The sequence below is a fragment of the Eleutherodactylus coqui genome, chromosome 6 (assembly GCF_035609145.1).
Source record: "Eleutherodactylus coqui strain aEleCoq1 chromosome 6, aEleCoq1.hap1, whole genome shotgun sequence".
NCBI classification, from domain to species: domain Eukaryota; kingdom Metazoa; phylum Chordata; class Amphibia; order Anura; family Eleutherodactylidae; genus Eleutherodactylus; species Eleutherodactylus coqui.
The window spans coordinates 225,805,801-225,949,979 of record NC_089842.1 but is presented as its reverse complement, the minus strand read 5'-3'; the positions used below and the strand labels follow the sequence as shown (position 1 = coordinate 225,949,979).

Genomic DNA, 144,179 nt, shown 5'->3' with positions numbered 1-144,179 from the left:
CACTTCAAAATGACCCATTTTTTAAAAAATTTAAAATTGTAATTTTTTTCCAACTGTTTTGCATAAAATCACTCAAAACAGTGGGGTCAAAGTGCTCACTATTCCACTAGACATATGCGTAAGGTTGTCTAGTTTTCAAAATGGGGTAATTTGTTGGGGTTTTCTCTTGTTTTAGCAGCGCAGTACCTCTACGAGCGCACAATAGGGCCTGAAGGATTCACCACCAAAATTTGTGTTCTGAACGCTTCCTGGTGCTCCTTTCATTTTGGAACCTGCCATGTGTCCCCATATAGGATTATGGGCACATTTTTGAATACAGGAGAAACAGGGGCATCAAAGTTGGGGTGCACATCTCTGTTTTCATGTGCGCTGTGTGAAAAAAAGCACTTCAAAATGACCCATTTGTAAAAAAATTGAAAATTGTAATTTTTTTCCAACTGTTTTGCATAAAATCACTGAAAAATAGTGGGGTCAAAGTGCTCACTATTCCACTAGTCGTATGCGTAAGGTTGTCTAGTTTTCAAAATGGGGTCATTTGCTGGGGTTTTCTCTTATTTTAGCAACGCAGTGCCTCTACGAGCGCACAATGGGGCCTGAAGGATTCACCAACAAATTTTGTGTTCTGAATGCTTCCGGGTGCTCCTTTCATTTTGGAACCTGCCATGTGTCCCCATATAGGATTAAGGGCACAATGGGTACATTTTTGAATACAGGAGAAACAGGGGCATCAATTTTGGGGTGCACATCTCTGTTTTCATGTGCGATGTCGGAAAAAAAGCACATCAAAATGATCCATTTGTAAAAAAATTGAAAATTGTAATTTTTTTCCAACTGTTTTGCATAAAATCACTCAAAAACAGGGGGTCAAAGTGCTCACTATTCCACTAGACATATGCGTAAGGTTGTCTAGTTTTCAAAATGGGGTAATTTGTTGGGGTTTTCTCTTGTTTTAGCAGCACAATGCCTCTACGAGCACACAATAGTCCCTGAAGGATTCACCACCAAATTTTGTGTTCTGAACGCTTCCTGGTGCTCCTTTCATTTTGGAACCTGCCATGTGTCCCCATATAGGATTATGGGCACATTTTTGAATACAGGAGAAACAGGGGCATCAATTTTGGGGTGCACATCTCTGTTTTCATGTGCGCTGTGTGAAAAAAAGCACATCAAAATCACCCATTTGTAAAAAAATTGAAAATTGTAATTTTTTTTCAACTGTTTTGCATAAAATCACTGAAAAATAGTGGGGTCAAAGTGCTCACTATTCCACTAGACATATGCGTAAGGTTGTCTAGTTTTCAAAATGGGGTAATTTGTTGGGGTTTTCTCTTGTTTTAGCAACGCAGTGCCTCTACGAGCGCACAATGGGGCCTGAAGGATTCACCAACAAAATTTGTGTTCTGAATAGAGATGAGCTAGCATACTCGGCCATGCCCCTTTTTCGCCCGAGTACCGCGATTCTCGAGTACTTCCGTACTCAGGCGAGAAGATTCGGGGGGCGCCGTGGGTGAGTGGGGGTTGCAGCGGGCAGTGGGGGGAAGAGGGAGAGAGAGAGTGTTCCCCGCTGCTACCCCCCGCGCCGCCACCCCTCCACCCGCCCCCCGGTGCCTCCTAAATCTTTTCACCCGAGTACTGAAGTACTCGAAAATCGCGGTGCTCGATCAAGTAACTACTCGAAACGAGTACGTTCGCTCATCTCTAGTTCTGAACGCTTCCTGGTGCTCCTTTCATTTTGGAACCTGCCATGTGTCCCCATATAGGATTATGGGCACATTTTTGAATGCAGGAGAAACAAGGGCATCAATTTTGGGGAGCACAATGTGCACGATTGGGCCTGAAGGATTCACCAACAAATTTTGTGTTCTGAATGCTTCTGGGTGCTCCTTTCATTTTGGGACCTGCCATGTGTCCCGACATAGGATTATGGGCGCAGTGCGCAAATTTTTGAATACAGGAGAAACAGGGGCAGCAATTTTGGGCTGCACATCTCTGTTTTCATGTGCGCTGTCAGAAAAAAAGCACTTCAAAATGACCCATTTATCAAAAAATTGAAAATTTAATTTTTTTCCAACTGTTTTGCATAAAATCACTTTAAAATAGTGGGGTCAAAGTGCTCACTATTCCACTAGACATATGCGTAAGGTTGTCTAGTTTTCAAAATGGGGTCATTTGTTGGGGTTTTCGCTTGTTTTAGCAGCGCAGTGCCTCTACGAGCGCACAATGGGTCCTGAAGGATTCACCAACAAATTTTGTGTTCTTAATTCTTCCGGGTGCTCCTTTCATTTTGGAACCAGCCATGTGTCCCCACATATGATTATGGGCACATTTTTGAATACAGGAGAAAGAGGGGCATCAATTTTGGGGTGCACATCTCTGTTTTCATGTGCGCTGTGTGAAAAAAAGCACATCAAAATGACCCATTCATAAATAAATTGAAAATTGTAATTTTTTTCCAACTGTTTTGCATAAAATCACTCAAAAACAGGGGGGTCAAAGTGCTCACTATTTCACTAGGCATATGCGTAAGGTTGTCTAGTTTTCAAAATGGGGTAATTTGTTGGGGTTTTCTCTTGTTTTAGCAGCGCAGTGCCTCTACGAGCGCACATTAGGGCCTGAAGGATTCACCACCAAAATTTGTGTTCTGAACGCTTCCTGGTGCTCCTTTCATTTTGGAACCTGCCATGTGTCCCCATATAGGATTATGGGCACATTTTTGAATACAGGAGAAACAGGGGCATCAATGTTGGGGTGCACATCTCTGTTTTCATGTGCGCTGTGTGAAAAAAAGCACTTCAAAATGACCCATTTGTAAAAAAATTGAAAATTGTAATTTCTTTCCAACTGTTTTGCATAAAATCACTCAAAAACAGTGGGGTCAAAGTGCTCACTATTCCACTAGAGATATGCATAAGGTTGTCTAGTTTTCAAAATGGGGTCATTTGTTGGGGTTTTCTCTTGTTTTAGCAACACAGTGCCTCTACGAGCGCACAATGGGGGCTTAAGAATTCACCAACAAAAATTGTGTTCTGTATGCTTCCGGGTGCTACTTTCATTTTGGAACCTGCCATGTGTCCCCACATATGATTATGGGCACAATAGGCACATTTTTGAATACAGGAGAAACAGGGGCATCAAGGTTGGGGTGCACATCTCTGTTTTCTTGTGCGCTGTGTGAAAAAAAGCACTTCAAATTGACCCATTTTAAAAAAAAATTGAAAATTGTAATTTTTTTCCAACTGTTTTGCATAAAATCACTCAATTACAGTTGGTCAAAGTGCTCACTATTCCACTAGACATATGCATAAGGTTGTCTAGTTTTCAAAATGGGGTCTTTTGTTGGGGTTTTCTCTTGTTTTAGCAGTGCAGTGCCTCTACGAGCGCACAATGGGGCCTGAAGGATTCACCAACAAAATTTGTGTTCTTAACGCTTTCGGGTGCTCCTTTCATTTTGGAACCTGCCATGTGCCCCCATATAGGATTATGGGCACAATGGGCGCATTTCTGAATACAGGAGAAACAGTGGCATCAATTTTGGGGTGCACGTCTCTGTTTTCATGTGCGCTTTTGGAAAAAAAAGCACTTCAAAATGACCCATTTATCATAAAATTAAAAATTGTAATTTTTTTCCAACTGTTTTGCATAAAATCACTCAAAAACAGTGGGGTCAAAGTGCTCACTATTCTACTATACATATATGTAAGGTTGTCTAGTTTTCAAAATGGGGTCATTTGTTGGGGTTTTCTCTTGTTTTAGAAACACAGTGCCTCTACGAGTGCGCAACGGGGCCTGAAGGATTCACCAACAAAATTTGTGTTCTGAACGCTTTCGGGTGCTCCTTTCATTTTGAAACCTGTCATGTGTCCCCATATAGGATTATAGGCACAAAGGGCATATTTTTGAATACAGGAGAAACAGGGGCATTAATTTTTGGGTGCACATCTTTGTTTTCATGTGCGCTGTGTGAAAAAAAGCACATCAAAATGACCCATTTGTCAAAAAATTGAAAATTGTAATTTTTTTCCAACTGTTTTGCATAAAATCTCTAGGATTATGGCCACAATGGGCATATTTCTGAGCACTGGAGAAACTGGGGTATCAATTTTGTGGTGTACTCAGTTTTCATGTGCTCTGCACAAAAAAAACTGTTTTCAAAAGCACACATTTGTGAAAAAAATGAATTTTAATATTTTGCACATAATTTGCATTAATTCCTGCAAAAAAAATGTGGGATAAAAATACCAACAACACCCCTCAATGAATACATTCAGATGTTTTTTTTTCAAAATGGGGTCATATTGTGGGGTGACTATCAGTCTGACACCTATGAGCCTCTGCAAACTTGGATTTGTGTAAAAAAAATAAAATGTACTTCACAATTTTAATAATTACTGTTAGATTTGTAAGAATTACTTGGATATGCAAATCTCGTAAAGAGTTATTCTTTGTAAAAGTAACACATGCCAGATTTCCAAAATTTGGCTCGGTCCTTAAGGTACAAACAGGCTTGGTCTTTAAAGGGTTAAACCACTTTTACTTGATTTTCAGGGAAGGGCTTATATTTAAAGCCCTTCCCTGAAATCAATTGACAGGGTGCCAGCAGAATCCCCTACTGAAGCTGTCATGTGTGGCAGCTGCAGTAGAGAATTGCAGAATTCCTCTGCTGTATCTGTCACAGATGTGGCAGATGTAGCAGCAGGGAGCTCTTTTAACTAGCGGGGATGAAGGAAACATCCGCCGCATGCGACAGATATGTTCTTCCGGCGGACAGGTAAGTATATATATATATATATATATTTATTTATTTTTTTATTTTACACTAAAATTTTTCTTTTTCAGGGAAGGGCTTATATGTAGAGCCCTTCCCTGAAAAAGAATGCAGGGGTGCCGGTAGACCATTGTTTTCAATTGAGCCGCCGGCAGCAGCAGCGGCTCCATTGAAAACAATGCGTGCATTCCCTATGGTGCATGCGTGTCCTATCGTTGCAGGTACACACCTGTAAAGCACGGACATGTGAACACACCATAGGGAATGCATTGTTGCAAATAAAAGCGTGTTTTTGTGTGTGCGTATGCATGCACAAAAACATGCTCGTGTGAAGCCACCCTTAAAGGGGGTTTTCTAAGCAAATTGCTATTGATTATAGATCATCAGGACAGTTCATCAATGGTTGTTAGGCCAGGATCCTGGAAGGTTGACCCCAGACAATCAGCTGACTGGGCGCTCTCTATCAGCACCAGGATCCACACGAGTCAGAGTGGAAGCTGCTCCCACGACACCAGTGTAGTGACCGATGCTCATATCTGCACGCGCAGTTCACATTGATTTTTATGGAGACCCAACCTAGCGTTACAAGTGATGGCCATTATTCATGGGTCGCAGCATAGGCCTCCACTGCTGACAGCTGGCGCCCGATCAACTGACTGACAGGGGTTCGATACCCACATTGAATAGAGTGGGATCAACCCCACAACTGCCAATCCCCCTTCATACAATGTGGGTATAAGCACTCCTACAGATCGCAGGTTTTAACCCTTTAAATGCCACCATCAATTCTTACAGCGGTATTTGAAAGCCCCAATCGATGTTCGGGGATCTTGAACAGCTTCCCATGATGAGATTGCAGGGTGCCATTTAGTTTCCATGTCATCGAGGGCTTTCTGAAGGTCTCTGGGGTTGCCGATGCAGATTGCCCATCACATTGCAGTATAATGTAATATTAAGATATTACATGACACTAAAAGTTAATGCCCCCTGTGGGTACTTAAAAAAAAAAAAAACACAAATTAAATAGATTTGGTATCGTAGTAATCATGCTGACCCATAGAGAAAAGTTATCATGTCATTTTTTACTGCAGTATGTACACTGTAGAAACAAGACCCCCAAAGTTGGTGGAATTTCATTTTTTTCCGCATTTCACTCAACTTAGAATTTTTAAATAGATTTAAAAAATTATAACTTGTCCAGTAAAAAAGTAAAAAAAAACAAAAGGCCACTATCTTAAAGGGTTAATCATGTTATTGCTTTGATATACAGTATGTATATATTACCTTCAGTACAACAATCCTGATGACTTCTGACTCTCCAATACCTTCATGACCCAAAATCACTGGAAACAGAGTTTTTATTGTTTAATTCATTGCGGTATTATCAGATCCGCAAATGCCAGGAGAAATAATCTGAAAAAGATGCAAAATATTTTCTGAGTTTTATAACCACATGGTGTCATTTAGAGGAAATTGGATGAAAACAGAGACCCAAACAATAGGCAAGCATAGCTCTTATTGTTGTATAACCTCCACGTTACATTTCATCTGTATGCCCTGAGGACACGGATACAGCTGAAACGGGTGCTGCCGCCAGCGGGCCTGGTGCTAGCAGAAAGTCCAGTAAAAGCAGCCCTGTCTTACAGTATTACATGTTAGTGCAAATTATGTGGGTCGGGAGGGGTGTCGTGTCTTCTCAAGGAGAGTACCAAAAAGTGTGTGTGCAAACACCTAGGAGGTGAGCAGGTTGGGGGGTTGGGGTTGGGGGCAGCATCGCTTTCCTTGGGGAGAGAAGATCCCCCCCCCCTCCTCACCCACTTACCACCTAGTTGTTTCCACACATTTTTGTGTGCCCTCCTTAAGGAGACACGACAACCCTCCTGACCCACGTCGCAGGCCTCTCACCAACTAAGCCAGAAACCTACTGCACACTGATGAGGAGCAAACACCCTGAAACAGTTGTCTGTGTATGGTTTTCTTGCTTGGTTTCCTATTCCCAATCATTGTGTAATAAAGACCTGTATAAAGAGTCTGACATTGATTTAAAGGAATGCTGCCAACCTATATGTGTCACTGCAGAGGTATTGTTCCATCTTTCTTATTTGCAAATTATGTGTTTTGTTCATTTCTTTAAAATGTATAATCAGTAGAGATGAGCAAGCACACTGGTCCGAGCTTCATGCTCGTTCAAGTTTTAGGTTACTCGAGATGCTTGTTAATCGAGACGAAGACCACGCGGTACTCGAGTCAATTACATTTCCTTCTCCGCATGTTTAGCGCCATTTTCTAGACAATAGACATGCGGGGAAGGCATTACCACTACTTCCTGCTGTGACGTGCCAGCCCCCCCCCCCCCCAGTAGTGAGTGGCTGGGCCGATCAGGTGACCACAGAGTACTTAAAGTGGTCCCGCCCGCGGCTCGCCTCAGACGCATGCTGGCGGAGGTTAGGGAAAGTGCTGCTTATACAGGGATAATGTTAGCGTAGGATCCTGTCTTCAAGAACCCCAATGGTCCTTCTTAGAGCTACTCTTCATAGTTTGCATTACTGTTGTGGCTGGCTGGGAGCAGTAGTGCACCATTTTTTTTTTAAGCATCTCGGGCTGTGCAGGCCATTTCATCTATAGCGTTCTCAGTCTGCAGTGCATAACGCAGAGTTCAGGGGCAAAGCTGCTTCTATAGGAAAAGTTATACAGTCCTGATCCTCTGTACAAGAACCCCAACGGTCCTTCTTAGGGCTACATCTGACCATATGCTTTACAGTTGCGGCTGGCTGGGAGCAGTAGTGCATCAATTTTTGTATTACGCATCTAGGCCTGTTCCCAGCCTTTCAGTAATAGCGTTCTCAGCCTGCAGTGCATAACGCAGAGTTTAGGGACAGAGCTGCTTCTATGGGGACAGTTATACACTCCTGATCCTCCGTACAAGAACAGCAACGCTCCTTCTTAGGGCTACATCTGACCGTGTGCTTTACAGTTGTGGCTGGCTGGGAGCAGTAGTGCATCAATTTTTGTATTGCGCATCTAGGCCTGCTCCCAGCCTTTCAGTAATAGCGTTTTCAGCCTGCAGTGCCGTACAACCAGCTCTCACCGTGAAACTCCTCTCTAACATTTCCTAGCCTACTGCAAACTAGTTCAGTTATACCGTTCTGTGTCTGCAGTGCATTAGACAGAGGTCTCACTGCTAAACAGTACTGTAATATTTTCTGGGCCACTGCAAAGTATTTCAGTTATATCGTTCTATGTCTGCAGTGCATTACACAGAGGTCTCACCGCTAAACAGTACTGTAATATTTCCTGGGCCACTGCAAAGTATTTCTGCTCTGCCACTGTGTAAAGCGTCTCACAATACCCTTTCCTTGGTGGGGTTGAGATAGCCGCAGTTACCAGCACTATCCACAGGCTTTAGAGTCTTCTCCCACTCCATACAGCCTCTATTATCAACAAGTCTCTGCGAGCAGTAAATTACCCCTAGGTATCAGTGCAAGACAGCGGGTTAATTTTTTCAAGTCACAACATAGAGCCTCCGCTATCTACAAGCCTTTGTGTTCGGTGAATTAGGCCACAGTTGTCAGTGCTGTACAGTGGGGTAATTTATTTGAGCCCAGCTCTATTCTTAATCCGCCATGGTGAGGAGTAGGGGTAAGGGTCGAGGACACGAACACGGGCGTCCAAGTGAGGGTGCTGGCACAGGCCGAGTTCCTGGGCGTGGTGAATCACAGCCGACTGCTGCGAGATTAGGATAGAGGCAAGTTTCTGGGCTCCCCAGCTTCATATCACAATTTGCGGGTCCGTGTGGTAGACCTTTATTACAAACAGAGCAGTACAAGCAGGTCCTGTCGTGGATGGCAGAAAACGCCTCCGGCAGTGTATCGACCACCCAGTCTTCTACGAAGTCCACTACTCCCGGCCTAGGAACTGCAACTCTGAATCCTCTGGCTGCTCCTCCTTCCTCCAAGCCTCCTCACTCCATGAAAATGATATATTCTGAGCAGGCAAGTTCCCAGGAACTGGTCTCGGGTCCCTGCCATGAGTGGGAAAAAACGATTCCGCTCTCACCTGAGGAGTTTGTTGGGATCGATGCCCAACCTTTGGAAAGTTCCCGGAGTCCGGGTCATGAGGCTGGGGACTTCCGGCAACTGTCTCAAGAGCTTTTTGTGGATGAGGATGATGAGACACAGTTGTCTGCCAGTGAGGTAGTAGTAAAGGCACTAAGTCCGAGGGAGGAGCGCACAGAGGATTCGGAGGAAGAGCCGCTGGACGATGAGGTGACTGACCCCACCTGGTTTGCTGAGCCTACTGAGTACAGGGCTTCAGAGTGGGAGGCAAGTGCAGCAGCAGGACAGGTTGGAAGAGGCAATGGAGTGGCCAGGGGTAGAGGCAGGGCCAGAACGAAGAATCTCCCAACTGTTTCCCAAAGCACCCCCTCATGGCAAGCCTCCGTGCAGAGGGCTAGGTGTTCAAAGGTGTGGAGATATTTTAGTGAGAGCGTGGACGACCGACGAACAGTGGAGTGCAACCTGTGTTGCACCAAGATCAGCCAGGGAGCCACCACTACCAGCCTCACCACCACCAGTATGCGCAGGCATATGATGGCCAAACACCCCACAGGGTGGGACGAGGGCCATTCACCGCCTCTGGGTCACACCACTGCCTCTTCCCCTGTGCCCCAACCTGCCATACAGATCCAATCCCCCTCCCAGGACACAGGCACGAGCGCCTCCCGGCCTGCACCCACACCCTCACCTTCACCGTCCTCCACTCCATCCAGCAATGTCTCTCAGCGCATCGTCCAGCTGTCACTAACACAAGCGTTGGAGTAAAAGCACAAATAAGCCGCTACCCACCCACATGCACAAGCTTTAAACGTGCACACTGCCAAATTAATCAGCCAGTCACCACTATTTTTCTGGTGTGCCGTCTCAGCCCTACACCAGCACGTCTCCCGCAACATAAATCGTGCCCTCACCAATGTGGTTACTGGGAAGGGCAACTTAACCACGGACACGTGGACAAGTACTGGCGGGCAGGGCCACTATATCTCCCTGATGGCACATTGGGTGAACTTGGCGGAGGATGGGACCAAGTCAGTGCCCGGGACTGCTCACGTCCTACCCACCCCCAGAATAGCCAGTCCTACCTCGGTGCTGGTATCTGCCGCGTTTTATACCACCTTCTCCAAACCCTCCCCCTCCTCCTCGTCCGCCACGTCTACCTCTCAGTTAAGAAGTGTGAGCACGTCACCAGCAGTCGGTAGCGCGGCAGCACGGCGGTGGGCAAGCGTCAGCAAGCCGTGCTGAAACTAATCAGCTTAGGAGACAAGAGGCACACGGCCCCCGAGCTGCGGCAGGGTCTGACAGAGCAGACTGACCTCTGGCTTTCACCGCTGAGCCTCCATCCTGGCATGGTTGTGTGTGACAACAGCCGTAACCTGGTGGCGGCTCTGCAGCTCGGCAGCCTCACACACATGCCATGCCTGGCCCACGTCTTCAATCTGGTAGTTCAGCTGCCACCCTGAGGACACATGTTGGCCAGGCTACACGAACAGCGTAGAGCAATAGTGGAATACCAGCTGCAACATGTGCGGCGGAGTGGTAGTCTGTCTCCGCAATTCTTTACTGAGGAGTGGGAATGGCTGGCAGATATCTGCCAAGTCCTCGGAAACTTTGAGGCGTCTACCCAGATGGTGAGCAGCGATGCGACAATCATTAGTGTTACCATCCCACTGCTTTGCCTGCTGAGAAGTTTGCTGCTAAGCAAAAAGGCCGACGCTTTGTGGTTGGAACAGGAGACTAGGGATGACAGTATGTCACTTGATAGCCAGACCACTGTCATGTCTATATCTCAGCGCGTTTTGGAGGAGGAGGGGGGCAGGAGGAGGGGGAAGAGACAGCTGGCCACACTGTAGAGGGTACCCATGCTGCTTGCCTCTCATCTGTTCAGCATGTAAGGGCTGAAGAGGAGGAGGATCCTGAAAGTCATCTTTCTAGTGAGGACAGCGATGTGTTGCGTACTGGGCCCCTGGCTCACATGGCTGACTTCATGTTAGGCTGCGTTTCTCGTGACCCTCAAGTTAGACGCATTCTGGCCAACAAGAACTACTGGGTGTACACCCTTCTCGACCCACAGTATAAGGAGAACCTTACCACTCTCATTCCCAAAGAGGAAAGGGGTACGAGAGTGAAGCAATACCACAGGGCCCTGGAGGAAAAAGTGATGCTAAAGTTCCCATCTGACAGCGCTAGTGGCACACGATGCAGTTCAGAGGGCCAAGTAGCAGGGGAGGAGCGGGGATCAGGCAGCATGTCCAGCACAGGCAGGGGGACACTCTCCAAGGCCTTTGCCAGCTTTATGTCACCACTCCCCAGTCAATGCTGAGTCGGAGAGTGCACTGTAAAGAGATGGTGAGGGAGTATGTAGCCGATTGTACCACCGTCCTCCATGATGCCTCTGCTCCATACAACTATTGAGTGTCAAAGCTGGACATGTGGCAAGAACTTGCGCTGTACGCCCTGGAGGTTCTGGCCTGCCCTGCCACTAGCATCTTGTCAGAGAGGGTGTTTAGTGCAGCTGGGGGAATCATCACGGATAAGCGTATCCGCCTGTCAACTGCCAGTGCCGACATGCTTACACTCATAAAGATGAACAAAGGCTCGACTTCCCCAGAATTCTCTTCTCCACCGGCAGAAAGCAATGGAACCCAATGATTTTTTTGCAGCAACAGGAGAAAAATGCATCCTCTATCACCACAAAAAAAGGGGGAATTAGCTTTGTCAATCACTCTCGGATATTATTACTCCTCCTCCTTCTCCTACTCCTCCTAAAACAGCATGTCATCACGCTGAACTGCCAACTTTTCTGCGGCCCAAAAGGCTCTGTTTAAAAGTTTTTTACAATTTTTCAAAGTTTCAAAATTATTTATACTTTAACAGAAACCAATGTTTTTCACAGGGTTGCCTCCAGGCTCTGTTACAAATTAAGCAACAGCAAGCTATATTTTTAATAAAAATGTTTATGGGTTTTACCTGCCCTCGCGGTTGAGCAATTTTCCGGGGTGCACTTGTACTCTTGGTACACCTGTTTTTCTGGCCCTCGCCTATACTGTTATCTAACTAATATTTCCGGCCTTCACCTACACTCTTGGTAACCACATTTTTTTAGGTGTTCGCCTATACTCTTGCATCAGAAATGTTACTGGGGTTTGACTATACTTTTGCTACAGAAATGTTACTGGGGTCCGCCTATACTCTTGCTACAGAAATGTTACTGGGGTCTGCCTATACTTTGGCTACAGAAATGTTACTGGGGTCTGCCTATACTATTGCTATAGAAATGTTACTGGCGTCTGCCTATACTATTGCTATAGAAATGTTACTGGGGTCTGCCTATACTTTTGCTACAGAAATGTTACAGGGGTTCGCCTATACTTTTGCTGCAAAAATGTTTCAGGGGTCCGCCTATACTTTTGCTAAATAAATGTTACAGAGGTCTTCCTAAACTCTTGCTACAGAAATGTTACTGAGGTCCGCCTATACTCTTGCTACAGAAATGTTACTGGGGTCTGCCTATACTGTTGTTACAGAAATGTTACAGGGGTCTGCCTATACTTTGGCTACAGAAATGTTACTGGGGTCTGCCTATACTATTGCTATAGAAATGTTACTGGGGTCTGCCTATACTTTTGCTACAGAAATGTTACAGGGGTTCGCCTATACTTTTGCTGCAAAAATGTTACTGGGGTCCGCCTATACTTTTGCTAAATAAATGTTACAGGGGTCTTCCTAAACTCTTGCTACAGAAATGTTACTGAGGTCCGCCGATACTCTTGCTACAGAAATGTTACTGGGGTCCACCTATACTCTTGCTACAGAAATGTTACTGGGGTCCGCTTGTACTGTTGCTACAGAAATGTTACTGGGGTCTGCCTATACTTTTGCTACAGAAATGTTACTTGGGTCCATCTATACTCTTTCTACAGAAATGTTACAGGGGTCGTCCTATACTCTTGCTATAGAAATGTTACTGAGGTCTGCCTATACTCTTGCTACAGAAATGTTACAGGGGTCTGCCTATACTTTTGCTACAGAAATGTTACTGAGGTCCGCCAATATGCTTGCTACAGAAATGTTAGAGAGATCTGCCTATACTTTTGCTACAAAAATGTTACTGGGGTCCGCCCATATTCTTGCTACAGAAATGTTACTGGGATACGCTTATACTCTTGCTACAGAAATGTTACTGGGGTCCGCCTATATGCTTGCTACAGAAATGTTACAGGGGTCTGACTATACTTTTGCTACAGAAATGATACTGGGGTCCGCCTATACTCTTGCTACAGAAATGTTACTGAGGTCCGCCTATATGCTTGCTACAGAAATGTTACAGATATCTGCCTATACTTTTGCTACAGAAATGTTACTGGGGTACGCCTATACGCTTGCTATAGAAATGTTACTGAGGTCTGCCTATACTCTTGCTACAGAAATGTTACTGGGGTCTGCCTATACTCTTACTACAGAAATGTTACTGGGGTCTCCCTATACTTTGGCTAAAGAAATGTTACTGGGGTCCGCCTATACTCTTGCTATAGAAATGTTACTGGGGTCCGCCTATACTCTTGCTATAGAAATGTTACTGGGGTCCGCCTATACTCTTGTTACAGAAATGTTACTGGGGTCTGCCTATGTTGTGGGTGCACAAAGACTTCCCATTGCGGTGTTTTATCTATCTGGCACAAATACACTGACTGACTTGGGCAGAAATGTGGGCCAAGGCCAAGGTCCTTGGCGGGTGGAAACTTTGCCATGTTTGGGCACTCTGATTTCCACATGTGTAATACCATCTCTGTGCACCGACAGCATATGCGAGCCCAAGGAACTCAAAGACTTCCCATTGCGGTGTTGAGTTATTTGACACCTACACAGAATGAAGTGTATGGGGACACATGGATTTCCCATAGCTATTTAACTCACGGCACCTTGGGTCACACAAGGTGGAGGCTGGGACTGAGCCTGACCCAGGGTCCGCTCACGTACTTCCCACAAGCAGAGCAGCTTGCTAGCGGGTCCTACCTCGGTCATGGTTTCTCGGCCTTATTATGCCACCTCCTCCTATCTGGGGTCTGGGGATCAGCGCTGGGCAACTTGTATTTTCTCTTGTGTTACCACAGTTATCTGAGACAGTGATTTAGGCCAAACAAAAGGAGCGATACTGCTGTAATGAGATGTTCACAGCTGCACTAGCATCCGAGTCCGCTTTATGCCCACGATTAATGAGGGTGTGAGCCGAGGCCGAGGTCCTTGGCAGGGTGAAACTGCCTTGTTTGGGTGCTCTGATTTCTTTATGTGTAATACTTTCCTTGGGTTCCAGGGGCTCGCCTATGGTGTGGGTGCACAAAGACTTCCCATTGCAGTGTTTTACCTGTCTGGCACAAATACACTGACTGACTAGGGTAGAAATGTGGGCCGAAGTCCTTGGCGGGGTGAAACTCTGCCATGTTTGGGCACTCTGATTTCCTCATGTGTAGTACCATGTTTGAGTTCCTTGGGCTCGCCTTTGCTGTGGGTGCACAAAGACGTCCCATTGCGGTGTTTTACCTGTCTGGTACAAATACACTGACTGACTAGGGTAGAAATGCGGGCCGAGGTCCTTGGCGGGATTAAACTCTGCCATGTTTGGGTGTTCTGATTTCTTTATGTCTAATACTTTCCTTGGGTTCCAGGGGCTCGCCTATGCTGTGGGTGCACAAAGACTTTCCATTGTGGTGTTTTACCTGTCTAGCAAGAATGCAATGACTGACTATGGTAGAAATGTGGGCCAAGGTCCTTGGTGGGGTGAAACTCTGCCATGTTTGGGCACTCTGTTTTGCTTATGTGTAATACCATCTTTAAGTTCCTTGGGCTTGCCTATGCTGTGGGTGCGCAAAGAATTGCCATTGCAGTGTTTTACCTGTCGGGCACAAATACACTGACTGACTACGGCAGAAATGTGGGCCAAGGCGAGGTCCTTGGCGGGTGAAACTCTGCCGTGCTTGGGCACTCTGATTTCTTCCTGTGTAATACCATCTTTGTACACCGACAGCATAGGAGAGCCCAAGGAACTCAAAGACTTCTCATTGCGGTGTTGAGCTATATGAGACCTACACAGAATGAATTGGTGTTTGCTTTGACCGAGCCTGACCCTGGGCCCGCTCACGTGCGTTCCACACAGAGTATTGCTGCATTGTGGAGATGTGTAGAAGGGCTGGCACCTGAGTTCCCTTTATGCCCACGTTTGCAGCTTCTGACTGATTTTGTGACGGAGGTGGCACGGGATTGGAATGATGATAGTATGTCAATTTATCATCAATTCTCAACAGCATTTTGGGCTATCGCCCACACTTTCAAAGAGGGTCACTGCCTGGCTCTGCCAATCCTCTGCAGTGTGTGCCTTCAGTTCCTCCTCATCCAGTACCCACTTATAAATAGACATGAGGGTGGTGTGGCTATGAAGCGAGCGTGTGTCATGAGCTCAGCTGAACGCTGCGCAGGGAAAATTATGTGTGCGCTGTGGACGCAGGGTCGTGCCGGGAGTTGGACAGCAATGCCAGCATGTAACCCAGGAGAAGAGGCAGCAGTGTCACCCGCAGGCAGTGAGTGTCCTTGGTTGCAAGTAGTGTGGTGCTTAGCTAAGATGTGCCAGCGCGTGTGCCTTGCTAATGAGGGTTTGTCCAAAGTAAATTGTTAGGGGGGTGACGCCAGACTCTTGCCCCCATTTTGGCATAATAGTGGGACCTGGGAGCCTCAGATGCAGCCATGCATGCTGCCCCTGCCCTTCCCTATCCGTTTCTGTGGTGTTTCCATGACTTTCTGATGTTTTCTGGTGTTTGACAAGTCATCACCTATGCGCAGCATCGGTCCCATACAAAAATGCTCGAGTCGCCCATTGACTTCAATGGGATTCATTACTCGAAATGATCTCTCGAGCATTATGAAAAGTTCGACTCGAGGAACGAGCACCCGAGCATTTTGGTGCTCACTCATCTCTATTAAGGATCCTTGGCTTCTGGGAATTTGGGTGCAGATGGGGCCCACCTTTTCTATTGCTTCAGGCTGGCTAATTAGCTGGAGTTATTCTGCAGGTTTCCTGGCATTCCAGATTTTAAAGTTTATTGTTGGCTTGTTGCCAATGTTTAAATTTTATCACCCCCAGAGAAAAATGTAAAATTCCATCTCAATTCTTTATCGAAGAGTAATGTATGTTTGCACCACAACACTAGTAAAGGGAAGGCAGTCAAGCTGGGGGAGGGGACTAGATTAACCGATTTTACAGTTCTAAAGAGTTTGCATTGTTTGGGGCCCCCTTATTTTTTCCATGTTGCCTTTCAGTGGGTCCCACAAATACTGTACCCAAGCTTAGCTAGCACAACAGAAATAAAACCATGTCAGACAGTGAGCCTTCCTTACATCTGCACCCTGTCTGACATTGCCAGAGATGAATGCCAGCTAAAGGCACATGTTGTGTGGAGCAATTTTGGGCTTCCAGGAAATGGCTTACACTTCATACCATTAGAGCTTATTTGTCTTCAGTTTTAAAGGAGCCAAAACCAGGTAGTGTTTCCAAAATATGGCGGGAATGCCAAACGTTCAAATTATACTTAATACTCCTGATAAATGGCAAACAATTGAAAAGCTGACAACAGCACACACAATACCTCAAATGGATAGAGGAAGGAACCAATGGAGCAGAATGTGCGCGCTTCCGTAGTCGGGTCTGGATCCAAGACGCCCAAACATGTAAATCAAACTGTAGTCGAATGGAAGCAGCATCCACGGAGGTAGTTGCAAAAGTAGAAAAAACTTTAATTCACCCAAAAAAGTACAACGTTTCAACCACCAAATGTCTGTGGTCTTTGTCAAAGACCACAGACATTTGGTGGTTGAAACGTTGTACTTTTTTGGGTGAATTAAAGTTTTTTCTACTTTTGCAACTACCTCCGTGGATGCTGCTTCCATTCGACTACAGTTTGATATACTTTATACTCCTAGTTTTTGCCCAGAAAAAAACTGCAGACACATACTGACCTGTGAAAAAGCCTTTAAATACTGTAACATGGGATTACACAGAGCACAGCAATGTGAGCGAGCTGCATGAAAAGCAGACAGCATGTTGGACAGCGAGATCAGCAGAGCAGCTTGCTAGCGGGTTGTCAACAGTTTATTGGGGTTATGCCTTGATACACAGGGTTCACATTCAGCCACCCTGAAAATTATGTACAAATTACAACACACACATTGTCCGGAGCCAGCTGAATGACGCTGGAAAACTCACCATCTGGTGAGAATCCCAAAGGCACACTCCACATAGCACCTGTCACGCCAAGAAGGATCTGGGGCAGTAACATGGAGATTTGCTGGGCAAAAAGCCTCTGACTCATTCTGGAAGCCCTGAAAATGTAAGCATCCGTAGCACTTCCATAGGCCTGATATAAACCAGCAGAACTTGATAGTTGCTGTAAGCTACCATTGGACACCAAAATGTTAGTGTAAAAATTAATATTTGCTGTACGATAAACTTTTGGGGGGTTAAAATTCTCATTTGGAGGTAAGCTGAGCTCAGATTAACTCTCACCACAACAACACTTAGCATAATCAAAGTAATCTGTTTATTAATTGACAGGCAACAGATTTTATAGGGGCACATGTTTCAATTACAATAATTCAAATTATTATAATTCATTTATTACCACCCAAGCCACCAGATGCTGCCAAAGGCCATCGCAGGTCTCCTTGACTATCCCTGATATGGTAGATATGTTGAAGAGAAAATCAAAATGCATTGAAGCAAAAGAACTCCAGGTAGCACAAAACCTGCAGCAAGATGAGAAAAAGTACAGATATTACAAGCAAAGTACACTTCTTCAGGCTTATCATGCACACCATTGTAATAACATTTCTAGGCAATGAAAAACAAACAAACACATTTTACAATGTTAAAAACGCACATCAGTACTTTCTGGGCTCACAGCAGCTGACCATCTGGGACTGACGGGGTAGTTGAGTTTGGGTAAAAACCACAACCATAAAATGCATTGGTGAAACCGTGTGTATTTGTCTTAATTTTGGCAAATGTCCTTTAGGCTCCTTTCACAGGGCAGTTTGGTTGCAGAAAAAAAAACACACCAAAAAGTGCATTATCTAAACGCATGCATTTTTAGCCACATTTTACATTTCATGTCAATGAATGCTCATGTTGCAGTTTAAAGGGGTTGTCCCGCGGCAGCAAGTGGGTCTATACACTTCTGTATGGCCATAATAATGCACTTTGTAATATACATTGTGCATTAATTATGAGCCATACAGAAGTTATAAAAAGTTTTATACTTACCTGCTCCGTTGCTGGCGTCCTCGTCTCCATGGTGCCGACTAATTTTCGCCCTCCGATGGCCAAATTAGCCGCGCTTGCGCAGTCCGGGTCTTCTCCTGTCTTCTATGGGGCCGCTCGTGTAGAATGCCGGCTCCGTGTAGCTCCGCCCCGTCACGTGCCGATTCCAGCCAATCAGGAGGCTGGAATCGGCAATGGACCGCACAGAAGAGCTGCGGTCCACGGAGACAGAGGATCCCGGCGGCCATCTTCAGCGGTAAGTATTGAAGTCACCGGAGCGCGGGGATTAAGGTAAGCGCTCCGGTAAGCTTTCTTTACCTCCCTGCATCGGGGTTGTCTCGCGCCGACCGGGGGGGGGGGGGGGTTGAAAAAAAAAAAAACCCGTTTCGGCGCGGGACAACCCCTTTAAGCAGAACCATGACCCCAATCTGCATCTGGGTATTTAAAATCTCCGACTCTCACCAGTATCCCGGCCTGTGCAATTGTTCCATTTGTTTTTGGGCTGACATTCCATCTTCACATTTGTAGATTACCTCAATTTTTCAGTGTTTACATAGCATCCAAAAAATGTAAATCCTCATAATCTTTCTCCACTATCACTCCTCTCACACTGATTTTAATAGGATAAATGCAAAATCTCAGCCCTAATAGTCGCTTCTGCAAAAGTCAATGAAAGAATCCAAGCCAAAGGACTCTTGGGCATTGCTGCACTGCTATCTAGCTAATAAAAGTCAAAAATTAGCCTCCTTTACATGTTTCACTGAATGCATCAGCTCCATCAGAGATTTATGGCCAAATGCATTGGCCTAAAGATTCTTTCAGCAACAGTACCCTTGAACTATACAGAACAGCTGACTTGGGATGTATCTCTTATTCACCAATATTTGGTATTTGGTGCTGTGCTACTGCCTCATGGTTTTAAAGAAAATATGTCACAATTTTTACACCTACTAAACCCTATATACTGTAATAGGCACATGTATAGTTCATCTGTCTCCTCTTCCGGGTAGCTTCATGAAATCAATGGCACATGCGCCAATCACATTGCTTGTGGCACTTGTCTAGGATGTAGACCACAACACTGATGACATGCACAGAGTGGATAGGTGTTTGAGGCGGCACGCAGGTCTCAGAGACAGTCAGGCTAGGCCACCACTGACGACCTGTCATGCCACTGGACCAATCACCCATCAATTGCATGTGGTGTGGGAACACTTAAACCTCTGATTTTACAGGTATGCTTAGACTTGCATGATTAAAAACTCAGGGCTTGTTCACACGAGGGACCTAATTCACAAAAATTTTGCAATCAAAAAATTTGCAGCTAACTCGGTAAAGAATTACGTGAAAGGACAATTTTCCTTGATCGAGTTCCAAGCTTAATTACCTTTTTTGGCCATTCACATGAGTGTTTTTGTGCAGCTAAAGCCATCACAGTCCAAATTGGAGGAAATGGGTGGAATTATGGCCCAGAAGTGAAAATCCTCTTACATCCCACTGCATGCTGCTATAAATAGGTGACGGGTATGGCAGTACTCTATTCTGCTTCTGTTTCTGCCTGGGTTTGTGAGATACTTTCTGAGCTTGGGGATATGTCTTCAGGAGATGATGTTCTTTTGGCCTGGTTGCGGTTATGCACATTCAGGACGTCACGTCGAACCCCATAGGAGATGCCTGAAATCCTTCCTAGTAACCTTCCAAGTGCTAGTAATAGTGCTCGGATGATAAGGAGGAGCAGGTGGAGACTTAGGAGGTTCTAGGTGCGCCCATTGGTGTTGCAGTGTGATTGTATAGGGCAGTTCTACTCCCTTTATGAGGACTTGAGGCGCCATCTGGACAAGTTCAACGCCTTCAGTCATTTGTCGGTTGTTCAGTTCGATAATCTTCTGGTGGAGGTGCATTTCGGTATTATCCACAGACAAACCAACATGCATCGGCGTGTCTCACCTGAGGAAAGACTCCTGGTCACTCTGCGGTAAGTACATCTGTTGTTCTATGTTCTAAGCTGACTTTATTTCAATTTCCTTCCATACTAGGTTTGTTTTTTTGCTCTTCTTTTTTTTTCACTTGCCATGTCTTTTTTTCCTTCTAGTTTAGACTCCACTCACGCGTGAAGGTTTACTTGCAATAAAAAACTGCACCATGAGGTTTCATTGACATGGAGTAGTTTGCTTGCGTTAAAAAAACGCCACAAAATCTGCATTGGTGTGTTCGTGTGTTTTTAACCACATTCTACAACAAACATAAGCAGTTTGTCAATTGTACTTTTTGGGGGTTTTTTTGCAACCGAACTGCCCCATGTAAATGGTGCCTGAAGGGCATCTGCCAAAATTAGGACAAACACACATGGTTTCACCCATGCATTTTATGGTTGTGTTTTTACCCTAACTCAACCACCCCTTCAGACCCGGATGGTCAGCCACTGTGAACCAAGACAGTGCTGATGTGCATTTTTGACATTGTAAAATGTGTTTGGTTTTTATCATTGCAAAGAAATGTTATTACAAATGGTTTGTATGATAAGCCTGAAGAAGTATACTTTGTTCCTAATATCTGCAATCATTCTTATTTTCCTGTAGGTTCTTTACTACTAGGAATTCTTTTGCATGAATGCATTTTCATTTTCTGCTTGGCACATCTATGATATATAGGATCATCAAGGAGAACTCTGATGTCCTTTGGCAGCGCCTGATGCATTAGATGATGGCCCCGCCCTTTCGTCAAGATATTGCTGAGGAATTTCTGGATACTGCGCAGTTTCTGAACTGCATTGGGGAGCTGAATGGGAAGTACATTTGCGTCAGAAAGCCACCATACCCAGGGTGAAGGTATTTCAATTATAGGCAATATTTTGGTGGTACTGTAGGTGGTAGCTGACAGCAACTATTAATTTCTGCTGGTTGTATTCGGGGCCTATGGAAGCACTGCGGATGCTCACATTTTCAGGGCTTCCAGAATGCGTTGGAGGCATTTTGCCCAGCAAATCTATGTGCTGGAGCCCTGGAACCTTCCTGGCTTGACAGGTCTATCTGTCCCATTAGTCCTTGTGGCAGATGCGGGATTTGGCCTGTCGACCCATGTTCTACGTCCCTTTACTCCCAGGGACATGGACACCAAGAGGCAGCTGTTTAATTACTACCTCACACGTGACAGTGCTATGTAGAGTGTGCCTTTTGAGATTCTCAGCAGATGGCAAGTTTTCCACTGTGCCATTCAGCTGGCTCCAGACGATGCATGTGTGGTAATTCGTGCCTGCATGGTTCTGCATAATTTTTGCTGGGCCAACAATGCTGTTTGGAATGCAGAAGAGGCTCAACCAACAACTCTCCCAGCGGAAGTTGTGGATGAGCCAATACTGTATGGCAGACCAGCAGATTGCTGACTCCTTAAGGAGTGGTTCCATGGAGGATGGACCATGTACAAGGAAGCTGATCGCTCTAGAGAGCATAATTTTTCTTTTTTTTTGTTGACAAATGAGTTGAACTTTGTTTTGTCATCTTTATTGACATTCCAAGGGACAACCTGTGAGGTCCAAGGGTGGCTAACTGTGAACCCCATGTATTAAGGCACAACCCCAGTAAACTGTAGACAAGTCACTAGCAAGCTGCTCTACTCATCTCTCTGTCCAACATGCTGTCTGCTTGTGATCCAGCTCGCTCATGTTGCTGTGCTCTGTGTAATCCCATATTGCAGTGTTTAAGGGCTCATTCACAGGTTAGTATGTGTCTGCAATTTTTTCTTGGCCAAAACCAGTAGTATTGAGAAAGTATAATTTTAACTTTGGCATTTCTTCCATATTTTGGAAACACTATTTGAAGGCACATACTGTCATGTGAATAAGCTCTAATGGTATGAAGTGTAAGCCATTACCTGGAAGCCCAAAATCGCCACAGAACATATGCCCTTAGCTGGCATTAATATCTGGCTGTGTCCCTGGCTGGCATTAATCTATGGCTATGTCAGGTGGGGTGCAGATGTAAGGAAGGTTCACTGTCTTATATGGTTACATTTGTGTTGTGCTAGCTAAGCTTGGGTATATTTGGGGGACCCACTTAAATGCAACACTGCAAGATTGGGGGGACCCCAAACAATGCTAACTGTTTTGAACTGTAAAATCATTGGTGAATCTAGTTTTTTTTGAGCGGGGGAGGGGGTTAAAATTCAAACATGGTCAACAGGCCAACAATAAACTTTCAAATCTGGAATGGCAGGAAACCTGAAGGGTTAGTCCAGCTAATGGGCCAGCCTGAAACAATTGGAAAGATAGGCCCCATCTGCACCCAAATTCCCAGAATCCAAGGGACCTAACTAAGCTTCACAGGTGATGGATAGGCACTAGAGGGACCATCCAAGAAGTTATGCATTCCCCACTGAGGGAGGGCGGCAAGGTGCTCCCGGAGACCGCCGAGGGCACTCTGCAGAGCTGTGACCTGCAGTGTGCATACTCAGATCTCCTGCATGTACCAAGCTGCCCTCTCACCAGGGAAAATGTCTTGCCATGCTGTTGAGAAAACAGAAATTGTATTAAGTCCCATTGACTTCTTAACAAACATCATAGAAACCCACCCACCCCCCAAAAATAAAAATTTACTAGGTAGGCTTTCTGCAGGGAACAGGGGTGCTATGATTCTTAAATCCTGCTTTATCCTCCCTTTGCCTTACAAGCTCTCTTTATTAAAACTGGACCCATAAGGAGATGCTAGCTATCTTTCAGTTTCTACAGGCCCGGAAGATAGCGTCGTATGGGCGATTTGTTGTCCCCTTTGTGTACAAAGAGACTTGTTTAAAAACACCTTTTGGGTGATCAAGAGGCTTTCTTTAGGGGTCTTTGCAAACCGGTTAATCTTTTTAAAAGCTCACCCCCTAAAAACATCATGGACCACTAGGCAGGGCTAATTGGGCAGCCGTTTGGGACAAGAATGGTGTCTTGGCCACTATCTGCGAGCTTCTCAAGCTGCACACTCATTGCTGAACTCCTGAAAGGTGATAGAAGATCCCTGTAAAAAGTGCATGAGGATTAAACGGATGTCTGTTTAATCATACATTTGTTTTATTAATATTCTTTTCGGACATTTCTAAAGAAGGTTCTGCACCCCCGAAAAGCCTTTTTTTTTTCTGACAATAAGTAATAAAGAAGAAATTGGGTTAATTACTTTGCTTTAATGCACTTTACATTACAAGGGTTGCTCCCGTAGTCTATCATTTTCTCCTTTTTAACAATTAAGCATTTCTTTCTCCCGTTACCTATGGTGATGGTAATTGAACTGGCAGAACTCGAGTAACTATTTCACAAAAAACTATTCTGAATATTTGGATAACATCCTATGAGTTACTCCATCCTTCTCTTTTCTTGGTCTCTTCATAGAAGGCTTGTTAACAGTGACAACATTATTTCACGTTGCCTAAACTGCAAAAAAAACAAACAAAAAACATGAGTTGCAAGAGCAAAGGATGTTTTAAGGTTTGTACCAGAATATTAAGTTATCCCCTATCCATAGGATATTCACAGGATAGGGGATACCTTGCTGATCAGTGAGAGTATCATGGCTGAAACCCCCACTGATCTCAAGAACAAGGGTCCAGTGTCTCACCTCCTAATGTGTAATTAGAAAGTCCCCTATTGTTTCAATCAGATTTTTATGGTCAGCATTTAAATAACTTTATGATATCTTTATTTATATTTCATGTCATTATTAGAGATGAGCGAGCGCACTCATTAGAGCTTGATGCTAGTTCGAGTATTAGGGTGCTCGAGATGCTCGTTACTCGAGACGAGCACCACGCGGTGCTCGTCTCGATTAAACGAGCACTGACCAGTGAATTCAATGGAGCCGGCAATACAGCCGGCTCCATTGAAAGCAATGGGCTGCCGGCGAGCGCGGGATGAATTTTCGGGAAGGGCTTAAAAATATAAGCCCTTACCTGAAATTCATCCAGAAATGTGTAAAAAGTAAAAAAAAAAATACTCACCTTGTCCCGGCAGAACGATGTTAGCCCATTGAATTCAATGCAGCCGGCTGTATTCATGAATTCATGAATGGGTGTGAGTGAGAGCTGCCTCTGATTGGTCAGGCTGTGACCAATCAGAGGCAGCTCATTCAGCAGGCGGGGATTTTAAATCCCCGGCTGCTGAATACTACTCAGAGCAGTTCAGGAGAACTGCCAGCTGGCCGCGGCTGAACTTCGTCTGCCGGGACCAGGTAAGTATATATATATTTTTTTTTTTTTATTTTTTTTTACACATTTCTGGATGAATTGCAGGGAAGGGCTTATATATTTAAGCCCTTCCCGAAAATTCATTGTGCGATCGCCGGCAGCCCATTGCTTTCAATGGAGCCGGCTGTATTGCCGGCTCCATTGAATTCAATGGGCTAACATCGTTCTGCCGGGACAAGGTGAGTATATATTTTTTTAACTTTTTACACATTTTAGGATGATTTTCAGGTAAGGGCTTATATTTTTAAGCCCTTCCCGAAAATTCATCCCGCGCTCGCCGGCAGCCGATTGCTTTCAATGGAGCCGGCTGTATTGCCGGCTCCATTGAATTCAATGGGCTAACATCGTTCTGCTCTGCCACAGCTGTTACAGCTGTGGCAGAGGAGAACGATCATTATGCTGACAGTGCGGGGGAGGGGGGGTCTCACTCTTGCCACTATTGTGGCTTAATAGTGAGACATCGGAGCCCGAAATGCAGCCCTGCATGTTGCTCCTTGCCTGCCCTATCCATTTCTGTGTTTTTTACATGACTTTGGTGATTTGCTAAGATTTTCACAAATGAAAACCTTAGCGGAGCACCAGTCATATACAAAAATGCTCGAGTCGCCCATTGACTTCAATGGGGTTCGTTACTCGAAACGAACTCTCGAGCATCACTAAAAAGTTCGACTCGAGTAACGAGCACTCGAGCATTTTGGTGCTCGCTCATCTCTAGTCATTATCTATACTAAATCTGGATTCCTGCATTTTTACACTGATCACTGAGACCGACACTTCCTGTCCTGTAGATTTCACTCTTCAGCCATCAACTCATTATTATCTGAGGCAGGATTACAATGACAGGTAACACTTCTGTATAGCTAATACAAACAACCATTCAAAATGGGGACATTTGGGATTCCTGCTTCAGGATCAGTGGAGTACCCAGCAATTACACCCCACTGAAAAGAAAGTTATCCCCTATCTTCTGAATATGGGCTAATCTTGGCACAACCCCTTTAAATCTTTTCAAGGGTAACATCAGCAAAGAGTTTGGTTGGGGTTGGGTTCCTCCAGGTACCACAAGTTTCTACCAAACATCAAAAACATCCTGATAGGTTGTTTGCCTTCTTATAAATTGCCCTCTTGTATTTTTCAGGTTGGACATCGTGTAATGGCCTGAAGTCTATGTATCTGGCCCCTCCATAACTGTTATGTATTTGTCTCACATGTCATGTCTTCAGTGTGGATGCACTGTGCAAATTGTCTTGCCACCAGTTATGTGCTTTGCATAGCTGCAGCATGCAAGAAGTTAATGTCTGGGATATGTCTAAGAAATGTAACAATTTGTGTTGTCACGTAAGTATGCAAGTTATATATGTGGGTGCAAGGTGCAAAAGTGAAGATTCCGTTTTTTAAAGCGGTTAGGTGTGGAGAGAGAGTGCCGGCCACATGGGTGTACCCTCAACCCTCATGTGGTGAAAAAGTAGGTTTTCCTGATGAGCTTATTCCAGGATTCCGATCTCATGAAAGAGAGCAAGTGAGGAAAGAAAAAGGTTCTACTGTGCAGTGCCCTAAAATCGTCAGTAAGTGAGTGTCATTGTAGTGTTCTGTCCTCCTCTGGAGTGCAGCTGTCCAGGAGTGGGGTCATACAGATAACTTGACTGTAGGCCCAGTGTCATCCATTGTTTTCCTCCCTGACCTCCTTCATTTGTGTTTCCTGGTGTGTGAAATTTCACAAAGAATTATTAGTGTATATTCAGAAAGTATTTCTGCAAGTAAAGTTCCAGTTCTTGACCATTCGCAACAACTATGGAGCAAGGAACGGTAGCATCACCCGTGACAAGATTCTTCCAGTCCACTACACCCTTTATTTAAGTAACCACTGCCCTAGCATTGCCTGGAGAGGCCTGTCGGCGACAACTGCCCCCGCCATCTCCTCAGTGGTGTGCTTTGTGTCTAGGTCGCTGCAATTATATTATCAGCTTCGCCAGTGACAGAGGGTTAATGTGAGTGATGACAAGCTTTGTACAGTACTGTGGAATATGTTTAGAAAGAAATGATCTATATAATACAAGGACGGCTGACAATGGTTATTTGTATTTCTTCATCTTGTTCTGCATTTATCTGTTGTAAAGACAGTTCAGGCCACAATCACCGGGGAGCGGATCCCAAATGATGTGTGATGAGAGCAGACAATGTAAAATATATCCCTTCACACTGTATAAAAAGAGGGGAGATGATAGCAGTCAGCATAATGTCACTGATCCTGCCAGCTCTCTGTGTCGCTGCTGTTCTTGCTGCTTTCATTCATCCTGTATGACTTATAATACTATATACTTCGTCACCATCCCATTACTCCAAGGAAATGTTTAGCCTCCTTATTATGTTGGTTCTTCCATTGCTTTCTCTGACACAATTATTCTGTGATCTTGAGATCAGACCAGCTGGTCATTTTGTAGTAAAACCTGACTGGGATGCAGATCTCATCATTGGTGGTTTGTTCACAATAGATAAAGAGGCGGCAGACGAACACTACCCATACAACAAATACAGCACTATAATGTGTGGGAGGTAAGCCACAGTTTCCTGTACATATTCTCCATGAGAAGAGGGGTGAGAATAGTGCAACTGCTGCAGACATGACTTCACTGATACAGTACAAGCTTCTATATATGATATTCCCAGTAATAATTTCCTAGGGTTATGGGGGTCCGGAGTTGTAAACAGTCTGTGATTTTTTTAATAGTTCATAAAAAAGGAGGCTTTTTCCAGTGTCCATAAAAAAAAGATTTGCCAAATTTATGAAAAATTGATGCCTCCATGTTTTAGCAGAAGTGAGAAGAGCTGGGCCATGATAGAGCCTTGTGGTTCCCCACTTGATACATTCTTCCACTTGGATGTGCAGCCATTTATGGCCACTCTTTGAATACGATCTGTCAACCAGTTGTGAATCCACCTAACAGTTGCCTTGCCAATCCCATAATTGGCCATTTTTTTTAATAGGGATGGTATGAGATACTTTGTCAAATGCTTTACTAAGGTCAAGAAAAACTATATCCACCGCTTTTCCCTAATCAACCCAGTCGGTGATCCTGTCATAGAAGGAAATTTGATTAGTCTGGCATGACTTGTTTGTTACAAACCCATGCTGGCTCTGGGGATTACTCCATTCTCATCCAAGTCCTTGAATACATGCTGATTAACCCTTTAGGCTTCCCTCACACAGCCGTTCAGCAAAGCGCTACGTTTGCAAACGTGGTGCTCTGACGCTACTTTATTTTCGGTTTTGGCTGCAGCAATGCTGTGGCTGACACGGCTTTTAGCACTCCTCATCATAATAAGGTGCACTAAATGCCAAAAAATAGAACAGACTCCACTCAAAAATCAAGCGGTTGTCTGTGAGGCTCCATTGAAAACAATGGGATTTCCTAATAGTGTTTAGCGCTGCGCTAAAAAAGCGCAGCGCTAAACGCTGAAAGAAGCTCCTATGTGAGGGATTGGGGAAAAAAAGTAATTCTGCCATTTGTTTTTTGGGATTTCATTTTGACAGCATGCAAAGTAAGTAAGGTGAAAACCTTATTCTGTAGTTCAGTACGCTTCCGGCAAAACCAATTTTATGCAGTTTTTTTAATGTTCTGCTATTTCTGTACAGAAAAAAACTTTTTTTTTTAAAGATTTGCCTTTTTATCGCCACATTCCAAGAGCCGTAGGATTTTTATTTTTCCATTTACGGAGCTCCACAGGGTTTTCTTTTTCTTTTTCAGGATGAACTCTAGTCTTCATTTTATTCAATTTTTGGTTGCATATAACATTTCAATTGCTTTTTATTCCATTTTGTTCTGGAGGCAAGATTAAAAATATTTTTAATGGAGTTCACTGTGCAATGTAAATATTATGTTCAATTCCACAAGCCAGTTCGATTATGTCAATTGCAAATTTATGTAGCTGTTTTCTGCTGCTTTTTCAACCTTTTTATTTTTATAAATGCATTTTTAGTTTATTACTGCTTTCAAAGACCCCTAACATTTTTTCTTTATTGTCAATGGTACTGTCAAGGTGTCTTTTTTTTTGAAGGATGAGTTGTACTTTTTAATAGCCCTATTTGTTGATCAATATGAATTTTTTGATCATTTTTATTTCCTTTTTTTTAAAGTGAGATTAGCTATTTTGGCCTTTTACTTTGTATTTTTTCATGGTATGCATTGTGCAGGTTAAATAACTATTTTTTTTTTTACTCTGGGTCATTAGGAATGCAGCAATACCACCTGTGTGATTTTTATTTTTTCAATACATAGGAAGAAGGGTAAGGTAAGGTTTTGACATTTTTATTTTACTATTTTTTAAATACTTTTTTAGCTTTTTATTTTTGTGCTACTAGGGTAACTTGATTATCAGCATATTTTATCATTCTTCTCATGCAATACTATAAATCAGTAGTGTGTTAGACAGCCTATGACGCCAGAGGCTGAACCCTATAGGCCACTGTAGCTGGCAGAGTCAAAGGCTATATTCAAGCCTCTGGGACGCCACAATCACATTTCAGATGCCCCTCTCTTTGTCAGCCTTTTACATTAAGTGGTCATACTAATCACAGCATGTAAAGGATTTAACACTGGAGACCCTGTTTCTTTGGTCTCCGATGTTTCTGCAACTGTTCAACTGTCATCCGACAGCTGAGCACCCGCTCTGTCTGGCATGAGAGACAGGCACTGGACTTCTAATGCAGCACAGTCAAAAGATGGCGCCGTAGAATAAAGCCCCTTAATGGCCACAGTCAAAAAATGTTTGCATGAAGCATGACAGCTTATTCCAGAACTCTGTTCTAGCAGGCTCCAACACGTGACACAAAGCATCCTTCAGCAGCTAAACTCTGCTCACCTGAGAAAGCAGGAACTGGGCAGACCAGCGATAACATGCTGGCATGCTTCCAGAGCAAAGCCCAGATAGCTGGAAGATTTCTTCCCTGCACATGGTAAGCCACGAGACACTGCGCTTGGCTCCCCAGAATCTCCCTCTTCTCCATCAAGGGGAAGAGGGGACTTTCTATCCTTCTCCAGCTCCTCTCAACGGGACCCGGAGTCCCCAGGGCGAGATCACATGGGCCAAGACTTATCAGCAGAGTCCCCTGAGAAATCCCCTGACAAAAGATCCAGCTCCTCAGCTGACAACATAAGATCCACACCGACCTTAACAGGTGTCGAGGCTTATTGGTTGCGACAGCGTCGTGGCATGCTGGCCTCGACGCGGGCTCAGACCTATCACCTTATACATTCGTGGTGTAGAGAAGCAACTGAGGTGCAAACAAAACAGAATGAGGATACTCTTGAGTATCGTCATCCTCTTTTGTTTGCACCTTGGTTGCTGCTCTATACCACAAATATATTTGGGACTGTATCTCTTGGATCTTGAAGTCCGGATCCTGCTTTAGAGCATGCAACATTGTTTTTCTTTGTTCTCCCAGGAGGGATTGGTCTGTGGTGCTGCTGATACAACATTGTTCCTTGTGGGTGGACCTGTCACCTTGTTATGCAGGACAAGGGTTAATGCACATTGTGCAGAGACTGCTGGTTGTTGTCTCTCTACGCTGCATGGGTGCATGGTGACTGTTAGTCATTCCTGGGAGAAGGTTGGGGGTGTGGCGCTCTAGTTACTCTTCCAATCAACAGATGTGGAGAGCTTAATATTCTTACCCCTCCCTTTACTCCCTACTGTTTATTCAGTTTTCTATAGGAGAGGTTGGAGTTTGGGGTTCCTCTATGTTGTGTGATTGCTCTTTATTCAGATAAGTGCTGAGGTATTCTGTCAGTTGCATTTTTGTTATATTAGTCTTGTCTATTCTTGTGGTGTCGGTTCATCTCTTCAGGGGTTCCTATAGGGATAGTGAGGATCCAGGAAGAAGACAGTAGGGCTGTCCTTATCAGGAAAATTACTCTGCTTACAGTCAGGGACCCTTCACCTCCCTCTATCTTCCTGGAGTGGTGCTTACTAACTTGCATTGTGTGGTGTACTACTATTACCATCAATCTGTTCATCACCTGTGCTCATGCTGAGTATCATGCTCTTGTGCTGCACAGACAAGGCATACAGGCTTTCATCTTCCTGGAGTGGTGCTCACTGTCCTACAGTGCATGGTGTACTACAAGTGCATTAAGTGTGAAATGTCACCCTGCGCCCATACTGAGTATGGTGCTCTTGTGCCACACGGATGTGACTTAATAAGCAGCCAGACGTTTCCTCAGTGTTTTTTTTTCCCTGCAAGGTCTTGGATCCCATTGAGGCCTTATCCAACCAGCTTTGGTCTCTGGCTATTGAAATTGCTAAGGTTAAGCAACAACGTTTGAGTGGCGGGGATTTAGTTAAAGAACCTAAGCTGGATCTGCCAGATCATTTTTCTGGTAAAAGGCAGATGTTTATTTTTTTTGCTTTCAAAGAATCATGCAAATTATACTTTAAACTGTGCCCTTTTTCCCCAGGTGATGAATCACAAAAAGTAGGATTGGTGATCTCCAGGTTGCAGGAAGATCCTCAGGTCTGGGCGTTTTCATTACCTCCCACCACTAAGGCTTTTTTGTCGGTAGAATCTTTTTTTTCCGGCTGTGGGTTTGATCTACGATGACCCCGATAGGGCATCCCTGATATAGGGAAGGATTAGAAGGCTTTGTCAGGGAAAGTCACCCATTGAAGACTTTTGCGCGGAGTTTCGTTATTGGTCTAATGATCTACAGTGAAATGACCCCCGGAGTGAGGAGTCAATTTTGCTCTACGCTTTGCGACAAGATAAAAGATCACATGGTTTCACATCCCGCACCTAGAACTCTAAGACTTGATATTATACCTTTGGACTGCCCGATACCTGTGTAAGCCATTCATTTTGCTCCACTGTCCCAGAAATGCTTAATTTTTAAAGATTAGGTTATTCCATACAGTGAAAATAGTATTATTTGTCATGGAGTCTCTCCCTACATAGGTGATGTTGGGATTCCCATGGCTGAAGTTGAACAACACAGTGGTGGACTGGGAAAAGGGAGATGTTGTTCAGTGGAATTCTGCTTGTAGACAGAATTGCATGTCAGTTAATGTTTCTGCAGTACAAACCAAAGAATTGCCTGAGTGCATCAAGGATTTCATGGATGTCCTTTCTAAGGAGGGAGCGGATAAGTTACCACCTCATAGGCAGGGGGATTGCACTATTGACCTCATTCCAGGCTGCAGGTTACCGAAGAGTCGCATTCATAATGTGTTAGGTCCGGAGAGGCAGGCTCTTAAGGAGTGTATTGCGGACAGTTTGAGAAAGAGACACATATGCCCATCCAATTTGCCAGTAGCTGACTGTTTCTTCTTTATTAAGAAGAAAGATGGGGTCTGCGACTAAGTCTGGATTTTAGGGAACTCAACAAGATCACTAAGTGCAACTCTTATCCGCTACTAGAGATGAGCGAGCACACTCGTCCGAGCTTGATGCTCGTTCGAGCATTAGGGTACTCGAGATGCTCGTTACTCGAGTCGAACACCACGCGGTACTCTAAACAATTCCATTTCCATTTCCGTATGAAAACGGAACATGGAGTCTGAACCGTGTTTTCACTAGTTTGTTGGCTTGAAAAAGACCTTGTTTGTAGGTCGAAACGTCGCCTCTTTTAAAACTGTGAAACAATAAAATATGCTCCATTAATCAAGAAGCTTTTTTTGCATCATTACATGCTGCCACAGCTTTGCTTTTATACTGCTGCTACAGAAATGTTACAGGGGTCTGCCTATACTTTTACTAAAGAAATGTTATTGGGGTCTGCCTATACTTTTACTACAGAAATGTTACTTGGGTCTGCCTATACATCTGCTATAGAAATATTACAGGGGTCTGCCTATACTTCTGCTCCAGAAATGTTACAGGGGTCTGCCTATACTCTTACTACAGAAATGTTATTGGGGTCTGCCTATACTTTTACTACAGAAATGTTACTCGGGTCTGTCTATACATCTGCTACAGAAATATTACAGGGGTCTGCCTATACTTTTACTACAGAAAGGTTACTGGGGTCTGCCTATAGTTCTGCTACAGAAATGTTACTGGGGTCTGCCTATAGTTCTGCTACAGAAATGTTACTGGGGTCTGCCTAAACTTCTGCTACAGAAATGTTACTGGGGTCTGCCTATACTTTTACTACAGAAAGGTTACTGGGGTCTGCCTATAGTTCTGCTACAGAAATGTTACTGGGGTCTGCCTAAACTTCTGCTACAGAAATGTTACTGGGGTCTGCCTATACTTCTGCTACAGAAATGTTACTGGGGTCTGCCTATACTTCTGCTACAGAAATGTTACTGGGGTCTGCCTATACTTTTACTACAGAAATGTTACTGGGGTCTGCCTATACTTTTACTACAGAAATGTTACTGCAGTCTGCCTATACTTCTGTTACAGAAATGTTTCAGGGGTCTGCCTATACTTCTGCTACAGAAATGTTACAGGGTTCTGCCTATACTTTTGCTACAGAAATGTTACTGGGGTCTGCCTATACCTTTGCTATAGGAATGTTACTGGGGTCTGCCTATACTATGGATGCACAAAGACTTTCCATCGCGGTGTTTTACCTATCTGGCACAAATACACTGACTGACTAGGGTAGAAATGTGGGCCGAGGCCAAGGTCCTTGGCGGGGTAAAACTCTCCCATGTTCGGGCACTCTGATTTCTTCCTGTGTAATACCATCTTTGTTCACTGACAGTATAGGCGAGCCCAAGGAACGCAAAGACTTCCCCTTGCCGTGTTGAACTATCTGTGTTGGGAACATGGATTCCCCATTGCTATGTAACTCTGGTCACACAAGATGGAGACTGGGACCGAGCCTGACCTAGGCCCCGCTCACATACTTCCCACACAGACTATAGCGGTACCCGGTCATGGTTTCTTGGCCTTGTAATGCCACCTCCTCCTGCTTGGGGTCAGGGGATCAGCACTGGGCAACAGTTACCACAGTTATCTGAGACACTGGTTTGGGCCAAACAAGAGGAGCGTTACTGCATTAATGAGACGTTCACTGCCTTACTAGCATCGGAGTCCGCTTTATGCCCACGATTGCTGAGGATGTATACAGAGGCCGAGGTCCTCAGCGGACTGAAAGTCTGCCATGTTTGGGCACTGTAATTTCTTCATGTTTATTACTTTCTTTGGGTTCCTTTGGCTCGCCTATGCTGTGGGTGCACAAAGACTTCCCATAGCGGTATTTTACCTGCCTGGCACAAATACACTGACTGACTTGGGTAGGTTGAAGAGTGCAGATGGCTTTCCCCTTGCTGTTTCGATTGAGCTATCTGACACCTACATTTCCCATTGCTATGTAACTCACAGCAACTTGGGTCACACAAGGTGGAGGCTGGTACGTCAATCTATCATCTATTCTCAACAGCATTGTGGGCCATCGCCCAAATTTTTAAAGAGGGTCGCTGCCTAGCCTTGCCAACCCTCTGCAGTGTGTGCCTCCGGTTCCTCCTCATCTAGTACGCACTTATAACTAGACATGAGGGTGGTGTGGCTATGAAGCGAGCGTGTGGCATGAGGGCAGCTGAATACTGCGCAGGGAAACTTTTGTGTGTGCTGTGGATGCAGGGTCGTGCGGGGGGTTTGGACAGCAATGCCAGCATGTAACCCAGGAGAAGAGGCAGCGGGGTCACCCGCAAGCAGTGATTGTCCTTGTTTGCAGGTAGCATGGTGCTTTGGCTAAGATGTGCCAGCGCGTGTGCCTTGCTAATGAGGGTTTGTCCCAAGTAAATTGTTAGGGGGGGTGATGCCAGACTCTTGCCCCCATTTTGGCTATATAGTGGGATCTGGGTGCCTCAGATGCAGCCATGCATGCTACCCCTGCCCTTCCCTATCCGTTTCTGTGGTGTTTCCATGACTTTCTGATGTTTTCTGGTGTTTGACAAGTCATCACCTATGCGCAGCATCGGTCCCATACAAAAATGCTCGAGTCGCCCATTGACTTCAATGGGGTTCGCTACTCGAAATGATCTCTCGAGCATCGGGGAAAGCTCGACTCGAGTACCGAGCACCCGAGCATTTTGGTGCTCGCTCATCTCTATCCGTTACCGCTCATTCTTGATTTGTTTAGCCAGTCAATGGGTGCTTGCTGGTTTTCTAAGCTGGACTTGCGGGGAGCATACAACTTATTATGGGTCTGAAAGGGGGATGAATAGAAGACAGCCTTCAATACTCCCAAAGGTCATTTTGAAAATCTTGTGATGCCTTTTGGTTTGACCAATGTCCCTGCGGTGTTTCAGGCTTTCATAAATGAGGTACTTCAGAAGTTCATTGCATGTTTTGTGTTGGTTTATTTGGATGACATTCTTATTTTTTTCCCCTCATTATGATTGTCATATTCTGCGCGGTCGACAGGTGTTGTAAGCTCTCCATGAAAATGACTTATTTGCAAAGAGAGAGAAATGTATTTTTGACGTACAGGAAATTACTTTTCTAGGGCATGTTATACCCCCAGAGGGATTTAAGATGGACCGGGGGAAGGTCTCAGCCTGAGAATCTGAAGGCTCTTCAAATATTGAAATTTTGGACCATGAGAAATATTCCCTTCCAGTAAGTGTTCAACAGTGGACATTCCAAAAATATGTGAAAGAGTGAGCCTTTATCGCCACAACCTCTCCAGCATTGGTCGTTTTAAATTGGGCTCCTATTTTTAAGGGCTACTAGAGTCATATACAAGCGAGTAACAATTCTTATGTATACCTTTAGTATCCTTGAGCCTTTAATTGCTCTTGATGCAAGTTTGAATCAAGACATTTTTAGGATTCACCACTAAAAACTGGCTTCAACATTTTACACAATTTAATAAATGTATCTTTTTGCTCATTTCGTAGTTACCAGTCAGGCAATTGTAGATAACTCCTATTTGGGATTTGTTTGTCAGGGTTCCTGTCTTAAAAAATGTAAAGATATTTTTAGGTATCTCAATTTTCTGTAAATTTGTGGCATGCAGAAAGAATCTTTTCTGGAAGTATTGCATCTTTTTGCGTTGTATTTTTCCCTTATAGTGTCAAAGAGTACTACATCAGTTCCTTCCAAAATATCTTCTAGACAGGAACCCCCCCTTGATTTCCATTTGTTTAATGGCATATATTTAATGTAGAATTCCAATGATTTAATTGGTATACTAGGTTTAATTAGTTGGGAGGAAATGCTTAGGCCCTGGATTAAGTGTTTCCAATTTTCTAAAGAGGTCTGTATTGTAGGGAGTAAGTTCAAATGTATGATATTTAGTGGTGGGGCTTCCCTGAATAAGGGTAGGATAGTTACCCATAGTAATGTAGTCAAGGATCTTTGACCCATCACAGCTTACTCAAGTCTTCTCGAGCCGATGTGTTTTATAGGGTCTAGCCAATTCTTTGTTTGGTTATTAATTACAGCTGGCTGAGGTTAGGGAAAGTGCTGCTGCTTATACAGGGATAGTGTTAGCGTAGGATCCTGTCTTCAAGAACCCCATTTGCCAATTTTTGGTTTCTGCTTCTACTGTATGTTGCAGCCATGGTTTAACGTGCACCTATACATTTCTATTGGGATATATTTCCAATGGTTAGTGCTGACCCCTTTTTCCCTTTCTGTCTTCAAGAACCCCAACAGTCCTTCTTAGGGCTACTCTTCATAGTGTGCATTACTGTTGTGGCTGGCTGGGAGCAATAGTGCACCAAATTTTTTTTTAAGCATCTTGGGCTGTGCAGGCCATTTCAGCTGTTCTGTGTCTGCAGTGCATAGCACAGAGTGTAGGGACACAGCTACTTATATAGGGAAACTTATACAGTCATCCTGATCTCCTGTACAAAAAACCCAACGGTCCTTCTTAGGGCTACATCTGACCGTGTGCATTATAGTTGTGGCTGGCTGGGAGCAGTAGTGCTTCAATTTTTGTATTACGCATCTAGGCCTGTTCCCAGCCTTCCAGTAATAGCGTTCTCAGCCTGCAGTGCCGTACAACCATCTCTCACCATGAAACTGCACTCTAACATTTCCTAGCCAATTGCAAACGACTTCAGTTATACCGTTCTGTGTCTGCAGTGCATAACACAGAGTGTAGGGACACAGCCACTTCTATAGGGAAAGTTATACAGTCCTGATCCTCCGTGCAAAAACCCCAACACTCCTTCTTAGGGCTACATCTGACCGTGTGCATTATAGTTGTGGCTGGCTGGGAGCAGTAGTGCATCAATTCTTGTATTACGCATCTAGGCCTGTTCCCAGCCTTTCGATAATAGCGTTCTCAGCCTGCAGTGCCGTACAACCATCTCTCACTGTGAAACTGCACTCTAACATTTCCTAGCCTACTGCAGACGACTTCAGTTATATCGTTCTGTGCCTGCAGTGCATTAGACAGAGGTCTTATCCCTAAACAGTACTGTAATATTTCCTGGGCCACTGCAAAGTATTTCAGCTCTGCCTCTGTGCAGAGCGTCTCACAATACCCTTTCCTTAGTGGGGTTGAGATAGCCGCAGTTACCAGCACTATCCACTGGCTTTAGAGTCTTCTCCCACTCCATACAGCCTCTCTTATCTACAAGTCTCTGCGAGCTGTAAATTACCCCTAGGTATCAGCGCAAGACAGCGGGTTACTTTTTTTAAGTCACAGCATAGAGCCTCCACTATCTACAAGTCTCTATGTGCAGTGAATTAAGCCACAGTTGTCAGTGCTGTACAGTGGGGTAATTAATTTGGGCCCTGCTCTATTCTTAATCCGCCATGATGAGGAGTAGGGGTAAGGGTTGAGGACGTGAACGTACAAGTGAGGGTGTGGGCACAGGCCGAGTTCCTTGGCATGGTGAATCACAGGTGGCTGCTGCGGGATTAGGAGAGAGGCAAATTTCTGGGTTCCCCAGCTTCATATCACAGTTTACAGGTCCGCGTCGTAGACCTTTATTACAAACAGAGCAGTGTGAGCAGGTTCTGTCGTGGATGGCAGAAAACGCATCCAGCAATGTATCGACCACCCAGTCTTCTACGCAGCCCACTACTCCCGGCCTAGGGACTGCAACTCTGAGTCCTCTGGCTGCTGCTTCTCCTTCCTCCCAGCCTCCTTACTCCATGAAAATGACATATTCTGAGCAGGCAAACTCCCAGGAACTGTTCTCGGGTCCCTGCCATGCGTGGGAAAAAACAGTTCCTCTCTCACCTGAGGAGTTTGTCGTGACCGAAGCCCAACCTTTGAAAAGTTCCCGGAGTCCGTGTGATGAGGCTTGGGACTTACGGTCTCTGTCTCAAAAGACTTTTGTGGATGAGGATGATGAGACACAGCTGTCTGTCAGTGAGGTAGTAGTAAGGGCAGTAAGTCCGAGGGAGGAGCGCACAAAGGATTCAGAGGAAGAGCAGCGGGAGGATGATGTGACTGACCCCACCTGGTTTGCTAAGCCTACTGAGGACAGGGCTTCAGAGGGGGAGGCAAGTGCAGCAGCAGGACAGGTGGGGAGAGGCAGGGCCAGAGCAAAGAATCCCCCAACTGTTTCCCAAAGCACCCCCTTGCGGCAAGCCTCCGTACAGAGGGCTAGGTGTTCAAAGGTGTGGATGTTTTTCCGTGAGAGCGCGGACGAACGACAAACAGTGGTGTGCAACCTGTGTTGCACCAAGATCAGCCGGGGAGCCACCACTACCAGCCTCACCACCAGCATGCGCAGGCATATGATGGCCAAGCACCCCGCAAGGTGGGACGAAGGCCATTCACTGCCTCCGGGTCACACTACTACCTCTTCCCCTGTGCTCCAACCTGCCACACAGATCCAATCCCCCTCCCAAGACATAGGCACGAGCACCTCCTGGCCTGCACCCACACCCTCACCTCCAACATCCTCTACACCCAAAATAGCGGGTCCTACCTCGGTGCTGGAGAGCAGATTGATCTCTGGCTTTCGCCGCTGAGCCTCCAACCGGGCATGGTCACATACGTGCCATGCCTGGTCCATGTCTTCAATCTGGTGATTCAGCGGTTTCTGAAAAACTACTTCCATCTGTCTGACCTGCTCGGCAAGGTGCGCTGCGTCTGCGCACATTTCCACAAGTCCACCACGGACGCTGCCACCCTGAGGACCATGCAACGTCAGTTTCAGCTGCCAGAGCACCGACTGCTGTGCGACGTGCCCACATGCTGGAATTCTACGCGCCACATGTTGGCCAAGCTGTGTGAGCAGCGTAGAACAATAGTGGAATACCAGCTGCAACATGGGCGGCGGAGTGGAGTCAGCCTCCGCAGATCTTTACTAAGGAGTGGGCACGGACGGCAGATATCTGCCAGGTCCTCGGAAACTCTGAGGAGTCTACCTAGATGTGAGCGGCGATGCGGCAATAATTAGAGTTACCATCCCGCTGCTTTGCCTGCTGAGAAATTCGCTGCAAAGCATAAAGGCCGACGCTTTACGGTTGGAACAGTAGATGGGGGATGACAGTATGTCGCTTGATAGCCAGATCACCCTCATGTCTATATCTCAGCACGTTTTGGAGGAGGAGGAGAGGGAGGAGCAGAAGGAGGAGGGGGAAGAGACAGCTGGGCACACTTCAGAGGGTACCAATGCTGCTTGCCTCTCATCTGTTCAGTGTGTATGGGCTGTAGAAGAGGAGGAGGAGGACCCTGAAAGTCATCTTCCTAGTGAGGGCAGCAATGTGTTGCATACTGGGACCATGAAACACATGGCTGACTTCAAAGTAAGGCTGCCTTTCCCATGACCCTCATGTTAGACGCATTCTAGCCAACATGGATTACTGGGTGTACACCCTTCTTGACTAAAGGTATAAGGAGATGCTTTCCACTCTCATTCCTGAAGAAGAAATGGGTACGAAAGTGATGTATTAGCGCAGGGCCCTGGGGGAAAAAGTGATGCTAAAGTTCCCATCTGACAGTGCTAGTCGCAGAAGATGCAGTTCCAGGGGCCAAGTAGCAGGGGAGGCGTGGGGATCAGGCACCATGTCCAGCGCAGGCAGGGGAACACTCTCCAAGGCCTTTTCCAGCTTTATGGCTCCCCAGCAAGACTGTCACCACTCCCCAGTCAAGGCTGAGTCGGAAGGAGCACTGTAAAAAGATGGTGAGGGAGTACGTAGCTGATCGTACCACCATCCTCCGTGATGCCTCTGCTCCATACAACTATTGGGTGTCAAAGCTGGACACGTGGCATGAACTTGCGCTGTACGCCCTAGAGGTTCTGGCCTGCCCTGCCGCTAGCGTCTTGTCAGAGAGGGTGTTTAGTGCAGCTGGGGGAATCATCACGGATAAGCGTACCTGTCAACTGCCAGTGCCGACATAAAGATGAACAAAGGCTGGATTTTCCCAGACTTCTCTTCTACACCGGCGGAAAGCAGCGTAACTTAATGATTATTTTTGCTGCAACAGGAGAAAAAAGGCATTCTCTATCACCAGAAAAAAGGGGGAATTAGCTTGGTCAATCACGCTCGGATATTATTACTCCTCCTACTCCTACTCCTAAAACAGCATGTCATCACGCTGAACTGCCAATTTTCCTGCTGCCCAAAAGGCTCTGTTTATGAGTTTTTTACAATTTTTCAAAGTTTCAAAAGTATTGATACTTTAACAGAAACCAATTTTTCTCACAGGGCTGCCTCCAGACTCTGTTACAAATTAAGCAACAGCTGGTTTCACCTGCCCTCGCAGTTGAGCAATATTTCAGGGGTGCACTTGTACTCTTGGTACACCTATTTTTCTGGCCCTCACCTATACTGTTATCCAACTAGTTTTTCTGCCCTTCGCTTACACTCATGGTACACCAATGTTTCAGGGGTTCGCCTATACTCTTGTTACAGAAATGTAACTGGGGTCTGTCTATACTTTTTCTACAGAAATGTTACTAGGGTTCACCTATACTTTTGCTGCAGAAATGTTACTGGGGTCCGCCTTCACTTTTGCTACAGAAATGTTACTGGGGTCTGCCTTTACCTTTGTTACAATTTCCAGTAAAGAGACGAATGGAGGCAGCAGTTGTGGTGCAGAAAAATAGGTGAAGGTTTATTCCTCCTCACACAGAATAAACAACATTTTACAACTGAGTCTTTATCAAGTGTACATACAACTGAAACATGAGACATACATATAGTGCATACAATACAAACTTAACCAATCAGAGCACATCAATTAAATGACATTTGCATATGTGTTCACCTGTATCCACTACACATTTGATGACCCTAGATAGGAACCATAGCGTTCCTCCTCCTCCATTGCGCATGTCAGTAGTCCAGAAGTCCAGAATCCTTTGCTGCAAAACATCGTCGCTGGTATTAGATGTCATATCACAATGATATCGGTATAGAGCCGCCCATATCCGGGGGAAGTGCAAAGTCCTATGACAGTCCATACAAGGTATGCGTCCTTAGAGATGCAGCGTGTCGACGTCACCACGCCGTGACGCCACGACGTCCAAGCGCCAGCGTAGATCCACCCATACACTGGAGGGGCACAGTAGTTCAAATCCTGATAGGGAGAGTGTCCATACGTCATGACGCAATGACGTCACGGCGTCCGGACGCTAGCATGAGACCACCCACATACTGAAGGGGCGGCACATACAGCTGATCAGCTGATACAGCCGGCCGTCCCACATAACATCATCCCTGCTCATTGCCACACCCCTTTCCCAAAAGGAATGTATTTTTTAAATAAATGCTATCCATGGTCAGCAAAATCACTAAGCCCTAATCTGACAATCTTAGGCGCACATTATATCAATCTATATTGTAGTAATTTATTAGACATATGCTAAGTACAAAAAACTTCAATTAAATTCAAAACAGATATCTCGCCCATATCATCTTATCTGTATATATCACCATCTATTAATACAGGATTCTAGGAGAGTAGCGATCCAACTTCAACCCAACATATAAATATGTGACATTCTTATGCTCCTTGTAACGCATCATAGCTAGAAAAACATAATACTACCTGCGAAGCAAAAGAGCATCACAGATATTCTTAAGCGTGTGCAAAAACATTTAATCATGTACACTTCCATGCCTCATACTACTTAACTGATTAGGACATATATGTAGAAGACGTTAGATGGAATACTCTCCATAATGGAATCCAAATTTCGATGAATCCCCTGATGTGCTGTGAGAGAAAAAGACAAAGTGTCAATAAAACTATAATAAAAACAGTATTAACAAGGATACATCGGGTTTAGATAAAGACACGAGTCATTCACAGAAACAAGGATACGTTATAGTTATGATTTAGACATTTCGGAATCATAGTATTCAATGTGAATATCCATCGTAGCTCTTTCTTCATTAGTGCTCTCACTCTATCACCCCCTCTAATAGTATCAGGGACAGAATCTATAACACGGAATCTCAGCTGGCTGACACTGTGACCCATGTCATGGAAATGGCGCGGTACAGGGAGATCAAGCTTTTTCGTACGTATAGAGCTTTTATGGCTGGAGATTCTGTGCCTCACCTCTTGTATAGTCTCTCCAACATACTGGAGCCCACACGGGCAAGTAAGTAGATACACTACATATGTTGATAGACAGGAATAACGGCCCTTGATACGATAGGAAGTGCCCGTTTGAGAATGGTAAAATTTATCACCCTTCACAATATTGGCACAGCTTGAATTCAAGCATCGATAGTCACCTGACCTAGTCGGAAGAAATGTTCCCTGTCTTGTTCTATTACCCTTGTCCAACTTGTTTACCTTTGCTACAGCAATGTTACTAGGGTCTGCCTATACTCTTGCTACAGAAATGTTACTGGGGTCCGCCTATGCTTTTGCTACAGAAATATTGCAGGGGTCTGCCTGTATGTTTGCTACAGAAATGTTACAGGGGTCTGCATATACTCTTGCTGCAGAAATGTTACTGGGGTCCGCCTATACCTTTGCTACAGAAATGCTACTGGGGTCTGCCTATACTTTTGCTACAGAAATGTTACAGGGGTCTGCCTATACCTTTGCTACAGAAATGTTACTGGGGTCCGCGTATACTCTTGCTAAAAAAATATTACAGGGGTCCGCCTATACTTTTGCTACAGAAATGTTAGTAGTGTCTGCCTATACTTTTGCTACAGAAATGTTACTTGGGTCCGCCCATACTCTTGATACACCAATGTTTCAGGGGTCTGCCTATACCTTTGCTACAGAAATATTACTGGGGTCCACCTATGCAATTTCTACTGAATGGTTTGAGGGGTTCGCCTACACTAATGCTACAGAAATGTTACTGGGGTCTGCCTATACTCTTGCTACAGAAATGTTACAGGGGTCTGCCTATACCTTTGCTACAAAAATGTTACTGGGGTTTGCCTATACTCTTGCTACAGAAATGTTACTGGGGTCCGCCTATACTCTTGCTAAAAAAATGTTACAGGGGTCTGCCTATAGTTTTGCTACAGAATTGTTACTGGGTTCGCCTATGCAGTTTCTACTAAATGGTTTGAGGGGTCCACCTATACTTTTGCTACAGAAATCTTACTGGGGTCTACCATGCTGTGGGTGCACAAAGATTTCCCATTGCAGTGTTTTACCGGTCAGGCTCAAATACATCGACTGACTAGGGTAGAAATGTGGGCCGAGGTCCTTGGTTGGGTGAAACTCTGCCATGTTTGGGCGCTGTGATTTCTTTAGGCGTAATACCATCTTTAAGTTCCTTGGGCTTGCCTATGCTGTGGGTGCACAAAGACTTCCCATAGCTATGTTTTACCGGTCTGGCACAAATACACTGACTGACTAGGGTAGAAATGTGTGCCGAGGTCCTTGGTGGGGTGAAATGTTGCCATATTTGGGCACTGTGATTTCTTTAGGTGTAATACCATCTTTAAGTTCCTTTGGCTCGCCCATGCTGTGGGTGCACAAAGACTTCCCATAGTGGTGTTTTACCGGTCTGGCACAAATACACTGACTGACTAGGGTAGAAATGTGGGCCGAGGTCCTTGGTGGGGTGAAACTCTGCCATGTTTGGGTGCTATGATTTCTTTAGGCGTAATACCATCTTTAAGTTCCTTGTGTTCGCCTATGCTGTGGGTGCACAAAGACTTTCCATAGTGGTGTTTTACCGGTCTGGCACAAATACACGGAATGACCAGGGTAGAAATGTTGGTCAAGGTCCTTGGTGGGGTGAAACTCTGCCATATTTGGGCGCTGTGATTTCTTTAGGCGTAATACCATCTTAAAGTTTCTTGGGCTCGCCTATGCTGTGGGTGCACAAAGACTTCCCATAGCGGTATTTTACCTGTCTGGCACAAATACACTGACTGACTTGTGTAGAAATGTGGGCCGAGGTCCTTGGTGAGGTGAAACTCTGCCATGTTTGGGCGCTGTGATTTCTTTAGGTGTAATACCATCTTTAAGTTCCTTGGGCTCGCCTATACTGTGAGTGCACAAAGACTTCCCATAGCGATGTTTTACTGGTCTGGCACAAATACACTGACTGACTAGTGTAGAAATGTGGGCCGAGGTCCTTGGTGGGGTGAAACTCTGCCATGTTTGGGCGCTGTGATTTCTTTAGGCGTAATACCATCTTTAAGTTCCTTGGGCTTGCCTATACTGTGAGTGCACAAAGACTTCCCATAGCGGTGTTTTACCGGTCTGGCACAAATACACTGACTGACTAGGGTAGAAATGTGGGCCGAGGTCCTTGGTGGGGTGAAACTCATAAGTGGGATGGGACTTCGCTCCCAGATAGAATTGCTAAAAGAGAAAGAACAGCAAAATCCAAATGTGAACAATACCGTAGATGAAATTATCAGGTTTTCCTCAAAATCCCTGAATCCCCCACAGGGGGAGAAGAGGGAGGGGGGAGGGAGAGAGAGAGTACAGGCAAGTGATGAAAGGAAGGGGGAAGGGAGGGCAGGGTAAAAGAGAGCACAATAAGGTATCTAAACAAGATTGTTTAGCAGAAAATACAAATTAAGTTAAAAAAAAAGATATTAACCCCTTAACCCCTTCCCATTGCAGGGCGTAAGTTTACGTTGTGGCAGCACGGTGCTTCCTGCAACAGGACGTAAACTTACGTCCTGGAGATAGCGTGGGATCACATAAGATCCCGCGCTATCCCGCAGCGGGAGCCTGCTGTCAGTCACAGCCGGCGTCCCGCTGCAACAGCGGGGGGGCATCGGAGATGCGCCCCCCGCTGTTAACCCCCTCCCTGCCGCGATCTAACTTAGATCGCGGCAGGGAAAGAGTTCACAGAAGGAGCGGACTCCCTCTGTGTCTCCGGCCGGCTCTCACGACAACATCGCGAGAGCCCGGCCTGTCACCATGGCAACAGGACGCCAGACACTGGCGGCGTGTATTGCCTATGCCTAGGATCGCTGTATAAGCGATAAGGCATGGCAGAGCAGTAGCTCTGCCATGACTTATGACAGCGATCATTAGGGTAGTGGTCAAAGTCCTCCAGGGGAACACAAACAGTGTAAAAAAAACAAAGATTAAAAAAATGAATAAAAAAAATGTAAAAAAAGCATTTTTTATGCTTTTTCTCAGATTAGCATAAAAAAAGGTAAAAAAAAAATAACCTCCCACATATTTGGTATTGTCGCGTCCATAACGACACGTACAATAAGTTGCACATGCTTTTGACTGTGCACGGAAAAAAACGCAAAAAAAAACGCTAAAAAACTGAGGCAAAATGCTAATTTTTAGCATTTTGCCTCACTAAAAACGCAATAAAAGTGATCAAAAAAGCCGTATGTACCCCATAATGGTCCCAATAAAAACTACAGCTCGTCTCGCAAAAAATAAGCCCTCACAGAGCTCCATACATCAAAAAATAAAAAAGTTACAGGACTTTGAATGCAGCGATTTAGAATAGAAAAAAGATTTCCCAAAAAAAGGGTTTTTATTGCAGAAAAGTGGGAAAACCTAAAAAAAATGTAAGAATTTTGGTATCGTTGTAACCGTACCAGTCCGCAGCAAAAATGGAATGTCTCATTTATGCTGCATGATTAACGCTGTAAAAAAAAAAAAAAAAAATCTATGGCAGAATTGATGCGTTTTCTCTCCCTGTTATCATAAAAAAAAAAAAAAAAAAGTTTTACAATATAGTCTATGTACCCAAAAGTGGCACCGATAAAAACTACAGTTTGCCACGCAAAAAACAATCCCTCATACGGCCGCATCGACGGAAAAATAAAAAAAGTTATGACTTTTGATAAACGGAGAAGAAAATCCGCCAAAAATTGTTGCGTCCTTAAGCCCAAAATAGGCCATGTCATGAAGGGGTTAATGACGCAGACTGTTTTTTCCCCCATTTTCGTTTTCCCTCTTCCCGTTTTAAAAAATTGTAACTCCTTTTTTTATCCATTGACATAGCTGTATGAGTGCCTGTTTTTTGTGGGACAAGTTGTATTTTTCAATGGTACTATTTAATGCACCATATAATGCACTGAAAAACTTCTAAGTAAAGTTAAATGAAAAGAGATTCTGCCATTTTTCAGCGCTTCTTGTTTCTAAACCACAGATACTGCAACAAAAATGACATGATAACTTTATTCTATGAGTTAGTATGATTGCTATGATACCAAACTTACAGTTTTTTCTGTGCTGTACAACTTTTATTTTATGGACAGAAAGACATTTAATTAAAGCCATTTACTTAATAATCCACGAAAGCTGCAACTTAGTGGTCCCTATCGAGTCCCTCTGTATCAGGATGTTGGCAGATAGATTGAATAAATATTTCTAGGGTAAGTATAAACAAGGAAGGGGAGAAGGGAGCAGCCTTGGAGAACTCTGTTGCAGGACAGCTAGTCTCACATGTCTACCATCTTCCGTGGTCAGGCCCTGCTCCCCCAGGTGTTTGCTCATTATATCCTCTCTTTATGGTATACTGGCATGTCATCTGGTACTGTATATGTTACGGAAAATTGAGTTCAATTCTGCAGTTGAAACAAAGCTGTGGCCACTCCCCTTTGACCATATCAGTGGAGTAGTGTGTTTTGTTGTTTGGGAGTAGTTAGTGAAGTCCAAGGTAGAGAATGGTGCAATCTCCCTGTTTCTCTCATAATGTTTATAAGCGCTCATTCAAACAGGCATATGCATATTTCAGCCGTGAAAATCTATATTTACATGATTTAAATATGCAAATTTACACATGAAAAAAGGAACAGAATGCCCCATTGATTTATATGGGCTATTTTGATGCTTAATACACCAAAACAGGACATGATGCTTTTTTTTCATGCGAACAAAGTACTTGTGAAGAATACGCAGATATGAATGAACCCATTGAAATCAATAGTTTCCATGCACTGTGTATTATGCACATAGAAAATTTGCATATAATATGTAGCATATTTATGTAAATGAGCCCTGAGATGTATATCTCGCTTTATCTCTCATAATGTCTATAGCCATCATCCAGTCAATATCTGTAACCATCAATCAGCCGTGTCTATAGCCATCATCCTGCCGATGTCTACAATCATCAATAAGCCACATCTATAGCCATAGTCTAGCTATGTTTCTACTGATCATCTAGCCATGTTTGAAGCCATCATGCAGCCATGTCTATATGGATCAAACAGCCTACATCTATAGCCATTGTCTAATCCCATTTGGAGTAATCATCCAGCCATGTTTATAGCAATCATGTAGCTATATCTATAGCCATCATCTGGTTATGTCTAGAGATTTAACAGTCATATATAGCCATTATCAATGACTCCATACTTTCCTCAGTCCCACAAGTCCACTGCCTAACTGTAACATTTGACACTATCCTACCCTTCAAACCAAACATACAAACTCTCACCATCAACAACTCAAAAACATCTGTTGGATATGCTCTTTCCTCAAATCCAATTTAAAAAAATCCTAGTACATGCTCTTATCATCTCTAGACTACTGTAACGTCCTTCCATCACCCTTGCACTCTTCCAATCCATCCATTACTCTGTTGGCGAACTAAAACATTTCTCCCCTGCTATTCCTCTGCCTCTCCCCTTTGCCAATTCTATCATTGACTGCTCGTTATCCAGAGAATCCAGTTCAAACTATTATTAATAACATACAAACCTGTTGCCTCCATACATGCGTGCTCTAATATCCCAATATTTCTTCACAGAAAATCTCCAGTCCTCACAAGACCTTCCTCTATGCTCTTCACTAGTCTGTTCCTTGATTGCACAATCATCTTCAAAATTTCCTCTGTACATCACCCATAATCGGAAACTCACTAATCCAATATATCAGACTCCATCACCATAGTAAGCTTAAAAAAAATTCTGAAACCTTCCTTTTGAGAAATGTTTCTAGCCTTCGTAGACCCTGCTACCAACACTGTAAGAGCAGCTTCAGCCCTTATCTAGCCACCTTCCCTTCCCTTGCAGATTGTAATCCCTTGCGGGCAAGGACCTTTCTTCATCTATTTTGAACTCATTTAGACCATATTAATTGGTTTTGTTGTTTTTCATATGTAATATTTTATAATCCAGTTCTCCTATGTACAACGCCCTGGAAATAGTTACGCTTTAAGATAAATAATATTTGCTGTCATCATCCAGCCAATGTAAAGCTTTCATCCAGTCATGTCTATAGAGATTATGCTTTTATGTTTGCATAATGTACAGAGCTATCTGCTTTCTGTCCATACATTGTGGCCGAGGCCTGGTAAACGGTTAATCGGTGGGGGTCTAAGTAATGAATCGCTGCCCATCAGCTGTTGATAGCCTATCCTGTAGATAGCTCATCAGTTTTTAAAGCCAGGTAACCCCTTGAAATTTACCAAGCTTTGAGTACCAAGAAATATTCCAATATAGAATATCTGAATTTGCATATACATTCCTCCTATATTTTTAGTATATATAAAAAATGTAAGATTTTCAGAACAAATTTTGATCAAATTGGAGGGCATCTGTCCCTTAACCCCTTAGTGACCAAGTCTGTTTGCGCCCTAATGACCAGGCCAAATTTTGCAAATCTGACATGTGTCACTTTAACATGGAAAAACACCAGAAAGGTTTTGCATATCCAAGCGATTCTGACATTGTTTTATCGCCACATGTTGTACTTCATTTAGGCGGAAAAAAAGACAGATAGAATTTGTGTTTATTTATTAAAAGCGCCAAAATTTGGAACATTTTGAAAAAAATCGTCATTTTTTCACATTTCCAACTGCAATATCTCAAATATGTGCAAATATAATATAGAAATTTTTGCTAAGATAAATATTTCCATCCGTTTACTTTATTTTGGGCGTACATTGGAAAAACTTTAGTTTTTTTTAACCATTTAGGAGACGTACAAATTTAACATTTCTTTTCAGCATTTTGAGGAACACTTTGTTGTCCTACATCACGCCAAGATTCCAAAGGCTTATAGGAGTCAAAATGATAGATACCCCCACAAGTGACCCCATTTTAAAAACTACACCCGTTAACGTATTCAGTGAGGGGTGTCATGAGTATTTTAACCCCACAGTTTTTTTTCAGGAGTCAATGCAATTTAGAAGAGAAAAACAAAAATTTCATATTTTTGCAAATATGTCATTTTAAAGACAGGACTTTTTTCTATAGTACACATGAAAATGAGGATTTGCACTCCAGAATGGATACCCCTGTTTGTCCCGTGCTCAGAAACATGCCCATTGTGGCCCTAGTATTACGTCTGTATGCACAATGGGGCCCAAAATGAAAGCAGCAACCGGTGGCTTTCGGAACAGAAATTTTGCTTGAAGGAGATTTAGGCCCTATTGCACACTTGTTGAGCCATTGAGTGACCAAAACGATGGAGAACCCCCAAAAGTGACCACATTTTGAAAAGTAGACCCCTTAACGAATTTATCTAGGGGTACGATGACTTTTTTGACTTCACAGTTTTTGAATGAATCTAAGCCAAGTCGAAGGAAAAAAATAACGATTTTCATTTTTTTGGTAATTCTGTCATTTTAAAAGCTGTTTTTTTTTGTACAGCACATATATGAATGAAGACTTGCACCCCACAATGGATACCCCTGTTTGCCCCGTGCTCAGAAACATTCCCATTGTGGCCCTAGTATTACGTCTGTATGCACAATGGGGCCCAAAATGAAAGGAGCAACCGGTGGCTTTCAGAACAGAAATTTTGCTTGAAGGAGATTTAGTCCCCATTGCCCACTTGTAGAGCCCTTGAGTGACCAAAACGATTTAGAACCCCCACAAGTGACCCCATTTTGAAAAGTAGACCCCTTAACGAATTTATCTAGGGGTACGATGACTTTTTTGACTTCACAGTTTTTGAATGAATGTAAGCCAAGCAGAAGGAAAAAATTACGATTTTCATTTTTTTGGCAATTTTGTCAATTTAAAAACAGTTTTTTTTGTACAGTGTACATAGGAATGAAGACGTTAACCCCAAAATGGGTACCCCCGTTTGTCCCGTGTTCAGAAATATACCCATTGTGGCCCTAGTATTATGTCTGTATGCACAATGGGGCCCAAAATGAAAGGAGCAACCGGTGGCTTTCGGAACTGAAATTTTGCTTGAAGGAGATTTAGTCCCCATTGCCCACTTGTAGAGCCCTTGAGTGACCAAAACGATTTAGAACCCCCACAAGTGACCCCATTTTGAAAAGTAGACCCCTTAACGAATTTATCTAGGGGTACGATGACTTTTTTGACTTCACAGTTTTTGAATGAATGTAAGCGAAGCAGAAGGAAAAAATTACGATTTTCATTTTTTTGGCAATTTTGTCAATTTAAAAACAGTTTTTTTGTACAGTGTACATAGGAATGAAGATGTTCACCCCAAAATGGGTACCCCCGTTTGTCCCGTGTTCAGAAATATACCCATTGTGGCCCTAATCTACTTAAAGGAAACATGGCTAGGCCTATAATGGAAGGAGCACCCTTTGGATTTCAGGGTACAACTGAATAAATTCCAGGCCCCCTTGCCCACTTGTAGGGACATTGAGCGGCCAAAACGAAAAAGAATCCCCACAAATGACCCCATTTTGAAAACTAGACCCCTTAACAAATTCATCTAGGAGTGTACTGCATATTTTGACCCCACAGTATTTGACTGAATCTAAGCAAAGCAGTAGGAAAAAATTACGATTTTCATTTTTTTGGCAATTTTGTCAATTTAAAAACTGGGTTTTTTTTGTACAGCACACATAGGAATGAAGACGTTCATCCCAAAATGGATACCCCCATTTGTCCCGTGTTCAGAAACATACCCATTGTGGCTCTAAACTACTTATAGGACACATGGCTAGGCCCATAATGGAGGGAATGCCCGCTGGATTTCAGGGTACAACTGAATAAATTCAAGACCCCATTGCCCACTTATACGGAAAAAAAATTGTTACTGTCACAATCCTGGGTATAAACATCATGGTAGAAATACTTGTATTGCCCCCTAATGTTTTTATACATAGTTATTTTGTTGCCCCTTAACCATCTTTTTTCTAGGGTGAATAATCCCAATTTTGATCGCATATCTGCGTATTCCAGGCCTCCTATTCTGTTTATTAATTTAATTACCCGTCTTTGGACCCCCTCAAGCACTGCAATGTCTTATCTGAGTACTGGTGTCCAGAACTTCATTGTAGAAGCTGATCAAGTTGGTTTGAAATAATTGACCCCCGATGAACCCCTTGCTGTTGAGGAGTTGTACCGTTGTTTTCCTATAGCTATTCCAGAATGACATCTCTCAGAGACCCCTCAAATTTTTGAGGTGAGACTTACCAGCCTGTAGTTACAAGACTCTCTTCTCCACCCCTTTTTGGATATTTTAACCATAATGGCAGTGGTACAACCCCAGTTTCAATAGAGTCCCTAAATATTAGAAATAGTGGTCTGTCTATCATGTCACTTAACTCCCTTAGAGCCCTTGGGCTTATGTCATCTGGCCCCAGTGATTTGTCGATATTAATCTTTTTTAGCTGGCTCTGCACTTACTCCTGCATTAGGCAGATGATATTTAGTCAGGGGATCATGTTATTCCCTTGCATCTCATGTGACATTTCTTTTTTTCTTGTGAATATATTTGAGAAAAAACTATTTAATAGATTTGCCTGCCCCATCATCTTGTATATTTTCTCCTGCATTATTTGGTAAAGGGACAGTGCTATCACTGCAAATCCGTTTACCGTCTACATAATTGAAAAATAGTTTAGAGTTATTTTTACTCTTTTTGGCATTCAGAACCCTGACAGACTCATCTCACTTTACATATTGTGGCAAGGCTGTACAGAAAATGGCCTGCAGATGCCTGTAACAAGGGCTTCTGTGTATTGAATGGGGTGCTAATCAGCAGGGGCAGCTGTGTGGGTGTGTGTGGAGGAGCTAAAGTCTCATGTTCTGCCAGTGACTGATGTGCTTGGACTGGATTCCCTTGAAAGTGAATATTGAAGAAAGTAAAAGTAATTTGGGCTTTTATATGGACCGAGTGAGCCACTGTGTTCTCGATGATCCTTCTCCCAGGCAAATGTTGCTACAATATATCAGGTTCTTCTTGAGAAAAACTCTCCTGCCATGTTTACTTTAGTGAATACTTTTATTTTCCATGAAATAACAATTCTGCAGCTACAGTGATGGAATAAAAGGCAGATGTCTATTGCCCCATATTTGGAAAAAATCCCTTTCCTTCTTAAAATCCAGCATTGAGAATAATCCCTGGATCAATATCCCATCTACAGAAATCTAGTAACTACTAGTAATTATTAGGAAATTATAATACTAGCGTTTCTGGTGGCGCAATGCGTCACTCAGCTCTACTACATATACATCACACACACAGCTCTGCTACATACACGTCACACACACACAGCTTTACTACATGTATGTCACATACAGCTCTTCTATAAGCATGTCACACACACAGCTTTGTTATATGTACGTCCCATGCAGCTCTGCAACATGCATGTCACACACAGCTTTGCTACATGCATGCCACACACATTGTTGCTACATGCATGTCACACACACAGCTTTGTTACATGAACCTCACACACACAGCTTTGTTACATGTATGACACATACAGCAAAAATAGTGAAGTAGAAAAAAGCTTTATTCCTCCATAAAAATCACAAGCAGCAGCGACGTTTCGACCAGTAAAATAGGTCTTTCTCAAGTGTTGGAACGTGTGACAATTACCACCCCTGTTATACAGTTTGGTGGGCATTCCCTATCCTAGGGGTGTCCGAGGTGGACTGCAGTGCTACTCTGGCCTTGGCTGTGTGCGCCCCTCTGGTAAGGAGCATAAGTGCCACTGTGACAAGTCAGCACTTTACCCTCCCAGCTCCCCAAGCATGTCAGGTGTTCAGGGTCTCCCTATGGGATGCTGCACACCCATTCCCTTAATTAACTTTCACGTCCTCCTCTGAATCAACTCTAGTTCAGCTATGTCCTTTTTATACACAAGTGTCATGTTTGGCCTGAGCAGTGACTTGCATGGAGGCAGAACTATTGGGGAAACTTACTAAGCCCGGCATTTCCGAAGCCAGCTAAGCATAATGTCCCCAGCACATGGTGTGCTTAAAACATGAGGAGGGGGACACAAATAAACATCTACACCTCTTCTGATACGTCCCGTGATTCTGTTTGACTCGACGGCAGCTGTCTGGCCTTGTTTTCTAACATTATGTTGCTTGTCTATTATTATCCTCAGTGTCAGTTTTACTGTTTACTACATTATTGTAGAACTTGCTTCCTCATCCCAGGTACATAGCCTTACATTTATCCACATTAAGGGGTTGTTCCAAGCTTACAAGTTATTCTATATCCACAGGGTAGGGGCCCATGTCCCCCTCTGTTTGTCAATGCGGAATCACTTTTCCCTCCGCAGTGATGTTACAATAGATGGAGCACTGGCCGAGCATACGCAGTCCGTATTCTACATATTTCAATAGGGCAGATGGAAATATCTTAGCGCTTGTCGCTCTCCTATCTCTATAGTCCCACTGAAAGGAAATGGAGCAGCAGCCTCTTTCTCACTGTGGGGGGTGCAGTGAGCCCACAGTGAGGAGGACATGTGACACAAAGACCCTGTTCTCAGCTGTCAGACTCCCACCAATCAGCCTGTCACCCATTATCATGTTATAACCGTAGTACAACCCCTTTAAACTTTATTTGCAATTTCTCTGCCCAAGCCTCCAGCTTCCCACAATCCCTTTTGTAATATTTTATAATCATCCCCTGTTTTTATGATCTTACAGAACTTAGTATCATCTGTAAATATTGTAATTCTATTACAAAGGTCGTCTTTAAGGTCCTTAATGTACATTAAATGGAAGGAACCCAATTATTACCCCATTGGTACCCCTTTAATAATGTTAAGGACCGCTACACATGACCGGTCACATTAACCTTTCAAGCCTTGGGTTCCAAATTAGTTCGTACCTGGATGCATCAAGGAGGCCAAAAACTATATAATTTATAGTTATCAGTTCCCACAGATACGTAGAGATGAGCCTCTTACAGCCTGTACTTTCTCAATCCCCCCTAGAAACTGTCTCAAAATAAACAATACTTTATAACTTCTACAGGGCGGGGTAAGGTTTGCTTTCCCTATTTCTAGCTTATGATCTATGCCCTACCTATCATTGTTGGTCAGCTGTCCAAGGGCTAATCCCTTCCCCGACAACTGATCCTAACTAACTAAACGCGAAGACCTAATAGACACAGAAGGGATCTACAACACACATACTACTCTATTCTAATGGCTGGAAGACTAGAGTGGTCACCCCTGTTTCTGTTGAGACAGATCCATAAGGGGACAAATCGCTCTGTTGTATTATAGGCATATAGCCATTGCTTGGGGTCTCTACATCTACGTATACGGGAACAATAGGCACCATTTGATCTGTAAGCTTAGCACAGGAGCGTTTTATACAGGGCACAATACAGACAGAAAGTAGCAGGAGTATGATAAGAGTAACCAGAATCCCTATTCCTATCTGCATCAAGAATTGTTTCCATTGTCCGGTCCATGCAAACCACTCATCCCAGGGGTTAGTTATCCCACAATTACGCTTCAGCTCTTCTGACAATGTGGCCAATTTCTTTATTGCGATAGTCACTTTACCTGTGGGGCCTGTATTATCTGGAATATACGTACAGCAAGTTTCACCAATAATTTTACAAACACCACCTTTCTCAGCTAGTATCATATCCAGAGCCATTTTGTTCTGGAAAGTCATGGTGGCTGTGGGGCCTAATTGATCAGCAAGCCCTTGAAGTGCATCTCTTGTATAGTTCACAAACCTTTGTTGGTTGTAATATATATCAACATTCTTATTGATGGTTACTATTCCAAACAGGGACTCAAATCCGGCCTTAACTTGATCCCTGGCTTTAAACTCATCTGGCACCCCCCTTGGCACTCCTATTGCATCTATATATATATACACATGTGGATCAAACCTGCCACCTGGATCGTCAATTTCTCTCTTAGCACAATGCAGTGTTGGATTCTCACCCTCAGTGTAGTCTTATTGATTGTATTAATTTGTTCTGGTCCCTAAAACAGGGGGCTAGTGTACAGTAGTCAAAGGTGTATGTGGCTACTTGTGTGTGTTAGAGGAATTGTACCACAATGTCACTGTGACATCCACTTCCGCCCAGGTCCCCAACCCTGCCCATAGCATGTAAAGGATATGCAGGATCATGAGTTCTGTGCTCCGGGACCCAGGGCCTTTTTGCAGTGCGAGGTGTGGATCCAAGTGGGCTTTCTTTCGAGCTTGACTGCAGTTGGGGTGGTGAGCAACATCTGGTAAGGACCTTCAAACCAGGCTTTTCTCTCAAACTTTTTCACATAGACCCTGTCACCTGGTTTTTAGATTGTGACGCTCGTCTGTATGACCTGAGAGAGAAGCAGAGACTAAAGAATGCGTTATTGACAATTCCTTGGAGAGACCTATGACAAAATTAACAAGAGAATCATTTCCCAAACTTGGCTACTGTGGCATGTACCCTCCGGAGAAAAAGAAAAACTAATGGAAGACACTCAATTCAAAATTTTCCCATTTCCTCTATTGCCTCTTGTATCTACTTTCCCACTACTCTGTGGATGGTAGAGTGTGTGAAAAGCCTGGAATATACCCAGAGCAGACATGATGTGTTGCATTATTTCACCTGTGAAGTGTGTACCTTTGTTTGACTCAATCACTTCTGGTACCCCGTATCTGCGGATGACCTCATTCATGAGCTTCTGTGCGGTTACCTGTTTATTTACTTTGGTAACACGGTAGGTCTCCAACCTGAAAAGAAATCAACAAGCACATATTCATACTTCCCAACAAGTGGGAGCTGAGTGTAGCCAATTGGCAATCCCTGAAATGGGTAGAGTGGTCTAGGCAAGTTTTATGTGGCAAATTTATTTCTGCCCTGCTGCTTACGGCAAAGATCATGAAAAATTGGACAAATGATGCAGCAGCTACAGAAAACCCAGGAGCCACCCGTCCTCGTTCAAGCGCCGAAATCATTGCTGCTTTGAGAGGTGCGTCTTTCCGTGCGTCAGCTGGGCCATCACGGGGCACAGGGACTGTGGTAGGCAAGTTCTGTTGACTGTTCGCCATACACCGTCCTGTTTCTGCTGCTCCCATATTTAGTCCATTTGTCTTTTTCTTCCTTGCTGGCTTGTAACTGTAAAGTCTTTAGCTTATCAAAGTCCAAAGTTTTTATCAAAAGTCCAAAGTTTAGTCAATGTCCAAGATTTTTGTCAAATTCTTCTTTTCTTCTTTTCTTCCACGGCTTCAGGGCCGCTGCCTTTGTTGTGTGGTCTGTGATGGCGTTGCCTCTTGCCTCTTGCTGTGGTTGTCCCCCGTGCTTTTGTGTCAACACTGCCGTTACATGGTTACAAAGTTCATTACAGAAAAGGCTAGAAAGTTCAGTACAGAAAAGAGTAAAGGGTAAAGTGTAGTTGGGAATACCCAAGACTAGAGAGCTGCTTCAGAGGTGAGAGAGAAAAGGATAATCGAAAGACAGTCATAGAGTGGTTGCATGAGAGAGGAAACCGAGTGGATCCATGGGCGGCAGTATGAAACAAGGCCCAGAAAGGTGTGGAGTTTGGCAACAGATGTAGGTACAGGTATGGCCTGGACAGCAGCCTTTTGTTCCTATGTCAGATGTCCAGTTCCTTGTCCTAAACAATGACCCAGGAGAACAACCTTTGTTTTGCAGAACTGGAGTTTGTCTTTAGAGGCTTTACAGACATTTTCTGCAAGAAAAATTAACAGTGTAATTGTGACTTGTTGGCAGGCTTCCAAATTATCAGCACACAGCACCTACATGCGGTAGGCGCCTGGCTGACCCTTCAGAGTCTTTTCTGGACTGGAAAAAGCGGGGTGTTTGTTGGAGCAGTTAGTTTACAAGACTCTTTCTTAACCTGTACCGATCCATCCAGTGAGAATTTGATGGATGCAGATAAGGCCTGTAAGATATCAGTGCCAATAACAGAGACATGAATTACAACAGGGCAGAATAATCTACAAACACCTATTAATATTTGGAATGTGATATTCTTCAAGCAAATTCATTATTAGTCTGGTCCTGCTTGCAATGTCTCATAAAATTTGAGGAAACAAAAAACTTTTACTAGCTGCTCAAGATTCTCACCCCCTCCCATTACGTACTTTTACATCATCTAGCTCCACCCCTTCGGTACTGGCCGATTGCGTCTTTCTTTACACTTTCATTCAAACTCCACAGTCTGCCCATCCACATCACAAACAAGTAAAGTCCCATGCAGAGGGAGGAAAAAACACTTCTAACTTCTATCCCCAGTCAATATCTGCATCACACATCTTACATTCATCACAGTCGGAACACGGGTCATTAACTCTCATCCATCCATGCGGTCAAATCTAGCTCTCTCAGTCAAATGCCTATGATTCACCACACACACAATGTTTGCGCTGTTACAGAGTTCCGGAAATTGTGGATACATTGCACTAGGATGCACACCGTTCACACCAGGAGATAACGCGTATGATGCAACTGTCCTCATCTTGCAAATAAATGCATTCAATCACTACCACCCCTCCCTGGAATCAGTCAAACTTTAACTGTCTGTAATACTAGAGATGTACAACAGATTCCACAACAACCACTTCATCACTAATATTTCCCATAAAAGGAACACACATTTAGCAATTATGCACACGTCCAACCAATCACAGAACTGACATTTACACAAAGAACAGCAAAAATATACCTTAGAATTCCTACCTTTCCTATTTTTAAGACAGTATGATTCACTAGATTCATTACGGGTTCTATTCTGTTCAAGCAAACAAGGCTACTGTCCAGGGTTCTCCGCTCTAATCTTTGGCCTTGAGAAGCACACATTCCTTCTCTGCAAATCTCACTAAACTCTGTTCCTCCTCACTATATTCCCCCCCCCTTTTGGAGACAAGGGGGGCGACTTGCAGCTGCGGCTTTTCACAAATCAAGCATTAACCCTCTATCTATTCCTATATATATATATATATATATATATATATATATATATATATATATATGTAAAATCACATATTGACCCTCTCCTTCCTTCTGTAAGCTTTTCTACTGCCGTTTGCGATCCTAGCGACCTTTCTTCTCAGCAGTATCTGACTTATGAGATATGGACAACACGTACAGCAATGACACAGTGTTAGGACATTAAGACATACAAATTGTCACATAGTTCACAGATTCTGCCTGAACTCACCCCCAGGTTCCTCCTCGCGACAACTACATTTGTGGGCAATTTTAAGCACAAACCTACTTGGGATGGGGGTGCTAAACACAGACTGCAGAACAGATAATCGGGAGGAGGCTATTTGCAGGCGCGATGAGGGGACTTTAGAAAAGGCACTCGTCATTGCAGTGCGCAGAATTGGTATGCCAGGTAAAAACATATATAGATGGGAGGTCAGAGGTCAACTCATTTCTGCTGCGAAGCTAAGATGACACCTGAGCGGCAGCTGAAGGTATTGTTACAGCAGATGCTAAAATGGCCGCTGGGCCATGGCTGGCACTGAAATGGCCACTGAAGGTGTGGCCTGACTGGGCGATGGTAACGGGAGGGTCCAGGAATACTACATACTAGACACGTATCAAGATTTACCGACTGGTATTGGCCCCAATAACAACACGGCCATCTAGGGGCAGGGCAAAGGGAGAAAAACATCATCCATGACACGGCCAGGGCGGTGCCCTCAGATGGTGAAGAAGGGCTGCCTTCCTTTGTCTTCAACTCAAAGCATATGAATAATCACCATCTTTAAACTGCAACTTTCTTACTTCAACTTTACATTACTTATTGAAACATTTTTCTCTGCAAACTTGAGCAATCGTCTATCAACCAAAATTCCTTCATTATCAGATAACACACTTTTCAAGCCTTCTCCGACAGCCCCCACCTTTGCAAAACAACTGTCAGCTCTCTGTGAATATGAAGTATTCCCTGCATTTAGACTCATGAATAACACATATGCTGGGACCTTCTGATGACGCCACATGTTCTGCATTTTCAACTCCTCTCTACATACTACCAATGGGACAGGATCCAAAAGACCATCATCTACAGTCTTTTTCTTAACAATTTAAACATCGTACATTACGACGGCCTAATTATGAGTATCTATAACTGCCTGAGACCCTGGTATGTCTGTAGCCTTATGCTCAATCACGTAATGTAAGAACTCTAACGTCTGACGCCCTTTCACATAACTTCTTAACTTTCTTAACATACTCTTTGCCTGCTCTACATGACACCAAGTGGACAGGATCCAGGAGACCCTGATCAGTAGTCTTCTTCTTAAAGAACTTCAACATGTTATTACGTATGATACAACAAGACGTAGTGTTCAAAGACTTCCACGTCTAAATGCCCTGTCCTTGATGACGTAGTGTTCCCAGACTTCTACGTTCGATACAGTTAAACAGCCAAAATGCCCGATACAGTTAAACAGCCAAAATGCCCTGTACCGTTAAACAGCCAGTCCTAATGGACCCACAAAATGCCATGTACAGTTAAACAGCCAAAATACCCTGTACATTTAAACAGCCAGTCCTAATGGACCCACAATGAAAACACATATATATGTATATAGTCAAATTACAGATTCTGTCCCTCGGTGTCACTTAAGAGTACCCAAGACCTGAGGTAACAACATCTATTGATGACAGCTTAACAATTGTACATTGAAATAACGACTGCCCGCAGGACAGACTACAATCAAACGTGCCAAAACAGACCCCGGTAGACTTCATATATATGTATATATGTGACTTACCGCGCTGTATATAAGGGTGATCAGTCCTATGACTTTGGCACGGCTGATATCATCAGTCCAGGTCTGTGTCGTAGTCCAATGGTTATCATCAGCGTCAATCAATAAATCCTGCCGACTACGCCAGTTGTTAAGGACCGCTACACATGACCGGTCACATTAACCTTTCAAGCCTTGGGTTCCAAATTAGTTCGTACCTGGATGCATCAAGGAGGCCAAAAACTATATAATTTATAGTTATCAGTTCCCACAGATACGTAGAGATGAGCCGCGGCAAGTATACAGCCCACTCTGCTTAAGGCGCGCGTACACTGAAAGTTTATTCACTTTTGTATAGTTCTAATACAGGAAAGGAACACGTCATTAGTCACAGCGTTAATCTCATTGCGTTAGAAAAAACATTAAGAATCATGCATTGTTCAGCAATCAGTGTAGTGAGAATATATCTGTTATGTTCTCAAGTGTCTGTTTCTCCCAGCGTTATCTTGGTCCTCCCTGGTCCTCCCTTGTGTTCACTTTGTTATTCAGGTGGCTGTAGCACAGTCAGTTCCTTTGTCCAAGTCTCCGAATGGAGGTGTGGGAGGGCTTCTTCTGATAACAACTGTGTCCAGACTTGGTTCTCATGAAAAAGAACAGAGACACATCATTAGACATTGCACCGAATCTCATGCTCTAAAGCTATTTCTGCTTGAATTATTGTTTCACTACACACAAGCTTATTTACATCTTATAATGCTCCATTTTGTATCTAGCGGCCATTTTCAGACAGATTCTTCCATTTTATGAGCCTGTACTTTCTCAATAACTGTGATCTAATATGAGGCTATCCTGTTAATAAGCCCCCTGTTTCTCATCACTGTACCTGTTGTTAACCCAATTACACATATTTACCCCAACACATCTTCTATCATTAGTTCATTTGCATATACCTAATTTTAGATCTGAATTATGTGATGCTTGTAAATGTAAATGTAAGGTAATGCTATTAAGGAATCGAGAAGGCATATACTTCTTCATTGCAAGGTAAAGCTGATAAGAAACCAGCAGAAATATCTCTTCTTACTTTGATGTGTAGTGAATAAATGAAGACCAGAACTCTAATCAGTGACTCATCTGTATTTATTTATCTAGGTACAGTCATGAACATCAGGGATTGGTACATTCTCTGATTTTTCTCTTCGCCATTGATAACATTAACCAGAACCCTGACATCTTACCCAATATTACACTGGGATCCCATCTGTACGACACATGCTTAGATGGACGATTGGTGGTAAGAAGTACTTTATGTCTTCTGACTGGCCAGGATAAGGTGATACCTAATTACTCGTGTACAAGCCATGGCCAGCTGGCCAGTATCATCGGAGATCGCCACTCATCTACCACTATTATCGCAGCACAAATCTTTGGACTATACCGATATCCTCAGGTATTATATACTCTAGGCACTGTCCTTAGGACTTGGTATAATATATGTGAGGCATGTGGCCAACGTCTGAGTGGCATCTGCATACTATGTGTCCAATGTGGGTAGCAAAAAACTAAGGACACACCATTTAAGCTTTTCATATATCAGTAATTAATCTTTCATCCAAACAGTGTAGAAAGGTAAAAGTAATGGAACGGGACCAATATATAAAACATATGGACTTTGCACAGAACATAGGGGGCATGCCAATCTTAGATAAGTGTCAACAGTGTAAGAAGGAGTCTCGTGTAGTGTAGAGCGTTAGGGCAGCAGATATGCAGTCTTAAGCTCTCGCTCATGGCCTGAAGGTTGCGGGTTCAATGGGGGGTAAAACATGACTGGGGAAGGCAATGGCAAAAACAGTCTGCCAAATGTTGCGATGTGACATCACCCTAGGAGTCAATCATGACTCGATGCTTTCACCAGGGGACCTTACCTTTACCTCACAAACAGTGGAAGATGCGTAAAATATAATAAATAGCTACCACTGTGGTAGTATTCACTTTTTCAGGGACCATAAAACCTTCACTCCATTATCAGTGACTATTCTTTTAAGTACAAATTATTCACATCCATGTATGTGCCTTGTCATAAGTATGGGTGTATAAATATGCATCCGTCTTCAGATCCATTTCAAGCTCGCATTATGAAAACAAAGGTTTGGTACAATGTTAGCCAGTAGAGCAAAATGTGATTGTTCCCAGCAAGAGAAACCACGTAATTTTGTAGATATGATACCTTTTAATGGCTAACAAAAATACATGATACATGAAGCTCGCATTAACATCATGTTGTTTTGTTAGCCAATAAAAGGTATATCTACAAGACTACTTGGTTTCTGTAGTGGGTAGTCACCCTAAAATAGAATGTGCTTCTAGTGGTGGGAAAAACACTAGTTTTTTTTATTTTTATCCCCCCCCCCCCCCCCCCCGCTCTCACTGTTTGGTGTAAATAATTAAACGTAGATACCATTGTGGAAGATATGAATGTAAATAATAGTCGGTATACACATCAGTGAATTCCCCTCCCATACATCAATTCACTGTGACAAGAGGCTCTTGAAAATGTATGAGGACTATTCATTGACAAAGGCCTTACACTAAAATATAACTTTTATTAAGTCAAATTAAAAACGTACTAGTATAAAATAATTTACACGTAGTATAAAGTGGACAAAACATACAAAGAAATAGGGATTAGAGATGAGCGAACCTACTCGTTTCGAGTAATTACTCAATCGAGCACCGCGATTTTCGAGTACTTCAGTACTCGGGTTAAAAGATTCGGGGGGCGCCGGAGGGCGGGGGGAGGCGTGGCGGCGCGGGGGGTAGCAGCGGGGAACAGGGGGGAGCCCTCTCTCTCCCTCCCCCCCCCCCACTCCCCGCTGCAACCCCCCACTTACCCACGGCGCTCCCCGAATCTTTTCACCTGAGTACGGAAGTACTCGAAAATCGCATTGCTTTGGCGAAAAAGGGGCGTGGCCGAGTAGGCTCGCTCATCTCTAATAGGGATATTTCTCAAAACTATCCCAAGAGAAAATCCAGTTACTTAGGGAGAGATATGGCTAGTGGTGCCCAGATGGGCAGAGATGTTTTTATCCACTGTATTTTTCTCAAAAGAGTTACCCCAATTGTCTACTGTCGTTCCAATGGTGTAATGGAGACAACTATTAGGTGATAAATACTATAAATATTAATGGTAACTCTTACATGACCACTGATTTGTCGCTGTCTTATAGGAAAAACACCAAGGATTAAATCGATGATGTTTGACAGCTATCAGTGTCTTGTTCTCTCACTGACTGGTATTAAGAATAAATGTCTTTCAGGAGTGCGCACATTGTCAGTGTTAAGATGTGTCTGTTTGAGGCTGCGCTATCAGCATTATATTAGATACTTATATCATATCTGGAACTAGCTCTTTAGGCAGTAACAGCTCTTCAGGCCTCATACATCTCCATTAGTTTGGAGACATCTCAATGTGGCGATATAGATCACATGTTATCAAGATCTATATTTTGCCACTGAGAGACTGACCTCTTTATTAATTAAAAATCTGTCCTGATGAAACACTGTGCATAGTTAAGCACACTGTTGAAACGCGTTGGCAGAAAGCGACAATTACACAGGTCTGTGATGAAAAAATTGTAGCATATTTAATTAGTGACAATCACAGAAAAATGGCCGTTACTTACTGACTGAGGAGTGCATATAGATGCATCCTCCTCTCACATATTTAATTAGTGGGTTTAACAGTATTTTTTGTGCTGATTACGGTAAAAATTGTGAAAAAATTCCATCACCCCTAGATAAGTCACAAATTTCACCTGAAATTTTCTTATTTTCAGGGTTTTTCAGGTTCGGTACGCGTACGACAACGAATCTAAACTGTCCGCTAGGCGTGACCTTGACTGCAGTCAGTGACTCAGTGTGGAGCCAGCCACTGTGGTGGACGCATCAAACAGTTTTGTGATACGGTATTTAGAAGAAATGGCTACTAGAAGATGTGTCAACTCTCCTAACTGTTTCTGTTATATTTGTGGGTCTTATTTATTTATTGGTGAAAAGAGATAGAAACTTTCACTATTTTAGTGGACCGACAGCTATCTGAGACCAAATACAGGTTTCAAGCTGTGGAGTCCTAGTCCAACAGAGGAAACGCTAAATAGCATACGGCATAATCAATAACCCATATGCAGGTGTGCAAACCATTCAGGCAGACATTGGATTGTTGAATGTGCACACTCCTGACAGACATTTATTCTTAATACCAGTCAGTGAGAGAACAAGACACTGATAGCTGTCAAACATCATCGATTTAATCCTTGGTGTTTTTCCTATAAGACAGCGACAAATCAGTGGTCATGTAAGAGTTACCATTAATATTTATAGTATTTATCACCTAATAGTGGTCTCCATTACACCATTGGAACGACAGTAGACAATTGGGGTAACTCTTTGGAGAAAAATACAGTGGATAAAAACATCTCTGCCCATCTGGGCACCACTAGCCATATCTCTCCCTAAATAACTGGATTTTATCTTGGGATAGTTTTGAGAAATATCCCTATTAGAGATGAGCGAGCCTACTCGGCCATGCCCCTTTTTCGCCCAAGCACTGCGATTTTCGAGTACTTCCGTACTCGGGTGAAAAGATTCGGGGAGCGCCGTGGGTGAGTGGGGGGTTGCAGCGGGGAGTGGGGGGGGGGGGAGGGAGAGAGAGGGCTCCCCCCTGTTCCCCGCTGCTACCCCCCGCGCTGCCACGCCTCCCCCCGCCCTCCGGCGCCCCCCGAATCTTTTAACCCGAGTACTGAAGTACTCGAAAATCGCGGTGCTCGATTGAGTAATTACTCGAAACGAGTAGGTTCGCTCATCTCTAATCCCTATTTCTTTGTTTGTTTTGTCCACTTTATACTACGTGTAAATTATTTTATACTAGTACGTTTTTAATTTGACTTAATAAAAGTTATATTTTAGTGTAAGGCCTTTGTCAGTGAATACCCCTCCTATACATCAGACCAAATATGTGTAGTCTGGGAGAACATCCATAAACCCAGCTCAAAAAAGCATATGGTCTTGTTCTTGATGTATTATGTACTATAGACAATCTTTGTGTTTAACCTGTTAGTGGCCACTTGCTGTAAACGTATGAGATAACATTAGCAAATAGGGTATATAGTGGCCGCAGGAGCTGACTCTATGTAATATCTAGCAGGTGCTGGCTATATAAAACAGCTGACAACCACCCACAATGGTCACAATCAGAGGTAGTGTATTAGGCTGTGCCACAGGCAGGACTAGTACACTAATGGAGCCTTCAGACTTGAGAGAAAATCTCGCATTTTTGCAAGAGTTAGTAAAAATGTAGAATTTTGAAACCAATGATTTTCAATGGTTTCATTCCCATTTGAAATGTTTTCACTCATGCGATGTGGAGTGAAAGAAAAAAAAATTGCAGCATGTCCTATCTTTCTGCGTTTTTCAGATTTTTTCCATCTCCCATGTTTCCCTATGGAGCCTCCTTTTTATCGCATCACAATGCACAAACTTGCAATTTTTGTTTGTTGCAATAGGTTTTTTAACATGAAAATCTCCTATTGACTTTTGCAAGAGAAAATTGCAGGTGGCAGCGATGTGATACGTTATTATTTTCAGGATGCTCAAAAATCGTTGCAAAATCGAGGTTGCCAGTGTAAAGAAGTCCTAACACTGAAATGTACAATATACTGCAATACAGAACTATTGCAGTATATCGTAGAAGCGATCAAGTGATTACAAGTTCAAATTCCCTACAGAAAAAAATCACAGGAAAGGAAAAAATTTACAAAATCACAGACCAGTATGACTATATTTACTGAGGGAGCCCAGGGTGTCAGTGCCAATGTGGATTGCTCTTTGTTATGTTTTAGCCTGCTTTATCCCCATTGGTGGGTTCTGGATCTGCATTGAGGGGTACATGTTTGACCTGGCACTCTTTGCATCCTGTATCTATATGCAGGTGTAGCCATGGTGGCCACTCCCCTCTCTGTAGGTCATGTGACCGGTTGTTCATTAGTATTTTGCACCTTTTTACGCTCCTCCATTTAGCATTTGGTCTTCCTGCATCTAGGGTGAGGTTATGTTTCTGCCTCCCTATCTCTATCCTACTACTATATGGTAAGTGAATTTGGCCATACTTAGCTGTGATTTTGCAAGGCTAACTTTGCTGTACATATTTGTTTGTATTACTTTCTTAATTCCACAGAGACTTAAAGAGGTACCTTATAGTGACCTACAGCCCCCTGCCTCCTGCGTCACCTATGTACACAACTGTGCCTTGTACAAGAGTGCTAGAGCTATATTCAGATGCAGCAGATGTGTCGTAGATGTCCCACTCATCTAAATGGGCTTGTAGAAATCTCTGCCCATTCTGAAGAAGCAGCCCCATTCAGCTGTAAGGAACAGTTTGTATAAGTACTCTACAACCAATCTGCGGCATGTGAACATAACTCACAGGGTAACAGCCCGAACAAACAATAAGGTGGATCATCCGCTGTAGCTCACAATGATCTACTTGTTTAGGGAAGATGTCAATGAAGGTTCTAAATAACAAAACTAAAATCCGTTTTTCTTTCTGCCTATGGATTCTCTTTATCTTTTCTGTGGTCTCCTTTGTGATAAAGAAGGGGTTTCTATATGGAGTTTTGGATTATCAACGACTGAAAGCAATCTATACAAAATGTTTACTTTTTGTCTGTGTTTTACAGATCAGCTATGGAGCCTCCGATCCCTTCTTATCTGATAGACTCCTCTATCCATATGTTTTCCAAATGGTCCAGAATAACCACATCCACAATATGGCGATCACCGAACTGTTGGAGCACTTTGGCTGGACCTGGGTTGGGATTATAGTATCGGGTGATGAAACTGGAGAGAATGAGCTGCGAATACTAACCAAGTACATGAAAGAGCGCGGGATCTGTGCCGCCTTCACCATAAAACTTACAGGGGAAAATTACAAAAAGCATTCTAATGAATGGATTTTGCATATTTTAAGCAATTCACAAATCACTATTATTGTAATGTGTGGGGTCTTTGACTCTTTTTTAGCCCATTTAACAAATAATCATCATTCCGTTTTAATGCACAAAACTCTCATCCTTCCACCATCCTGGGTCTCTGGTTCTGTCACTCTAGATCACTCAGTGTTTAATGGAAGTCTAGCAGTGGACTTCTCATCACAACCTATTCCAGGTTTGGAATATTTTGTTAAAAACTGCAAAAAGCACCTTCATTCATCCAACTATATTAAAATGTGGGGATACTTAAATAATCTACTAAGAAGGAAGGATAAAAATGTATTCCTTTCATTCAATTACACTGATGAAGAGAAGCAAATCACATCATATTCTGTACCAAGTTTAAGATATTTCCTCTTATCAGGAGTCTCTCCAAGACTGTATACTGCAGTAGAGGTTTTGGCAAAAGCTTTGCATGAAATGTTCTTATTCATAAAAGACAAATATGAAGAAAACTCAGTAACTGGATTTTTACACTACAGATGGAAGTTACATCGCTACATACAAATGATGAAGTCCTCACCAGATCCAATGAGACCCTCATATTACTTTAATGACCAGGGGGAAGCTGGACATCCATATAAGATAAATAATTTATATATAGATAAGGATGTACATGAGGTTGAAGTGGGTAATTTTACTCCGTGGGCCACTAGTGGTGAAAAGCTTTATATAAATACTCAGTCTATAAGATGGAAGCACACAATGGAGGTAAGAAGCCTCACATTGTACATGCAATTGCAGGTACCTTTACACGGGACAACTGCGGGATAAGTACCTGGCAGTTGTCCCAATGACTATTGTTCCTGTGCTTTCACACACGAGCGATAATCATTCAGTAAATGGAGGCAGAGTACTATGGAGATCTCTTCCAGACGCCGGCCTCCATTCACTGCAAAGAGGCTGTCGTTTTACACGGAGTGAGAAGCTGCTCGCTAGTCTTGGCTTCAGTGAGTTGAAATGAAGCAACTAGCGACTACTGAGCAATTTCTCACTCAGTGCCCTGTTGGTGACTGTGTATTCATGGGCCAACTATGAACAAAAATCATTTGTTCACCTGGGGTCGAAACGTCGCCAGTTTTTTATGGAGGAATAAAGAGAATATTTTTCACACATCTGATGCTGCCTAGTCTACACTTGTTCTTGGATTTCCGCTGTGGGTCATGATCTGGACCCTGCTGGACTTTGCATTGCTTTCCCTCCTCGCTGATTAATACGGCTCTGAAAAGATACCAGGGAAGCTTGAGATGACCCTATAGTGCTGCTGGTGACATAATCTTGCCCTTATTTTGTAAGTGTCACATAAAACGTTGATCACGAAAAATGTAATAACATGAAAATTGCTAATGATAAATGCCTGAAGAATATTGCATTCAATAGAGCATTAAACAAAGCATGCTTTAGATACTGATTGACCTTGCATTGACTTTACTGGCTGATGCAATCGCAGCACAAAGTTGAGTCACATAAATGTAGCACACATTAATTTAATCTAGCTCTGGTTTCCCTTCTGCAAGCATGAGGTGTGTGATGTAATTTGTTTTCGGTTTGTTGTGCTTTATAAAATAGGTTATAAATAAGGATGAGCGAGTATACTCGCTAAGGCACTACTCGTTTGAGTAATGTGCCTTAGACGAGTATCTCCCTGCTCGTCCATAAAGATTTGGTGACCGCCGCGGCTGACAGGTGAGTCACGGTGCGGAGTAGGGGAGAGCGGGCGGGAGAGAGAGATCTCCCCTCCGTTCCTCCCCGCTCTCCCCCGCAGCTCCCCGCCCCGCGGCGGCCCCCGAATCTTTAAGGACGAGCAGGGAGATACTCAAATTTAACAATGAGAAGGGGAAATGTGTGGTTGGGTTCGCCTGGTAGTACTGGGGCCCTGGAAGTGTGGTGGACCAATGGAAGGAGTGAGGTGACAGTGGGGGTGGTTTTATTAGTAGTACCAGCAAGTGGACAGCAACAATGGTAGATATAATCAGTGGCATCAGGCACACAGTTTTTAAAATCCGCATCAATCTTTTTCCAATCTTTTGGCAGACAATCTTGTTTGCTTAGGAATTACAGCGCCTGCCATGCTGAATATCCTCTCTGATGCTACACTGAAGAATGGACAAGATAGTATACTTATGACAAACTGGTCTAGTTCTTGTCAATGTTCCAGTCTAATGACCCAGAAGTTCATGGGGTCTGGGCTCAGGTTATCTACTTGAAAAAAAGCACAGTCTAGGTGCAATTGAACCTGGTAGTTCATGAGGTGGTGCTGAATGTCCCTTTAGTGATTATGATGATGTATGTCAGGTTGGAATAATGGATGTAAAAAGTTTGTCATGTTTTTCAAAGTGTTGGAGCGATAGTGCTGGTAGAGGCGATGGAGTATTGACACAGTGGAGAGTGAAGAGTGGCTCCCCATTTAGACAAGGTATCTGCGGTTTGAAAGCCATGGTAAGCTGGCTGCTTAGTTTCTCTCAATAATGAGCCAATTTTGCTTCCCTCTCAGAAGGCAGGAAAATTTCCCACATTTTGGTTTTGTACCAAGGGTCTAAATGTGTGGTTATCCAGAGGTCATCTCTTTAATTCATGCTGTCAGTGTTTAAGCGATGAAGCATACAGCTCATGGGCTATGTTTCCCCTGACCCCTACAGAGATGTGGAACACCTCGTTCGAGCATTAGGGTGCTCGAGATGCTTGTTACTCGAGACGAGCACCACGCGGTATTCGAGTCAATTCCATTTCCTTCCCCGTATGTTTAGCGCCATTTTCTAGCCAATAAACATGCAGGGAAGGCATTACCACTTCATCCTGTGACATGCCATCCCTATCCCACCCCCCTGCAGTGAGTGGCTGGCGAGATCAAGTGACCGCCGAGTACTTAAAGCGGTCCCGCCCGCGGCTCGCCTCAGACACACACTGGGAGAGATTAGGGAAAATGCTGCTGCTGCTATAGGGAAAGTATTATTGTAGAATCCTGTCCTCAAGAATCCCAACGGACCTTCTTAGGGCCACATCTGACCGTGTGCATTACTGTTGTGGCTGGCTGAGGGCAGTTTTGCACAATTTTTTTTTTCATCTCGGGTTGTGCTAGCCATTACAGCTATAGCGTTCTCAGTCTGCACTCTATAATACAGAGTATAGGGAAAGTGCTGCTGAGATAGGGACAGTGGTAGTGTAGGATCCTGTCTACAATAACCCCAACGATCCTTCTTAGGGCTACATCTGACCGTGTGCATTTTACTGGGTGGCTGCTGGGAGTTGTAGTGCTTGCATTTTAGTTGTACGCATCTAGGCCTGTTTGCAGCCCTCCGACACATTTTTTTTGGCTGAAGTGCACGTGAAAATTCTGCTCTCAGCGTGAAAGTGTACGCAAATAATTCCATACTTATTTATACCGTTCTCTGTCTGCAGTGAATTAGACCAACAGCGTAGTGCCGCGGCCAATTCCACAAAGAAAGTAATATATACTATACAGCCTCTATCCTCTGTCCAAAAATAACAAAAGCTCCTTTGTTGGGCTGCATCTGATCGTGTGCATTTTACTGGGTGGCTGCTGGGAGTTGTAGTGCTTGCATTTTAGTTGTACGCAGCTAGGCCTGTTTGCAGCCTTCCGTAATAATTCTTTCTGGCTGGAGTGCACGTGAAAATACCGCTCTCAGCGTGAAAGTGGACGCAAATAATTTCATACTCATTTATACCGTTCTCTGCCTGTAGTGAATTAGACAGCGGTCTCACCGCTAAATAGTACTGTAATATTACTGGGGCCACTGCTAAAAATTTCAGCTCAGCCGCTGTGCAGAGCGTCTCACAATACCATTTCCTTTGGTGGGGTTGAGATCGCCGCAGTTACCAGCACTATCCACTGGCTTTACAGTCTTCTCCCACTCCACACAGCCTCTATAATCTACAAGTCTCTGCGAGCAGTAAATTACCCCTAGGTATCAGCGCAAGATAGCGGGTTACTTTTTTCCTAGTCACAGCATAGAGCCTCCGCTATCTACAAGTCTCTGTGTGCGGTGAATTAAGTCCCAGTTGTCAGTGCTATACCGTGGGGTAATTTATTTGACCCCTGCTCTATTCGTAATCCGCAATGATAAGGAGTAGGGGTAAGGGTCGAGGACGTGGACGCGGACATCCAAGTGAGGGTGTGGGCACAGGCCGAGTTCCTGGTCCAGGTGAATCACAACCGGCTGCTGTGGGATTAGGAGAGAGGCAACTTTCTGGGGTCCCCAGCTTCACATCACAATTTATGGGTCCACGTGGTAGACCTTTATTACATTCAGAGCAGTGTGAGCAGGTCCTGTCGTGGATGGCAGAAAATGCATCCAGCAATGTATCGGCCACCCAGTCTTCTACGCAGTCCACTACTCCCGGCTTAGGGACTGCAACTCCAAATCCTCTGGCTGCTGCTCCTCCTTCCTCCCAACCTCCTCACTCCATGAAAATGACATATTCTGATGAGCAGGCAGACTCCCAGGAACTGTTCTCGGGTCCCTGTCATGAGTGGGAAAAAATGGTTCCTCTCTCACCTGAGGAGTTTGTCGTGACCGATGCCCAACCTTTGGAAAGTTGCCGGGGTCCAGGTGATGAGGCTGGGGACTTCCGGCAACTGTCTCAAGAACTTTTTGTGGGTGAGGAGGATGATGATGATGATGAGACACAGTTGTCTATCAGTGAGGGAGTAGTAAGGGCAGTAAGTCCGAGGAAGGAGCACACAGAGAATTCAGAGGAAGAGCAGCTGGACGATGAGGTGACTGACCCCACCTGGTTTGCTAAGCCTACTGAGGACGGGGCTTCAGAGGGGAAGGCAAGTGCAGCAGCAGGATAGGTTGGAAGAGGCAGTGGGGTGGCCAGGGGTAGAGGCAGGGCCAGAGCGAAGAGTCCCCCAACTGTTTCCCAAAGCACACCCTCGCGCCAAGCCTCCGTGAAGAGGGCTAGGTGTTCAAAGGTGTGGATGTTTTTCAGTGAGAGCGCGGATGATCAACGAACAGTGGTGTGCAACCTGTGTCGCACCAAGATCAGCCGGGGAGTCACCAATACCAGCCTCACCACCACCAGCATGCGCAGGTATATGATGGCCAAGCACCCCACAAGGTGGGACAAAGGCCGTTCACCGCCTCCGGGTCACACCACTGCCTCTTCCCCTGTGCTCCAACCTGCCACTCAGATCCAATCCCCCTCCCAGGACACAGGCACAAGCGCCTCCGGGCCTGCACCCAGACCCTCACCTTCACTGTCCTCGACCCCATCCAGCAATATCTCTCAGCGCAGCGTTCAGCTGTCGCTAGCACAAGCGTTGGAACGAAAGAGCAAATGCGCTGCCACGCACTCGCACGCACAAGCTTTAAACGTGCACATTGCCAGATTAATCAGCCTGGAGATGCTGCCGTACAGGCTTGTGGAAACGGAGGCTTTCAAAAACATGATGGCTGCGGCGGTCCCACGCTACTCGGTCCGCAGTTGCCACTATTTTTCCCGGTGTGCAGTCCCAGCCCTACACCAGCACGTCTCCCGCAACATAAATAGTGCCCTCACCAACGTGGTTACTAGGAAGGTCCCCTTAACCACGGACACGTGGACAAGTACTGGTGGGCAGGGCCACTATATCTCCCTGACGGCACATTGGGTGAATTTGGTGGAGGCTGGGACCGAGTCAGAGCCTGGGACTGCTCACGTCCTACCCACACCCAGAATAGCGGGTCCTACCTTGGTGCTGGTATCTGCCGCGTTTTATGCCACCTCCTCCAAACTCCCCCCCCCCCTCCTCCTCTACCTCTCAATTAAAAAGTGTGAGCACGTCGCCAGCAGTCGGTATCGCGCGGCGTGGCAGCACAGCAGTGTGCAAGCATCAGCAGGCCGTGCTGAAACTACTCAGCTTAGGTGACAAGAGGCACATGGTCCCCGAACTGTTGCAGGGTCTGCCAGAGCAGACAGACCTCTGGCTTTCACCGCTGAGCCTCCAACCGGGAATGGTTGTGTGTGACAATGGCCGTAACCTGGTGGCGGCTCTGCAGCTCGGCAGCCTCACACATGTGCCATGCCTGGCCCACGTCTTCAATCTGCTGGTTCAGCGGTTTCTTAAAAACTACTTGTCTGACCTGCTCGGCAAGATGCGCCGTGTCTGCGCACATTTCCGCAAGTCCACCACGGACACTGCCACCTTAAAGACCCTGCAACATCGGTTTCAGCTGCCAGAGCACCAACTGCTGTGCGACGTGCCCACACGCTGTAATTCTACGCTGCACATGTTGGCCAGGCTGTACGAGCAGTGTAGAGCAATAGTGGAATACCAGCTGCAACATGGGCGGCGTAGTGGTAGTCAGCCTCCTCAATTATTTACTGAGAAGTGGGCCTGGATGGCAGATATCTGCCAGGTCCTCGAAAACTTTGAGGAGTCAACCCAGATGGTGAGCGGCGATGCGGCAATCATTAGCGTTACTATCCCACTGCTTTGCCTGCTGAGAAGTTCGCTGCAAAGCATAAAGGCCGACGCTTTGCGGTTGGAACAGGAGGCAGGGAATGACAGTATGCTGCTTGATAGCCAGAACACCCTCATGTCTATATCTCAGCGCGTTTTGGAGGAGGAGGAGGAGGGGGAGGAGCAGGAGGAGGGGGTAGAGACAGTTGGAACACTGCAGAGCGTACCCATGCTGCTTGCCTCTTATCTGTTCAGCGTGTATGGGCTAAAGAGGAGGAGGAGGTGGAAGAGGATCCTGAAAGTCATCTTCCTAGTGAGGACGGCGATGTGTTGCGTACTGGTACCCTGGCACACATGGCTGACTTCATGTTACGCAGCCTTTCTCGTGACCCTCGTGTTAGACGCATTCTGACCAACACTGATTACTGGCTGTACACCCTTCTCACCCCAAGGTATAGGGAGAACCTTTCCACTCTCATTTCCGAAGAGAAAAGGGGTACAAGAGTGATGCAATACCACAGGGCCCTGGTGGAAAAAGTGATGCTAAACTTCCCATCTGACAGCGCTAGTGGCAGAAGACGCAGTTCCGAGGGCCAACTAGCAGAGGAAGGCGCGGGGATAAGGCGGCATGTCCTACGCAAGCAGGGAAACACCTTTGCCAGCTTTATGGCTCCCCAGCAAGATTATGTCACTAGAGATGAGCGAGCGTACTCGTCCGAGCTTGATGCTCGTTCGAGTATTAGGGTACTCGAGATGCTCGTTACTCGAGACGAGCACCACGCGGTGTTCGAGTCACTTCCATTTTCTTCACAGAAAAGTTTGCGCCGTTTTCTGGCCAATAGAAACACAGGGAAGGCATTATAACTGTGAAGTTCCAGCCCTATCCAACCCCCCTGCAGAGAGTGGCTGGGGAGATCAGGTGACACCCGAGTATGTAAACTGGGGCCGGCCGCGGCTCGCCACAGATGCACGCTGAGAGACATTAGAGAAAGTGCCGTCCTGCTGTAGCTACTATAGGGAAAGTGTTAGGCTGTTATCCTCGTCTTCAAGAACCCCAATGGTCCTTCTTAGGGCCACATCTGACCGTGTGCAGTACTGTTGAGGCTGCTTTTAGCAGTTTTGCACAATTTTTTTTCTTTTTATATCGGGCGTGCAGACCATAGCGTCCTCAGTCTGCAGTCATTTTACTGAGTATAGGGGCAGTACTGCTGAGGCAGGGACAGTGGTACAGGGAAAGAGATATACTGGCTATATAGGCAGTGGGCTTTTTCAAAAAAATTGGAAAAAAAAATCTTTGGGCTGCCTGTGACCGTGTTCAGTTTACTGCGGGTCTGCTGGGGGTAGTAGTCGTTCACTATTACCCAGCTAGGTGTTACTGCAGCCCTGCGCATAATTTTTTCTGGCTGCACTGTGCTTTCAATAACCACAGTCATCCTCCAACAGGGAAATCCATATACAGGCTATATAGGCAGTGGGCTTTTTCCCAAAAATTGGAAAAAAATACTATATTTGGGCTGCCTGTGACCGTCTTCAGTTTACTGCGTGTGTGCTGGGGGCAGTAGTCGCTCATTATTACCCAGCTAAGCGTTACAGCAGGCTTGCGCATAATTGTTTCCTGGCTCTTCTGTGTCCGTTACATGATCGCCGTCATCCCGCCAGAGGGAAAGAGTATACATATATACGCTGCATACGGTGTCTGTCTGGTTTTTCACCTCACCATTTTAAAAAATTGAAGCAAAATACTTAAGGCCTACCACTGGCCTTTGGCCACTTGACTGGTTCTGCCCTGTGAATTCCAGTAGCTCAGTCATACGCACCTAGGTCTGACTACAGGCTTGCGCATAATTGTTTCCTCGCTCTGCTGTGTCCGTTACATGATCGCCGTCATCCCGCCAGAGGGAAAGAGTATACATATATACGCTGCATACGGTGTCTGTCTGGTTTTTCACCTCACCATTTTAAAAAATTGAAGCAAAATACTGAAGGCCTACCACTGGCCTTTGGCCACTTGACTGGTTCTGCCCTGTGAATTCCAGTAGCTCAGTCATACGCACCTAGGTCTGACTACAGGCTTGCGCATAATTGTTTCCTCGCTCTGCTGTGTCCGTTACATGATCGCCGTCATCCCGCCAGAGGGAAAGACTATACATATATACGCTGCATACGGTGTCTGTCTGGTTTTTCACCTCACCATTTTAAAAAATTTAAGTAAAATACTTAAGGCCTACACTTTTGCTACATAAATGTAACTGGGGCCTTGTCTATACTGCAGCTACTGAAATGTGAAAGAGACTGTTATCTCCCTAAACTGCTGCAACGGGAATGTTACTGTGGCCTGTCTTGACTGCTACTACTACTGAAATGGAACTAATACCGTGCTCCCCCTATACTGCTGCTTTGGAATTGTTACTGGGGACTGTCTTGACTGCTACTATTACTGAAATGGGCGGTTGGGCAGCATGTTACCCAGGAGAAGTGGCAGCGGAGTGTCATGCAGGCAGTGATTGTGCTTTGTTGGAGGTAGTGTGGTGCTTAGCTAAGGTATGCCTTGCTAATGAGGGTTTTTCAGAAGTAAAAATTGTTGGGAGTGGGGGGGCACTCTTGCCGCTATTGTGGCTTAATAGTGGGACCTGAGAACTTGAGATGCAGCCCAACATGTAGCCCTCGCCTGCCCTATCCGTTTCTGTGTCGTTCCCATCACTTTCTTGAATTTCCCAGATTTTCACAAATGAAAACCTTAGCGGAGCATAGGTCCCATACAAAAATGCTCGGGTCGCCCATTGAGTTCAATGGGGTTGGTTACTCGAAACGAACCCTCGAGCATCGCGGGAAGTTCGACTCGAGTAACGAGCACCCGAGCATTTTGTTGCTCGCTCATCTCTATATGTCACCACTTCCCAGTCAAGGCTGAGTCGGAGGGAGCACTGTAAAAAGATGGTGAGGGAATACGTAGCCGATCTTACCACCATCCTTCGTGATGCCTTTGCTCCATACAACTATTGTGTTTCAAAGCTGGACACGTGGCACGAACTTGTGCTGTACACCCTGGAGGTGCTGCCCTGCCCTGCCACTAGCGTCTTGTCAGAGAAGGTGCTTAGTGCAACTGGTGGAATCATCACAGATAAGCGTACCCGCCTGTCAACTGCCAGTGCCGACATGCTTACACTCATAAAGATGAACAAAGGCTGGATTTCCCCAGGCTTCTCTTCTCCACTGGCAGAGAGTAGCGGAACCTAAAGATTCTTTTCGCTGCAACCGGATAAATAAGCATTCTCTATCACCGGAAAAAAAGGGGGAATTAGCTTTGTCAATCACTCTCGGATATTATTACTTCTCCTCCTCCTCCTCCTCTTAAAACAGCATGCCATCACGCTGAACTGCCAATTTTTCTGCGGCCCAAAAGGCTCTGCTTATAATTTTTTTACGAATTTTTCAAAGTTTCAATACTATTGATACTTTAACAGAAACCAATTTTTTTTCACAGGGCTGCCTCCAGGTTCTGTTACAGATTAAGTAACAGCGAGCTGTATATTTAAAAAATGTTTCTGGGTTTCACCTGCCCTCACGGATGAGCAATTTTTCAGGGATACACTTCTACTCTTGGTATACCAATTTTTCTGGCCCTCGCCTATACTGTTATCTAACTAATTTTTCTGGCCTTCGCCTACACTCATGGTACACCAATGTTTCAGGGGTTCACCTATACTCTTGCTACAGAAATGTTACAGGAGTCCGCCTATACTTCTGCTACAGAAAGGTTACTGTGGTCCGCCTATACCTTTGCTACAGAAATGTTACAGGGGTCTGCCTATAGCTCTGCTACAGAAATGTTACTGGGTTCTGTCTATACTTTTACTACAGAAAGGTTACAGGGTCTGCTTATACTTCTGCTACAGTAATGTTACAGGGGTCTGTCTATACTTTTACTACAGAAATGTTACAGGGGTCTGCCTATACTTCTGCTACAGAAATGTTATAGGGGTCCGTCTATACTTTTACTACAGAAATGTTACTGGGGTCTGCCTATTCTTTTGTTACAGAAATGTTACTGGGGTCTGTCTATACTTCTGCTACAGAAATGTTATAGGGGTCCGTCTATACTTTTACTACAGGAATGTTACTGGGGTCTGCCTATACTTTTGTTACAGAAATGTTACAGGGGTCCGTCTATACTTTTACTACAGCAATTTTACAGGGGTCTGCCTATACTTCTGCTACAGAAATGTTACAGGGGTCTGCCTATACTTTTACTACAGAAATGTTACAGGGGTCCGCCTATACTTCTGCTACAGAAATTACAGGGGTCCGTCTATACTTTTACTACAGAAATATTACTGGGGTCTTCCCATACTTCTGCTACAGAAATGTTACAGGGGTCTGCCTATACTTTTGCTACGGAAATGTTATTGGGGTCTGCCTATACTTGTGCTACAGAAATGTTACAGGGGTCTGCCTATACTTTTACTACAGAAATGTTACAGGGGTCTGCCTATACTTCTGCTACAGAAATGTTACTGGGGTCTGCCTATTCCTTTGCTATAGAAATGTTACTGGGGTCTGCCTATACTTCTGCTACAGAAATGTTACTGGGGTCTGCCTATTCCTTTGCTATAGAAATGTTACTGGGGTTTGCCTATACGTCTGCTACAGAAAGGTTACTGGGGTCCACCTATACCTTTGCTACAGAAATGTTACAGGGGTCCGTCCAAAACTGTTTCTACAGAAATGCTTCTGGGGTTTGCCTATACTTCTGCTGCAGAAAAGTTTTTGGGGTCTGCCTATACTTTTACTACTGAAATCTTACTGGGGTCTGCCTACACTCTTGCTACAGAAATGTTAATGGGGTCCGTCTATACTTTTACTACAGAAATGTTACTGGGGTCTGCCTTTACTTCTGCTACAGAAATGTTATAGGGGTCTGCCTATACTGTTACTACAGAAATGTTACTGGGGTCTGCCTATACTTCTGCTACAGAAATTGTACTGTGGTCCGCCCATACCTTTGCTACACAAATGTTACAGGGGTCTGCCTATACTTCTTCTACAGAAATGTTACAGGGGTCCGTCTACTTTTACTACAAAAAATGTTATTGGGGTCTGCCTGTAGTTCTGCTACAGAAATGTTACAGGGGTCTGCCTATACTTTTACTACAGAAATTTTACTGGGGTCCATCTATACCTTTACTACGGAAATCTTACTGGGGTCTGCCTATACTTCTGCTACAGAAATGTTACAGGGGTCTGCTTATACCTCTGCTACAGAAATGTTACTGGGGTCCATCTATACTTTTACTACTTAAATGCTTCTGGGATTTGCCTATACTTCTGCTACAGAAATGTTACAGGGGTCTGCCTATAATTTTACTACAGAAATGTTGCTGGGGTCCGTCTAAACTTTTACTACAGAAATGTTTCAGGGGTCTGCCTATACTTCTGCTACAGAAATGTTACAGAGGTCTGCCTATACTTCTGCTACAGAAATATTACTGGGGTCTGCCTATACTTCTGCTACAGAAATGTTACAGGGGTTTGCCTATACTTTTACTACAGAAATTTTACTGGGGTCTGCATACACTTTTGCTACAGAAATGTTACTGGGGTCCGTCTATACCTTTACTACGGAAATCTTACTGGGGTCTGCCTATACTTCTGCTACAGAAATGTTACTGGGGTCCGCCTTTACCTTTGCTACAGAAATGTTACAGGGGTCTGCTTATACCTCTGCTACAGAAATGTTACTGGGGTCCATCTATACCTTTACTACTTAAATGCTTCTGGGATTTGCCTATACTTCTGCTACAGAAATGTTACTGGGGTCTGCCTATACTTTTACTACAGAAATGTTAATGCGGTCTATCTATGCCTTTGCTACAGAAATGTTACTGGGGTCAGCCTATACCTTAGCTACAGAAATGTTACTGGGGTCTGCCTATACTTCTGCTACAGAAATGTTACTGGGGTCTGTCTATACCTTTGCTACAGAAATGTTACTGGGGTCTGCCTGTACTTCTGCTACAGAAATGTTACAGGGGTCTGCCTATAATTTTACTACAGAAATGTTACAGGGGTCTGCCTATATTTTTGTTACAGAAATGTTACTGGGGTCCGTCTAAACTTTTACTACAGAAATGTTTCAGGGGTCTGCCTATACTTCTGCTACAGAAATGTTACAGAGGTCTGCCTATACTTCTGCTACAGAAATATTACTGGGGTCTGCCTATGCTTTTGCTACAGAAATGTTACAGGGGTTTGCCTATACTTTTACTACAGAAATGTTACTTGGGTCTGCCTATACTTCTGCTACAGAAATGTTACTGGGGTCTGCCTATACTTCTGCTACAAAAATTTTACTGGGGTCCGCCTATACCTTTGCTACACAAATGTTACTGGGGTCTGCCTATACTTCTTCTACAGAAATGTTACAGGGGTTGATCTATACTTTTACTACAGAAATGTTACTGGGGTCTGCCTATACTTCTGCTACAGAAAGTTACTTGGGTCTGTTTATACCTTTGCTACAAAAATGTTTCTGGGGTCTGCCTGTACTTCTGCTACAGAAATGTTACAGGGGTCTGCCTATAATTTTACTACAGAAATGTTACTGGGGTCTGCCTATATTTTTGTTACAGAAATGTTACTGGGGTCCGTCTAAACTTTTACTACAGAAATGTTTCAGGGGCCTGCCAATACTTCTGCTACAGAAATGTTTCAGGGGTCTGCCTATACTTCTACTACAGAAATATTACTGGGGTCTGCCTATACTTCTGCTACAGAAATGTTACAGGGGTTTGCCTATACTTTTACTACAGAAATGTTACTTGGGTCTGCCTATACTTCTGCTACAGAAATGTTACTGGGGTCTGCCTATACTTCTGCTACAAAAATGTTACTGGGGTCTTCCTATACCTTTGCTACACAAATGTTACTGGGGTCTGCCTATACTTCTTCTACAGAAATGTTACAGGGGCCGATGTATACTTTTACTACAGAAATGTTACTGGGGTCTGCCTATACTTCTGCTACAGAAAGTTACTTGGGTCTGTTTATACCTTTGCTAGAGAAATGTTATAGGGGTCTGTCTATACTATGGGTGCACTGTCTTCCCATCGCGGTGTTTTACCTATCTGGCACAAATACACTGACTGACTAGGGCAGAAATATGGGCCGAGGCCAAAGACCTTGGCGGAGTGAAACTCCGGTTGGGCACCCTGATTTCTTCATGTGTAATACCATCTTTGTGCACTGACAGCATAGGCGAGCCCAAGGAACTCAAAGACTTCCCCTTGCAGAGTTGAGCTATCTGTGTGGGGACACATGGATTTCCCATTGCTATCTAACTCAATGCACCTTGGGATACACAAGGTTGAGGCCGGGACCAAGCCTGACCCTGGGCTCGCTCAAACGCTTCCCACACAGACTATAGCGGGTCTTGGTCATGGTTTCTTGGCCTTGTAATGCCACCTCCTCCTCCTGCTTGGGGTCAGGGGATCAGCACTGGGCGACATGTATTTTCTCCTGTGTTACCACAGTTATCTGAAACACTGGTTTGGGCCAAACAAAAGGAGCGTTACTGCATTAATGAGACATTCACTGCTGTGCTAGCATCGGACTCCGCTCTATGCCTGCGATTGCTGAGGGTGTACGCAGAGGCCCATGTCCTCGGCGGAGTGAAAATCTGCCATGTTTTGGCACTGTCAATTCTTCAGGTTTATTACTGTCTTTGGGTTCCTTTGGCTCACCTGTGCTGTGAGTGCACAAAGACTTCCCATAGCAGTGTTTTACCTGTCTGGCACAAATACACTGACTGACTTGGATAGGGTGCAGAGTGCAGATGGATTTCCCCTTGCAGTGTCGATTGAGGTATCCGACACCTACACAGAATGAATAGTGTGTGGACACATGGATTTCCCATTGCTATGTAACTCGCGGCACCTTGGGTCACACAAGCTGTTTGCTGGGACCGAGCCTGACCCAGGGCCCGCTCACATACTTCCCACACAGACTATAGCAGGTCCTGGTCATGGTTTCTTGGCCTTGTAATGCCACCTCTTCCTCCTGCTTGGGGTCAGGGGATCAGCACTGGGCAACATGTATTTTCTGTCATGTTACCACAGTTATCTGAGGCACTGGTTTGGGCTAAACAATAGGAGCGTTACTGCATTAATGAGACGTTCACTGCTGTACTAGCATCAGAGTCCGCTCTATGACTGCGATTGCTGAGGGTGTGTGCAGAGACCTATGTCCTCGGCGGAGTGAAAGTCTGCCATGTTTGGGCACTGTCATTTCTTTGGGTTTATTACTGCCTTTGGGTTCCTTTGGCTCGCCTATGCTGTGACTGCACAAAGACTTCCCATAACGGTGTTTTATCTGTCTGACACAAATACACTGACTGACTAGGGCAGAAAAGTAGGCCGAGGCCCTTAGTAGGGTGAAAGTCTGCCATGTTTGGGCACTGTAATTGCTTCATGTTTAATACTTTCCTTGGTTTCCTTTGGCTCGCCTATGCTGTGGGTGCACAAAGACTTCCCATAGCAGTGTTTTACCTGTCTGACACAAATACACTGACTGACTAGGGTAGAAATGTGGACCGAGGTCCTTGACGGGGTGAAACTTTGCCATGTTTGGGCGTTCTGATTTCTTTATGTGTAATACCATCTTTAAGTTCCTTGGGCTCGCCTATAATAATAATAATAATAATCTTTATTTGTATAGCGCCAACATATTCCGCAGCGCTTACATAGACAGGGGGAATACAGAAAGACAAAAGTACAAAAAATTACAGAACCACGGTTACAATCGTAATCAGTTGGTGGAAACAATAGGGGTGAGGGTCCTGCTCGAACGAGCTTACATACTACAAGTAATGGGGGGATACAGAAGGTAAAATGGCTGGAGGTGTGCACAGTATCGCGTGCTGGAGAGTGAGGGATGCTATATACAGGCAACAGTCAGACTTTTAGCTATGCGACGGCAGGATTAATATGACTACAGGAGCGGTTTATGATGGCTAGCAGGGATTGTGGTCAGTAGGTCAGGGAACATGTTATCAGGCAGTGTATAGAGGAGTTTGTTTAGAGAATGCAGTATGCCTCCATGAAGAGGAGCGTTTTTAGAGCACGCCTGAAGTTGTTCGAGTCCTGGATTGCCCGGATGTTCTTTGGTAGTGCGTACCAGAGGACCGGTGCTGCTCTGGAGAAGTCTTGGAGGCAGGAGTGAGAAGTTCGAATTAGAGGGGTGTGCAGTCTAGTTTCGTTTGCCAAGCGGAGAGCCCGGGCTGGGTGATGGATTGAGATGAGGGAGGCAATATAGGGGGGCGCTGCGCTGTGGAGGGCTTTGTGGATTAAGGTAATAAGTTTAAATTGAATTCTGTATTTAACGGGCAGCCAGTACAGTGACTGGCACAGGGCAGAGGCATCTGAGTAGCGGTTGGACAGGAATATGAGCCTGGCTGCCGCATTCAGGATGGATTGGAGAGGGTAGAGTCTGGTGCAGGGGAGGCCAATCAGCAATGAGTTGCAATAGTTGAGCCGTGAGTGGATGAGGGCAACAATAAGCGTTTTCAGCGTGTCTATGGTGAGAAAGGATCGGATTCTTGAGATGTTGTGGGTGCACAAAGACTTCCCATTGTGGTGTTTTACCTGTCTGGCACATACACACTGACTGACTATGGCAGAAATGTAGGCCGAGGCCCTTAGCAGGGTGAAAGTCTGCCATGTTTGGGCACTGTAATTGCTTCATGTTTAATACTTTCCTTGGGTTCCTTTGGCTCACCTATGTTATGAGTGCACAAAGACTTCCCATTGTGTTGTTTTACCTTTTTGGCACAAATACACTGACTGACTAGGGTAGAAATGTGGGCCGAGGTCCTTGGCGGGGTAAAACTCTGCCGTGTTTGGGCGCTCCGATTTCTTCTTGTGTAATACCATCTTTGTGCACTGACAGCATAGGCAAGGCCAAGGAACTCAAAGACTTTCCATTGCAGTGTTGAGCTATCTAACACCTACACAGAATGAATTGTGTGGGGACACATGGATTTCCCATTGCTATGCAACTCACGGCACCTTGGGTCACACAAGATGGAGGCTGGGACCGAGCCTGACCATGGGCCCGCTCACGTGCTTCCCGCACAGAGTATTGCTGTATTGTGGAGATGTGTAGAAGTGCTGGCACCTGAGTCCCCTTTATGCCCACGTTTGCGGCTCCTGTCAATTTTGCGACGGAGGTGTCACAGGATTGGAATGATGATCGTACGTCAATTTATCATCAATTCTCAACAGCATTGAGGGCTATCGCCCACACTTTGGAAGAGAGTCACTGCCTGTCTCTGCCAACCCTCTGCAGTGTGTGCCTCCGGTTCCTCCTCATCCAATACGCGCTTATAAATAGACATGAGGGTGGTGTGGCTATGAAGCGAGCATGTGGCATGAGGGCAGCTGAACGCTGCGAAGGGACACTTTTGTGTGCCATGTGGACGCAGGATCGTGCGGGAGGGGGGGGGGGGGGGGTTGGACAGCAATGCCAGCATGTACCCCAGGAGAAGAGGCAGCGGTGTCACCCGCAGGCAGTGATTGTCCTTGGTTGCAGGTTGTGTGGTGCTTAGCTAAGGTGTGCCTTGCTAATGAGCGTTTGTCCGAAGTAAAGATTGTTAGGGGGGGTGACACCAGACTCTTGTCCCCATTTTGGCTTAATAGTGGGACCTGGGAGCCTGAGATGCAGCCATGTATGCTGCCCCTGCCCTTCCCTATCTGGTTCTGTGGTGTTTCCATGACTTTCTGAGGTTTTCTACACTTCAATGTGGTTCGTTACTCGAAACGATTTCTCGAGTATTACGGAAAGTTCGACTCGAGCAACGAGCACCCGAGCATTTTGGTGCTCGCTCATCTCTATACATGAGTCAAATCTTACTACTTTTGTGGTGAGAAAAACAAATATGACAAAGAAAATATTTTATTAGTTCTAGTTTCTGTGATATACAATAGGTGGACGTATGTTATTTTAATAGATTAAGAGAAAATGATACATTTTAATTATATATGCTAACTACATTGAAAGTGCATTTGAATTTTTTTAATGACATTCTAAGAGTTCTAAATTAATGTAACAATTCCTGGCAGGTGGTTCGGTGTGAAGAGAATCATGTGGTGACTTCATGAGATCATTTCATTTTTAAGTGGTCTCCGGAGCATCCCTACACACAGACCAACAGTAATCCGCAAGCATTGCTTCATTCCAACGGCCCTGATATCTTTGTTCCATTACAGAAATATCCTGGTGGAATCTTTCTGCGTGTTCATCACTGACAGCTCTACAATTAGGAGGGAAAAAGTCTAGATGGGAGTGAAAAAAAGGGATTTTAAGGGACATGTTTCTGAGTTGATGGTATTTTTTCAGAAGTACTGTCACCAACTGTTTAGTTATCATCTCTTTTGTTGCCTAGGAATTTATGAATAACTCCCTTTAAGGCTTGTCAAGGTTCCTTTTCTTTTCCCTCCAAAACTTGATCAAATGCAGGATCCTTTACAAACTGTAGAATTTGTAGCCCGATAAAAATACCTTCCTTAACCTTTGCATCACTCAATCTAGGAAACTTGTTTGTCCTTCCTGGTTCATACCTTTGACAAATTTTTTCATTAAACCCAGCTTTACATGAAGGGGTGGAAGAACAACATCTTTTGGGTCCACAAGAGACTCGGCAATGAAATTTTTCTCAGTAGAGTAAAGATTTCTTGCAGGCCAGTCCGCTTGAATGTAAGGGGATTTCCTATCCCAACTGTGCCACATACATAAAAAGCAACAGTATTTAGTATACCCCAGTTGCATTCCTAAGAGTATAGCGATGACTTTTAGATTATCACTAGAGATGATCGAGCCTGCTCGGACAAGGCAGTTACTTGAGCAAGCCTCGCTCTTCTCAAGTAACTGCATTCTTGTCCGAGCAGGCTCGGGGGGTGGCGGGGGGGGGGGGGGCGCAAGTGGGTGAGTGAGAGAGATCCCCCCCCCCCCCGCTACCCCCAGCCACCCCCCGCTCACCCCCGCCACCACCTGAGCCTGCTTGGACAAGAATGCAGTTACTCGAGAAGAGTGAGGCTCGCTTGAGTAACTGCCTTATTTGAGCAGGCTCGCTCATCTCTAATTACCACAGATTTTCCACTTGTGTTCAGCATATTTCATTGAGTCAAGGAGGGCTGTCATATTTGCATTAGTCTCCTTCATGTGAACTGCATGACCAACAGGAATAAAAGGAAGACGGTTGCCGTTGTGAAGTAACACAGCTTTCAAATTAAGATTGGAGGAGTCTATGAATAGTCTCCATTCAGTTGGATCATAGTTCAAATTCAAACATTTCATTAGGCCTTTAACGTTGCAGCAAGCAACCAGATTGTTTTTCTTCTCAAAAAAAGGAAGCAGATCCCTCTGACGTTCTCTGTACTGTGAGACCCTGACATCACGTTGGAGAATATTTCATTGCTGTAGTCTTGACCCTAGTAGTTCCGCCATCTCCTTTGACAAGTAAAGGTCTCAAAGGGGATCACTTGATTTCACTTTTTTCAGTTTGTGTAATGTATCATCTTTTATCTCAAAGTCAGAGTCATGAGATGTGGAAGGCTTGTTGCGTTCTTCTTTTTCCACACTTTCTTCATTTTCTACTTCAAGCTTATAATGTTGGGGTGGAGTAGGAACTGGTAAACTATCTGAATGTGGAAAAGGGCGAATAGCAGATGGAAGATTCAGGTATTGAACTGTTCCTGTTTTCTTCATTGATAATCGTGCCTGTATAAGCGGAGTCAAGCAGGAATAGCAGTCATCTGTATGGTTTGCAGGCTCCCACCAAACCATTGGCACAGAAAAAGCCATAGATTGTTTTTTTTATTTTTCAGCCATTCTTGTAGTTTAACTAAACAAGAGTTGCAATATATATGTGCAGTCCATGACTTATCCTGTTCCCCAAACTTCATACCAAAATAATGATAATAGGCAGTCTTCACAAAAGGTGTCAGATTGCGTTTCTGTGACGAAAATGTTATTTCATCACGAATGTAACAAACATTATTCACTAAATTTACACATTTTTGTGGCATTTTGATATAGCAAATTTTACACTTCAAAACCAGAAATTCTGAAAAAAAGAACAGAAACAATATGAAACTCGGTCATAGCAACATTTATTATGTGTACAACCTACAAATAGATGGGGAATGTTGTGTTATGTCAGTTGAGAGGTGTGACAACTCCCTCCCAAAAAATTCCCACAAAATAAAAATGTAAACTCTAAAAAATGATACATCACTTTATCTCCAAAGCAAGAGCTAATCGGTCATTTTTATGGTGATTTTTGAATTCTGCAGATGGAAATACATAAGAATATGCTAATTTTGAGCCCGAAACAAAATCATTGTTGGGCAGTGTTATCTGTCCACCCATCAGGCTGTATGTTTTGCCCATTCAGCTACTTATTATAATGTCAGGATGATATTCTTCACATGAATGGACTCATACATGGGCATTTTGTCCTTTTCATTGTAGTAAAGGTTCTTGTCTTTTCCTTCAGATTCCAGTATCCCGCTGCTCGGACCAATGTTCACCTGGAAGCAGGAAAAAGACAGGAGAAACAATCCATACCTGCTGCTACAACTGTGTGCCATGTTCAGAAGGAGAGATATCCAATGTTACTGGTATATGGTAGTATGAGTAGTAAAAAAACTAAACTTTAGTAAAGAAAAATTTGATCAGCTCAGAACTGCTATTGGTAACATTAAATGGGACAGCATCCTCATAAGTAACAGTACAGAAAACAAATGGGAGAGGTTTAAAAACAACCTAATGACCTCATGTGAGCGGTTCATGCCCTTTAAAAACAAAAGAACTACCAGTAGAAGGAAACCAATGTGGCTTGACAAAACTGTAAGGCCGGCTGCACACGGCAGTGACGGGCTCCGCAGCGGAATTCCGTGGCGGAGCCCGTCACGGTGCCCCCCAGAGACCCCCAAGCTTACCTGCAGATCCGGCGTCCTTGCTCCCGCATGACGCTTCAGCGTGACGCGCCGGCTACGTCACATGATATGCCCACCACGTCACAGGACGCGGCGGCGGTAAGCGGAGAGGCGATTTCACGCTATCTTCCGCTGTGCTACAGCGGAAGATAGCGTGAATGGACGGCTTCCATTGATTGCAAATAGAGCATGCCGCGGGTGAGGACGGGTGATTTCACGGGGCGGAATTCCGCGGTGGAATTCCGCACCGTGAGCCTTGAGCTATTAGGTTCAATAGAACCTAATAGCTGCGGGCAACGCAGCGGATTTCCGCCGCGAATTACGTGACGGAAATCCGTCTGTGTGCAGCCGGCCTAAAGGGGTAATAAATGAAAAAAAAAGAAAAGCATTTAAACTACTAAAACAAGAAGGCAGGAAAGAAGTGCTGAAATCATACAGGGAAAAAAAACAAAATATGCAAAGAAAAGATCAAAATTGCTAAGAAGGAGGCAGAAAGACTGATCGACAGACAGACAGAAATAACCCCAAACTATTCCCCAATTATATAAACAGTAAAAGTATTTGCACTGATAGCACTGGCCCTCTAACAAATAAAGCAGGAGAAATCATAAAAAAATGATTGGAGGAAGGCAAATCTATTATTTCCTTTTCAAGCGTATTCATGAACGAAAAAGAAATGTCACACGAGATGCAGGGGAATAAAATGAAACCCCGCTAAAAATATTGCATGCCTAACACAGGAGGAAGTGCAGAGTCGGTTAAAGAGGATTAAAATCGATAAATCGCCGGGCTCAGATGGAATACACCCAAGGGTTCTAAGAGAACTAAGTGACGTGACAGCTAGACCCCTATTTCTTATATTTATGGACACTATTGAGACCGGGGTTGAACCATCGGATTGGCGCATTGCCAATGTGGTTCCAATATAGAAAAAGGGTTGCTGGAAGAGAGCCTGGTAACTACAGGCCGGTAAATCTCACTTCAATAATTGGATAAATATTCAAGGTGTTTCTGAGAGACGCCATCCTAGAATACCTCAAGGAAAACAGAGGTATAACCCCTCATCAGTATGAGTTCATGAGGGGTCCATCATGTCAGACCAATTTGATTAGCTTCTACAATAAAGTAAGTTCTAGACTGGACCTGGGAGAGTCTATTGATCTTGTATATCTGGATTTCTCTAAAGCATTTGACACCGTGCCACATAATAGGCTGATATATAAAATGAGACAGCTCGGTCTAGGCGAAAACGTGTGTATCTGGGTAAAGAACTGGCTGAGATATAGAAAATAGAGGGTGGTAATAAATAGATTGTACTCTAATTGGGCCATCGTCACTAGCGGGTGCCACAGGGTTCAGTATAAGGCCCCATTCTGTTCAATATATTTCTCAATGACCTGATAGAGGGGCTGCACAGTAAAAAATCAATATTTGCAGATGATACAAAATTATACAAGATAATTAATACAACGGAGGACAATGTGCGGCTACAAAAGGCCTAGACAAACTGGGGGCTTGGGTAGAAAAATGGCAACTGAAGTTCAATGTTGATAAATGTAAGGTTATGCACATGGGCAGGAGAAGCTGATGTCACCAATACACACTAAATAGGGTACTGCTAGGGAAAAGTGAGATGGAAAAAGACGTGGGGGTACTAGTGGACTGTAGATTTAACTGGAGCAATAAATGCCAGTCAGCTGCTGCAAAACCAGTGCATTGGGGGGCTTTAAAACAGGCATAGAGTGATGAGAACATTATTCTTCCACTGTATAAGGCACTTGTCAGCCCCAAATGGAATACTGTGTGCAGTTCTAGACACCGGTCCTCAGGAAAGATGTTGCAGTGCTTGAGATGGTTCAAAGAAGGACAGCTAAATTAGTAAACGGAATGAGAGGACTAGAATTGCCAGAGAGGCTATCAAAATTGGGATAATTTACCCTGCAAAAAAAAACGACTAAGGGGCGATGAATAACTATTAGAGATGAGCGAACGTACTCGTCCGAGCTTGATGCTCGATCGAATATTAGGGTGTTCGGGATGCTCGTTACTCATAACAAGCACCACGCGATGTTCGGGTTACTTTCACTTTCATCTCTGAGACGTTAGCGCGCTTTTCTGGCCAATTGAAAGACAGGGAAGGCATTACAACTTCCCCCTGCGACGTTCAAGCCCTATACCACCACCCTGCTGTGAGTGGCTGGCGAGATCAGGTGTCACCCGAGTATAAAAATCGGCCCCTCCCGCGGCTCGCCACAGATGCGGTCTGACATAGCTGAGGGAAAGTGCTATTGTGTTGGAGCTGCTATAGGGAGAGTGTAGGCTTCAAGAATCCCAACGGTCCTTCTTAGGGCCACATCTAACCGTGTGCAGTAGTGTGGAGGCTGCTTTTTGCAGTGGTGCACATTTTTTTTTTTTGGTATATCGGCTGTGCAGAGCATTGCGCCCTGCAGTAATACTCCAGGGACAGAAGTGGTGGTTAGGCAGGGAGAGCGTTAGGAGTTATTGTAGGCTTCAAGAACCCCAACGGTCCTTTTTAGGGCCACATCTAACCGTGTGCAGTAGTGTGGAGGCTGCTTTTTGCAGTGGTGCACATTTTTTTTTTTTTGGTATATCGGCTGTGCAGAGCATTGCGCCCTGCAGTAATACCCTAGGGCCAGAAGTGTGGAGGCAGGGACAGAAGACATTAATTTAATATAGGCAGTGGGCCTTTGCTAAAAAAATTTGTTCAAAAAATCTATTTGGCCTGCCTGTCACTGTGCTCAGTGTTCTGGGTCTGTGTGTGCTGGGTGTAGTAGTTCTACAAAATCATACGCAGCCAGCAAAGTGTAACAGCAGGCTTGCGCCAAATAATTTCCTGGCTCTGTCTGGGCTCTGAAATCACCGCTGTGTTGCAGTGAATAGTGCAACACTCTGCAGTGCAGTGACATACCCTAGGGCCAGAAGTGGTGGTTAGGCAGGGACAGAAGACATATTAATTTAATATAGGCAGCGGGCCTTTGCTAAAAAAATTTGTTCAAAAAATCTATTTGGCCTGCCTGTCACTGTGCTCAGTGTTCTGGGTCTGTGTGTGCTGGGTGTAGTAGTTCTACAAAATCATACGCAGCCAGCAAAGTGTAACAGCAGGCTTGCGCCAAATTATTTCCTGGCGTTCCGTAAGCAAAGTCAGCCTCCAACCACAGGCCAATAAGCGGCACTTTTAATTACAGCGTTCTGTTTCTGAATTACTGGTAATACAGCATGCTGAGGGGTAGGGGTAGGCCTAGAGGACGTGGACGCGGCCGAGGACACGGAGGCCCAAGTCAGGGTGTGGGCACAGGCCGAGCCAGTGCGGTGGCCAGGGGTAGAGGCATGGCCAGACCGAATAATCCACCAAATGTTTCCCAAAGCGCACCCTCGCGCCATGCCACCCTGCAGAGGTCAAGGTGCTCAACGGTGTGGCAGTTTTTCACAGAGACGCCTGACGACCGACGAACAGTGGTGTGCAACCTTTGTCGCGCCAAGATCAGCTGGGGAGGCACCACCACCAGCATGCGCAGGCATATGATGGCCAAGCACCCAAGGTGGGATGAAGGCCGTTGACCGCCTCCGGTTTGCACCACTGCCTCTCCCCCTGTGCCCCAACCTGCCACTGAGATCCAACCCCCCTCTCAGGGCACAGGCACTACCGTCTCCTGGCCTGCACCCACACCCTCACCTCTGCTGTCCTCGTCCCCATCCAGCAATGTCTCTCAGCGCAGCGTCCAGACGTCGCTAGCGCCACTGTTTGAGCGCGAGCGCAAGTATGCCGCCATGCACCCGCACGCTCAAGCGTTAAACGTGCACATTGCCAAATTGATCAGCCTGGAGATGCTGCCTTATAGGCTTGTGGAAACGGAGGCTTTCAAAAGCATGATGGCGGCGGCGGCCCCGCGCTACTCGGTTCCCACTACTTTTCCCGATGTGCCGTCCCAGGCCTGCACGACCATGTCTCCCGCAACATTGTACGCGCCCTCACCAACGCGGTTACTGCCAAGGTCCACTTAACTACAGACACGTGGACAAGCACAGGCGGGCAGGGCCACTATATCTCCCTGACGGCACATTGGGTGAATTTAGTGGAGGCTGGGACAGAGTCAGAGCCTGGGACCGCTCACGTCCTACCCACCCCCCGAATTGCGTGCCCCAGCTTGGTGGTGCTATCTGCGGCGGTGTATGCTTCCTCCACTAAACCACCCTCCTCCTCCTCCTACGCAACCTCTGTCTCGCAATCAAGATGTGTCAGCAGCAGCACGTCGCCAGCAGTCGGTGTCGCGCGGCATGGCAGCTCAGCGGTGGGCAAGCGTCAGCAGGCCTTGCTGAAGCTACTCAGCTTAGCAGATAAGAGGCACACGGCCCACGAACTGCTGCAGGGTCTGACAGAGCAGACCGACCGCTGGCTTGCGCCGCTGAGTTTCCAACTGGGCATGGTCGTGTGTGACAACGGCCGTAACCTGGTGGCGGCTCTGCAGCTCGGCAGCCTCACGCACGTGCCATGCCTGGCCCATGTGTTTAATTTGGTGATTCAGCGCTTTCTGAAAAGCTACCCACACTTGTCAGACCTGCTCGGAAAGGTGCGCCGGGTCAGCGCACATTTCCGCAACTCCAAGACGGACGCTGCCACCCTGCGCACCCTGCAACATCGGTTTCATCTGCCAGTGCACCGATTGCTGTGCGACGTGCCCACACAGTGGAACTCTACGCTCCACATGTTGGCCAGGCTCTATGAGCAGCGTAGAGCTATAGTGGAATACCAACTCCAACATGGGCGGCGTAGTGGGAGTCAGCCTCCTCAATTCTTTACAGAGGAGTGGGCCTGGATGGCAGATATCTGCCAGGTCCTAGGAAACCTTGAGGAGTCTACCCAGATGGTGAGCGGCGATGCTGCAATCATTAGCGTCACCATGCCTCTGCTATGCCTCTGCTAGTTACCTGCAAAGCATAAAGGCAGACGCTTTGGAATCGGAAACGGAGGCGGGGGAAGACAGTATGTCGCTGGATAGTCAGAGCACCCTCATGTCTATATCTCAGCGCGTTGAGGAGGAGGGGGAGGAGCATGAGGAGGAGGGGGAAGAGACAGCTTGGCCCACTGCTGAGGGGACAGATGCTGCTTGCCTGTCATCCTTTCAGCGTGTATGGCCAGAGGAGGAGGAGGGGGAGGAGCATGAGGAGGAGGGGGAAGAGACAGCTTGGCCCACTGCTGAGGGTACAGATGCAGCTTGCCTGTCATCCTTTCAGCGTGTATGGCCAGAGGAGGAGGAGGAGGATCCTGAAAGTGATCTTCCGAGTGAGGACAGCCATGTGTTGCGTACAGGTACCCTGGCACACATGGCTGACTTCATGTTAGGATGCCTTTCTCGTGACCCTCGCGTTACACGCATTCTGGCCACTACGGATTACTGGGTGTACACACTGCTCGACCCACGGTACAAGGAGAGCCTTTCCACTCTCATTCCCGAAGAGGAAAGGGGTTCGAGAATGATGCTATACCACAGGGCGCTGGTGGACAAACTGATGGTAAACTTCCCATCCGACAGCGCTAGTGGCCGAAGGCGCATTTCCGCAGCCCAGGTAGCAGGGGAGGCGCAGAGATCAGGCAGCATGTACAGCGCAGGCAGGGGAACATTATCCAAGGCCTTTGACAGCTTTTTGGCTTCCCAGCAAGACTGTGTCACCGCTCCCCAGTCAAGGCTGAGTTGGCGGGAGCACTGTAAAAGGATGGTGAGGGAGTACGTAGCCGATCTCACGACCGTCCTCTGTGACGCCTCTGCCCCCTACAACTACTGGGTGTGGAAGCTGGACACGTGGCCTGAACTCGCGCTGTATGCCCTGGAGGTGCTTGCTTGTCCTGCGGCTAGCGTCTTGTCAGAGAGGGTGTTTAGTGTGGCTGGGGGAATCATCACGGATAAGCGTACCCACCTGTCAACCGACAGTGCCGACAGGCTTACACTCATCAAGATAAACAAAGCCTGGATTTCTCCAGACTTCTCTTCTCCACCAGCGGACAGCAGCGGTACCTAAACAATACGTAGGCTGCACCCGCGGATGGAAGCATCGTTCTCTATCACCATCAAAAACGGGGACATTTTTGCTTCATCTATCTGTGTATAATATCCCTCCTCCTCCTCCTGCTCCTCCTCCTGAAACCTCACGTAATCACACCGAACGGGCAATTTTTCTTAGGCCCACAAGGCTCAGTCATATAATTTTTCGAAACAATTTTTAGACGTTTCAATGCTCATTAAAGCGTTGAAACTTCCACGTGAACCAATTTTTATTTAAACTGGGCTGCCTCCAGGCCTAGTTACCAATTAAGCCACATTAACCAAAGCGATTAATGGGTTTCACCTGCCCTCTTGGTTGGGCATGGGCAATTTTTATGAGGTACATTAGTACTGTTGGTACACCAATTTTTGGGGGCCCTCGACTACAGTGTAATCAAATGAATTTTTAGCCCACCTGCATTACAGCTGACGTTACATCAGCTGTGTTGGGCACTGCAATGGGATATATTTATGTACCGCCGGTGGCTTCCTGGCACCCACCCATGCTGTGGGTCCACACGGAGTTGAACCTACATCTGTCCACTTCTAAAGAATCCCAGTCAGACTGGGGCATGCAGTGTGGGCCGAAGCCAACCTGCATTAAGCACGACATTACCTCAGCTGTGATGGGCAATGCAATGGGATATATTTATGTACCACCGGTGGCTTCCTGGCACCCACCCATGCTGTGGGTCCACACGGAGTTGAACCTACATCTGTCCACTTCTAAAGAACCCCAGTCTGACTGGGGCATGCAGTGTGGGCCGAAGCCCACCTGCATTAAGCACGACATTACCTCAGCTGTGATGGGCAATGCAATGGGATACATTTATGTACCGCCGGTGGGTTCCAGGAAGCCACCCATGCTGTAGGTGCACACGGAATTCCCATTGCGGAGTTGTACCTGGTTGTGACTATTTATAAAAAAACGCGTCTGACTGGGGCATGCAGACACCTTGACAGAATGAATAGTGTGTGGCACATAGGTTCCCCATTGCTATGCCCACGTGTGCAGCTCCAGATGGAGGTGGCACAGTATTGGATTTCTCATTGCTTCTGTACAGCATTGTGGACTATCGCCCCGCCCCTTTTATGGGGGGGTCGCTGCCTAGCCATGCCAACCCTCTGCAGTGTGTGCCTGCTTTTCCTCTGGCAGACACACTTATAAATAGACATGAGGGTGGTGTAGCATGAGTGTAGCTGAAGGCTGCGCAGGGACAGTTTGGTGTGCGCTGTGGACACTGCGTCGTGCGGGGGGGGGGGGGGTTGGGCAGCATGTAACCCAGGAGAAGTGGCAGCGGAGTGTCATGCAGGCAGTGATTGTGCTTTGTTGGAGGTAGTGTAGTGCTTAGCTAAGGTATGCCATGCTAATGAGGGCTTTTCAGAAGTAAAAGTTGTTGGGGGGGGGGGGGGCCCACTCTTGCCGGTATTGTGGCTTAATAGTGGGACCTGGGAACTTAAGATGCAGCCCAACATGTAGCCCCTCGCCTGCCCTATCCGGTGCTGTGTCGTTCCCATCACTTTCTTGAATTGCCCAGATTTTCACACATGAAAACCTTAGCGAGCATCGGCGATATACAAATATGCTCGGGTCGCCCATTGACTTCAATGGGGTTCGTTATTCGAAACGAACCTTCGAGCATCGCGAAATTTTCGTCCCGAGTAACGAGCACCCAAGCATTTTGGTGCTCGCTCATCTCTAATAACTATGTATAAATACACTAGGGGGCAATACAATCTCTCCCATGATCTGTTTATACCCAGGACTGCAACGGTAACAAGACAGCATCCTCTGTCTAGAAGAAGGAGTAGGACTTAGAGTCACAGGCTGCACTTATCCATGATGGACCAGGAGTATGTCAGCTTCCATATGGATGTACTCAGACATAGAGTTGGCTCCACTGATTTCTGGGTGTTTAAGCTGGACGCAATGCCAGAGCTTTCACAACATGATTTACAGGTGCTCTCCTGCCCCACTGCCAGTGTGCTATTAGAAGGGTGTTCAACACAGTTAGGGGTGTGATAACTGACAGATGCATCTGCTTGTCCATAGTCTATGTTTATCGCCTGGCGGTTATAAAAATGAACAAGGCATTTATTTCACTGGACTTCTGCATCTCCAAGGCAGATTCCAATGATTAGCTAGCATGCTGCCAATTATTAGTCATATATGACTGAGCATAGATTTATATCATAGATCACACTGCCCTCAAGGTGCTGTTACTGGTGATGGTTGTGATGCTGCTGGTCTCCTTCTCCTGCTTCTACCATGTTTCTTCCTCCTTCTCTCCTCCAAATAAAAGATATATCAATACAAAAATATAAATATGGAGCTACAGCTTTCATGTTTCCACAAGGATCACACTCTGCCCTCAAGGCAGTGTTGCTGCTGGTGGTGATGAAACTGCTGCTCTCCTTCTCCTGCTTACACCACAATTGTGCCTCTTCCTCCTTATCCCGAAATGAAAATTTTCTAAAGCACAAGAAACAGCTGTCACTCAGCATAAGGCCTGTACTTGGCTGTTCTGTTCATCTGGTACAATTTATTAGCATTATTATTTGTGCTAAAAAGTCCCATTTTTATATCAACTGTGCCAAGACATTTTTCCCAAAGCAAGTGGTTTGGGGCAAGTTTTAGACATGCAGCAATATTCTTTTAAATAGCAGTGGATTCCTTCTTGTTGTTCTTCCAAAAACACCGTTCTTTTTCAGAGTGTTTCTATTAGTCCACAAATGAACAGTAGTTTTTACAGTTTGTAGAGTCTGTTGAAGGTCATTTGCTGTTATTCTTGCTAACTGTTTGACCAGACATTTGTTGGGAATCAGACAAAAATAATAGATCCAACAAATTCCTTTCCGCTCTTGATGACAACTTTATCTTCCAAAAGATAAAAGATAAAACAAGGGGATCTGGGCTAAAGCTAATAATGAATTGAGACTTGCAAAAGAGGCCAAAAGCAATAAAAAAAAGATTTTGGGGATATATTAAAAGCAAAGGAAAAGTCAAAGATGCTATAGGATGTTTACATAATGAAAATGAGGAATAGCTTAAAAATAATGTTGAGACGGCCAAACTTTTAAATTCCTATTTGGTATGTTTTTTTCAGAAAGTAAATGTAACATCAGCTAGTCTTCACTGAGCTATTGGGGAAATAAAAGAATGCAGACTATCTATTGTTAAGATCCCGGTTTAATCTGTCCATTTTGTCTCCAGTCAGCCATCTTATAAACTTCAGCTTAATTCTCTTTGCAAACTGAAAAATTGTTTCCTGTCATCCAGCATAGTGCAGCGATTCTCATGAAACATATCTAATTGTTATGTCTTAAGTTTAATGAGAAAATGTATTTTTTGTCTGTTTTTCAATCAAATGTCTGTTTCTCATAACTATACTTGCTATCTGTGAGAAATAACCTTCTCTAAGCTTTGGCATAAAGCCATTCCTTTTTTCTCTCCATAACGGTCTATGTTTGTAGAATAAATGTTAGAATTCTTTGGAATACAGTAAGCTGTCTGTGTGTCAATGATTCTGCAGGCCTGCTACACTTCACTACTAATTTGGAGCTCTAGCAGTATATTATAGTAGTCCCTGGAACATCCCTAACAAACTGACACCCAACTGGGGCTCAAGGCAGGCAAAAGAAGACCATCGTACGCCGATTCTCGGTCTCTGAGTGGGAAGGAGCAGCCCAGAAGCACAGACTGAAAAACAGCACTCTAAGGTAAGATATTATCTTGCTACTTTGATCTGTGCTTCTTGGCTGATCTTTCTCTCATCTGAGGGTAGGTGTGCATGTATCTTTATAAATCCTTGAGTCTTTAATAACTTGACAAAACTCTGTTGCTAAGGTGGACATTTGCATGATTGCTGGAATCTGTGTATATTTTCTCTTTGTGTTGTGGGCACTATAAAAGATTATGCAGAAAGTGTGGAAGGGCAGTAGTGAGCCCTGGAGCCCTCTTAGTACATATATAATGTATTATATATATATATATATATATATATATATATATATATATATATATATATATATATATATAATCAAGCTATATATCAAGCAGGCTTCTCGCAGTTCCAAATACCGTACCTTACAATATATATGTACTAAGAGGGCTCCAGGGCTCATGACTGCCCTTCCACGCTTTCTGCATAATCTTATACAGTACCCACAACACAAAGATATGTATGTATGTATATATATATATATATATATATATATATATATATCAAGCTCTTTCTTATGGACAGCATGATTGGGAGCCCCTCTTAGGCAGAGGGCAGAAGTAGAGACAGAAGGGAAGAGAGGGAGGGACAGTACACCAAGTAAGAAAATGGGAAATTCAAATGGGAAAAATGCACATCGATGGAAGACAGCTAGGGAAATAGTTGAGGAAAGAGAAAGTAAACAAGTTGTGGGGAAGGGATGCAGTAAGTTATTACGACAGGTGGGATGCTAGTAGAATGGAATCTTAGATCAGCACGTCTGGGAGAGATTCAGGGACAGCCATAGGGGCTGGGTAAAAGAAAATGGATTAGAAGGAATGTTGGGAAGTTGGATCAAGGCGGGTTAAGCAATAGATGGGATGGGTTATCAGAAAAAGGAATATAAAGAACATATGTATTATGCACCCCCTGATACTCCAATGTGCTACCTGCCACCATATGCACAACCCACAGCTCCAAAAGGTCCAACTGGTTGGACCTGTACGGTGTGTGGACAACAAAATTGTGATCACAAAAATTCCTGCTTTGCCTGCGGGGCTGCATGCCCGAACAGGACAGTAGGAAGTCTCTCCATGGTGACCAGAAGTCAGGCAGTGGTAGGCACAGTGCAGGTGGAGGTGGAAGGGGGTGCAGGAAGCAGTAACGACGACACTAAGGAAACCACCACAGGGGCAAGTTCCTCCAAGGTTACCAAACAGATACCACAGACTTTGATGCTGCCTGAGTATAAACCTTGGACCCTGCAAGAACATATGTCCCTACTATAACAACTTCCGGATCCAATATCTAGATTTATGCCTTTCTATAGGCAGATGGTTCAGATACAAAGTACATATAATGCCACCTGGGCAGATCTGGCCCCGTTAGTCACTCATTAGTCCCTGGGGAAGCATTGGGTGGACTTATAAATCAGCATGTAGAGGACAATTGTGGAAATGACCATGTAGATAGAAAACAGGCTGCATCCCGACCATATTATACTATTGGACTGTTATGTCGGGCAAAGAAGAAACTGCAAGAATCATCTCTGTCCTTGTCTAATATAGTACAGGACAAGATGGAAGGAGTAGAAAGTTTCTCCATAAATGTCTATGTTTGAAGAATAAATTTTAGAATTCTTTGGAATACAGCAAGCTGTCTGTGTGTCACTGATTCTGCAGGCCTGCTACACTTCACTACTAATTCGGAGCCCTAGCAACATATTATAGGGTTCCCCTAGAATATCCCTAACACTATAAACAGAGAGATGGGGAGGGAACACTCTGAAATAGAGATGAGTAGAGATGAGCGAACGTGTTCGTCCGAGCTTGATATTCGTGCGAATATTAGGGTGTTCGGGATGTTCGTTATTCGTAACGAACACCATGCGGTTATCGGGTTACTTTCACTTCCTTCCCTGAGACGTTAGCGCGCTTTTCTGGCCAATTGAAAGACAGGGAAGGCATTACAACTTCCCCCTGTGACGTTCAAGCCCTATACCACCCCCCTGCTGTGAGTGGCTGGGAAGATCAGATGTCACCCGAACATAAAAGTCGGCCCCTCCCGCGGCTCGCCTCAGATGCCTTGTGAGTTAGATGAGGGACAGTGCTGCTGGTACCGGAGCTGCTGTAGGGAGAGAAATAGCAGTTAGTGTAGGCTTCAAGAACCCCAAAGGTCCTTATTAGGGCCAGTAATACCTGTGTGTTGGCTGCTGTTAGCAGTGCCTTTTTTTTTTTTTCTCAAAATCGCCTCTGCAGAGCGTTGCACCCGGCATTAGGGACAGAAGTGTTGGATAGGCAGGGAGAGTGTTAGGAGTGAGTGTAGCCTTCAAGAACCTCAACGGTCCTTTCTAGGGCCATATTTAACCGTGTGCAGTACTGTGCTGGCTGCTGTTAGCAGTGCTGCATATTTTTTTCTTCTCAAAATCGCCTCTGCAGAGCATTGCACCCTCCATTGATACTACAGGGAAAGAATTGTGTAGGCAGGGCCACAACACAGTTATTATTCATTGAATATACGCAGTGGGTCCTTTTGGTGTAAAAAAAGGGAACCGAAATCTATTTGACCTGCCTCTGTCCGTCCTAAGGGCTGTGGACACGTGTGAGCTGCGTGTACAACGTTAAAAAATCAGACGCACCCAGCTACGGTTTACTGCTGGCTTCGCCATTTGCTTTCCTTAATTGGGAAAAAAATACCTGCTATGCCAGAGTTAATAACTCTGCTACCCTCAAGTTCTGTGACACATTAGCAGGGACACAGCACAGTTATTAAACTTAGATTATTCATTGAATATACGCAGTGGGTCCTTTTGGTGTAAAAAAAGGGAAACAAAATCTATTTGTCCTGCCTCTGTCCGTCCTAAGGGCTGTGGACACGTGTGAGCTGCGTGTACAACGTTAAAAAATCAGACGCACCCAGCTACGGTTAACTGCTGGCTTCGCCATTTGCTTTCCTTAATTGGGAAAAAAATACCTGCTCTGCCAGAGTTAATAACTCTGCTACCCTCAAGTTCTGTGACACATTAGCAGGGACACAGCACAGTTATTAAACTTTGATTATTCATTCAATAGAGGCAGTGGGGCCTTTCGTTTTCAAAAAAGGGAAAAAATTATATTTGGCCTGCAGTCTTGCGCCAATTTATTTCCTGCCTGTGAAATCAAATCACTGGTAATACAGCATGCTGAGGGGTAGGGGTAGGCCTAGAGGACGTGGACGCGGCCGAGGACGCGGAGGGCCAAGTCAGGTTGTGGGCACAGGCCGAGCTCCTGATCCAGGTGTGTCGCAGCCGACTGCTGCGCGATTAGGAGAGAGGCACGTTTCTGGCGTCCCCACATTCATCGCCCAATTAATGGGTCCACGCGGGAGACGGTTATTAGAAAATGAGCAGTGTGAGCAGGTCCTGTCCTGGATGGCAGAAAGTGCTTCGAGCAACCTATCGTCCACCCGCAGTTCTGCGCCGTTCACTGCTGCAAATCCGAATCCTCTGTCTGCTGCTCCTCCTTCCTCCCAGCCTCCTCACTCCACTACAATGACACCTGCTCAGGAGCGGGAACACTCCCAGGAACTGTTCTCGGGCCCCTGCTTAGATTGGGCAGGAGTGGTTCCTCTCCCACCAGAGGAGTTTATCGTCACTGATGTCCAACCATTCGAAAGTTCCCGGGGTCCGGGGGAAGAGGCTGGGGACTTCCGCCAACTGTCTCAAGAACTTTCTGTGTGTGAGGAGGACGATGACGATGAGACACAGTTGTCTTGCAGTGAGGTAGTAGTAAGGGCAGTAAGTCCGAGGGAGCAGCGCACAGAGGATTCGGAGGAAGAGCAGCAGGACGATGAGGTGACTGACCCCACCTGGTGTGCAACGCCTACACAGGACAGGTCTTCAGAGGGGGAGGCACGGGCAGCAGCAGGGCAGGTTGCAAGAGGCAGTGCGGTGGCCAGGGGTAGAGGCAGGGCCAGACCGAATAATCAACCAACTGTTTCCCAAAGCGCACCCTCGCGCCATGCCACCCTGCAGAGGCCGAGGTGCTCTAAGGTCTGGCAGTTTTTCACAGAGACGCCTGACGACCGACGAACAGTGGTGTGCAACCTTTGTCGCGCAAAGCTCAGCCGGGGAGCCAACACCAACAGCCTCACCACCACCACCATGCGCAGACATATGATGGCCAAGCACCCCACAAGGTGGGACGAAGGCCGTTCACCGCCTCCGGTTTGCACCCCTGCCTCTCCCCCTGTGCCCCAACCTGCCACTGAGATGCAACCCCCCTCTCAGGACACAGGCACTACCGTCTCCTGGCCTGCACCCACACCCTCACCTCCGCTGTCCTCGGCCCCATCCACCAGTGTAGTTCAGCGCACCGTCCAGCCGTCGCTTGCGCAACTGTTGGAGCGCAAGCGCAAGTACGCCGCCACGCACTCGCACGCTCAAACGTTAACCGTCCGCATAGCAAAATTCATCAGCCTTGAGATGCTGCCGTATAGGGTTGTGGAAACGGAGTCCTTCAAAAGCATCATGGAGGCGGCGGCCCCGCGCTACTCAGTTCCCAGTCGCCACTACTTTTCCCGATGTGCCGTCCCAGCCCTGCACGACCACGTCTCCTGCAACATTGTACGCGCCCTCACCAACGCGGTTACTGCCACGGTCCACTTAACAACGGACACGTGGACAAGCACAGGCGGGCAGGGCCACTACATCTCCCTGATGGCACATTGGGTGAATTTAGTGGAGGCTGGGACCGAGTCAGAGCCTGGGACCGCTCACGTCCTACCCACCCCCAGAATTGCGGGCCCCAGCTCGGTGGTGGTATCTGCGGAGGTGTATGCTTCCTCCACTAAAGCACCCTCCTCCTCCTCCTCCGCAACCTCTGTCTCGCAATCAAGATGTGTTAGCAGCAGCATGTCGCCAGCAGTCGGTGTCGCGCGGTGTGGCAGCACAGCGGTGGGCAAGCGTCAGCAGGCCGTGCTGAAACTACTCAGCTTAGGAGATAAGAGGCACACGGCCCACGAACTGCTGCAGGGTCTGACACAGCAGACCGACCGCTGGCTTGCGCCGCTGAGCCTCCAACTGGGCATGGTCGTGTGTGACAACGGCTATAACCTGGTGGCGGCTCTGCAGCTCGGCAGCCTCACGCACGTGCCATGCCTGGCCCACGTCTTTAATTTGTTGGTTCAGCGCTTTCTGAAAAGCTACCCACGCTTGTCAGACCTGCTCGTAAAGGCGCGCCGGCTCTGCGCACATTTCCGCAAGTCCCACACGGACGCTGCCACCCTGCGCACCCTGCAACATCGCTTTAAGCTGCCAGTGCACCGACTGCTGTGCGACGTGCCCACACGGTGGAACTCTACGCTCCACATGTTGGCCAGGCTCTATGAACAGCGTAGAGCTATAGTCGAATTCCAACTCCAACATGGGCGGCGCAGTGGGAGTCAGCCTCCTCAATTCTTTTCAGAAGAGTGGGCCTAGTTGGCAGACATCTGCCATGTCCTTGGTAATTTTGAGGAGTCTACCCAGGTGGTGAGCGGCGATGCTGCAATCATTAGCGTCACCATTCCTCTGCTATGCATCTTGAGAAATTCCCTGCAAAGCATAAAGGCAGCTGCTTTGCGCTCGGAAACGGGGGCGGTGGAAGACAGTATGTCGCTGGATAGTCAGAGCACCCTCCTGTCTATTTCTCAGCGCGTAGAGGAGGAGGAGGAGGAGCATGAGGAGGATGAGGAGGAGGGGGAAGAGACAGCTTGGCCCGCTGCTGACGGTACACCGGCTGATTGCCTGTCATCCTTTCAGCGTGTATGGCCTGAGGAGGAGGAGGAGGAGGAGGAGGATCCTGAAAGTGATCTTCCTAGTGAAGACAGCCATGTGTTGCGTACAGGTACCCTGGCACACATGGCTGACTTCATGTTAGGATGCCTTTCTCGTGACCCTCGCGTTGCACGCATTCTGGCCACAACGGATTACTGGGTGTACACACTGCTCGACCCACGCTATAAGGAGAACCTGCCCACTCTCATTCCCGAAGAGGAAAGGGGTTCGAGAGTGTTGCTATACCACAGGACCCTTGCGGACAAGCTGATGGTAAAATTCCCAGCCGACAGCGCTAGTGGCCGAAGGCGCAGTACCGAGGGCAAGGTAGCAGGGGAGGTGCGGAGATCGAGCAGCATGTACATCCCAGGCAGTGCAACAGTCTTTAAGGGCCTGGACAGCTTTATGGCTCCCCACCAAGACTGTGTCACCGCTCCCCAGTCAAGGCTGAGTCTGCGGGAGCACTGTAAAAGGATGGTGAGGGAGTACGTAGCCAATCGCACGACCGTCCTCCGTGACGCCTCTGCCACCTACAACTACTGGGTGTCGAAGCTGGACACGTGGCCTGAACTAGCGCTGTATGCCCTGGAGGTGCTTGCTTGTCCTGCGGCTAGCGTCTTGTCGGAGAGGGTGTTTAGTGCGGCTGGGGGAATCATCACAGATAAGCGTACCCGCCTGTCAACCGACAGTGCCGACAGGCTAACACTCATCAAGATGAACAAAGCCTGGATTTCCCCAGACTTCTGTTCTCCACCAGCGGACAGCAGCAATACGTAAGCAATACGTAGGCTGCACCCGCGGATGGAAGCTACGTTCTCTCTCACCATCCAAAACGGGGACATTTCTGCTTCATCAATCTGTGTCTAATATTCCTCCTCCTCCTCCTGCTCCTCCTCCTGAAACCTCACGTAATCACGCTGAACGGGCAATTTTTCTTAGGGCCACAAGGCTCACTCATCTAATTTTTCGAAACAATTTTTATATGTTTCAATGCTCTTAAAAGCGTTGAAACTTTAACTTGAACCAATTTTTCGTTAAACTGGGCTGCCTCCAGGCCTAGTTACCACTTAAGCCACATTAACCAAAGCGATTAATGGGTTTCACCTGCCATCTTGGTTGGGCATGGCCAATGTTTACTGAGGTACATTAGTATTGTTGGTACACCAATTTTTTGGGGCCCTCACCTACAGTGTAATCATAGCAATTTGTATGTTCTTCGCCTGCACTCATGGTACAGAAGTGTGTGTGGGGTTGGCCTATACTTTAGCTACATAAATGTAACTTGGGCCTTGGCTATACTAAGGCTACTGAAATGGAACTAAGACTGCACTCCCACTATACTGCTGCTTCAGAATTGTTACTGGGGCCTGTCTTGAGTGCTACTATTGCTGACATGGAACGAAGACTGCGCTCCCGCTATACTGCTGCTTCGGAATTGTTACTGGGGCCTGTCTTGAGTGCTACTATTGCTGACATGGAACGAAGACTGCGCTCCCGCTATACTGCTGCTTCGGAATTGTTACTGGGGCCTGTCTTGAGTGCTACTATTGCTGACATGGAACGAAGACTGCGCTCCTCCTATAATGCTGCTAGTGATATGTTAGTGGGGCCTGTCCTAATGCTACGGCTGAAATGTTACGAATTATGGGCTCTGCCTATACCGCTGCTAATGGTATGTCTCTGGGGTGTGGAAACAGAGGCTGCCCAAAGACATGATGGCGGCGAGGCCATTTCCCACCAACGCGGTTACTGTTAAGGTGCATATAACCACGGACACGTGGAGAGGACACGTAGTGCCTCAAAAACATCCCCCTCCTCCTCCAACAGGGAAAACATTCTTGGCAAATGCCTTTGCATTGGTTCGTCTGGTGGCAGTCCAAGAATTTCACCGTTGCCGACACTACAAGAGAGCCCCCCCACCATCCCCCCGCCACGGCCCACTTAATCCTGGCCACATTCCGAAAACCAACAAAATAAAACCGCGCTACTAGGTCCGCAGTCACCACCACATTACCACCAACGCGGTTACTGTTAAGGTACATATTACCAGTCTGACTGGGGCATGCAGACACCTTGACAGAATGAATAGTGTGTGGCACATAGGTTCCCCATTGCTATGCCCACGTGTGCAGCTCCTGATGGCGGTGGCACAGGATTCTATTTCTCATTGCTTCTGTACAGCATTGTGGGCTATCGCCCCGCCCCTTTTAAAGAGGGTCGCTGCCTAGCCGTGCCAACCCTCTGCAGTGTGTGCCTGCGGTTCCTCCTCATGGCAGACGCACTTCTAAATAGACATGAGGGTGGTGTGGCATTAGGGCAGCTGAAGGCTGCGCAGGGACACTTTGGTGTGCGCTGTGGGGGGGAGGGGGGGCGGTTGGTCAGCATGTAAGCCAGGAGAAGTGGCAGCGGAGTGTCATCCAGGCAGTGATTGTGCTTTGTTGTAGCTAGTGTGGTGCTTAGCAAAAGTATGCCATGCTAATGAGGGCTTTTCAGAAGTTAAAGGTTTTGGGAGGGGGAGGGGCCCACTCTTGCCGCTATTGTGGCTTAATAGTGGGACCTGTGAACTTGAGATGCAGCCCAACATGTAGCCCCTCGCCTGCCCTATCCGTTGCTGTGTCGTTCCCATCACTTTGTTGAATTGCCCAGATTTTCACACATGAAAACCTTAGCGAGCATCGGCGAAATACAAAAATGCTCTGGTCGCCCATTGACTTCAATGGGGTTCGTTATTCGAAACGAACCCTCGAACATCGCGGGAAGTTCGTTTCGAATAACGAACACCCGAGCATTTTGGTGTTCGCTCATCTCTAGTAAATATGCAATATGTAGATATATGTTTTCAACGTGTATTAATTTATAAACTATCCCTACAGATGCTGCTAACTGTATTAAATGCCAAAGTGATGAATGGCCAAATGAGAAGAGAGACCAATGCTTGCCCAAAGTTATAGAATTCATTTCTCACCAGAATGACACCATGGCTTCTATATTTTCCGGTGTCTCGGTCTTTGGATGTCTTGTGACCATCTTCATATTTGGAATATTTATTTCTTACCAAGACACTCCTATTGTTAAAGCTAATAATCGGAACATGAGTTATCTCCTCCTGGTCTCCATCATCCTCAGCTTCCTCTCCATCTTCTTGTTTCTTGGTCAACCCAGTGATGTAACTTGTAGTTTTCGTGAAACCAGTTTCGGAGTTTTCTTCTCAGTAGCCATCTCCTCACTTATCGCCAAGACTGTTATGGTTTGTGTTGCTTTTAATTCCACCAAGCCTGGGAGCCCCTGGAGAAAATGGCTGAGCGTGAAGCTACCCTATACCATAGTGCTGTTGTGTTCATCTATACAAGTTGTCATCTGTGTTATGTGGTTGTCTTTTTCTCCCCCATTCCAGGACCTGGATAAACAGTCTTATCCTGAGAAGATCATCATTCAGTGCAATGTAGGCTCAGATATCTGCTTCTACTCCATGTTGGGTTATATGGGGTTCCTGGCAGCGGTGAGCTTTGTTCTGGCTTTTATGGTGAGGACTTTACCGGACAGTTTTAATGAAGCCAAGTACATCACCTTCAGCATGCTGCTGTTCTGCAGTGTCTGGATCTCCATGATCCCGGCTTATCTGAGTACCAAAGGGAAAAACATGGTGGCGGTGGAGATATTTGCAGTAATGGCGTCCAGTGCTGGACTTTTAGGCTGTGTGTTTTTCCCAAAATGCTTTATTATTTTATTTAAATCTGAAATGAATAGAAAAAAATGATCTCTTAGGGAAAAGGAAGGCATGAGGGCAAAATATTACCCCCTGATTATAGTGATTAACCCCTTAGTGACGAAGCCTGTTTGCGCCTTAGTGACGGAGCCAAATTTTGGAAATCTGACATGCGTCGTTCAACGTGGCATAACTCCGTAAAGGCTTTACATATCCCACTGATTCTGACATTGTTTTTTCGCCACATGTTGTACTTCATTTAGATTGTAAAAAGAGACCGATATAATTTGTGTATATTTATTAAAAGTACCAATATTGGAAACATTTTGAAAAAATTGTCATTTTTTCACATTTTCAACCGTAATATCTCAAATATGTCCAAACATACTGTACAAATTTTTGATAACATATATATTTCCATCTGTTTGCTTTATTCTGAATGCACACTTGAAAAACTTTTGTGTTTTTTTTAACCATTTAGAGGACGTACAAATTTAACATTACTTTTCAGCATTTTGAGGAGCACTTTGTTTTCCTGCACCAAGCCAAGTTTGCAGAGGCTCATAAGTGTCAGAATAATAGATACCCCCCAAATGACCCCATTTTAAAAACTACACCCCTTAGTGTATTCACTGAGGGGTGTCATGAGTATTTTGACCCCACCAGTTCTTTTCAGGAATTAGTTCAATTTAGGGGACAAAAAATAAAATTTCATATTTTTGCAAATATGTCATTTTAAAGACATATTTTTTTCCTATAGAGCCCATGAAAATGAGGATTTACACACCAAAATGGATACCCCCATTTCTCCCGTGTTCAGAAACATACCCATTGTGGCCCTAATCTTATGTCTGGATGCATAACGGGAGCCAAAACGAAAGGAGTAGTCGGTGTCTTTCAGAACATAAATTTTGCTTGAAGGCGTTTTAGGCCCCATAGCACTTTTGTAGAGCTCTTGAGTGGCCAAAACCAAAGAGAACCCCCACAAATGACCCCATTTTGAAAACTAGACCCCTTAACGAATTTATCTAGGGGTGTACTCACCATTTTGACCCCACAGTTTTTGAATGAATTCAAGCCAAGCAAAAGGAAAAAATTTTGATTTTCATTTTTTTGTCAATTCTGTCATTTTAAAAACAGCTTTTTTTGTACAGCACACGCATGAATGAAGCCTTTCATCCCAAAATGGATACCCCTGTTTCTCCCGTGTTCAGAGACATACCCATTGTGGCCCTAATCTTATGTCTGGATGCACAATGGGGCCCAAAACGAAAGGAGTAGTCGGTGGCTTTAAGAACATAGATTTTCCTTGAAGGAGTTTTAGGCCCATAGCACTTTTGTAGAGCTCTTGACCGGCCAAAATCAAAGAGAACCCCCACAAGTGATCCCATTTTGAAAACTAGACCCCTTAATGAATTTATCTAGGGGTGTACTGCCCATTTTGAGCCCACAGTTTTTGAATGAATTGAAGCAAAGCAAAAGGAAAAAATTGTGATTTTCGTTTTTTTGGCAATTCTGTCGTTTTAAAAACTGCTTTTTTGGTACAGCACACACATGAATGAAGACTTGCACCACAAAGTGGATACCCCTGTTTGTCCCGTGTTCAGAGACATACCCATTGTGGCCCTAATCTTTTGTCTGGATGCACAACGGGGCGCAAAATGAAAGGAGTAGTCGGTGGCTTTCAGAACAGAAATTTAGCATGAAGGTGATTTAGACCCCATTGCACACTTGTAGAGCCCTTGAGCGGCCAAAACGACAGAGAACCCCCACAAATGATCCCATTTTGAAAACTAGACCCCCTAACGAATTTATCTAGGGGTGTACTGTGTATTTTTACCCTACAATTTTTGAATAAATCTAAGCAAAGCAGTAGGAAAAAAATTACAATTTTCATTTTTTTGGCAGTTGTATCAATTTAAAAACTGGTTTTTTTGTACAGCACACATAGGGATGAAGACTTTCACCCCAAAATGGATACCCCTGTTTGTCCCGTGTTCAGAACCATACCCCTTGTGGCCCTAATCTACTTAAAGGACGCATGGCTAGGCCTATAATGGAAGGAGCACCCGTTGGATTTTAGGGTACAACAGAATAAATTCCAGGCCCCATTGCCCACTTATAGAGCCATTGAGCGTCCAAAACGATAAAGAACCCCCTCAAATGACCCCATTTTAAAAACTAGACCCCTTAACGAATTCATCTAGGGGTGTACTGCGTATTTTGACCACACAGTATTTGAATAAATTTCAGCAAAGCAGAAGAAAAAAATTAAAATTTTCATTTTTTTGGCAATTTTGTCAATTTAAAAACTGTTTTTTTTGTACAGTTTACATAGGAATGAAGACGTTCACCCCCAAATGGATCCCCTCGTTTGTCCCGTGTTCAAAAACATACCCATTGTGGCCCTAATCTACTTACAGGAAACATGGCAAGGCCTGTAATGGAGGGAACACCAGTTGGATTGCAGGGCATAACTGAATAAATTCCAGGCCCCATTGCTCATTTGTACGGAATAAAAATTGACTCCCTAAAATCCCCCGCCCCTCCCCCACACACTCCGCGCCCTTTTCGGCGTTCCCCAAATCTTAGATAAAAGTAATAATGTGAACTGTGTAGTATTTCCAAAGACGGGTAATTATGGAGGCTGGTTGGGATGGGCACATGGGGCAATAAAACCGGGTATCCCCCCTCCTCTCATGCTTTTTGGGAGTCATTTTTTGACCTCAGTGGCGGGGATGGGGTGTAAAAAGTGGCGCTCTGTGAGTCTCCGTAAGCTTGATGAGGTGCAGCGGTGTCACACAGAAGGCGCTCAACAAGCTGCTCCTGGAACTGCAGGAAGGCGAGCGTTCCCGGGGCTTCTTGTAAATTGCGTATTACAGGTAGCGGTCTGAATAACGCCGGGCTCACACAGCTGTAGGTGGATCCTGGCTGTGAGCCCGGCTGTGACCCTGCGTACGGCCGCGTAATGTACTGCGCATAACTGCGTACTTACACGGGCGGTCATGCGCAGTACACTTTTTTTGTTGTTGTTTGTATTTCCCGCACCGTCGCTTAGCGATGACGCGGGTACCTGCAGCCCGTACACAATGTAGTTGCGTATGGGCTGCGGGTATATCCGCGACCATGGAGCACAATGGGCTCTATGTTGCCGATATCCGTGGTAAAATAGAACCTGCTGCGTTCTCTTTTCTGCGAGTGGATTACGCAATTCCAACCCGCTAATGTGAGCGGAACTGTGTAATCCAATGCGATTAATCTGCGTATTACCGCTAATCAAACGCATGCGGAATCCGTAATTCTTATCCGGTCATGTGAGACCGGCCAAAGGTAGATCGCTACCATTTTTTCACGTGACCGGGGACCGCTCAACGAGGCCACCCGTCACTGCTCCAGGCTCTCTGTGACCGTTGGTCGCCGAGAGCAAGGAGATATTAAGTTTCCTGGGCTTCCCGACTCCTGCGCATGTGTCCGGTGTTTTGCCGGCGGTCGCATGCGCAGAATACGGGAAAGTTCACGGAAGAAGATTGCGTCGGGGTGCAAATATGGAGGCCTCCGGTAAAAATTTTTATCTCCTCTCACCGATCGCATCGGTGAGGGGAGATGAACCTTCCCCTTTTTTTAACTTTTACGTGATCGCCATTATTCTTTGGATAACGGCGGACACGTGATCAGGAACCGATCACCGCGGCCCTCCAGGCTCTCGGCTAAGTTTTGTAGCCAGGAGCAGGGAGATTTTAAAAACCACGGCTTTTGCGCATGCGCCTGCCACATTGGTGACGGGCGCGTGCGCAGAAGCTGGGTTGAGGTCCGCGGATAAATCCGCAGGCCTTAGGTACGTCATTTCATCCTCCCTCACGGATATGATCCGTGGGGGAAGATGAAACGCAAGCTTTTTTTAACTTTTTTAAAACTTTTTTTTTACTTTTTACACTTTTTTTTTTACCTTTTACCCCTTTTTTTATTTATTTTTTTTACTTTTTGCACTTTTTTTTTTACTTTACATGATCACTGTCATCCATTGGATGACAGTGATCATGTCCCTGGTGACATCCCTCTGCTCTTGGCTACACATGGCAGCCAGGAGCAGAGCAATTTTGAATTTCCCGGGGCTCGAGCCCCTCTGTGCACGCGCCCGATGTCAATCATCGGGCGCGCATGCGCAGACGGGGATTTCGGGTCCCGGGACATCGGGACATCGCAGAGGACCGGGGGTGAGTATCTTCACCTCCCCTCATGGATCCGATCCATGAGGGGAGGTGAAACTTTACTTTTGTTTTACTTTTTAAACTTTTTCGCGATCACCGCTATCGCAATGGATAGCGGTGATCGCGGGCCCGGGGACCGCTCACAGTGGTCCTCGGTAACACCTCCTGGTTCCCGGCTACCTTCAGGAGCCGGGAGCCAGGAGATTTTAAATTTGCCGGGGACACCCGGGCTTCTGCGCGTGCGCGTGACGTCATCGCCAGGCGCGCATGCGCAGAAGGCCGCCGGCGGGTCCAGGAGGACCAGATCTCCGGGGGACACCGCCGACAAGCCGTGTGAGTATTTTCAGCTGCCGTGATGGATCCGATCCATCATAGCAGCTGAATTACTACTTTTTTACACTGTTTTGTTTACTTTTTTGCGATCGGCGCTATTCATTTTATAGCGCCGATCGCAATTCCGGGGGGGACTGCCCGCATCCTGGGATGACAGCTCCATGCTGTCGGCTACCTGCGGGCACCGACAGCATGGAGCTGTCACGTCCTCAGGCCAGTGGGCATCAATCCAAAGAGGATGCATAAAACTACGTCCTCTAGGATTAAGGCCCACTTTCTGAGGACGTAGTTTCCCGATGGGGCAGTCGTTAAGGGGTTAACTCTGAACATTAGACGTTTATAAACCAGTTTTTACTCAAAGCTTCTCTATCAGATTGTGCATGAATGAGGGGGATCTAAATGTAGGATTATCATTCCATTATCTGCAGTAAATTGTACAATCAGTAGAACCTTGTATAATTATGTAATATTAAAAATAAAAAAACAGATGAAGACTCTATATTTATCTGATAACATGGAAGGGAATCTGTCATGTTGTATATAAAGTCTTAAATATAACAAGGTGTAAATAAAAGCTGTGCTTCTAAGTACATGTGAAGATATTAATGTACTAGTACAGGAAGAAAACTGGAATACTTCTGTGAGGAGACAACTTGTATAAGGCAGAACTCCTCTATGTCTAAGTTTCCTCGTGATAAACCTTAATTAAGTGCACATGACTTAGTTGGTTTAGGCTGGGATCACACAGGGCGGATTTGCCGCGGAAATTCCGTCCGGAATTTCACTGTGGCAAATCCACCTATGGCCGCTAATCCCAGGGTTAGCCAGCCATGTGGACAAGATTTGTCAAAATTCTCTTCCACACAGGATGTCCACTCCATCACGTCAAAGCTGGCAGAAGCCAGCGCTGTGGCTCGGATTTCCCGGCCGCAGCAGCATGTCAATTTCTTTTTCCATTGTGGCCGCACTCTCCTCTATGAGAGCACCGGCCACAATGGTAAAGCATATGGCCAAGCTGCTCCAAAAAGTGCCGCGAGTTTTAAAGCAGCGCTTTCCCGGTGGAAGTCTCGCATTTTTTCGCTGCGGCCAAACAGCGAGATTTCTGGTGAGATTCCGCCCCTGTGGGAACCCAGCCTTAAAGACTCCTAATTCCAAAAGATAGTAAATCAGGGGAAAATCCATCAAAATACCTATGCATCACATTTTAGAGGTGTAACCACCTTCTTTATCAAACAGGTGGGGTTCCTTTTTGGCATACTTTTATATATAATAGTTTAAAGATGGCGCTCATGAACCGGAAGTGAAACAATAGTCACATGATGCACATGTCATTGCTGACACTGCTGAGGTCACGGTTATGTGATTGGTAATTAGCCACAAGACCGGAAGACCATAATTCATCAGTAAAGTTTATTGGGAGAAATTTGTCAATAAAGTTTAAAAAAGGAGTTAAAAAATATAATAAACTGGTTGCAGTGTTATGGAGAAGGTATGTAAGATATCAAGAAAATCAGATTAGAATAACATATTCACAGTGAATAAATGGTTAAAGGTTCTTTTCAAAAGGGGCAAAAATAAGAATGTATAAAGTAATAAACATAATAGCATAAAAAAAATAGTCATAAGGAGGGTAAATCATGAGTGGGGAATATGCTAAATACTATATGATTAGAGGCATATATTAAAAGGGTTAAAAGGATACAAAATGATATATTTAAGAAAACTTCAAATGCATTCAAATATTTGCAATATGTAGATTCACAATCAGTGATAATATCATGAAGAGACGAGATAAGGGGATCATGAGGCAAACAAACAAAAATACTAAACATATGGTCATACATTTAGACACGGAGATCAGAATTGATCAAGCAATGTGGTATCATTGCTGGAATTATTCCTAAAAACTCTGCCTTGGAAGTTCTGAACTTGAGCCTCTTTTCTAGTTTCCCCAAATTGTTTTTTTAAGGATGTAACAACTCCCCGTTACTTTGTCATTAGCACTGATGTGTACCATGAGCACCAGGTCCTCTGCAACTGCACATAGCAATCCATCTATCCAATCCACAACATTCTACACCTGCGCACCCAGCAGACGCACTGTTTGACAATACCGAAAACTGAGGTTCTTGGGAGATTTCAATTTAAACATATATAAAACAAATAATCCCTGGATCTACATTTGAAAGTTCTTACCTGACTCTAAGGCAATCCCTCTGGTTATTTAGTGTCTATATCTTGTAATGTCATAGTTAGAGATGAGCGAGCACACTCGTCCGAGCTTGATGCTCGTTCGAGCATTTGGATGTTCAAGATGCTCGTTACTCGAGACGAGGACCACGCGGTACTCGAGACAATTCCATTTCCTTCCCTGCATGTTTAGCGCCATTTTTTAGCCAATAGACATGCAGTGAAGGCATTACCACTTCCTCCTGTGACGTGCCAGCCCTATCCCACCCCCCTGCAGTGAGTGGCTGGTGAGATCAAGTGACCGCGGAGTACTTAAAGCGGTTCTGCGCACTGCTCGCCTCAGACACACACTGGGAGAGGTTAGGGAAAGTGCTGCTGCTTATTCGGGGATAGTGTTAGTGTAGGATCCTGTCCTCAAGAACCCCAAGTGTACGCCAATAATTCCATAATTTTTTACACCAGTCTGTGTCTGCAGTGAACTTAACGGACAGCGTACGGCCACAGTCACTGATAGAGGGAAAGTCATATACACACTATATAGCCTGCATTCCTTTAAAAAAAAAAAAAATCGTTGGGCTACTTCTGACCGTCTGCATTTTATTGGGTGTCTCGTGGGAGTTTTAGTGCATCACTATTGCACATCTAGGCCTGTTTGCAGCCTTCCGTATTCTTTGTTTCTGCCTGGAGTTAGCGTTACAATACAGCTCTCAGCGTGAAAGTGTACGCAAATAATTCCATAATTATTTACACCGCTCTGTGTCTGCTCTATTCACAATCCACCATGCTGAGGAGTAGGGGTAGGGGTCGAGGACGTGGACGCGGAGGTCCAATTGAGGGTGTGGGCACAGGCCGAGTTCCTGGTCCAGGTGAATCACAGACGGCTGCTGCGGGATTAGGAGAGAGGACAGTTTCTGGGGTCCCCAGCTTCATATCACAATTTATGGATCCACGTGGTAGACCTTTATTACAAACCGAGCAGAGTGAGCAGGTCCTGTCGTGGATGGCAGAAAATGCATCCAGCAATGTATCGATCACCCAGTCTTCTATGCAGTCCACTGCTGCAACTCTGAATCCTCTGGCTGCTGCTCCTCCTTCCTCCCAGCCTCCTCACTCCATGAAAATGACACATTCTGAGGAGCAGGCAGACTCCCAGGAACTGTTCTCGGGTGACAAGGGTATAAGTCTCCGCAAATATTCTACCCTTCAGGAACAACAGACGACCTTCCGATGTTGACATGCTGCTCATCATAATGAATGGTATTGAAGGATGGAGAGCAATGGCTACTCCCTTAGTTGCGGTATTTGGATGGTTGCTGTAGAACCATCTATCGAACATTTTTTTGGGAAACCTCTGAGGCGCTGATTCTTTTAAATGAATCTCCTGGAGGAAAACAATAGAAGTTTTTAATCTCTTCAAGAGCCACATCACCCTATTTCTCTTTTGTGGTGTGTTTAGGCCTTTAGCGTTTAAAGAAGTGAAAATGAGCTCGTTGGACATTTTTAATTTAATGGTTAGTTTCGTATGAATCTACTTTTGTTTTATACTTTTGTGTGGGCTAGAACAGGGGAGCCTATTGGTGTCGCTTCTCCTTGATAGGGTTGAGGGGGGGTGGGGGTGGGGGGCTGGGGTACAGTCTAGGATTAGAGTTTAGGTAAGGTAATACAATAAGGTTAGGTCTGCGAAAGTAGCAGTCCAAATGAAATACTTCAACAAATAATTTAACTGATAGCCGGTACTAGGTTTAGTCCAACTTTGTGTGCCCTACATACTGCAGGTATACAACGAGCCTATAAGACTGGAATAAAATTTAAATGAGTCAAGACAATTTTAACTGTGAGGGGGAAGGCCCTTAGTGGAGGGTCTGTGCGGTTACTGATTCGCAGGTCGTCGCCCCTGAGAAAAGGAGCGAGTGCTGCGAACTAAGTGCTTCTAGCTTCAGGTGATTTGGGGACTGTCCACAAGGAAGTCTCCCAAGCGGGCAGTTCCGCGTTGGACCGGGGCTCAATTAGTGAACAAGCCCAAGGACCTCAGCCGAAACACCACAGACTCCAGTGGGGGGGGGGGGGCCCTGCGACAAAACTGCTCTTCCTCCCTCCCCGACGGACCGGCCAGACCACCCCAAGGGGCCTCTAAGGGTCCCCGGGACAACTCCATTAACCTGGGGGGGACGGGAGGGGCGGGAAGAGTGCGGACTCCGAGGCCGGACCAGCAGGAGGGGGTACAGATGGAATCAAGGTGCAATCAGTAAGTAAAACAGATCTCATTTACATGTGAAAGGGTACTTATAGTAAAGTTGAGAGCCGTCACAGTGATAGATGTTTGTCGTTGATCACTCTAGTCCCCTCCACTTCTCGATGGTGATGGACGGCATCCGACCCGAAGTTCAACTCTTCTGGGGTAGCTCCGTATAGGAACTTGGTGCTGTAAAAAGGAACGTGAAAAAGGGGAACAATTACAAGAGCACCTAGGAAGAGTATGGTGTTAGTCTCTTTTCTGTCCTGGTGTAGATAGCTCAACCCCAATAAAGATCCGGCCCATCAAGTCATGGGCAGGGGTCAGCTTCTTGTTGGGGTAGTAACATAAAAGTTCATCTGGCATCATGTGGAATCGATGGCATCTCAGGTGTATTCTGCGGGAAATCCAATCTCGTGCGAGATCTTCTGTTTTTTGGCGATTTGGAGCGGGTAACTTTATTCCAGGGTGTCAGAGCTGCTGCTTTTGGTAATGTTTCTTTCTCACCAAGAGGCATCCAGGATGGAATCTGAATTGGTGTTATGTCCAGAATAGACCACGCTCGCTCTACGTCAGCAGGATTGTTTATGATGATGCGCTTGCTGTCTTTGTGAACCAGGAGACCAAAGGGAAACATCCATGCATATTGTAAGTTTTTATTTGAGTATGTTAGAGTCTTTTTAGAGATTCCTGCGGGTGACTGAGCACTCCTCTTTTTTAAGTATCGCTGCAGATCCGCCTGATTTTTGGAGGCAGATTGCTGACCAGAAGCGTGGCCAATTTTTTCTTTACCAGTTTTGACCATTTTTACTGTTTCTGTTATCGAGTCGCAGCTGTGTAGGGCACAGTATGTAGTTAGGGATTAGGACATATCAGCTCCCGGGGACCGGTTGCTTCAGAAAGGAAACTTGTGTTTGGGATTTTCGGCTTCTTTGTTTTAAGTTTTTCCTTTTTTTTTCTTCTTTTTCTCTTTTCTCCTATTCTTCTTTATGCTCTTCCTCCCTCCTTTTCTTTCTTTTGTTTTAGGATATGGTTTTAGGTAGTAGAAAGTAGATATAGGTTGGTTGGTGGGAAGGGGTCGGTCGCTTTCCAAGAAGAGGGACTGCACCAGGTATATTCATTGATGTGAGATAAGTCCCAGCTCTCTTTGATTTTTATTAAAGCCTTTTGTAAGGCTATATTATAGTGTCCCTGTGATATTTGTGATCTGAGATGTGTGGTAAATCTCAGCTCGCTGAGAGAGCTGGTTTCTTATGTCCCTGGTGAGGGCTATGAGCTCTGATGTAGGGAGAATCACAGACACAGAGTATGCTGCTGTCAGATTCGAGAGATATAGCGTTGTTCTCTCTGTTATCAGCGCACCGTACGTTCAGTCCGGTGTGTTTTCTTTTGCTGAACTCTCCTGACAGGGAGAGTCAGCTTCTATTGAGTTATGAGCACTGAGAAGCCCTGTGGGGAGGTTTGCAGTATGTTTCTATAGCGTCGCTGTCTCCCTGCACGCTGCTCTCGGCCGCGGCTGCTAGAACCAAGATGGCGTTCCCGCCTAAGTGACCTACCCGGTCTCAAGCTACAATGTCCCTCTCAGCGTCTGAAATGGCTCTGCGGTGTTTCTCTTTTCCTCTCGGGCGAGTGCAGGAGGTACTCTGAAGTCCGGTAAGCTCTTCACTTTAGATACAGCTGTCTTTACAACGCTGGGTTGTGTCGGCAGCAGGAGAGCTCTTTCGCATGCGTCTTCCCTCGTCTGTGTCTAGACCACGCCCCCGATTCTTCGCAGTTTTTGAACTACATTGGGGAGCTGAATGGGAAGTACATTTACATCAGAAAGCCACCACACCCAGGGTCAAGGTATTTCAATTATAGGCAGTATTTTGGTGGATCTGTTGGTGGTAGCTGACAGCAACTATTAATTTCTGCTGGGGTATTGCTACGTAAAAGTCAGATGGAAAAAGACCTGGGGGTACTAGTGGACTGTAGACTCAACTGGAGCAACCAATGCCAGTCAGCTGCTGCAAAGGCAAATAAGGTCTTGGGGTGCATTAAAAGAGGTATAGGGGCGTGGGACGAGAACATTATCCTCCCACTATATAAGGCACTTGTCAGGCCCCACATGGAATAATGCGTACAGTTCTGGACTCTGCTACACAGGAAAGATGTTGCAGTGCTTGAGGGGGTTCAAAGAAGGGCAACTAAATTAATACATGGAATGAAGGGACTGGAATACCCAGAGAGGCTATCAAAATTGGGATTATTTACCCTGGAAAAAAGACTGCTAAGGGGCGATCAAATAACTATGTATAAATACATTAGAGGACAATACAAGGATCTCTCCCATGATCTGTTTATACCCAGAACTGTGACTGTAACAAGAGGGCATCCTCTACTTCTATAAGAAAGCAGGTTTTATCACCAAAACAGAAAAGGGTTCTTTACTCTAAGAGCAGTGAGACTGTGGAACTCTCTCCTTGAGGACGTGGTGATGGCAAAATCCATGGAGGAATTTAAGAGGGGACTAGATGTCTTTCTAGAGCAGAAGGATATTACAGGATATAAATTTTAGGTGACCAGCGGACCGTTGATCCGGGTCTTACAGCAGGCTGAACTAGATGGACATTGTCTTCATTCGGCCTAACATACTATGTTATATTGGGGCCTATGGAAGCACTGTGGATGCTCACATTTTCAGGGCTTCCAGAATGCATCTGAGGCATTTTGCCCAGCAAATCTTTGTGCTGGAGCCCTGGAACCTTCCTGGCTTGACAGGTCCATCTGTCCCATTTGTCCTTCTGGCAAATGTGGGATTTAGCCTGTCGACCCATGTTCTATGTCCCTTTACTCTCAGGGACATGGACACCAGGAGGCAACTGTTTAATTACTGCCTCACACGTGTCCAGTGCTATGTGGAGTGTGTCTTTTGAGATTCTCACCAGATAGCAAGTTTTCCACTGTGCCATTCAGCTGGCTCCAGACGATGTATGTACGCCTGCGTGGTTCTGAATAATTTTTGCTGGGCCAAAAATGCTGTTTGGAATGCAGAAGAGGCTGGAATGCAGAAGAGGCTCAACCAACAACCAGTTGTAGAGGAGCCAATATCAGCAGACCAGCAGATTCTACTCTCCAAGTCAGGAACGACTTTGCCAACTACTTGCTGACTTCTCAGAGAGTGGTTCAATGGTGGATAGACCATGTGCAAGGAAGCTGATCGCTGTAGAGAGCATAATTTTTTTTTGTTGACAAATGAGTTGAACTTTGTTTTGTCATCTTTATTGACATTCCAAGGGCCAACCTGCAAGGTCCAAGGGTGGCTGACTGTGAACCCCATGTATTAAAGCACAACCCCAGGAAACTGTATACAAGTCGCCAACAATCTGCTCCACTCCGCTGATCTCGCTGTCCAACATTCTGTCTGCTTGTAATCCAGCTCGCTCACATTGCTGTGCTCTGTGTAATCCCATATTAAAGTGTTTAAGGGCTCATTCACAGGTTAGTATGTGTCTGCAGTTTTTTCTTGCCCAAAACCTGTAGTATTGAGAAAGTATAATTTTAACTTTGGCATTTCTTCCATATTTTGGAAACAATTAAGCAATTCAAACATGGTAACAGGCCAACAATAAACTTAAAAATCTGGAATAGCAGGAAACCTGCAGTGTTAATCCAGCTAATGGGCCAGTCTGAAGCAATTGGAGAGATGGGCCCCATCTGCACCCAAATTCCCAGAAGCCAAGGAACCTGACTAAGCTTCACAGGTGACGGATAGGCACTTGAGGGACCATCCAAGAAGTTATACACTCCCCACTGATGGAGGGCGGCAAGGTGCTTCTGGAGACCGCTGAGGACACTTTGCAAAACTGTGACCTGCAGAGTGCATAATCAGATCTCCTGGATGTACCAAGTTGCCCTCTCACCAGGGAAAATGTCTTGCCATGCTGTTGAGAAAAGAGAAATTGTATTAAGACCCACTGACCTCTTAACGAACATCATGGAAACCTACCCTCCCCTGCAGGGAAGAGGGAGGGGGTGGGGGTGCTATGATTTTTAAACCCTACCTTCTCCTCCCTTTGACTTACAAGTACCCTTTACTAAAACTGGACCCATAAGGAGATGCTAGCTATCTTTCAGTTTCTACAGGCCCGGAAGATAGTGCCGTGTGGGCGATTTGTTGTCCCCCTTGTGTACAAAGAGGCTTGTATAAAAAGACCTTTTGGGTGATCGAGAGGCTTTTTTTAGGGGTCTTTGCAAATGGTTAATCTTTTTAAAACCTCACCCCCTGAAAGTATCATGGACCACTAGGCAGGGCTAATTGGGCAGTAGTCTGGGGCAAGAATGGTGTCTTGGCCACTATCTGCGAGCTTCTCAAGCTGCACACTTATTGCTGAACCCCTGAAAGGTGATAGAAGATCCCTTTAAAAAGTGCATGAGGAGTAAACGGATGTCTGTTTAATTATATATATATATAGATATACATACACACATATATATATATATATATATATATATATATATATATATATATATATATATACAGTGTATATATATATATATATATATATTTTTTTTTTATTTATTTTTTCTTTGTTTCCTTAATATTCTTTTCGGACATTTCTGAAGAAGGGTCTGCACCCCCAATAAGCCTTATTTTTGCTGACAATAAGTAATAAAGAAGAAATTGGGTTAATCAGTTTGCTTTAATGCGCTTTACATTACAAGGGTTGCTCCCGTAGTCTATCCTTTTCTCCTTTTTAACAATTAAGCATTTCTTTCTCCCGTTACCTATGGTGATGGTAATTGAACTGGCAGAACTCGTGTAACTATTCCACAAAAAACTATTCTGAATATTTGGATTCCATCCTATGAGTTACTCCATCCTTCTCTTTTCTTGGACTCTTCATAGAAGGCTTGTTAACAGTGACAACATTATTTCACGTTGCATAAACTGCAAAAAAAAAAACAAAGAAAAACACATGGGTTGCAAGAGCAAAGGATGTTTTAAGGTTTGTACCAGAACATTAAGTTATCCCCTATCCATAGGATATTCACAGGATAGGGGATCCCTTGCTGATCAGTGAGAGTATCATGGCTGAAACCCGCACTGATCTCAAGAACAAGGGTCAAGTGTCTCACCTCCTAATGTGTAATTAGAAAGTCCCCTATTGTTTCAATCAGATTTTTATGGTCAGCATTTAAATTACTTTATGATTTTTTTTCATTTCATGTGATTATTAGAGATGAGCGAGCGCACTCGTCCGAGCTTGATATTCGTTCGAGCATTAGGGTGTTCGAGATGCTCGTTACTCGAGACGAGCACCACGCGGTACTCGACTCAATTACATTTCCTTCCCTGAGAGATTTGCGCCCTTTTCTGGCCAATAGAAACACAGGGAAGGCATTACAACTTCCTCCTGTGACATTCCAGCCCTATCCCACCCCCCTGCAGTGAGTGGCTGGCGAGATCAAGTGACCCCCGAGTATTTAAATCTGCCCCGCCCACGGCTCGCCACAGACACACGCTAAGAGAGATCGGGGAAAGTGCCGTTGCTGCTGTTATAGGGACAGTGTTAGCGTCTTCAAGAACCACAACGGTCCTTCTTAGGGCCACAGCTCACCTAGTGCATTACTGTTGTGGCTGCTGTCAGCAGTTTTGCACTTTTTTTTTTTATGTATATCGGGCGTGCAGGCTGTAGCGTTCTCAGGCTGCAGTCTGTACTTGAGTATAGGGGCAGTATTGGTCAGGCAGGGACAGTGGTAGTGTAGAATCCTGTCTACAAGAACCCCAACGGTTCTTCTTAGGGCAACCTGTGACCATGTGCATTTAACCCTGTGGTTGCTGGGAGTTGTAGTACCTGTAGTGGCTGTTGTGAGCACTTTTGCACAATTTTTTTTTATGTATATCGGGCGTGCAGGCTATAGCGTTCTCAGGCTGCAGTCTGTACTTGAGTATAGGGGCAGTATTGGTCAGGCAGGGACAGTGGTAGTGTAGAATCCTGTCTACAAGAACCCCAACGGTTCTTCTTAGGGCAACCATGTGCATTTAACTCGGTGGTTGCTGGGAGTTGTAGTACCTCAGTATTGCACAGCAGAGCCTGCGTGCAGCCTTCATTTAAACATTTTTCTGTCCGCACTTTGCGTTGCGTCAGTTCAGTCTGCCTCTAAGTGTACGCCAAGAAACCACACATTTTCTACAAGGCTCTGTGTTATACGTGAGCTGTCTCAAGGGTACACAGTGTGCCCAACGCCCATAGATTGAAAGTGCAATACACACTGCATAGCCTCAGCCTGCATTGCATAGAAAAATAAGGTGATTTAAAAAATAAATCCTTTTTACGGCTACTGGTGACGCAGTGCATTTGCCTGCGTGGCCTGTGGGATTTCACGTCCATCCAAACTGCATAATTCACAGCAAGGCCTAAGTGCAGCCTTCCTTATAATTTATCTTTGGCTTCATTTTGCGTTATATTACCGCTGGCAGCCACCAACTGTGCGGCAATAATTCACAAACATTTTTACACTGCTCTGTCTCTGCTCAATTCTTAATCCAGCATGCTGAGGGGTAGGGGTAGGGGCAGAGAACGTGGACGCGGTCGCGGTCGAGGACGTGGAGTCCCAAGTGAGGGTGTGGGCATAGGACGAGTTCCTGGTCCAGGTGAATCGCAGCGGGCTGCTGCGGGAGTAGGAGAGAGGACAGTTTCTGGGGTCCCCAGCTTCATATCACAATTTTTGGGTCCACGTTGTAAACCTTTATTAAAAAATGAGCAGAGTGAGCAGGTCCTGTCGTGGATGGCAGAAAGTGCATCCAGCACTCTATCGACCACCCAGTCTTCTATGCTGTCCACTGCTACAACTCTGAATCCTCTGGCTGCTGCTCCTCCTTCCTCCCAGCCTCCTCACTCCATGAAAATGACACATTCTGAGGAGCAGGCAGACTCCCAGGAACTGTTCTCGGGCCCCTGCCCAGATTGGGCAACAATGGTTCCTCTCCCACCGGAGGAGTTTGTCGTGACCGATGCCCAACCTTTGGAAAGTTCCCGGCAGCCCCGCGCTACTCTGTCCCCAGTCACCACTATTTTTCATGGTGTGCCGCCCCACCCCTGCACGACCACGTCTCACGCAACATCGTACGCGCCCTCACCAACTCAGTTACTGGCAAGGTCCACTTAACAACGGACACGTGGACAAGTACAGGCGGGCATGGCCACTATATCTCCCTGACGGCACATTGGGTGAATTTAGTGGAGGCTGGGACCGAGTCAGATCCTGGGAACGCTCATGTACTACCCACCCCCAGAATTGCGGGCCCCAGATCGGTGCTGGTATCTGCGGTGGTGTATGCCACCTCCACTAAACCTTCCTCCTCCTCCAACGCAACCTCTACCTCGCAATCAAGACTTGTCAGCAGCAGCACGTCGCCAGCAGTCAGTGTCGCGTGGTGCGGCAGCACAGTGGTGGGCAAGCGTCAGCAGGCCGTGCTGAAACTACTCAGCTTAGGAGAGAAGAGACACACGGCCCACGAACTGTTGCACGGTCTGACAGAGCAGACCGACCGCTGGCTTTCGCCACTGAGCCTCCAACCGGGTATGGTCGTGTATGACAACAGCCGTAACCTGGTGGCGGCTCGGCAGCTCGGCAGCCTCACGCACGTTCCATGCCCGGCCCACGTCTTTAATTTGGTGGTTCAACGGTTTCTGAAAGGCTACCCACAGCGCACATTTCCGCAAGTCCAACACGGACGCTGCCACCCTGCACACCCTGCAACATCGGTTTAATCTGCCAGTGCACCGACTGCTTTGCGACGTGCCCACACGGTGGAACTCTACGCTTCACATGTTGTCCCGGCTGTATGAGCAGCGTAGAGCTATAGTGGAATACCAGCTTCAACATGGGTGGCGAAGTGGGAGTCAGCCTCCTCAATTCTTTACAGAGGAGTGGGCCTGGATGGCAGATATCTGCCAGGTCCTTGGAAACTTTGAGGAGTCCACCCTAATGGTGAGCGGCGATGCTGCAATCATTAGTGTCACCATTCCCCTGCTATGCCTGTTGAGAAGTTCCCTGCAAAGCATAAAGGCTGATGCTTTGCGGGCGGAAACGGAGGCGGGGGAAGACAGTAGGTCGCTGGATAGTCAGAGCACCCTCTTGTCTATATCTCAGCGCGTGGAGGAGGAGGAAGGGGAGGAGCCTGAGGAGGAAGAGACAGCTGTGCCCACTGCAGAGGGTACCCGTGCTGCTTGCCTCTCATTCATTCAGCGTGTATGGCCTGAGGAGGAGAAGGAGGAGGAGAATACTCAAAGTGATCTTCCTAGTGAGGACAGCCATATGTTGCGTACAGGTACCCTGGCACACATGGCTGACTTTATGTTAGCATGCCTTTCTCGTGACTCTCGTGTTAGACGTATTCTGGCTACTACGGATTACTGGGTGTACACACTGCTTGACCCACGGTATAAGGAGAACCTTTCCACTCTCATTCCCGAAGAGGAAAGGGGTTTGAGAGTGATGCAATACCACAGGTCCCTGGTGGACAAACTGATGGTAAACGTCCCACCTTACAGCGCTAGAGGCAGAAGACGCAGTTCCGAGGGCCAAGTAGAAGGGGAGGCGCGGAGATCAGGCAGCATGTTCAGTGCAGGCAGGGGAACACTCTCCAAGGCCTTTGCCAGCTTTATGGCTCCCCAGCAAGACTGTCTCACACCTCCCCAGTCAAGGCTGAGTCAGAGGTAGCACTGTAAGAAGATGGTGAGGAAGTACGCAGCCGATCGTACCACCGTCCTCCGTGACGCCTCTGCTCCGTACAACTACTGGGTGTCAAAGCTGGACACGTGGCCCGAGCTGGCGCTGTATGCCCTGGAGGTGTTGGCTTGCCCTGCAGCTAGCGTCTTGTCAGAGAGGTTGTTTAGTGCAGCTGGGGGAATCATCACGGACAAGCGTACCCGCCTGTCAACTGACAGCGTCGACAGGCTTACACTCATAAAGATGAACAAAGCCTGGATTTCCCCAGACTTCTCTTCTCCACCAGCGGACAGCAGCGCTACCTAAAGACCTTTGTCAATCTGTGTATGATATTCATCCTCCTCCTCCGACTCCTCCTCCTGAAACCTCTCGTAATCACCACGAACGGGCAATTTTTCTGTGGGCCAAAAGGCTCATATAACTTTTCTAAATAATATTTATCTGTTTCAATTCTCATTAAAGCATTGAAACTTCCACCTGAACCAATTGTTTTTTAGACTGGGCTGCCTCCAGGCCTAGTTAAAAAGTAAGCCACAGTACGCTAAGCGATTAATGGGTTTCACCTGCCCTCTGGGTTGGGCATGGGCAATTTTTCTGGGGTACATTTGTACTGTCGGTACACCAATTTTTCGGGCCCTCGCCTACAATGTAATCCAAGTAATTTTTATGGGCTTCGCCTGCACTCATGGTACACCACTGTGTCTGGGGCTGCCCATACTGCTTCTACGTTAATGTTACTGGGGCCTGGCTATACTGCTACTACTGAAATCTTATCAATACTATGCTCTCCCTACACTGCTGGCAGGGAAATGTTTATCTGCTGCTTTGCCCATACTGCTTCTACGTAACTGTTACTGGGGTCTGACTATACTGCTACTACTGAAATGTTACAAATACTTTGCTCTCCCTACACTGCTGGCAGGGAAATGTTTATCTGCTGCTTTGCCCATACTGCTTCTACGTAACTGTTACTGGGGTCTGACTATACTGCTACTACTGAAATGTTACAAATGCTGTGCTCTCCCTACACTGCTGCCAGGGAAATGTGAATCTGCTGCTTTGCCCATACTGCTTCTATGTTAATGTTACTGTGGCCTGTCTATACTGCTACTAATGACATCTTACCAATACTATGCTCTCCCTACACTGTTGCCAGGGAAATGTGAATCTGCTGCTTTGCCCATACTGCTTTGGCGTAAATCTTACTGGGGCCTGTCTATACTGCTATTACTAAAATCTTACCAATACTATGCTCTCCCTACACTGCTGCTAGGGAAATGTGAATCTGCTGCTTTGCCCATACTGCTTCGACGTAAATCTTACTGGGGCCTGTCTATACTGCTACTACTGAAATGTTACAAATACTTTGCTCTCCCTACACTGCTGCCAGGGAAATGTTTATCTGCTGCTTTGCCCATACTGCTTCTACGTAACTCTTACTGGGGTCTGACTATACTGCTTCTACTGAAATGTTACAAATGCTGTGCTCTCCCTACACTGCTGCTAGGGAACTGTTTATCTGCTGCTTTGCCCATACTGCTTCTACGTTAATGTTACTGGGGTCTGTCTGCACTGCTGGAACTGAAATGTGACTGGGGCATGTCGCAACTGATACTACTGAAATGTTACTGGGGTCTGTCAATACTGCTGGAACTGAAATGTTACTGGGTCTGTCTAGACTTATACTACTGAACTGTTTCTGGGGTCTGTCTATACTGATACTACTGAAATGTTACTGGGGTCTGTGTATACTGCTGCAAATGAAATGTTAGTGGGGTCTGCCCTCACTGCTGCCAATGAAATGTTACAGGGGTTTGTGCATACTCTTACTGCTGAAATGTTAATAATTCTCGGCTCTGCCTATACTGCTGCTACTGCAATGTTACAGGGTTGTGGAAACGGAGGCTTCCCAAAGACATGATGGTGGCGAGGCCGTGCTATTAGGTTCCACAGGCGCGACAACTTTTCAGCGACGCGGTCACTGGGATTTATTTATGTACAGCTGGTGGCTTCCTGGGACCCACCCATGCTGTCGGTCCACACGGAGTTGTAACTGCATGTGTCTACTTATAAAGAACCCCAGTCAGACTGGGGCATGCAGTGTGGGCTGAAGCCCACTAGCATTTAATCTGACGTTAGCTCTGCTGTCCAGGGAACTGCAATGAGATCTATTTATGTACCGCTGGTGGCTTCCTGGGACCCACCCATGCTGTGGGTCCACACGGACTTCACATTAGGGAGTTGTACCTGCCTGTGTATACTTATAAAAAAAAACAGTCTTACTGGGGCATGCAGTGTGGGCCGAAGCCCACCTGCATGTAATCTGACGTTACCTCAGCTGTGCTGGGCAATGCAGTGGGATTTATTTATGTACCGCCGGTGGGTTCCAGGGAGCCACCCATGCTGTGGGTGCACACGGAATTCCCATTGCGGAGTGGTACCTGCCTGTGACTATTTATAAAAAACCCCGGTCAGACTGGGGCATGCAGTGTGGGCCGAGGCCCACCTGTATTTAATCTGACGTTAGCTCTACTATCCTGGGCACTGCATTGGGACAAACTACAGGAGCAATACAGCGCTAATGAGACGTGCACAGCTATGCTAGCATTGGAGTCCGCTGTAGGCCCGAGATTGCTGAGGGTTTGTGCAGAGGCCTATGTCCTAAGTGCAGTGAAAGTTAGCTTCCTGCCTAGGATTGCTGAAGCTGTGGGCCGAGGCCTATGCCGTGGGCGCGGTGCAAGTCTGCCATGTTTGGCCGCTCAGATCAATTTTTTGTTCATGTATTGGGTTTCCTAGGAGCCACCTATGCTGTTGGTGCAAACTTAGTTCCTATCGCGGTGTTTGACCTGTCTGGCACAAAGACACTGACTCACTTGGGTAGGGAGCAGAGCGCAGACGGCTTTCCCCTTGCAGTGTCGATTGAGTTTTGCGACACCTTGACAGAATGAATACTGTGTGGCACATGGATTCCCCGTTGCTATGCCCACGTTTGCAGCTCCTGACGGAGGTGGCACAGGATTGGATTTGTCATTGCTTCTGTACAGCATTGTGGGCTATCGCCCCACCCCTTTTAAAGAGGGTCGCTGCCTGGCCCTGCCATCCCTCTGCAGTGTGTGCCTCCGGTTCCTCCTCATGGCAGATGCACTTATAAATAGACATGAGGGTGATGTGGCTATGGGGCCAGCGTGGGGCATGAGGGCAGCTGAATGCTGCGTAGGGACACTTTGGTGTGCGCTGTGGACACTGGGGCGTGTGTGTGTGTGGGGGGGGCAGCATGTAACCCAGGAGAAGAGGGAGCGGTGTGTCCCGCAGGCAGTGCTTGTGCTTAGTTGGAGGTAGTGTGGTGCTTAGCTAAGGTGTGGCTTACTAATGAGGGTTTGTCCAAAGTAAAAATTGTTAGGGGGGGCACGCTTGTCGCTATTGTGGCTTAATAGTGGGACCTGGGAACCTGAAATGCAGCCCAGCATGTTGCCCCTCGCCTGCCCTATCTGTTTCTGTGTCGTTTCCATCACTTTCTTGGGTTTTGCAGATTTTCACCAATGAAAACCTTAGCGAAGCATGGGTGATATACAAAAATGCTCGAGTCGCCCATTTACTTCAATGGGGTTCGTTACTCGAAACGAACCCTCGAGCATCGCGGACAGTTCGACTCGAGCATCGAGCACCTGAGCATTTTGATGCTCGCTCATCTCTAGTCATTATCTATATTTAATCTGGATTCCTGCATTTTTACACTGATCACTGAGACCGACACTTCCTGTCCTGTAGATTTCACTCTTCAGCCATCACCTCATTATTATCTGAGGCAGGATTACAATGACAGGTAACACTTCTATATAGATAACACAATCTTTCACAATGGGGACATTTGGGATTCCTGCTTCAGAATCCGTGGGGTACCCAGCAATCACACCCCACTGAAAAGAACGTTATCCCTTATCTTCTGAATATGAGCTAATAAGTTTCTATCTCGGCACAACCCCTTTAAATTGTATCAAGGGTAACATCAGCAAAGAGTTTGGTTGAGCTTGGGTTCCTCCAGGTACCACAGGTTTCTACCAAACATCAAAAACATCCTGATAGGTTATTTGCCTTCTTATAAATTGCCCTCTTGTATTTCTCAGGTTGGACATTATGTAGTGGCTCGAAGTCTATGTATCTGGTCCCTCCATAACTGTCTTATATTTGTCTTACATGTCATGTCTTCAGTATGGATGCACTGTGCAAATTGTCTTGCCACCAGTTATGTGCTTTGCATAGTTGCAACATGCAGGAAGTTAATGCCTGTGAATGTCTGGGATATGTCTAAGAAATGTAACAATTTGTGTTGTCAAGTAAGTATTCAAAGGTATATATGTGGGTGCAAGGTGTAAAAGTGAAGATTCCATTTTTTTCAATGCTTAGGTGTGGAGAGAGAGTGTCGGCCACATGGGGGTACCTTCAACCCTCATGTGGTGAAAAATGGAAGTAGAGAGGTTTCCCTGATGAGCTTATTCCAGGATTCTGATCTCATGAAAGAGAGCAAGTGAGGAAAGAAAAAGGTTCTACTGTGCAGTGCCCTAAAATCGTCAGCAAGTGAGTGTCATTGTAGTGTTCTGTCCTCCTCTGGAGTGCAGCTGTCCAGGAGTGGGGTCATACAGATAACTTGACTGTAGGCCCAGTGTCATCCATTGTTTTCCTCCTTGACCTCCTTCATTTGTGTTTCCTGGTGTGTGAAATTCCACAAAGAATTATTAGTGTATATTCAGAAAGTATTTCTGCAAGTAAAGTTCCAGTTCTTGACCATTCCCAACAACTGTGTTTTCTCAAGTTAACTGTGTGTGGATTCTCTTTTTCCTGTCGGATATCCTATGGAGCAAGGAACGGTGGTGTCACCCGTGACAAGATTCTTCCAGTCTACTACACCCTTTATTCAAGTAACCCCTGCCCTAGCATTGTCTGGAGAGGCCTGTCGGCGACAACTACCCCCACCATCTCCTCAATGGTGGGCTTTGTGTCTAGGTCGCTGCAATTAGATTATCAGCTTCGCCAGTGACAGAGGGTTAATGTGAGTGATGACAAGCTTTGTACAGTACTGTGGAATATGTTTAGAAAGAAATGATCTATATAACACAAGGACGGCTGACAATGGTTATTTGTATTTCTTCATCTTGTTGTGCATTTATCGGTTGTAAAGACAGTTCAGGCCACAATCACCGGGGAGCGGATCCCGAATGATGTGTGATGAGAGCAGACAATGTAAAATATATCCCATCACACTGTATAAAAAGAGGGGAGATGATAGCAGTCAGCATAATGTCACTGATCCTGCCAGCTCTCTGTGTCGCTGCTGTTCTTGCTGCTTTCATTCATCCTGTATGACTTATAATACTATATACTTCGTCACCATCCCATTACTCCAAGGAAATGTTTAGCCTCCTTATTATGTTGGTTCTTCCATTGCTTTCTCTGACACAATTATTCTGTGATCTTGAGATCAGACCAGCTGGTCATTTTGTAGTAAAACCTGACTGGGATGCAGATCTCATCATTGGTGGTTTGTTCACAATAGATAAAGAGGTGGCGGACGAATACTACCCATACAACAAATACAGCACTATAATATGTGGGAGGTAAGCCACAGTTTCCTGTACATATTCTCCATGAGAAGAGGGGTGAGAATAGTGCAACTGCTGCAGACATCACTTCACTGATACAGTACAAGCTTCTATATATGATATTCCCAGTAATAATTTCCAAGGGTTATCGGGGTCCGGAGTTGTAAACAGTCTGTGATTTTTTTAATAGTTCATAAAAAAGGAGACTTTTTCCGGTGTCCATAAAAAAAAGATTTGCCAAATTTATGAAAAATTGATGCCTCCATGTTTTAGCAGAAGTGAGAAGAGCTGGGCCATGATAGAGCCTTGTGGTTCCCTACTTGATACATTCTTCCAATTGGATGTGCAGCCATTTATGGCCACTCTTTGAATACGATCTGTCAACCAGTTGTGAATCCACCTAACAGTTGCCTTGTCAATCCCATATTTGGTCATTTTTTAAAATAGGGATGGTATGAGATACTTTGTCAAATGCTTTACTAAGGTCAAGAAAAACTATATCTACAGCATTTCCCTGATCAACCCAGTCGGTGACCCTGTCATAGAAGGAAATTTGATTAGTCTGGCATGACTTGTTTGTTACAAACCCATGCTGGCTCTGGGGATTACTCCATTCTCATCCAAGTCCTTGAATACATGCTGATTAACCCTTTAGGCTTCCCTCACACAGCCGTTCAGCAAAGCGCTACGTTTGCAAACGTGGTGCTCTGCCGCTACTTTATTTTCGGTTTTGGCTGCAGCAATGCTGTGGCTGACACAGCTTTTAGCACTCCTCATCATAATGAGGTGCACTAAATGCCAAAAAATAGAACAGACTCCACTCAAAAATCAAGCGGCTGTCTGAGAGGCTCCATTGAAAACAATGGGATTTCCTAATAGTGTTTAGCGCTGCGCTAAAAAAGCGCAGCGCTAAACGCTGAAAGAAGCTCCAATGTGAGGGATTGGGGAAAAGAAGTAATTCTGCCATTTGTTTTTTGGGATTTCATTTTGACAGCATGCAAAGTAAGTGAGGTGAAAACCTTATTCTGTAGTTCAGTACGCTTCCGGCAAAACCAATTTTATGCAGTTTTTTTAATGTTCTGCTATTTCTGTACATAAAAAAACTTTTTTTTTTTAAAAGATTTGCCTTTTTATCGCCACATTCCAAGAGCCGTAGGATTTTTATTTTTCCATTTACGGAGCTCCACAGGGTTTTCTTTTTCTTTTTCGGGATGAACTCTAGTCTTCATTTTATTCAATTTTTGGTTGCATATAACATTTCAATTGCTTTTTATTCCATTTTGTTCTGGTGGCAAGATTAAAAATATTTTTAATGGAGTTCACTGTGCAATGTAAATATTATGTTAAATTCCACAAGCCAGTTCGATTATGTCAATTGCAAATTTATGTAGCTGTTTTCTGCTGCTTTTTCAACCTTTTTATTTTTATAAATGCATTTTTAGTTTATTACTGCATTCAAAGACCCCTAACATTTTTTCTTTATTGTCAATGGTACTGTCAAGGTGTCTTTTTTTTTTGAAGGATGAGTTGTACTTTTTAATAGCCCTATTTGTTGATCAATATGAATTTTTTGATCATTTTTATTTGCTTTTTTGTAAAGTGAGATTAGCTATTTTGGCCTTTTACTTTGTATTTTTTCATGGCATGCATTGTGCAGGTTAAATAACTATTTTTTTTTTACTCTGGGTCATTAGGAATGCAGCAATACCACCTGTGTGATTTTTATTTTTTCAATACATAGGAAGAGGGGAAAGGTAAGGTTTTGACATTTTTATTTTACTATTTTTTAAATACTTTTTTAGCTTTTTATTTTTGTGCTACTAGGGTAACTTGATTATCAGCATATTTTATCATTCTTCTCATGCAATACTATAAATCAGTAGTGTGTTAGACAGCCTATGACGCCAGAGGTTGAACCCTATAGGCCACTGTAGCTGGCAGAGTCAAAGGCTATATTCAAGCCTCTGGGACGCCACAATCACATTTCAGATGCCCCTCTCTTTGTCAGCCTTTTACATTAAGTGGTCATACTAATCACAGCATGTAAAGGATTTAACACTGGAGACCCTGTTTCTTTGGTCTCCGATGTTTCTGCAACTGTTCAACTGTCATCCGACAGCTGAGCACCAGCTCTGTCTGGCATAGGAGACAGGCACTGGACTTCTAATGCAGCACAGTCAAAAGATGGCGCCGTAGAATAAAGCCCCTTAATGGCCACAGTCAAAAAATGTTTGCATGAAGCATGACAGCTTAATCCAGAACTCTGTTCTAGCAGGCTCCAACACGTGACACAAAGCATCCTTCAGCAGCTAAACTCTGCTCACCTGAGAAAGCAGGAACTGGGCAGACCAGCGATAACATGCTGGCATGCTTCCAGAGCAAAGCCCAGATAGCTGGAAGATTTCTTCCCTGCACATGGTAAGCCACGAGACACTGCGCTTGGCTCCCCAGAATCTCCCTCTTCTCCATCAAGGGGAAGAGGGGACTTTCTATCCTTCTCCAGCTCCTCTCAACGGGACCCGGAGTCCCCAGGGCGAGATCACATGGGCCAAGACTTATCAGCAGAGTCCCCTGAGAAATCCCCTGACAAAAGATCCAGCTCCTCAGCTGACAACATAAGATCCACACCGACCTTAACAGGTGTCGAGGCTTATTGGTTGCGACAGCGTCGTGGCATGCTGGCCTCGACGCGGGCTCAGACCTATCACCTTATACATTCGTGGTGTAGAGCAGCAACTGAGGTGCAAACAAAACAGAATGAGGATACTCTTGAGTATCGTCATCCTCTTTTGTTTGCACCTTGGTTGCTGCTCTATACCACAAATATATTTGGGACTGTATCTCTTGGATCTTGAAGTCCGGATCCTGCTTTAGAGCATGCAACATTGTTTTTCTTTGTTCTCCCAGGAGGGATTGGTCTGTGGTGCTGCTGATACAACATTGTTCCTTGTGGGTGGACCTGTCACCTTGTTATGCAGGACAAGGGTTAATGCACATTGTGCAGAGACTGCTGGTTGTTGTCTCTCTACGCTGCATGGGTGCATGGTGACTGTTAGTCATTCCTGGGAGAAGGTTGGGGGTGTGGCTCTCTAGTTAGTCTTCCAATCAACAGATGTGAAGAGCTTAATATTCTTACCCCTCCCTTTACTCCCTACTGTTTATTCAGTTTTCTATAGGAGAGGTTGGAGTTTGGGGTTCCTCTATGTTGTGTGATTGCTCTTTATTCAGATAAGTGCTGAGGTATTCTGTCAGTTGCATTTTTGTTATATTAGTCTTGTCTATTCTTGTGGTGTCGGTTCATCTCTTCAGGGGTTCCTATAGGGATAGTGAGGATCCAGGAAGAAGACAGTAGGGCTGTCCTTATCAGGAAAATTACTCTGCTTACAGTCAGGGACCCTTCACCTCCCTCTATCTTCCTGGAGTGGTGCTTACTAACTTGCATTGTGTGGTGTACTACTATTACCATCAATCTGTTCATCACCTGTGCTCATGCTGAGTATCATGCTCTTGTGCTGCACAGACAAGGCATACAGGCTTTCATCTTCCTGGAGTGGTGCTCACTGTCCTACAGTGCATGGTGTACTACAAGTGCATTAAGTGTGAAATGTCACCCTGCGCCCATACTGAGTATGGTGCTCTTGTGCCACACGGATGTGACTTAATAAGCAGCCAGACGTTTCCTCAGTGTTTTTTTTTTCCCTGCAAGGTCTTGGATCCCATTGAGGCCTTATCCAACCAGCTTAGGTCTCTGGCTATTGAAATTGCTAAGGTTAAGCAACAACGTTTGAGTGGCGGGGATTTAGTTAAAGAACCTAAGCTGGATCTGCCAGATCATTTTTCTGGTAAAAGGCAGATGTTTTTTTTTTTTGCTTTCAAAGAATCATGCAAATTATACTTTAAACTGTGCCCTTTTTCCCCAGGTGATGAATCACAAAAAGTAGGATTGGTGATCTCCAGGTTGCAGGAAGATCCTCAGGTCTGGGCGTTTTCATTACCTCCCACCACTAAGGCTTTTTTGTCGGTAGAATCTTTTTTTTCCGGCTGTGGGTTTGATCTACGATGACCCCGATAGGGCATCCCTGATATAGGGAAGGATTAGAAGGCTTTGTCAGGGAAAGTCACCCATTGAAGACTTTTGCGCGGAGATTCGTTATTGGTCTAATGATCTACAGTGAAATGACCCCCGGAGTGAGGAGTCAATTTTGCTCTACGCTTTGCGACAAGATAAAAGATCACATGGTTTCACATCCCGCACCTAGAACTCTAAGACTTGATATTATACCTTTGGACTGCCCGATACCTGTGTAAGCCATTCATTTTGCTCCACTGTCCCAGAAATGCTTAATTTTTAAAGATTAGGTTATTCCATACAGTGAAAATAGTATTATTTGTCATGGAGTCTCTCCCTACATAGGTGATGTTGGGATTCCCATGGCTGAAGTTGAACAACACAGTGGTGGACTGGGAAAAGGGAGATGTTGTTCAGTGGAATTCTGCTTGTAGACAGAATTGCATGTCAGTTAATGTTTCTGCAGTACAAACCAAAGAATTGCCTGAGTGCATCAAGGATTTCATGGATGTCCTTTCTAAGGAGGGAGCGGATAAGTTACCACCTCATAGGCAGGGGGATTGCATTATTGATCTCATTCCAGGTTGCAGGTTACCGAAGAGTCGCATTCATAATTTGTTGGGTCCGGAGAGGCAGGCTCTCAAGGAGTGTATTGCGGACAGTTTGAGAAAGAGACACATATGCCCATCCAATTTGCCAGTAGCTGACTGTTTCTTCTTTATTAAGAAGAAAGATGGGGTCTGCGACTAAGTCTGGATTTTAGGGAACTCAACAAGATCACTAAGTGCAACTCTTATCCGCTACTAGAGATGAGCGAGCACACTCGTCCGAGCTTGATGCTCGTTCGAGCATTAGGGTACTCGAGATGCTCGTTACTCGAGTCGAACACCACGCGGTACTCTAAACAATTCCATTTCCATTTCCGTATGAAAACGGAACATGGAGTCTGAACCGTGTTTTCACTAGTTTGTTGGCTTGAAAAAGACCTTGTTTGTAGGTCGAAACGTCGCCTCTTTTAAAACTGTGAAACAATAAAATATGCTCCATTAATCAAGAAGCTTTTTTTGCATCATTACATGCTGCCACAGCTTTGCTTTTATACTGCTGCTACAGAAATGTTACAGGGGTCTGCCTATACTTTTACTAAAGAAATGTTATTGGGGTCTGCCTATACTTTTACTACAGAAATGTTACTTGGGTCTGCCTATACATCTGCTATAGAAATATTACAGGGGTCTGCCTATACTTCTGCTCCAGAAATGTTACAGGGGTCTGCCTATACTCTTACTACAGAAATGTTATTGGGGTCTGCCTATACTTTTACTACAGAAATGTTACTCGGGTCTGTCTATACATCTGCTACAGAAATATTACAGGGGTCTGCCTATACTTTTACTACAGAAAGGTTACTGGGGTCTGCCTATAGTTCTGCTACAGAAATGTTACTGGGGTCTGCCTATAGTTCTGCTACAGAAATGTTACTGGGGTCTGCCTAAACTTCTGCTACAGAAATGTTACTGGGGTCTGCCTATACTTTTACTACAGAAAGGTTACTGGGGTCTGCCTATAGTTCTGCTACAGAAATGTTACTGGGGTCTGCCTATAGTTCTGCTACAGAAATGTTACTGGGGTCTGCCTAAACTTCTGCTACAGAAATGTTACTGGGGTCTGCCTATACTTCTGCTACAGAAATGTTACTGGGGTCTGCCTATACTTCTGCTACAGAAATGTTACTGGGGTCTGCCTATACTTTTACTACAGAAATGTTACTGGGGTCTGCCTATACTTTTACTACAGAAATGTTACTGCAGTCTGCCTATACTTCTGCTACAGAAATGTTTCAGGGGTCTGCCTATACTTCTGCTACAGAAATGTTACAGGGTTCTGCCTATACTTTTGCTACAGAAATGTTACTGGGGTCTGCCTATACCTTTGCTATAGGAATGTTACTGGGGTCTGCCTATACTATGGATGCACAAAGACTTTCCATCGCGGTGTTTTACCTATCTGGCACAAATACACTGACTGACTAGGGTAGAAATGTGGGCCGAGGCCAAGGTCCTTGGCGGGGTAAAACTCTCCCATGTTCGGGCACTCTGATTTCTTCCTGTGTAATACCATCTTTGTTCACTGACAGCATAGGCGAGCCCAAGGAACGCAAAGACTTCCCCTTGCCGTGTTGAACTATCTGTGTTGGGAACATGGATTCCCCATTGCTATGTAACTCTGGTCACACAAGATGGAGACTGGGACCGAGCCTGACCTAGGCCCCGCTCACATACTTCCCACACAGACTATAGCGGTACCTGGTCATGGTTTCTTGGCCTTGTAATGCCACCTCCTCCTGCTTGGGGTCAGGGGATCAGCACTGGGCAACAGTTACCACAGTTATCTGAGACACTGGTTTGGGCCAAACAAGAGGAACGTTACTGCATTAATGAGACGTTCACTGCCTTACTAGCATCGGAGTCCGCTTTATGCCCACGATTGCTGAGGATGTATACAGAGGCCGAGGTCCTCAGCGGACTGAAAGTCTGCCATGTTTGGGCACTGTAATTTCTTCATGTTTATTACTTTCTTTGGGTTCCTTTGGCTCGCCTATGCTGTGGGTGCACAAAGACTTCCCATAGCGGTATTTTACCTGCCTGGCACAAATACACTGACTGACTTGGGTAGGTTGAAGAGTGCAGATGGCTTTCCCCTTGCTGTTTCGATTGAGCTATCTGACACCTACATTTCCCATTGCTATGTAACTCACAGCAACTTGGGTCACACAAGGTGGAGGCTGGTACGTCAATCTATCATCTATTCTCAACAGCATTGTGGGCCATCGCCCAAATTTTTAAAGAGGGTCGCTGCCTAGCCTTGCCAACCCTCTGCAGTGTGTGCCTCCGGTTCCTCCTCATCTAGTACGCACTTATAACTAGACATGAGGGTGGTGTGGCTATGAAGCGAGCGTGTGGCATGAGGGCAGCTAAATACTGCGCAGGGAAACTTTTGTGTGTGCTGTGGATGCAGGGTCGTGCGGGGGGTTTGGACAGCAATGCCAGCATGTAACCCAGGAGAAGAGGCAGCGGGGTCACCCACAAGCAGTGATTGTCCTTGTTTGCAGGTAGCATGGTGCTTTGGCTAAGATGTGCCAGCGCGTGTGCCTTGCTAATGAGGGTTTGTCCCAAGTAAATTGTTAGGGGGGGTGATGCCAGACTCTTGCCCCCATTTTGGCTATATAGTTGGATCTGGGTGCCTCAGATGCAGCCATGCATGCTACCCCTGCCCTTCCCTATCCGTTTCTGTGGTGTTTCCATGACTTTCTGATGTTTTCTGGTGTTTGACAAGTCATCACCTATGCACAGCATCGGTCCCATACAAAAATGCTCGAGTCGCCCATTGACTTCAATGGGGTTCGCTACTCGAAATGATCTCTCGAGCATCGGGGAAAGCTCGACTCGAGTACCGAGCACCCGAGCATTTTGGTGCTCGCTCATCTCTATCCGTTACCGCTCATTCTTGATTTGTTTAGCCAGTCAATGGGTGCTAGCTGGTTTTCTAAGCTGGACTTGCGGGGAGCATACAACTTATTATGGGTCTGAAAGGGGGATGAATAGAAGACAGCCTTCAATACTCCCAAAGGTCATTTTGAAAATCTTGTGATGCCTTTTGGTTTGACCAATGTCCCTGCGGTGTTTCAGGCTTTCATAAATGAGGTACTTCAGAAGTTCATTGCATGTTTTGTGTTGGTTTATTTGGATGACATTCTTATTTTTTTCCCCTCATTATGATTGTCATATTCTGCGCGGTCGACAGGTGTTGTAAGCTCTCCATGAAAATGACTTATTTGCAAAGAGAGAGAAATGTATTTTTGACGTACAGGAAATTACTTTTCTAGGGCATGTTATACCCCCAGAGGGATTTAAGATGGACCGGGGGAAGGTCTCAGCCTGAGAATCTGAAGGCTCTTCAAATATTGAAATTTTGGACCATGAGAAATATTCCCTTCCAGTAAGTGTTCAACAGTGGACATTCCAAAAATATGTGAAAGAGTGAGCCTTTATCGCCACAACCTCTCCAGCATTGGTCGTTTTAAATTGGGCTCCTATTTTTAAGGGCTACTAGAGTCATATACAAGCGAGTAACAATTCTTATGTATACCTTTAGTATCCTTGAGCCTTTAATTGCTCTTGATGCAAGTTTGAATCAAGACATTTTTAGGATTCACCACTAAAAACTGGCTTCAACATTTTACACAATTTAATAAATGTATCTTTTTGCTCATTTCGTAGTTACCAGTCAGGCAATCGTAGATAACTCCTATTTGGGATTTGTTTGTCAGGGTTCCTGTCTTAAAAAATGTAAAGATATTTTTAGGTATCTCAATTTTCTGTAAATTTGTGGCATGCAGAAAGAATCTTTTCTGGAAGTATTGCATCTTTTTGCGTTGTATTTTTCCCTTATAGTGTCAAAGAGTACTACATCAGTTCCTTCCAAAATATCTTCTAGACAGGAACCCCCCCTTGATTTCCATTTGTTTAATGGCATATATTTAATGTAGAATTCCAATGATTTAATTGGTATACTAGGTTTAATTAGTTGGGAGGAAATGCTTAGGCCCTGGATTAAGTGTTTCCAATTTTCTAAAGAGGTCTGTATTGTAGGGAGTAAGTTCAAATGTATGATATTTAGTGGTGGGGCTTCCCTGAATAAGGGTAGGATAGTTACCCATAGTAAGGATCTTTGACCCATCACAGCTTACTCAAGTCTCCTCGAGCCGATGTGTTTTATAGGGGCTAGCCAATTCTTTGTTTGGTTATTAATTACAGCTGGCTGAGGTTAGGGAAAGTGCTGCTGCTTATACAGGGATAGTGTTAGCGTAGGATCCTGTCTTCAAGAACCCCATTTGCCAATTTTTGGTTTCTGCTTCTACTGTATGTTGCAGCCATGGTTTAACGTGCACCTATACATTTCTATTGGGATATATTTCCAATGGTTAGTGCTGACCCCTTTTTCCCTTTCTGTCTTCAAGAACCCCAACAGTCCTTCTTAGGGCTACTCTTCATAGTGTGCATTACTGTTGTGGCTGGCTGGGAGCAATAGTGCACCAAATTTTTTTTTAAGCATCTTGGGCTGTGCAGGCCATTTCAGCTGTTCTGTGTCTGCAGTGCATAGCACAGAGTGTAGGGACACAGCTACTTATATAGGGAAACTTATACAGTCATCCTGATCTCCTGTACAAAAAACCCAACGGTCCTTCTTAGGGCTACATCTGACCGTGTGCATTATAGTTGTGGCTGGCTGGGAGCAGTAGTGCTTCAATTTTTGTATTACGCATCTAGGCCTGTTCCCAGCCTTCCAGTAATAGCGTTCTCAGCCTGCAGTGCCGTACAACCAGCTCTCACCATGAAACTGCACTCAACATTTCCTAGCCAATTGCAAACGACTTCAGTTATACCGTTCTGTGTCTGCAGTGCATAACACAGAGTGTAGGGACACAGCCACTTCTATAGGGAAAGTTATACAGTCCTGATCCTCCGTGCAAAAACCCCAACGCTCCTTCTTAGGGCTACATCTGACCGTGTGCATTATAGTTGTGGCTGGCTGGGAGCAGTAGTGCATCAATTCTTGTATTACGCATCTAGGCCTGTTCCCAGCCTTTCGATAATAGCGTTCTCAGCCTGCAGTGCCGTACAACCAGCTCTCACTGTGAAACTGCACTCTAACATTTCCTAGCCTACTGCAGACGACTTCAGTTATATCGTTCTGTGCCTGCAGTGCATTAGACAGAGGTCTTATCGCTAAACAGTACTGTAATATTTCCTGGGCCACTGCAAAGTATTTCAGCTCTGCCTCTGTGCAGAGCATCTCACAATACCCTTTCCTTAGTGGGGTTGAGATAGCCGCAGTTACCAGCACTATCCACTGGCTTTAGAGTCTTCTCCCACTCCATACAGCCTCTCTTATCTACAAGTCTCTGCGAGCAGTAAATTACCCCTAGGTATTAGCGCAAGACAGCGGGTTACTTTTTTTAAGTCACAGCATAGAGCCTCCACTATCTACAAGTCTCTATGTGCAGTGAATTAAGCCACAATTGTCAGTTCTGTACAGTGGGGTAATTAATTTGGGCCCTGCTCTATTCTTAATCCGCCATGATGAGGAGTAGGGGTAAGGGTTGAGGACGTGGACGTACAAGTGAGGGTGTGGGCACAGGCCGAGTTCCTTGGCATGGTGAATCACAGGTGGCTGCTGCGGGATTAGGAGAGAGGCAAATTTCTGGGTTCCCCAGCTTCATATCACAGTTTACAGGTCCGCGTCGTAGACCTTTATTACAAACAGAGCAGTGTGAGCAGGTTCTGTCGTGGATGGCAGAAAACGCATCCAGCAATGTATCGACCACCCAGTCTTCTACGCAGCCCACTACTCCCGGCCTAGGGACTGCAACTCTGAGTCCTCTGGCTGCTGCTTCTCCTTCCTCCCAGCCTCCTTACTCCATGAAAATGACATATTCTGAGCAGGCAAACTCCCAGGAACTGTTCTCGGGTCCCTGCCATGCGTGGGAAAAAACAGTTCCTCACTCACCTGAGGAGTTTGTCGTGACCGAAGCCCAACCTTTGAAAAGTTCCCGGAGTCCGTGTGATGAGGCTGGGGACTTACGGTCTCTGTCTCAAAAGCCTTTTGTGGATGAGGATGATGAGACACAGCTGTCTGTCAGTGAGGTAGTAGTAAGGGCAGTAAGTCCGAGGGAGGAGCGCACAAAGGATTCAGAGGAAGAGCAGCGGGAGGATGATGTGACTGACCCCACCTGGTTTGCTAAGCCTACTGAGGACAGGGCTTCAGAGGGGGAGGCAAGTGCAGCAGCAGGACAGGTGGGGAGAGGCAGGGCCAGAGCAAAGAATCCCCCAACTGTTTCCCAAAGCACCCCCTCATGGCAAGCCTCCGTACAGAGGGCTAGGTGTCCAAAGGTGTGGATGTTTTTCAGTGAGAGCGCGGACGAACGACAAACAGTGGTGTGCAACCTGTGTTGCACCAAGATCAGCCGGGGAGCCACCACTACCAGCCTCACCACCAGCATGCGCAAGCATATGATGGCCAAGCACCCCACAAGGTGGGACGAAGGCCATTCACTGCCTCCGGGTCACACTACTACCTCTTCCCCTGTGCTCCAACCTGCCACACAGATCCAATCCTCCTCCCAAGACATAGGCACGAGCACCTCCTGGCCTGCACCCACACCCTCACCTCCAACATCCTCTACACCCAAAATAGCGGGTCCTACCTCGGTGCTGGAGAGCAGATTGATCTCTGGCTTTCGCCGCTGAGCCTCCAACCGGGAATGGTCACATACGTGCCATGCCTGGTCCATGTCTTCAATCTGGTGATTCAGCGGTTTCTGAAAAACTACTTCCACCTGTCTGACCTGCTCGGCAAGGTGCGCTGCGTCTGCGCACATTTCCACAAGTCCACCACGGACGCTGCCACCCTGAGGACCCTGCAACGTCAGTTTCAGCTGCCAGAGCACCGACTGCTGTGCGACGTGCCCACATGCTGGAATTCTACGCGCCACATGTTGGCCAAGCTGTGTGAGCAGCGTAGAACAATAGTGGAATACCAGCTGCAACATGGGCGGCGGAGTGGAGTCAGCCTCCGCAGATCTTTACTAAGGAGTGGGCACGGACGGCAGATATCTGCCAGGTCCTCGGAAACTCTGAGGAGTCTACCTAGATGTGAGCGGCGATGCGGCAATAATTAGCGTTACCATCCCGCTGCTTTGCCTGCTGAGAAATTCGCTGCAAAGCATAAAGGCCGACGCTTTGCGGTTGGAACAGTAGATGGGGGATGACAGTATGTCGCTTGATAGCCAGATCACCCTCATGTCTATATCTCAGCACGTTTTGGAGGAGGAGGAGAGGGAGGAGCAGAAGGAGGAGGGGGAAGAGACAGCTGGGCACACTTCAGAGGGTACCAATGCTGCTTGCCTCTCATCTGTTCAGTGTGTATGGGCTGTAGAAGAGGAGGAGGAGGACCCTGAAAGTCATCTTCCTAGTGAGGGCAGCAATGTGTTGCATACTGGGACCATGAAACACATGGCTGACTTCAAAGTAACGCTGCCTTTCCCATGACCCTCATGTTAGACGAATTCTAGCCAACATGGATTACTGGGTGTACACCCTTCTTGACTAAAGGTATAAGGAGATGCTTTCCACTCTCATTCCTGAAGAAGAAATGGGTACGAAAGTGATGTATTAGCGCAGGGCCCTGGGGGAAAAAGTGATGCTAAAGTTCCCATCTGACAGTGCTAGTCGCAGAAGATGCAGTTCCAGGGGCCAAGTAGCAGGGGAGGCGTGGGGATCAGGCACCATGTCCAGCGCAGGCAGGGGAACACTCTCCAAGGCCTTTTCCAGCTTTATGGCTCCCCAGCAAGACTGTGTCACCACTCCCCAGTCAAGGCTGAGTCGGAAGGAGCACTGTAAAAAGATGGTGAGGGAGTACGTAGCTGATCGTACCACCATCCTCCGTGATGCCTCTGCTCCATACAACTATTGGGTGTCAAAGCTGGACACGTGGCATGAACTTGCGCTGTACGCCCTAGAGGTTCTGGCCTGCCCTGCCGCTAGCGTCTTGTCAGAGAGGGTGTTTAGTGCAGCTGGGGGAATCATCACGGATAAGCGTACCCGCCTGTCAACTGCCAGTGCCGACATAAAGATGAACAAAGGCTGGATTTTCCCAGACTTCTCTTCTACACCGGCGGAAAGCAGCGTAACTTAATGATTATTTTTGCTGCAACAGGAGAAAAAAGGCATTCTCTATCACCAGAAAAAAGGGGGAATTAGCTTGGTCAATCATGCTCAGATATTATTACTCCTCCTACTCCTACTCCTAAAACAGCATGTCATCACGCTGAACTGCCAATTTTCCTGCTGCCCAAAAGGCTCTGTTTATGAGTTTTTTACAATTTTTCAAAGTTTCAAAAGTATTGATACTTTAACAGAAACCAATTTTTCTCACAGGGCTGCCTCCAGACTCTGTTACAAATTAAGCAACAGTGGGTTTCACCTGCCCTCGCAGTTGAGCAATATTTCAGGGGTGCACTTGTACTCTTGGTACACCTGTTTTTCTGGCCCTCACCTATACTGTTATCCAACTAGTTTTTCTGCCCTTCGCTTACACTCATGGTACACCAATGTTTCAGGGGTTCGCCTATACTCTTGTTACAGAAATGTAACTGGGGTCTGTCTATACTTTTGCTACAGAAATGTTAATGGGGTCTGCCTAAACTCTTGCTACAGAAATGTTACAGGGGTCCACCTATAATTTTGTTTCAGAGGTGTTACTGGGGTCTGCCTACACTTTGGTACAGGAATGTTACAGGGGTCTGCCTATACCTTTGCTACAGACATGTTACTGGGGTCTGCCTATACTTTTGCTACAGAAATGTTACTGGGGTCCGCCTATACTCTTGCTATAGAAAAGTTACAGGGGTCTGCCTATACCTTTGCTACAGAAATGTTAGTGGGGTCTGCCTAAACATTTGCCACATAAATTTTACTGGGGTCCGCCTATACTTTTGGTACACCAATGTTTCAGGGGGCCGCGTATACCCTTGCTACAGAAATGTTACTGGGGTCTGCCTATACCTTTGCTAAAGAAATTTTACTGAGGTCTGCCTATACTCTTGGTACAGAAATGTTACAGAGGTCTGCCTATACTTTTTCTACAGAAATGTTACTAGGGTTCACCTATACTTTTGCTGCAGAAATGTTACTGGGGTCCGCCTTCACTTTTGCTACAGAAATGTTACTGGGGTCTGCCTTTACCTTTGTTACAATTTCCAGTAAAGAGACGAATGGAGGCAGCAGTTGTGGTGCAGAAAAATAGGTGAAGGTTTATTCCTCCTCACATAGAATAAACAACGTTTTACAACTGAGTCTTTATCAAGTGTACATACAACTGAAACATGAGACATACATATAGTGCATACAATACAAGCTTAACCAATCAGAGCACATCAATTAAATGACATTTGCATATGTGTTCACCTGTATCCACTACACATTTGATGACCCTAGATAGGAACCATAGCGTTCCTCCTCCTCCATTGCGCATGTCAGTAGTCAAGAAGTCCAGAATCCTTTGCTGCAAAATATCGTCGCTGGTATTAGATGTCATATCACAATGATATCGGTATAGAGCCGCCCATATCCGGGGGGAAGTGCAAAGTCCTATGACAGTCCATACAAGGTATGCGTCCTTAGAGATGCAGCGTGTCGACGTCACCACGCCGTGACGCCACGACGTCCAAGCGCCAGCGTAGATCCACCCATACACTGGAGGGGCACAGTAGTTCACATCCTGATAGGGAGAGTGTCCATACGTCATGACGCAATGACGTCACGGCGTCCGGACGCTAGCATGAGACCACCCACATACTGAAGGGACGGCACATACAGCTGATCAGCTGATACAGCCGGCCGTCCCACATAACATCATCCCTGCTCATTGCCACACCCCTTTCCCAAAAGGAATGTATTTTTTAAATAAATGCTATCCATGGTCAGCAAAATCACTAAGCCCTAATCTGACAATCTTAGGCGCACATTATATCAATCTATATTGTAGTAATTTATTAGACATATGCTAAGTACAAAAA

The 144,179-nt window shown here is 45.4% G+C and overlaps 1 protein-coding gene across 1 annotated transcript; it reads left to right on the top strand.

Annotated features, from left to right (window-relative positions):
• Positions 1–60,489: 60,489 nt before the first annotated feature.
• Positions 60,490–133,534, top strand: LOC136571853 (vomeronasal type-2 receptor 26-like). The gene is made up of 8 exons (XM_066572474.1): positions 60,490–60,533; positions 60,642–60,783; positions 66,224–67,246; positions 86,491–86,614; positions 105,360–105,733; positions 105,881–106,150; positions 133,178–133,313; positions 133,392–133,534. The coding sequence occupies exons 1-8, from the start codon at positions 60,490–60,492 to the stop codon at positions 133,532–133,534; spliced, it is 2,256 nt and encodes a 751-aa protein (XP_066428571.1).
• Positions 133,535–144,179: the final 10,645 nt, after the last annotated feature.

Excerpts from the sequence above, each read along its gene's own strand:
- LOC136571853 (XM_066572474.1), top strand. The coding sequence starts at position 60,490 with ATGCTATTAAGGAATCGAGAAGGCATATACTTCTTCATTGCAAG. Across the intron at positions 67,247-86,490 it reads GATGGAAGCACACAATGGAG|ATTCCAGTATCCCGCTGCTC; the intron begins GTAAGAAGCCTC and ends CTTTTCCTTCAG. Across the intron at positions 106,151-133,177 it reads TGGCGGTGGAGATATTTGCA|GTCTTGGATCCCATTGAGGC; the intron begins GTAATGGCGTCC and ends TTTCCCTGCAAG.